The sequence below is a fragment of the Miniopterus schreibersii genome (genome assembly GCF_964146895.1).
Source record: "Miniopterus schreibersii genome assembly, chromosome: 1".
NCBI lineage: Eukaryota > Metazoa > Chordata > Mammalia > Chiroptera > Miniopteridae > Miniopterus > Miniopterus schreibersii.
In genome coordinates this window covers 197,808,871-197,949,499 of record NC_138101.1, presented here as the reverse complement: position 1 = coordinate 197,949,499, position 140,629 = coordinate 197,808,871, and the positions used below count along the sequence as shown (strand labels likewise).

At 54.2% G+C, this 140,629-nt stretch overlaps 1 protein-coding gene across 3 annotated transcripts; it reads left to right on the top strand.

The window, feature by feature from the left end:
• Nucleotides 1-22,394: 22,394 nt before the first annotated feature.
• On the top strand, nt 22,395-110,983 carry BCL11B (BCL11 transcription factor B). Of its 3 annotated transcripts, none has more exons than XM_081144452.1 (4): nt 22,395-23,400; nt 36,551-36,919; nt 60,968-61,183; nt 108,887-110,983. In XM_081144452.1, exons 1-4 carry the CDS (start codon nt 23,343-23,345, stop codon nt 110,935-110,937), a joined length of 2,694 nt encoding a protein of 897 aa, XP_081000578.1. In that variant the 5' UTR covers nt 22,395-23,342; the 3' UTR covers nt 110,938-110,983. The 3 variants fall into 3 exon arrangements, with proteins under 3 accessions (XP_081000578.1, XP_081000580.1, XP_081000579.1); XM_081144453.1 differs by lacking the exon at nt 22,395-23,400 and adding an exon at nt 24,948-24,991; XM_081144454.1 differs by lacking the exon at nt 60,968-61,183.
• Nucleotides 110,984-140,629: the final 29,646 nt, after the last annotated feature.

Sequence of the window (140,629 nt, the reverse complement as noted above, 5' to 3'; positions counted from 1 at the left end):
CTCCCTCTGTCCCCTCTCTCTGCCATTGTCTGTGTCCCGTCACCTCCCCAGAGAGGCCGGGCTGGGGCGGGTCAACCAACCCGCCACCCAGAACCACCGGGACCGGGAGGCTCCGGCAGGCAGGTGGGAGAGGAAAGAGGTCACCTCCTGCCGTCACCTGGGTGATGGTCGAGGTAACTGGGCTGCCACCAGCCCCTCAGCTTCCCCAGGGTGGGCTTCGGTCCTCCAGCTGGGGTCCTGCAGGAAGTGGAATCCCACGCAGGGAGGGAACATGATGCAGGGACAGTTTACAGACGCATGCGCTGGGTTAAAGGAGCCGACAGGGACACTGCCCCCCAGGGCCAGCAACAGCGAGGAGTTGGGAGCCTCGGCTTTTGTGGGGGGGGGGTGCACCTGACAAAAGCTGCCAGCATGTGAGGCTGAATCTAAGAAAGCCAAGAAACACCCCAACCTGTCCGTCCACCTGCGCACCCGCCCGGGGTCAGGGCTTCCCGTTGGCCACACCCGACAGGAAGGCCCAGGGAGAAGCTGCCCACGAAGCGTCGCCCGGGCCACAGAGCCGGGCAGGTGCTGGCACGTGGAGGATGGTGACTCTGGGCTCCCCACGTCTATGACATTGCTGTGTGTCTCAGGATGACCCTAGACAGAGCGCCCCGAGGCAGCCGTGCCCCGGCCTCTGAGGCTCTGTGAGGCCCCCGCCGCTGTGCTCAGCCCTGGCTGGAGCAGCCGGTGGGAAGCCAGGCCTTGGACTTGTTGCAAATGCAGCGGTAATGGGTCCAGGGCACTCGGGGTCGGGTGGGCAGGTCAGCGGAGTCCCCTGAGATCAGAGGCCTGCGTGGCGCATCCTCACGGGCCCCGGACAGTCAGCCGCATCTCACAGGCCTGCCGCGAGGGTTACCATGAGTAACAACACCCACCATTTACTGCGCGCCTACCGTGTGCCACGGGCTGTTTTGGAGGCTGCTTGGTCATTCACAAAAATGCACAAAGCACTCACGTGCGGTCGGCGTCCACTGTTCTTTCCAGCGTCATCCTTACCGTCCAGTGACATTTATGCTGCAAAGGGTGACCCCTGACAGGCTGTTCCTTCCCAAGGGAGTGAGCTCCTCACTGCACCTGGACCCTCACCTGTGCAGAGGCTGCTGGGGCCTCAAAGAGACCATGTGTCACTGGAAACATTGGGTGCTGAGGCCCAGGGAGGGAGGGGACCTGCCCAGAGCCTTCCATCCCAGGCTGCCTTTGCCAGATGGCTCGGCTCCCACTGTGACCAGCACAGCTGTCACCTCTGAGGCCAGTGGTGGACTCTGGAAGATCATTTACAGCCCCCGGTGGGGGAGGGGGAGATAAGGCTGCCGTCCATGCCTGTTTATGGGTCATAAAGAGATGGCACCGCTGGGGCCACGCTCCCCTGCCAACCTCCCCCTCAGTGTCCTTTTCGGCCTATCTTTTATTGTCCACTCTTATCTCCCCCTCCTGCCCCACCCTGCTGCAGATCCCAAGACCAGAACCTTCTCCAAACTGTTGCTGGCTTTTCCTGACCTTCTGCCCCAGGCGGGCACGGAAGGTAACTTTATTAGCTGGGTTGGGGAGGGCTTGGCTGGGGCCCCAGCCCGGGGCGGCCAGAGGGGAAAACTGCCAGCAAATGGAGCCCCGGAGCTGCCCGGCTTTGTGGGGACGAGGGGGGGACGAGGGATTCAGGAACCCGACAGGGAATAGTAACATCCTGGCTACCTCCAGGGCATTGCCCTGTCCACGGCCCCTGCGCCTTGGGGGCGGGATGGAGCTGCATTTGCTGCGTGCCTCCTTGCACACACAGCGACAACTTCTCTGATCAGATGGCGAGGGGACAGGGGCCCCTGCATCACCAGGGACCATCAGGGATCCTAGGTCTCTGTCTTTGCACCTTAGAATGGGTTCAGGGCCTGGCTCTGTCTACACTTTCTCCCAATGGTGACAAGAATAGTTGCGCACAGATGTGGGCGGCCTCCTCATTTTGAGAGGAAATAAGAGGCTGTGGAATCAAGCGACTCAACCGGCAACCGCCCCTCGCTTGCTTGGGGACTGAGCCTCGGTGTCCTCGCCGCCGAATGGAGCCAGATCTCCACCCCACAGACACCACGGGCGGGACGGCGCGTTTGCGGAGAGGGCTGTCCACGTGCGGCCGAGGGGGAAGCGGACAGCGTGGGGATCGTGGAGACTTGGGTTCAGATCTGTGTCACTTGGGCAAGTCCACCTCTGTGCACGCCAGCTCCCTGTTTGTACAGTGGGGACAGTGAGGCCCATTTTTTGGGTGTTGGGAGAAGCCCAGTGTGCCCTTGGTGGTGGCAAAGACTCAGCAAATGACGGCAGCCAGGATGAGGGCTGAGAGGAGCCGTCGGTGTCCCCATTTCACAGGTGAGACACCAGGACTCTGGGAGGATGGTCAGATAGATGGTGGAAGTGGGCCAGGCCCGACCTGCTCAGTGCCCAGGAACCCGCTGCCCACTCAGCCCCTTCCCCACCTTGGCTCAGAGGGAGCCGCTCCTGGAGCCAACCCCCCGCCCGGCCCCGCACCGCCCTCCACGGGCCTGTCTCAGCCGCAGGTGAGCATGGCTGGTGCGGTGTCTGCCCTCCTTCCCTGGACCTGCAGTGACAAGCTAACAGGTGTGCTACCCAAGGGCTGTGTGTCCCACCACCAGCAAGGGTGGGATGTTGATGGGTCCCGGAGGGATCTCGGGCATTTGTCCCTAGCATTCGGACCAGCTGTGTGGGTCATGGGTGTCGAGAGGGCATGGTGGGGCTTGGGGTGAACTGGCTCCCTCCAGTCCTGGCTCACCCGAGTCACTCCACTCCCGTGCCCAACCTATGTTTGTTTTGTCTTTCTGGGTTTCAGCCCTTTGGCCAGAGGGAGGTTAAAGATTACTGTGGCGACAATAAAAGTGCCCGCGTGCTGGCCTTTGACCACCCCTGAGAAGGCAGCGGGATCACATTCTGAATAACCGTCCCAACGGCGAAAGTGGCGAGGGCGTGGACGAGGGGCACACCCTCCTTGTATTAATATTGAGGGACAGTAGCTCTTGCCTGGCACTCGGGCCAAGTTTCTCTTTTATCTGAAGCCAGGGCCACAATGGGGCATTGTTCTTCGTCTCAAAGGCCACTGTGCGGCCTCAGAGTGGACCCAGACGGACTCCACCTGGCAGAGTAAACACCACCCAGAGGTGGCCAGTGACATTGGGGAGAGAAGCTTGTGTTTTCCTCCTGGGAGACAGGATTTTCCTCCAAGGGATTATGGGGATCATAGACCTCAAGGTGTTGTTAACCCCCCTTCTGGGCCTCAGTTTCCTCATCTAGACCATGGCGCTCAACTTACACTTCACACCCCAGAAAAAGTCCTTTGTCTTTTCAGTGCTGCAGTGCTGGCAAGTGGAAAACCCCCTTCTCAGAAGCATGATATACAGTCATCAAAATAGTCAAAAAGCAATTTGAGACCTAGAAGTCCATGTGCTTCCTTATGAGTGCACCGATTGGATGGTGAGACCCATCTCAAGTCCATGTGCTTGCTTAGGAGTGCGCTGATTGGATGGTGAGACCCATCTCAAGTCCATGTGCTTGCTTAGGAGAGCACTGATTGGATGGTGAGACCCATCTCAAGTCCATGTGCTTCCTTGGGAGTGCGCTGATTGGATGGTGAGACCCAGCTGAGCAAGAGATCTATCAACTACATTCGTTTCAGAGTAGTGATGAGTGGAAATTATATTGCAAGGCGTCTGCAACAGTCAAGTCACAGGTCCTGCCTATTCCTCTGAAGTTTGTTTTTTGGCCTATACATCTCTTTTTAAAATTAGTATTTTGAAATAATTATAGACTGACCAGAAATTGCAAAAGAATAGAGAGGTCCCATTGACCCATTCCCCCAGCTTCCTCCATTCGCAAGTCTGACATGATCAAAACCAGGAAATTGATTGGCACAATATGATGAGTTACATGAAACCTTAACTTGGGTTTCACTAGGTTTTGCATGCACAGGTCTTTGAGTGACGTTTTTGTGTCTAGTCCTGTGACATTTTATCACACATGTAGATTCATGTCACCACCATCACAGTCAAGATGAACTCTTCCTTCATGACAAAGGAGCCCCTCATGCTGCCCCTTTATAGTCCTACCCCCCTCCCCTTTCCTCAAAGTCTTCCGAGCCCACTAACCTGGTCTCCATCGTGTACAAACAGTGATAGTGAACAGGCATTGGGCACTGACCAGGCACTTTTCCATGCTCAGAGAGGTTAGGTAGTTACCTGTGGTTGCACAGCAATAAATAGCAGAATGGGTGTCACCTCCCTTCAGCCTCACCAAAGGACCTCACAGTCTCCAGAGAAAATACCTTAGATGCAAATTGAGAAACCTGGGTTCAATTTTCAGTTCCACCTCCTGATACCTGGGTGATTTGGGGCACATTCTGAACCTCTCTGAGCTTGGGTGTTTTCACCTGGAAGACAAGGGTGTCAGTGCCTGGGCAACTGGAGGGGAAGGGGTGACAAGCTCACTGAGGTGAGGATGCTGCTGGGTAGATGTGGAGGGGAAGGCCTCACACTTTGGTGAAGTGTTAGGCATCTTTTCAGGGTGAGTTGCTGCGGCTGGGTGAAGTGTGTGCATGTGCATGTGTGTGTGTGTGTGTGTGTGTTTGTGGTGAGGATTCGGAGCTAGAGCGGCCTGGAGAAGTTAGGTGGACACACACACACACACACACACACACACACACACACACACACGCAGAGGTGATGCTTGGTGGCCAGGTTGTCCTTACATTTCCATCATCTTGCATATCCCAGAGCACTTGGCCTGAGGTCCAGACAGTTACAGGTGTCTGGAAGAAGGGCAGGTGGAGGTGATCTCTGGCAAAATTCTGAGCTACAAGTTGCCTGAAGAAATTGGTGGAAAAGTGTCTGCATTTAGTCTACAATTGATTGAATAACTAAAAAAACGAGTGAATAAATATCCCCAAAGTCACACACCAGGAAGTTTCTGAATTAGGTGAAATCCTTTTGATTGCCATTGACAAAATTCCCACTCAAACTAGTTTTAGGGGGAAAAGAATTCATGTGATAAAATGTCCTCCTAGAAATAAAAAAAAAAGTAATAATTGGAGTTAAAAACTCAATGGACAGATTTAATAGTAGTTTAGAAAAAGCTACAGAGAGAATTAGTGAATTTGTAGATAGAAATGAGGAAGTTAATAATCAGACCAAAGAAGCAGAGATATGGAAAATATGGACAAAAAGTTAAGAGACCTAAAAAATACAGTGAGAAGTTCAAGTGTAGCCTAATTGTAGCTGCAAAAGGAGGGGAGAGGAGAAGGAAGAGAGAAAGGGAGAGATGAAGGGGCAGAGGAAGGGGAGGGATGGAGCAAAGCCAATAATGTGAAAAAATAATGGCTGAGAACTTTGCAGAACTGAAGAAAAAACAAACCTCAGAAGCCTCCCAAATTCCAAGCAAGTTAAGTTAAAAGAAAATCATAGCACAATGAAACTGTGGGTCACCAAAAACAAAGAACATATTTTATAAGCAGGAGAGAAAAAATAGATTATACATAAAGGAGGGACAGGCTTGCAGTTGACTTCTCAACAGAAACAATAGGATCCAGAAGACAGTGGAAAGATATCTTCAATGTGCTGAGAAAAAATAATTGCCAACCTGGAATTCTGTACCCAGTGAAAATGTCTTTTAACAATGGGGAATGAATACAATTTTGTTGTTGTTTTTTTTAAATGAACAAAACCAGAAAATTTGCCACCCATAGACCCTCACTAAAAAAATTCCAAAGGAAAACAATTCCAGGTTGCAGGTGTGAAGCACAGAAAGGAATAAAGAACTAAGAAAGTGTTAAAATATGGGCAAAAATTGTTTATGGAGAATATTAAAGTATGTACACCTGACATGTGCTCGTCAATGGTAGTGATGTTGCTGCTGCTGCTGCTGATGACACCAATGGCGACTTCAGCTTGCAGAACAGTTATATAGAAAGAGTGCAGAATTTATAACAGAAAAACTTAGGTTTGATCATAAAACTTCCATGTATTAGCTGAACGAGTTTGAGAAAATTACTTCAACTCTTTGTAGTTTTGTAATATATGAGACAGTTTTGTGAGAAATAAAAGTAGAAAATGTGTATAAAACATTGATTATAGGCCTTGGTACATAGCTGCAACTTCGATCTCAGTTTGAATCTTAACTTCTCAAAGTCTAAAAATAAAGGGGTAAGAGGTTGAGAAAGGTGGGGAAGGGGCCGGTTGCTTATGGGTGTTAATTACAAAAGCTAACATGCATTGAGTGTTCGCTAAGCACTGGGCACTAGGCCATGAACTTTGTATAATTTCCTTATTGAATCCTTATGAAATAGCAGCATTAACATCTGAAGCAGATGATTTTTAACATTTTCCTTCCTCAGTGTAACAGTCATACAAGAATCAGTAATATTTTCTTGATGGTTATTTAGTTCTAAAATAATACACAATTTAAAAAGAAATATCAATGCTAAATATATTTAAATTCAGCAAGTTAGTTTATGAATTAAAATTTTCACTTGTCAAACTACACCTCTCAGTTTGCAAGCTTGTACGATCCCCAGCCATTATGAACTTCCTTTCCAAGTGAACACGTGGAACTGAGTTCATGTGTATTGGGTGCAGACCACTTAACTGGAATTTCTTTGAATTAACTTCCATGTAGGATACAATATTCAATAAAGGGTAAGTAATAAAAATGTGCTAATTTGAAACTTGCCTACATGTTATTAAAACTCGAATGTAATAGCAGCAATTACTTAGAAGTCAGGCCAACAAAATATTTTTTTCAAGGAGGAGTATTTTATTACTAGCATTATTCAGAATGGCCAATGCATGGTGTTAATAAAAAGCAAATAAGCGTTTAGTTTTATTATTGCTTTAAAATTACCTAGAGACAATTGCCTGCACACAGGTGACTACTCTCGTGGGCCCGCACTTGACACACCTTCATATGCCACTGACTTAGATATTTCCTTTGAAATTTGTCATCTTAGTTGGGACTCTCACTTTTGAATTCCAAATTTATTATATCTTTGTGCTTCATTCAAAATTATCTATTTGATATCTATCTTTCTATCCATCCATCTAAAATATATATATGTATATATACACACACCTAAATGTATAGTAAACAGATTATTCTAAAATTTAATGTCATGCTCTATGATTTTTAAAAACTTCCCTTCAGGTGTCTTGGAGAGATTTCTAGGTTAGTACTATAGGGAAAATTATCTCATTAAAAATGGTTACATCATATTTCTGGTTTTTCTTGGCATGTTCTTCTGATGAATGTTTGTCTCCAAATATTAATCTTGAGGCCGTAGGAATTAGCCCTCACCTGAGAGCGGTGTCCTAGAGAGGACCTCATCTTTCAGGCCCAGGAGAACATTCATTTTATTCCACTAATTCACTCAACAAGTATATATTAAACACACCTCTTTGAAAATCATTTCTTCAACAAATATTTATTGTTCTATACTGATCGATCACTGTTTCGTTGCTGGGGACACAGCAGTGAACAAAAGAGATCTGACTCTCCACCCTCACGGAGCTTATGTTCTGGTAGGTGAGGCCAGACAACACACAAAATAAGTAAAATGTGCTGCAGGGTGGGGCAAAAGTAGATTTACAGTTATATTTGAAACACAGAATTTATTCTTGTATTATTACTTATTAATTATTGTATTGTTTTCCATATGAAGAACTGTAAACCCACTTTGCCTCCCCCCCTTGCCTTGATAGTTATTAACCGCTATAGAAGAACTAAAGCACAGGGAGGCGACAGGAAGTGCCAGGAAAGGCCCTGGGATTTACTGCGTTGGCTAATTACTTGACACAGTGTCAGACTTATAAGAAAAGTTGCAAGAACCATCCTCAGAATTCCTCAACTCTCACTGCCCACCATGGAATCGTGTCCACTCTGACCACAACGAGTCCCTGGCAGTTGGAGTGTTTCTGTTCCCGGGGTTGGCGCTGTGCCCAGCCTCACGACCCGTGCCAACACAGCAGAGCAGCTGAGAAACGCCCCTGGTTGGCCCGTGTGCCCCGAGAGGTCCCTTGGAGAATGGCCCCTCCTAGCTAGGAGCCCCGCGTGCATGCATGTGGCACAGGACAGTGCTCTTTACCTCCTGGGCGCCCACTTCCCTGAGTCAGTCCCTGGTGTCGTTAGGACCTGGTGGCCTTCCTGGTCCAAGGTGAGGCCTGGCCTCTCTAACCTGGCTCAGGGGACGCGTGGCAGTGATGCAGAGTGGAAGGGGAGAATTGCCTCTTTCTGTCCCTGATGACCAGAGTCCCATCCCACCCACCATTTGCCTGTCACCCCGTGCCATGCTGGGTGACTGGTGGCCAGGAGCCGTTGCCAAGACTTTGTCAGGCCTAATGGAGACAAAGTCCTGTGATGCCTCAACAGCTTGTGTCTCACGTGATGACTGATAGATTGGAAAGGGATTTGGGGAACATTTGGGGTGCAGCCATGGGCCTGGAAGTTGGGGCACCGAGGTCCCCCCACCCCAGCCAGGCACTCCCTTTGGTCAGGTGCCTCCTCCCCTGGCCTTAGACTCCCTCCCGAGGTAGGTGGACGGCGTCATCTCTCGGTTCCTCCCAGCTTCCAGGTTCTCTGTTCCAAATCCATCCATCAAACACTGTTCTGAGGGCGTTGGAGGGAAGCTGGGTGTTTTACATTATCCCACACACCCAGCTCTCTCCTTCCAGAGTTCGAAAGTCTCTTTTAATTGGCATGTCAAATGGACACATTTCTGGACTGGAGGGGCTCTGTCTGGGAACCCCTTCTTCCTAGGAGCCGTCACCCCCAAATCCTGCAGGTTTGTGGTCTCCTGACGGTGAGAGGCACAGCAAGGAGTAACGCCTCCTGGGGTGGGACCTGCGTGGTACCCTGAAGGCCCTGCCCCTCTTCAGTGTGACAGGGGCAAGCACGGAGAGATGGTTAAAGAGACAGTGAATATCAGAGGGCGGAAAAAAACACATTGGCTCAGAATAAGAATCTTAAGTAAGTTATGTAACAAATCAGGTGTGTTATCGCTGTCATGGAGCCATTCTCTCGCTCCCCAAGTTGACTGGTGAAGAAGTTTCTAGTTAAGGCCCATTTGCCCTTTAGTCAAGACACAGTACCCAAGGGACATACTGTCTTAGGATATGGTGGCCACCAGGCACGGGCCCGGCCCTCCAGTGTTCCAGGTGCTTGTCCACATTTCCCAGCCTCTCTTGCAGCTAGGTTGGGCCACATGACTACCTCCAGCCAACGGGCTGTGAGTAAGTGCCCTGTGTCACTTCTGGACTGCGTCAGTTAAGAGCCAGCGTGACTCTTTGGTGTCCCTCTTTCCCCGCTGTGGCCCCACAGGCCGTGAGGTGTGGCGAGAGGGGCAGGAAGGCCGCCAACAGGCGAAGCATCGGACAGCAGGGAAACTGCTTTCCTCGTGCAAACCTCTGCGGTTAGGGACTGGTTGGTGACCGCAGAGCAGCCTTGTCCTGGCTAACGTGAGGACATAGAGAGGACTGGAGCCCCCGCCACTGGGAACCTGACTTGGGGTCCTAACTGCCGGGACTGGCTGTGACGTGCTGGACGGGCTGCTTGCCTTGGTTTTCCCTCTGATAAAATGGGACAGCGCTGTCTAAGAGACAGGGCGGGGGTGGGGAAGAGTGGACGCGAGGTGTCCAGCCAGTGCCTGACTGTGTGAGTCCTCCCCTGGGAGCCCAGCCCGTGACTCCGTCCCCCTGGAGGGTCACCATCTAACAGGGAGACGGACCCCCGTTAGCTCCGTTACGTCAGCTGGCCGTACACGCCAGCGCTGGGTCAGAGTCGCAGACCTGGGCCTGGGCGTGAACGCAGCACTTCTGAGAAGTGTGAATTCCCCATTCGCCCTCCCACGCCGCACGCAGGGCCCTCGGCAGCCGAGCCCCGCAAGCCTGCCCGGCAGGGCCTGCTCACGGGTGCTGGGGAAAGGTGGGAGCAGGCCTCTCCGATCTTCTTTAGCCCGGGCAGGGCCGCCTTACTTGCCTGGAGGGTTTTACAGGTGGGTGGGGGTGGGGGTGGGGTGGGGGGTGAGGTGGGGGCCGGGGGCAGCGCTTCCACTGTGTGCACAGGGTTTTGGTACAAACCGAGAGGCCTGTCTTTCTCCCAGCTCCACTGTCTTTCAAGCCGTCATTTGCTCCCATTCCTGCAAAGTCGTCCGTTCTCTGTTGTGTCCTGTTTCTTAACTGTTTATTAAACCCCGAAGTGAAAATGAAACCCGACCACAAACCAAGCTAACACCCCAGGCGCTGAGGGGTGAGGGTGCTGGGGTTTTGGAGCCCACCTTATGTAGGCGCTGAGCGTGTGCTTCCTGCGGGGTGTGCTCTGCGGGCCCCTGGAAGGCTCTTCAGCCCCCCAGTGCTTCCGCCGCCGAGGGCGACTTTTCCCAAGTTCTGCCGTTATTGTTGGAGGTTGAAGTTTGCGCGAAGCCTGGAGCTGGGGTGAGAAGTCAGCGTGGGGTACTGGGTGGGTGTGGGGGGTCAGGATGGAAGGAAGAACCCGCCATGGCCCTGGCCTCCTGGCATTTATAGTCCAGCCATTACTGCTCTTCTTGAGGGCGACGGGAGGGCCGACAGTCCTTGTCAGCACTCTCTTTGCAGACGCTAACCGTGGGCTGTAGGAAAGGCCCTTGGCCTCTGAGACCCCTGAGGGCGCGTGTTCCTCTCTGCTGTCCGGCTCTGCTGGCCTTGCCTCGCTGTCACCCACGTGGAGCAGGAGCACAAGTGAGGTCCCCAGGGCTGCTGCGACCGGAGTGCCACAGACTGGGTGGCCTAAAACCAGACATTGACTGTCTCACACTCTGGAGGCCAGAAGCCTGAACTCAAGGTGTCGGCGGGGCCCTGCTCCCTCTGAAGGCTCAGGGGACAGGCCTTCCTGGCCTCACCCAGCTCCTGGGGGCTGCTTGGCATTCCTGGTGCCCTTGTCTCCGTGGACCTACGGCCTTTCCCCCACGTGTCTCTCTCTGTGTGTTCTCTCCTTGTCTTATAAGGACTCAAGTCGCATTGGATTAAGGGTGCAGCCAATCCAGAGTGACCTCACCTTAACTAATCACACCTGCAAAGGCCCTGCTTCCGAATAAGGTCACAGTCACAGATACAGGGATCAGGAGTCCTGATATTTGGGGGACACCGTTCAACGCACAGCAGAGCGCAAATTCGTATTCATCAGGTGTGTGAGCAGATGCTGGGGAGCAGCGGGGCCACTGGGAATGCAGGGGGATGGGCAGACATGGGGTGCTGGGTGCTGCCTGCCAAGGGCGAGCCCCCCCCACCAGCCTCTCCCCTCAGAGGCCCAGCATCTCTCTGCTGAGGGCCATTGTGTGCTTTTTCATTCATTTGGCTGCTACACTGAGGCCAGACCCCACACGGAGCTCTGATGAGATGGAGAAGTGAAGGGTACAGCCCCCAGCGCCCCGCAGGCAGGGAGCAAGGCCGCGACAAGGACGCTGATCCCGCGCTGCTAGATGTAGGGTGAGACCGCTAGGAGGGACCCGGGGAGCTGTGCCGAGCAAGAGCAAAACAAAACCAAACAACTTCCCTTTTTTCTGCGTTTTATTTTATCCAAGTTTGGGTCCCTGATTAAAGCATGCTTGACCTCACGACTGTTGGGGGGAACGTGGGCGCCTGACTCGGGTCAAGGTCTTCTCTGCAGATATCGGGGCGTGGGCGCCCCTCACAAGTGCGCTTCCCTGGGCGGCTTCGGGCTGGAGGCAAACGCAGGGACAGTGTCCTTCGCCGGAAGGATAAGAGCCATCCCTGTCGCCTCCCATGTTCCAGAAGGCTCTGTGGTGAATACATAATTAGGCCTCTGTAATTACCAGTTTGAATCTGCCTAGGACACTAGGGCTCCCACCCCCTAATTTACCTTATAAATTTATTCTGTTAAAAAAGTCGAAAATGTCAGTCTTCTGCGAAAGCTGCATAAATGAATTATCCCCCGGATGACAGAAGGTGGGAAGGAGGGGGAAGCTCCAAGGGGACATTCTTCACTGAGAGTGTCTAACAGTCCCCCACTCAGGGTGCACCCAGCACAGGGCCAGGGGCTGCTTCCCGAGGTCAGTGCCCACCAGGGTGCACCCAGCACAGGAACCAGGGAGCTGCTTCCCCAGGCCAGTCCCCACTCAGGGTGCACCCAGCACAGGAACCAGGGAGCTGCTTCCCCAGGCCAGTCCCCACTCAGGGTGCACCCAGCACAGGAACCAGGGGGCTGCCTCCCCAGGCCAGTCCCCATTCAGGGTGCACCCAGCACAGGAACCAGGGGGTTGCCTCCCCAGGCCAGTGCCCACCAGGGTGCACCCAGCACAGGAACCAGGGGGCTGCCTCCCCAGGCCAGTCCCCATTCAGGGTGCACCCAGCACAGGAACCAGGGGGCTGCCTCCCCAGGCCAGTGCCCACCAGGGTGCACCCAAGGCCAGTGCCACCAGGAGTCCCGGGCTCCACCAGGGGGGAGAGTCCCAGCTCCCTGTCCCTGGTGGGCAGGGAGAGGTGGCATTTAAAACTAGCCCCTATTGCCCTGGCCGGTGTGGCTCAGTTGGTTGGGTGTCATCCCGAGCACTGAAAGGTCACCAGCTTGATTCCTGGTCAGGGCACATACCCAGGTTTTGGGCTCCATTCCTGGTAAGTGTTACGCTCTCACGTTGATGTTTCTCTCTCTCTCTCCCTTCCTCTCTCTCTAAAGTCAATAAGCTATTCAAAAAAAAAATTTTTTTAAATAAGTAAAAATAAAACAAGCCCCTTTGGATGTTAGAGAGTCTTGCCTCTCATGAGCAGTTGAGGTGACGGAGGCCCCACGCGGAGGGAATGAGGTAGAAACAAGGCAGCTTCTGCCTCCCCCCCCCCCCCCCGATGTGAGAGAGAAACACTGATTGGTCACCTGCACACTCCCAGAATGAGGATCGAACCCGCAACCTAGGTATGTGCCCTGACTGGGCATCAAACCACGACCATCTGGCGTACGTGATGACGCTCCAACCAACTGAGTCCCCTGGCCAGGGCAACAAGGCAGCTCCTTGAAGAGGGTCCCTCCAACCTTGTCCTCCAGTCCCCTGCACCCAGGACGGTCCCATGACAGGACGGTGTCCTCCGGCGACAGCATCTCCAGGCTAGACACCTCCAGGAGCTGTTCACAGCCCAGCGATTGCTCCCTGGACTCTTTTACAAAACTTTATAAAAAATGTGTGACAAGTCTTTAAGAACATTTTAGGAGGTTTGGGAAAGAAGGTTCTTTAAAAAGCCCCGGAATCCCATAATGTTAACACACAGTGGCCACCGTTTCGGCACCTCCTTCCAGGCTTTTTTCATAGGTGGTCTGTTTATCGCCGGCCCCCCACCACCTCCCAGCTGAAGCATGATGACCCTCAGGTCCCCATCTCTGAGAGGATGCCTGTTAACATACCGAGGGGCTCCTTCCCAGCTTCTGTTCTGTGGGCTTGGCTTCAGTGCCCTGTGCCAGTTTGCAGACATGTTAAATCTTGGATGTAGGTCTAGCTGGCCCATTGCTAGCCTACTATGTGTCACCCTGGGCAGAGGAAAGGAGGTCACCTCCGCTGTCTGCCATGAAGAGCTCAGAGCCCAGGGATGGGCTGCAACCCGCTGGCAGATAAAGACCTTGCCGTCTTCCTCTGGGTATTCCCAGAGGTTAGGCTGGTCCCTGGCACATAGTAGGTGCTTCATCGATATTAGGTGAATATGCTCACAAATGAAATCTGCAGAGAGTTATTCTTTTTAGATTGAAATGAAAGTGCTGACATGGATGCCATAGATGGTTGGGTGTGAGTCTCCTCGACCCCAGCATAAGGTTTCAATCATCATAATAATATCTATAATTTATTAAATGCCTACTATGTGCCAGGCCCTGTGCCAGGGGCTTTCAGATAGACAATGTGTTGTAATCCTCACAATGTCTTGGGTATAACGTAGACACCGAGATGGGAAGCAGCTTTCATGAGACCTCCCAGCTCTCATCAGCGGTACCGGCGTGTTTGAGTGTGTGCGCGTGTGTGTGTGCGCGCGCTGTGGTCTTATGACCGTCATAGACTTCTGCTCCACCTGCACGCTCCTAGGAGCAGGGATGGGGTGGAAATTCAGGTTTGTCTGAATGAGGAGGCAGGGTACTAACCACCACACATACCACCATCTTTGGGCCCCAGCACCCCACATTGTGCTTGGCACATAGCAGGCACCCCATCGCCGTGCGGCGTTGAAAGTGAGACATGGTGATGCTTATGAAGCGACTGCTGGGTGCCAAAGAGGGAGCGGGGCGCCGAGGCCCACTTCCCACAGCTCAGATGGCCTGCAGGGGACGTAAGCCCCATGTGACAGGGAGATGGCAGACCCCGAGAAGGGAAGGCCCTCTCCCCTCGCCCCTCACCACCCGGCCTGAGGCCCTGGCCGCACAAGGTGGCCGGGTTTTGCAGGGCGGGGGGAGAACTCTCGGATGGTGGGCAGGGGGCTGACAGTCGGCCTGGCTGTCACTCCTGCAGACGGGGTTTGGGGGCTGAGCGCCTCATCCAGACCCAGGCTCCCGTTTTCATTTAGAAACGACCCTCGATGGGCGCTGTTGCCGTGGCTGAGGCTAATTGCACGGCCTGGGAGCTAATGCAGCGGCTGTCGCCCTTGTCACCTCCGACCCTTCGGTGGGAGCCGCTGCTGGATTACGCGGGGAGGTCAGGGGCTGTGTACATCAGTGGCAGGTGTCACTGTCCGAGGTCAGACAGGGCTCTGGCGCAGCTAGGGAACACGGCACCGCCTCTCTGTGTCATTAATTAAAGGAGGACCTACGCGACCACGGCCCAGCCTAATCCGTCGTGTTCAGTCGCAGTGAAAAATTGTCTTTAAAGACCTTGGTGGGAAGCAGCAGCTCGGAACAGCCCAGCTCGTCGCGGGAGGAGACCGCCCTTCCTAAGGGCTTCTGGGGAGAAACCACCACCTGGCATGAATATTCCAGCTCCGAGGGTCTCCCTGCGGCCCCGTCCTGGGAGCCTGGGGCCGGCCTGCACTCGGTCCGATGTGGGAACGGTCCCCCTTGGAGATCGGGAGGAGCACGGGGATAAGACAATTCAATAAACTACAATAAAACATCCACAGCCTTTCCTACTTTTTCACTTTCTTTAACTCAATTTATTTTTCATTTTGTGGACAGAGATTTAGTCCGGGTATTAGTTTATGATTTTTTGCTGAAGGAATTACTCAACACACACACATATAAAGAGGAAATATTATTTTTATCATTTATTTTGTGCCATGTATACCATAGGAGGAAAACACGGAGCGAAATCACTTCAGCACCGCTGTGTTTTTCATTACAAAGTTATTACATATAGAAATTACTCCAAATTATCTGAAATGAATGGAAATTATGAGGTTTAAATTCCCCAGGTTACTGCAGGCACAGCTCTGGAAATTTATTTTGTCATCTTGCTGAACATAATTGCTACAACAAAATTTCTTCCATTTTACAACTGCAGCATAACTTATTTATACCGGGATAGCTGTAATTTTACATCAATAAGTTGCATGGGAAGGGATACACAGGTGGTAATTGAAAACAATAATTTGTACCGAGGTCCAGGTGGAACGGTTGGCTGAGGAAAAGACTCCAGCGACCGTCGGCAACAGCTTTGTGTCACAGTGGCCTCTTCCCATCCGGTGAGCCAACGCCCCGCGAGCCATCCAGACGCCCTCAATCACGTCCCTGTGCCGCCAGGGCCAGAGCCAGGGTTTGCCCGACTCCCTGCCATGGCCCGGGCACCCTGGTCCGGGCACCGAGGCCACGGGCCTGGGGGCAGGGGGGAGGCCTTGCCGCTCTGCGCAGACCCTGCCCTTTCCCTCCCCTGCCTTCCAGCCTGCCTCCGGGTTGGGCACATTTAGGTGCCCGGAGCTAATTAAGGTGTTTGATAGATTTCAACTGGAGTATGAGCGCCTGCCAGCAACATCAACAATTCGATTCCCCAAACACAACGCGGAGTGTTAAATCCACTAATGCTTTATACATTACCGTGTTCCTTCCCAGCCGGAATGTGTGGTCTGGGTACAATACCGAAACGGTCCCCAAACAGGCGTCCTAGCTCTTCAGTTCTCTAATTGTTCCTGTTAAGCAGATACAAATAATGAAACTGCAGATGCCTGTGCTAAATCCCCACAGCTGATGAATCTACCCATTTGAACCCAGAGATCCAAATTCAGATGCAAAAAAAAAAAAAAAAAACGGACCGTAAATCTGCCCTGTTTAGGTTGCAGACCATCCGAGGAAGGTCAGAGATGGGTGACTTTGTTCCTGTCCGGTGTTCCACTTCAGGACACATGGGAGGGAGAGAGAGAGAGCGTGAGAGCGAGAGAGCGAGAGAGCGAGAGGCAGAGGGGCTTTGTCGCAAGTTCAAGTGGAAAGTGTTATTGCCACATCCATATTTTAGAAGCCATTGTTGTTTCCAAGATCCCAAAGGCTTAAAATCGCAGCGAAATCGTTTTTGTGAAAGGCCCAGATGAAACGAACACGCTGTACCGGAATGCACAGCAACCCGGCGCCTCGGTTTCCCTGGGCGGTGGTATCTTTCGTTGCAGCAAACTGTCTGCCTTGTAAATTAAGCCGACAGTGTGTCTTCAAGCGGATTCAGTGTTTTAATATGCACAGAATAGGACAACTTCTATAACTTCCAGGTCCTATAGATCTATTATTCCATCCCCGGCAATGCGCCCGCGGCTCGGACCGTGTGCCCTGGAGGCTTGTTTGCCGGCCTGCAACCTCAGCCCGTCTGTTAGGCGAGGGACACCACTTACCTGTTCTCTAGGATACAAGCTACCTTTGTTGCATTCACTCGAAAGCATACGTGGCTGTTTCTAGAGCTACACAACAACAGGCGAGAGCTCCCAGGCCCTTTTCTTTTCCAGCTCTGGAGGCATATCTGAAGCAAGGTGTTGGCTGGGCTTTATTTTTATTTTTTGGCCAGTGGCCCCTTGCAGCCTTCTCATTAGACGGGCCTTTCGGAGGATGCTGGCCTGACTCACGCCTCACTCCTCTGTCCTTCCCTGAGCCAGTCCTTCCCCCTCCCTCCCTCCCTCCCTCCACCACTTCCTCTGTAGTGCATCTCAGCACAGACAGGAGTTTCAGAGCCTGGGTTTGGGGAGTGGGGGGACCCAGAGCTTGCAACTGAGTCAGATTTTTCTACAACTGCAGCTCAGCATTTACTGAAACTTCCTCCTTCTCCAACTGCTTAAGGATACAAACTAATTAATCCTCACAGTCTCATAAAACCCTTGTTAGAAGGTGATCATTATTGCCGCCACCCCGGCCCCTCCCCATTTCCTATTACCAGACACCTCATTGCGCGGCAGCTCTGACAGCCAGAGTCAGAGCTGAAAATTCCCTTCTGGTTCTCAGTTGCTTCCCCGAATGAACCGTTTTAACCCTCTCTCCCCTCCTGGACTGTGCTCTCGGTAGGGGAGATGGGTGGTCACTGCACCACTGAATTCAAACTGGTGTGTGTGTGTGTGTACGCACGTGTGCTTTGCATACTCAGTCCTACAATTGGGAGACTCAGTGACAAGAGAGAATCAGCAGAAGAGAGACTCTTTCTGTACATCACCCCCCACCCCCACCCCCAGCTGCTCTGATCTCTGTGCACATGGGGGGTGGGATTTAGTGCAGTCGGATCATCTTCGTGAACAGTAGTTCTCCCAAGTCGACCAACTGGGTGATGCCAGTCCCTACCAAATTTGAATTGATGACTCAACTAAAGAATTAAAATTAGCAAGGCAAGAAAATTCCAAATGAGGTGAGAAAGCTGTAGAAATAGTTCCAGATCCCCTAGTCCTGAGCCATTCAATATCATTTCTGATGACAGGGACAGAGCTAGGAACATTCCATGTGGGCGTGAGTCTTCTTCATATACGGAGAGCTGGGTTCAGTATTTTTTTTTTTTTTTTTAGGGAAAATAATATGAATCAGGAACAGTGACTTTGGTTTAACCCCTTGCAGGCTGCAGCTGTAAAGACAGCAGGCAATGGTAGCACTTAGGGCTCCTAGGACTTGCCTGTGCTCCAAGCAGTTAAGCAATAGTCGGAAATCTACCCATCAAGCTCAAGTGCTACAGAAACAAATAAGGTACAAGGGTGTCATGTTTGAAAAGGCAATGTTGCTAAATTCAGTACATGCAGAGACCCAACCTAATAATTGTAGGAAGGCAAGTTTTGTGGTCCTGCCTCTGCCATAAGGTGACAGTGCACACCCCCCCCCCCTCCCCAGTCTAGCAAGCAAGGCCTTCATTGACTGCTTCTGGCACTTAGAAATTTGCTATAATTTTCAGAAATGACATCAAATAAATCTAGAAGATATGCCAGGAAGCCCCAAAGACGTCTTTTGTCTTTTTATGTTTCTGGATTTGATGGCTCCTGGAGATTCTAGAACTGTAAGGAAGGAGATGAGGGCCATCTTGGGAGCCTTATTAATGCGTCCATAAATACGATTTGCTTAGTATTGCCACTGCGGTTTCCTCGAAAGTTAAAACAAGTAGATCCACTGATCAGATCGATGCATTTTATTTATCTTCATCTTCTCAGTCAATAGCGTTTACAGATCCCAAGGAATAGAAATTAGCAGACAGTTCGCTTCTGAACTGGCCCTCTACCTGTGACTACGAAAAGACTCGCCTCCCCTTTGCACAGATTTTTCTGCAGAAACACTGTGAGTTCCCGTTTCTACTGACACTACTCATCTCGATTCTTTCCAAATTTTTGTAAACACATAACATAAAATATAACAGCTCAGAAGGCAAAGATAACATTGTAGAATCTCCTACAGACCCCACCTCGGCTAAGAGTTAAGGATGAGAATTCTTCAAAGAATTTGAAACAAGAGTGCCTGCTTGGGGTGTGGGCTGGTGTCACCGCGTTTCATCTGCCCCCACCGCATGGTGTGTCACAGGCAGCACACGCAGGCAATTAGAGCCCTACACAAGATTAATAAAAGTGCACCCCGATTGGATAAAATGATTTCTGATTTCTGAACAATTCCTCTATAAAGAAATTTAAAGTGACTGAGAATACGGGGGGGACTATCTGCTGGAATGCATTGTGAAGCTAGAAAAAGGAGAGCAGGGGGGATATTTGTGAGTTCAAAAAGCTTTTTGACATTTGCTGTTTTTTTGTTTTTGTTTTTGTTTCTCTCTCTCTCAAAGATGGTGCAGAAAATGTGGCATTTCTTTCCATCTCATTCTAGTCCGCACAAAGCCCCAGCTCGGGGCCCAGCACACAGTAGGCCTGCTGCAGGTAGGTGCTGGAGAAACGAGTGTGAGGTTGTGTAATGTTTGGGACCACAGAAGCGCCTGCACTTTTTCCTTTATATTTTCACTGTTAAGCACTTGCACCAGTGCCCCCCCCCACCCCCCTTGGGGATGGAGGGACTTTTATTCTAAACAAAGGCTTGGTAGATCAAGTGGTGGTGGTGGTGGGGTGTGTGTGTGTGTGTGTGTGTGTGTGTGTGTGTGCGCGCGCTTCCCACAGTGACCTTCTCAGAAGGGTCCAGGGCCCCTCCTGCCTGGGGTCCTGAGGAAGGGGTAGAGCCCGGCTGTGGCCCCAGCCCCGCCACCCCCTTCCCGCCAGCGCGCCCGTGGTCTGGGCATTCAGAGAGTGGAGAGGCATTAGCGCGGGCCAGCTGCGGAAGCGGGGCGGTCTAGGGAGAGGTCAAGGTCGGCGGAGAGGCGGCTATTGATCCGGCTTGGAACGCGAGACAGGGAGCGCAGCAAGACTAAAGGGGGAGCTGCGAGACCAGACATTAACAGCTTTCAGCGCTAATGATGCCCGTGCCAGACGGGCAGAGGGAAAAAAAGGAGACTGGAGCGGCAGCTGGGATTGCTCGCTGCCTGCGCCCGGAGAGGGGGAGGAGGGGGGCCAAGGGGCCAGCGCCTCCTCTCCCCCGGCCGCCGCCAGGTGGAGCGCGCCGGCGGGCGGCGGCGTGTCCGGCCCTGCGCGGCCCGCCCGCGCGTCCCTCTTCCCGCCGTCGGGGCAGCGCGGGGCCAATGGGGAAGCGCTGCTCCGTCAGTCGGGCCCGTGCCGCCCCCTGCCCGCTACTTCCTGCCGGGGGTGGGGCGGAGGGTGCCCCTTCCCCAGACCTCGCCGCCCCAGCGCGCCGGAGGTGGCAGCTGCAGCTGGGGGCCCCCGAGCGCCCCGCGCAGTCCCCCTAGAGGCGCCTTTCTTCAAGGGGGCTACCCCATTCCCCCAGCCCCAGCCCCCCGCCACTTTGTAACGGACCCCCGGAGGGCGAGGGTTGACGGGCGGGATTTCGGGCTCAGGCGCAGGCGGCGCGGGCAGCTGGCGCGCCGAGGCGTTTTGAGTCAGGACCTGCCCCATGCGCTGTGTGACCTTGGGCAAAACGCTAACCCTCTCTGGACTTCACCACGCCAGTTCTCAGAAAGGGAGCTAACTGCTACCCGAAATTTAAGAATCTGGGCGAGTAGGGAAGGCCGCCTTATGGTTTTCTTAAGAAGTTTATTAAAGGTGCGTGCGGGCATTTTTTTCTTACTTAGGCCACTTTTCTGGAAAGATTTCCCCGTAGGGCGGCATGCGAGGAGAGGGAGGCGCTTCTGGACTTTGGACCACGTGGAGGTGGGGTGTGGGTTTCGGGTGGTGGGCAGCTGCGTGTAGTCTCCGGGGTGGGGTTGGGGGTGGGGAATGCAGACACGCCCCAACCCCATCCCCCTCCACGCGCTTGGCCGGCGACCCTGCAGCCCATCTGAAAAACTACATGTTAGGGCACATTTTATTGTTATTATTTTTGGGGCGGGTGGTTTGGGCTGGGAGCTCTTTCTCTCCTCACTAATGGGCGCTGCGCTCTATTAAGTTGTTGGTACCGGCACCCCACCCAAGACCTTGGGGGCGAACTAAAACCCGGTGTGCCCCCGAAGGAAAGGCCCCGAGGGCGGCGGCGCGCCCGGAGGCGTCCCGGCCCGGCCCCTCGCTCCGTGGAGCTGCCCCAGCCGGCCTGGGGGCGGGGTGGGGTGGGTGCAGCTCGGCCCGCCTGCCAAGCCCAGCCCGGAGCCAGGCCCCGACCCGCCCTGGCCGCCTCCTGGCCAGAACAAGAGAAACCCTGAGAAGGGAGAGCGCTGCGGCCGCGTGGTGCGCCCAGCTCAGGTTATCCAGCAGACGAAGTTGGCCGCGCCTGGGCCCGGAAGGGGGACGTCCACGAGGACCGCGGCCTGGCCTGTCCCCGGGCCACGCGCAGACCCCCACCACTCCTCTTGTTCTCCCGGGCTGGAGATCAAACCGGCGACAAGGCAGCTGTGTCCTTCCCAGTCTGACGGGCGATTTCAAGTCCAGCTCTGGGTGGAGGAGCACTGGGGTTGGGGGGAGCTTTTTTTTCGGGTTGCAGTAATTGTCAGGGAGTGGGAGGGAATTGGGGGACCACGGTATCTTCGGAGACCCGGCCACACCTACTTCTGGGTCCGCACGTACAAGTTCCTGTCCCACGTGGAGCACCCCTGCTCCGGTACCCCCATACTTCCCACAGACCCTGACCTTAGCGGGGGAATGCACAGCTCTGGGTGAATACTGTTTCCTGAGTGGGACTCAAACAAGGTCTCACGTTCCTCCTCCCCCAAATGTGCTCTTAATTCTCTTAGTATCTTTTATTTTGTCCACTTAGCTCTCCCAGCGTTTGTAATGATCAGGATTTATATGGAGACACTTTTTTTTTTTTTTGGAAGTTTAACCCCGATCCCCCAATAAAACAAAAAGTAAAAACAACCAAGCTCTTTTCCAGGGAGATGAAGCAATTGACCATCACCCCTAGTCGTGGTGCCCACCCCAACCTCTGCCACAGCGCGCACCGCCCCCCCCCCCCCAAGTCCGAAAGAACTTTTCGCGCGGTGGGTGGGTGGGGACTGGCGTTGATTCAACTTCCACACGCACTCACTCCGCCCCCCTTCTCAGGGGGTCCTGCTCCCTGGAGGGGAGGAGGGACGAGAGGATTTTCTTTTATTTAAAAATATCCTGCCCATCGGCCCCCCTCCCCCTTTTGCGCTCCCAGCGCACGCGGAGGAGAGTCGTGCACAAAAACGTCGTTTGCACGTGTGGCCGGCTCGGGCTGCGGGCGTGCACACGGGCTGGAGTGTGTGAGTGTGTGAGCGCGCGCGCGCGGGTGTCTCTGTGTGTGTGTGTGTGCTTTCTTGTTCTCTTACAGGGTACAATGTTAAAAAGCCACCGCTAGTCGCCCCCAGTGCTCCGACTCTCTCGGTCTTTTTGTCTCTCTAGTGCCGATTAAACGTCACGTCCGCACTTGAACTTGAATTTTATCCCATTGTACAGAGGCAGCCCCAGCCATAGAGAGACCGAGAGCTCCCAGAGAACCCGGACTCCGCCATCTTCACGTTGCAATCTATAGCTCCCAGTCCGCGCCCGCACCGACCCAGGCGCACTGGGCGAGCCGCCCCTCGGCCCCGCTCCCCCCGGGCCCGCGGCGCCAGGGGAGCGCGGGGAGCGCTCGCGGGGACCCGGCCGCCGCTCCCGCCGGCGCCAGCCTGCCAGGTGAACTGGGAAGGAGCCGCTCCTGGAGTCCCCCCGAGCCTCGGAAGGGTCAGTCTCCGAGAAAAAGCAGGCAGCCCGCAGAGCGCCCGGCAGCCACCGAACCCGGGCAGTTTTGCATTGCTTTGGGTTTTTGGAGGGGGCGGGGTGAGGGGGTACGCGACAAGTCCCCAAGTTTTCTTTGCTTTCCCCCCCCGTTTCTTTTTCTTCTTTGATTTTTTTTTTATTTGTTTGCTTTTTTTATTTTTATTTTTATTTTTTTTCCTTCCCCTCTCTCCTGGTAGAAGTGCGCTTTCCACCTACCAGAGCCTGAAAGAAAGTGTCAGGAGCCGGTGCAAAATCCGGTGTAAGTCCAAGAAGACGTCTGGAAGTCCAGGAGGCCAAGCAGTTTGAAGAAGTGCACAGGATTTTTTTTTTTTTTTCCTTCTAAAGAATATATTTTTAAAGAAACCAGCCAGTCCGCGGCAAGCAACAGCATATATAAATATATATTTTTGGCCTCTTTCTCCGATTTTAGATCGAGGTTTTTCTTCTTTTTCTTTTTGCAAACAAAACAAAAAACAGCATAGAAGAAACTGCAAAATAAAGAAGAGGAGGAGGAAGAGAGGGCAAGAGAGGAAGGGGGGAAAAAAAGCAAAACACCAACCCGGGCCGAGGAGGAGGCGCGGCGGCGGCGGCGGCGGCGGCGACGGCGGCTCGGACCCCCTCCCCCGGCTCCCCCATCAGAGCCTCTCTCCGGGCAATGCCAGAATAGATGCCGGGGCAATGTCCCGCCGCAAACAGGGCAACCCGCAGCACTTGTCCCAGAGGGAGCTCATCACCCGTAAGTGTCTGCGGCGTGCGTTCGAGGGGCCGGAGGATGGGGCTCCGGGCGCCCGGGGCTGGGGACACCGAGCCGGGCGCAGCCGGGCCGGGCACCGGGGAGGCCCGCGAGCTCGCAGAGGCGGCGGCGTCGGCCCAGAGCCTGGTGGTGGTGGGGAGGTTGGGGCCATAGGAAAGTTTCTTTGCAGCCCGGGGAGTCGGGGCGCTGCGCGGTCAGCCGGGCCCCGGGCTCAGGGGCCTGCGGAGCGGGTGCCGGGCCGGGCAGGGGGCGCGCAGGCTGGAGGAGGCGCGTGTGTGCGCGCGGAGCCGGGCTGGACGCTCGCCCCTCCGAGCGGCGTGTGTGGCGGCGGCGGCGCTGGTGGCGGGGTTTGGAGAGGAGGGGGAGGGGGCTGGGGGAGAGAAGGGGGAGGGGGGAGCCGGGAAGTGGGGAAAAGTTGGCGAGCGCGTGGGTCCGCTCTGCTGGCGCGGGCGGAGGAGAGCGGGGTGCGCTCGGGACTGGGGGAGACGCTAGTCGCTGGGCGGCCGCCGGCTCCGAGTCCCCGGTCGCTGCGCTCGGCCGGGCCGGGCTCGGGCCACGCCGGGCTTGGGATTGCGCGGCCGCCTCTCTCACCCCTCCTCTCGCTATTTGCAAAAGAATCCAGCTGCGCGCCTGTGTGCCGGGCTCCTGCACCCCCCATCTCCCCACCTCCGCTGTCTCCTGGGATGATCTTCTCTTCTTCCCCCCACTCCAAAAAAAAAAAAAAAAAAAAAGGTGGGGGGTTTGGGGGTTGATGAAAAATCCCCGCCACGGGGGAGGGGGGTTGTCAGCTAGGAGTGGGGATCGAGGGATGTGCTTGTAAGATAGTAGTAAAAAAAAAAAAAAAAGGAAGAAAGGAAAAAAGAAGAAAAGGAGAGAGACCTCTCAGCCTCTTACCCATCCCTCTATCTCAGCATCTTTCATCTGCTCTGTCTAAATAAACAAGGCAGGTCGCGGTGGAGATGCCTCGGCCGAAGCCGTGCGGGTGTCGAGCCCACGGCGGGCGGGCCAGGCGGGCGGCGGGCGGAGCGGCGGCAGCTCCCCGCGCCCGAGTCGGGCGCCCGCGGCAGGTACGGGCTTGGCCGCGGAGCTGCCCCGCCGCCCGCGCGGCCGCCCGGGAAGGTCGGCTCGCGGCGCTGCCCGCCCGCCCGGCCCGCGCTGCTCGCGGCGCCAACATCTATCTCCCTGCCGTCCTTTCCGCTCGCGGTTGCCTGGGTCGCTGTTGATTTTTTTTTTTTTAATTTTCTTTATTACCATAGAAATAAAACATCCTCTGGGTGCCATCGAGAGCGCGGGCAGGTTGTGTTCCTGCAATGCTCCGGGCACCTCGCCGCGCTGGGTCCCGGCTGCCCGCGCGGCGCTGGAGAGGGCTGCGCGCCCAGCCGCCGCCGAGGACTGGCAGCGGGGCGGCCGAGAGCCGAATATTTATGTTATATTTTAAAAAATTTAAATAAATAAATAAATAAATATATAAATATATAAAGGGGTTCTCCCCTCCCCTGAATACCCAGCATAGGAGCCATCTGCTTGGAGCAGTTGCTGCTGCCATCTCTCCTTTGTTACAGCAGACACCTTAGTAAGAATTTGTGGATTTATTATTATTTGGGGGGGGGAAGGAAATAGATGTTAAAGTGGGGTTCGCCTTGGGAGAGGGATGCCTTTGGAGGGAGGGCCGAGGACTTCTCTTTTATTTTGCACCCTTCTAACGTGCAGGAGGACTCGCCGGTCACATTTATAACAAAATGTTTGGCAACCAGGTTTGAGCCTGCTTTGACCCAGGTCCTCCTTTTTGCCAGTTGACCTTTCGCCCTTTACCAATAATCAATCGCTTATCTCCCTCACCCCCCACCTTTAGATGGTGGACTGGTTGTTAGAATGTCTGTACTTGCAGCCGCCTAATTTCTCCAGGAGGCAATTTGCCCCACGTAGCTTCTGTGTAATTGCAAGAGTTGTTTTTGAGGAGGGGAAAGTTGGGGGGGGGGCGTTGAGGAAAGGGGAGTTGTGGGGGGTGCACTGCTAAGCTGGCAGCCTCAAAAAAGCAGCCAGGCGTGTTTGCAGTTGTGTGTCGGGGGGAAGAAGCAGGTAGGTTTGCTTGGCTTTGCTCTCTCCTTTTCTGGCATTCCTGGGACATCAGGAGAAAGCCCCGACCAGAAGGACTGGTGGCAGCTGGGTGTGGGGGTTGAGGGGTGCCTGGTGCGACATCCTCCCCTGTTTCATTTGTTCTGAGTCTCTCTCAGCCTCGCTCATTGCTCAGAGCGGTGTTGGGGAAAGCCAGCTCTGGAGCAGAGGCAGGGAGGGAAAGGAGAGCCAGAGGAGAAGGGAGGTGGGGGCAAGGAGACACAGGGCAAAGGGTATCCAGCCTGTCTCTCAGGGCACGGGGAGTCCAAAGCATGTGCAGGGCTTTAAGCGGGGAGAGTGGTCCAACCAGTTTCCAGACAAGGCTATTTATTATCAAAAAGCAGCTGGCTCTTCTGTCTGTCCTGTGTCACCCGGGAGGTGGGAGTGCAGGCAGGGGAAGGGCGAGATCTGGGTGCAGTGTAGGCTGCATGGCCTGTGGATGTGTCCCTCCAGGATGATGAGGGAGGTGTGGGTTGAAGGTGCTGTGGAGCCCTGGCCAGCAAAATGGGTGCTGTCACAGCCCCCACCTGGAGTTCGCATTTTAGATTTTAAATGTGAAAGGAACCACCTACAACGTGGTACAGCTTCAGTTGGGTGGCAGCCCGCCGGCTGGGGAGCAGCAGCCTCGGGTTCTTTAGGGCTGATGCAACCTAGGATAACTGATGGTCTGGGAAACACCAAGAGCACAGAAATAGCCTGGACCATCTTGGGGCGAGGGGGGGGGAGTCGAAGGGCTCCATAATGAGCTAGTTAAATTTACAGACGGGGCCAGTGAGAAGAAGAGGCAAGTATGAGAGTGTGGGAGACAGCTGGGGATGAAAACCTGGGCTTCTGGTTTGTTTCAAAATGTTTGACCCAGATGGATATGGCTTTTCAAACCGGAGGACAGACATAGCTATTAATAAAAACAAACACAAAACAACACGGTGACAGTAGCGAAGAGGGGAGGAAGAGGGGCAGTGATGACCAGGCAGAGGGAAGGGCCTTGAGCCCGCTGTGCCACATGGGGATGAGTGGAGAGGGGCAAGACACCAGTCGGCGAAGGAGTTGAGGCTTTCCGAAGAAAATGAGAGGTCCGTGGTAAATTACACCACCCAATAAAGGTGATCTTTCAACAACCCACCAACAATTTTCTTTGGAAGATGAACAGTTTCCCGGATGAATTCACGATTTTGCAAAACAACCAGAGACCCAAGGTTTGACTCCGGAGTTAGGCTGTGTTAATTCCACGGTTGCCTTTAAATTAGGTTTTGCTGTAGCTGTATGTTTTGAAGGTGGCTGTGCTCACAATTATCTTAACTCCCCAGGGTCTAGTAGTGTATCTCTAGTTGTCTACAGATCTTCCAAAATTGGGCCTCCGATAAATTTCATAAGATACAGGCCCCTCTTTTTTTTGGTAGTTGGTGGGGGGAGTGAAGCTTGTCTCCCTTCTGCACAGAAGGAAACCCCATATCATTAGAAGTGTGATATAAGTCAGCTGCTCTGATTCCACGGGAGAATAGAATGTGTTCACCAAAGGTGTTATGCCAGGCTGATTTTATTCATCTGTAATTCACACCTGAGAGAAAACAGCCGTGAGCATATTTTAACAACCCCTAATATTTTTAAAGGGTATTTTTTCCTCCCTGACTATTATGTACAGATGCATATTTCTTTTTTTCTTTTTCGAGGGGGACAGGTTGCTATCTGACCTTGGTCATTTTTGTCTGGTCTTCAAAATATTTCATAGCAGAAAACAAGTCATTTCTCAAGTGTGGGGGTGAATGCAGTTGCTTTGGTGAAACAGGCCTCGGGAACAGAGAGGGAGGCTGAGGCCAGGGCTGGATGTGCTGCTTTGCTGACCACTGTGCGGGACCCAATGGGCCCTCCTGACCGAGGCGACGGCCAGCTTTGAGTGCATTTGACACTGGTTAGCGTTGTGTCTTGGTGAGATGGGGCGAGCAACAGAACGGTCCCTTCACAGATGTCAGTCTCCGACCGCGGGGAGCGCGGGTTTCCAGCGTCTTATCAGAACCGAGCTCTTGGCGCTGTCTTTTCGCTTAGAACATGGCTCGCGCTGGCCGTCCCTCTTTCCTTTTCATCTCCCTTCTCCATCGCTTTGCAATCGCTGTTGCTTGTTGTGATAAAAGACTTTCCAAAATAAACTTTCAGTTGCATTGGCTTCTGGTGGATGGCGAGCCCGAAGCGCGGCGCCTGGCCCGCTTGGCAGCTAGGGGGCGCTCGGCGCCCGTGTCATGGCTCGGCGCCTTGGCCACAGTGGGCTAGGAGGGGGCTTCCTGGGCAGCTCAGGCCCTTTAAGGTGCTGCAAAATGTCTTAAGTGTGAAGTTGTAATATTGATTTTCCTGCAGAGATTCGAGCAGGACAGAATGAGAATATAAGTTTGAGAAATCTATTTTCAAGCTATCAGCATTGATTTACAAAGCCCTCCCTTGGCAGATGGGGGGCATTTTTCTTTTCTTTCTCTTAAAAAACACACACAAACAATTAAAATGGTTAGTTGTGAATGGTGTGTTTCTCCCCCGATTAGTCTGTGGCCTTGACTTTCTGAAGATTCCTTTAGGCTGCTGAGGCACTCCTGACCCCGCCGGCCAGGGGGTCTGGGAAGAGCGTGCGTCGTTTTTTCGCTTTCTGGGCTGCGTGTCACAGAGGCAGGGAACAGCCGAGGACCACTGCTTTGGGGAGTCGCGCACCTAAAACGGCTTCATGAATGGAAATCCTTTTAGCTCAGGTTTTATAACACTTGGATTCTCAAACTCCATTTATTAGGTAATGTTCCCACTGTCCTAAGGGAAATAGCATCATTCCCCAAAGATATAAAGTGCCAACTCAAATAACGTGTGAAACTTTGTTTGGAAGGAGGGTAGCCTTGCCAGACCCAGTGCTGCGAATACGGTTCACCCCAAAGAGGCTCGCGATGGATGGCTTTTAACGAGACGATTTCTCCCTCAAACGTGCAGCCAAGTACTGGGGAATGCATGTGCTTTTGATCACAGCGTTTCTGGATCTACAACGTCTTCTTCAAGTTCGAGAAATCTGGAGACAGCGCAGTTAGCCCTGAGTCTTGTGCTTGAGTTCAATGTATGGGCAGAAGAGGCTGCCCTGCGACAGGAAAGTGTGCTTTTTTCTAACCTGAAAGAGAAATAAATTAGGTCAGACAAAAGCCGAGCACTGCCATCAGCTGGAGGAGCCTTCCCTCTTCAGTGCAGAGGGCCGGCGATTTATCTGATGATTTCTCTACTTCATTTAATGTTTGAATTGAGCCAGTTGTAAGCATAGCTCTGCAGCTGGCTCATTTGACAACTCAGAGATGAAGTGACACTGTCACCTGGCCACCCTGAGCTGGGCAGTGGCCTCTGGCCTACAGAAAACCGTTAAAAACATTCACTTTAGAAATCCCCAATCCTCTGCTTTGGAACTTGGGGGAGTTTCACAAGCTGTAACTAAACACAGACCACAGATATGACAAAGCTTGAAAAAAAATGTATATGTATGGGGGAGGGTAAATAGGAGGTTCTTGACCTTTGGGGACTGTCTCCTGCATCTCCTGTGGCTCAAGGAAGGAGCCTCTGGCTGTCCGGTTAGGTCCTGCCTTTAGCTGAAACTCTCCAAGGACTTTTTGGCTCCTAGGTTTAATGCTGTGTCACATTTGGGAGAACAAGGGAAAATAAATGCTCTGTGGGGACTGTGCCCTGCTCCGCATGGTCAAGTTGTTGACGCCGGCTGAGCATCTTTCTCTGAAGGTGGTGTTAGCTGTAGGGACAGTGACATGTTTTTTAATGGGGAGAGGGCACAGAAGAATACAGGGAATGACTGTTTGTGTCATCCAGCTGCCCTGGGGATGGCTTTGTCACTTCGAAGCATTTTTTATTTCCTGACGATTGGGCCTGGAGTCCTGTGTGTTCTGTGCACCCCCCCCTCGCCCCCCCTGCCCCCCTGCCCCTATGCCCCCTGCTCCCACAAATCTCTCTTTCCCAGCGAGCCAAACGTCATTGAGATCGGCTCCCGGTCTTCCCCTCCCCAAGAAGAGCCGTGTGTTGACTGCCTCCCCTGAGCAAGAGTTTTCCCAAGGCGTGTATAAAAAGTGCCGAGGCCGGGCTATTTGGAGACACATGAAAGCCGAGGGACACACTTCTTGCACGAGCCAGTGAGGGGGGCGAGGGGAACAGCATCGTTTTTACTGGCAAAAGTGACACCAGATCGGAGGTTTGATTAATGGTGCTACCTTCTCGGGGACTTTTCGTCCAGCATTTTGACATATGCAAGTCTTTTGTGTCGTTGGTGAAATTCAAGAAATTCATTTTTTTTTTTTCTCTTTTTCTGAGGCAGCCGATAATCTGCTTGGGTGTTGAATTAGGGAGGCCGAGCTATTTTACTACAATGAAAGCCCAGACCACACAAAATTAGGTAACTTCAAAGTTAAAAAAAAAAAATCTTGTTTTATATAACTTTTTTATGACCCCCTTCCACTGAACTGAAATACAGATACAGTTGTTCTAATGAGTTCTCTGCTAAAACGACACAGAAAAAACGGCGGCAGAAAGTCGAATGCTGGTGTTATTGCGATTCACGTGGGCTTCAGAAATGGAGGTGCTGCTAAGGAAAAAGGTGGGGTGGCCTGTAAGTGGACCTTGGACATGAGCTTTGGAAAGCAGCCCTGCCCCTGCGATTTCGGCGTCACCCTCAGAAGGTCCTCCAGCTGTGGGCTTGCGGTCCCTGTCCTGGATGGAGGGCCCTTCTTTCCCCCTGCCTAGTGCCTTTGAGAGAGCACAGCATCCAATAAAACAAACCTCTTCATTTGGCCGCAAACGATGCTTTTATATCGCATCCTTGTGAGCCCCGTTGTCACTCTGAAGGTTTCAGGCATGTGCAGTTTTATAGGGTCTTCTGAATGTGTTTAGAGGGATTCCTACACATGGTGGTAAATCTTTTTTTTCTTTTTCTTAATAAATTAAATTGACTTTTATTTATTTATGAAAACGTAGGTCACTCCATTCTTTGGTATCGTGGATTTGGCTTTTTTTTTTAGTAACCTTTTAGTGATGAACAGGGCCTGTGAAGAACCCTGGGTGCTGTTTTCCTTACTCATTTGGTCCTTTTGAATGTGTGGGACCTGGCCTCCTGGGCCCCGTTTTGGGGGTTCTGGAGAGGCATATGTGCGGGGGGAGGGGAAAGGTTGGACTGAGTCTGTAGAGCAGGTGAGGGGACTTCCCAGGGAGCTGCTTTGGACCCGCGGAAGTGTCCTGGTACCAGGCGGGGGTATGTGGGGCCATGTGTGTATCCGGGGCTCCTCCCCATATCCTCGCGCTAGCCCATCTGGACCTGCCCTCGGGCTGCCAGGCTGAGGTTCTTCCTGCACCCCAAACCTCTTCTTGGATGGGGAATCCTGACTTCTGGAATGCAAGCCAGGCCCAGGCCCCCCCCCCCCCCCGGGCCAGTCAGCCAGACCCCGGGTCTTCTTCCTGGGAAGGGAAACCCACATGGCAGATGAGGCTGTCTGTGGACTCGGTCTTCCGCCCAGATGTCAGAATTTTGAAAATTCCAGTTGGAGATTTGGTCGACATGGAGCAGATAGGGCCTCGTGGGGGGTAGTGGTCCAGTGTGTGCTGGTCTGGTCCCTCCAGTAATTTGAGGGTGGGAGGGAGGTGGCCTTTGGTGGGTCTCAGAGAGGCAAAGGGCCTGGACCACTAGTCCTGTGACACCTGGAACAGGTGGACACCGCAGAGCTTTTTGCAACAGGTCAGGTGGTCAGGGGACAGAGTCCATCGGTATGACATGTCCTGCTTCTGACCTGGCAAGCTGTGCTCTCCCAGGGTCCAGCAACAGCCCCAAGCCTTGCTGGCTGCAGGAGTTTGGTGGGCAAATGGGCTGGGTCCCGGGTTCCGGCCCCCACCCTCGGATGTCTCCTAACCTTCCGTGGCCGGCCCTGTGAGGACAGGCCTCCTAACGGGGTCCTGGCTGCGCCCACGGTCCCCTCTGATGCCCTTTCGCTCTGCCGGGCACTTTATCAAGCCTCTTGTTGTGCCTTAAAGCGTCATCTAGTCATAGATTATTTTCTTTACCCAGAATTGATTCCTCCTCTCTCCCCTCCCCCTCCCCACGGTTGTTATTTTCTCTTGGATCCAATAAATTAAAAATTGATGGCAGCTCAGAAAGTGTCGTGCTCTGTCGCGTGCGCCTGTTGGTTGCGTCTGGCATCGCCTGGAGCCCCGGCCCCTCCCCGAGTGTCCCCGGGAGGGAACGAAGGGGTCCCCGTGCAGATCCCGGGAGGCACAGCGGGCCAGGGGCGTCTTCGCAGGAAGCAGGTGTAACGTCTCCGGTAGGATGCGGGGCTCGCTGCACGGATGCCGCCGGCCCTCGTAAACACGCATCCACATCATGGTGGCGTCTGTGACGTTGGTGCCGCAGGATTTTAAGATCCCGGCACCGCTCCCCCTACATTCTTCCCTACTCCTCCCCCCCGTCACTGAAACAATAATTTGTGTATGCGTCTCCCGGACTGTGGCTTTGCCGTGGAAGATAGAGATTTGGGTTTGAATCACTGCAGGGGACGCAGAGACTGTGTACCATGTGTGCGGCCATGCTCCGGGGACAGCAGGCGCCCGCTTCGGGGCTGGCATTCCCCGGAGGGCAGGTGCAGGGGCAGTTGTTAGCGATGGACCCCGCGGGCAGGGGGTGCGCGTGTGGGCGCACGCAGGGTGGCGGGGGGGCACTGGCCAGGTAAGGCCCTGCTAAGCCCGTGCAGCTGCTGGGGGCCTGTAGGCTGCCTGGCTGGGCCCGTGTTAACCATGTCTTTTCATTTCTGTCTTCTGCCCAAATTCCTTGGCAGCGGAGCTGAGGCATGGGAGAGTTTGTCTAGGGATCAAGTGTTTCTCCCCGCACTTAGCAACAATGTCCATTATTATTTGAGAATCCTGATTTCATTGCTTCTAAATGCATTCACCAGCTGGGAGGAGGCCCAGCCTTGTAAATAAAATGTGGTTTTGTTGTAAAAGAAAATGAACGCGTGCGTGTGTGTAAATATATATTTGTCCGAGCAGTTGAGGATTTAGCATTTCAGGACCCACCCCCGTCTGATGTGCGACTTTGGGACAAGCGGCCTGTACATTCATTCTGCTTCCTCCTAATGAATCAGACGTCGTAGCAATCTCGCCCCCTTATTGGGCCCATAATAGTTACAGCAGCAGTATTTTCTAGGGCCCCCAGACATGGGGCGCTTTCCACTAGAGCACACAGCACCTCAGAGGGAGAACCTCCTCTCTGCCTTCTTGTCGCGAGGCCCGAGTTTGCCGGACAGGGCAGGGGGCTGGTGTGTAGGGCCTGGGAATTGGAAAGGCCGATGCTTTCTCGTCTCTGGGTGGCAGTTGGGACCGCTCTGCCTGCCACGCACAGGCTGCTTCTCTGCGGCTGTGCCGAGCTGCGCCGCACGGTGCCCGCAGGACAGAGGACGGGAAGCAGGGTTCTCGGGGGGCCAGACACGGCCTCGCCTCGCCCTCCCCTGAGCGTGGCCAAGTGGCTCGCTCTCCTTTGATTTCTTCCATCAGTGATACAGTTCTAAGAAGGGACACACACATGCACTCCACACACCCAGCTTGGTATCCGCCTGCCAGCGGAAATGAAACCACAGCCTGACTTTGGGGGTGTCTCCCAAGGCCTTGGGTGTGAGCTTTTTAAGGCTCAGTAAACTGTCTTGGTCCACCGGCCCTGACCCGGACGTTTGACGGTTTGGGGATTGGGGGTGCCGCCTCCGCTGCCTGAAGGTTGGGGGGTACCGTTGCCAGCGTCCTGGGAAGCCTCTCCTGCAGCAGGCCCCACACCCCAGGACGGGGGGGGGGAGAGGAAACCCCATTCTTGGGGATGAGCGAATGCCCTCTTCATCTGGAGTTTTACTTTCAGCACAACGTGGGGGGAGGGAGATTTCCTGGTGGATGTTTCCTTGCCTCCTGGCCTCCCTTGGAGGTAGTGAGCTGGGTCCTGAGTCAGGAGGCGGAGAGCCCAGTGGGGGGCCGGCTGTGGCAAGGCGGCGGGCCCGGCTGCCCAGGTGGGTTGGCTGGGGGAGCACTGGGGGCGGAACCCCGAACTGCAGCTCCGCGAGCGGCGTGGGATACTTTCAGACCCGGTTACTGGGGCTCTCGGGGCTGGCGGCAGGGAGCCTGTTCGATCAGGGACAGCTTACCAGATGTTACCAAAAAGAAAAAGATAAAAAGAGAGGGGCAGGGAAGACAGAGCTGGTGCGGAGTCCTCAGCCAGAGACGGGAGGGCAAGGGAGGCAGGCGAGCAGGGCGTGTGTGTGTGACCCTCGCTGAAGTTTAACTCTAGCTGGCGTTCCTTTTGAATCACAAGATGCATTTGAAATTGTGTAGCTGCAGACACCCCAGCAGGGAGGAGCCGCTCAGGCTTCCTAGAATCCGGCTCAGGAGAGCCAGCGACCGGGCTGCAAAAGTTCGTGGAAAGCAAAGCAACGCCGGACAAGCAAAGGGAAAGCAGAGGGGACACTGAACAGCAGGAGACGTCGCCTCGCGCTCGGAAACGATAACCGGGTCTGGAATGTGGACCGTCAGCCGTTGTCGCTGTTTATTTTTATCAAACGGCCTTACTGACCCGGCGGCGTGCCCGGCCCGCTGGGGGCGTGGGGGGGGGGGGCTGTTAGCGCGGTCCCGGGACCGCCCGCCCCTCCCGCCACGGGACTCACCCGTTTCATTTGAATTCTCAATTTCGTTCTGTCCTTTGTATGTTTTTTAAGCTCATTTCCTTTGTGCCTCCCTCTCTTTCTCTCTTTTTTAACAAAACAATATTTTGACACCCTCCCCCCATGTATGAGGTTCCTTCTCTGGAAAAGGCGCACAATACGTCCTTACATTTCTAAAGAGCTGTTTTCACAGCCCTCTCCTTTGGCTCTGAAATTATGTATATGTAATTGGTAATTAAAGGTGTGAGCTTTTCAATATAAACAGTATTGCTCAATGTTAGATCATTAAAGGGAAAAGAGGCTCCGAATAATTACCTTTTCCATCCCGACGAACGGTTCGCGGGAATCCGGTCCCCCCTAGAACCGCTGTTCCGCGCTGGCGGGAGGGCGGTGATTACGTTTTAACCATAGCAGAGCATCTTTTCATAAAATAAATTGGTAAATTAATTACGTAGCATTGTCTCCCAACTCCTTTTTAAGTAAACTCCGGTTTCTTCTTCAAGTATAATAAATGGTTTCTGGGGGCGGCGTTGTGAAAACCGTTTCCAGTACCTTCCAGGTTCTTTTTGTTGGAGGGAAGCAGGCCGCGGGGTTAGGATTTCCTCACCTGCGGGCTGTCTTTGTATGACCACGTTTCAAATGCATGTAACCCATCGAAGGCTCTGTCTGCTTTTCTGGAACCCCAGGCAGGATCTGAAACGCTCATCTCCCTTCTCACCTACACGTGGCCCCACACACTCATGTTCATACGTGTTCTCACGTGTTCTGTGTTGTGTACCGACGACCGTAGATTCAGCCCCGCTCTGGGACTGCGGACTCGCGCAGGCCCTGAAGAAGCCCGTGTTCAGAAAAGACAGAGCCGTGATTTATGTTCAGGATGAAAGATGCCACAGAATTTTTTCCCTAAATTATCTGTTCTTTGGCTCTGGCCCGCCAATAACTTCACTGCCACGGAATGTGTTTTTCCCTTGCCTTCCTTCGCTCTCTTCTGTGGTTCTCACCATCCTTTCCTAAACATCACACCACTCACCATTTACCTGCCGCCTCGGGTTCCCGACTCCTGACCCCGATGCCCCCGCCGTCTACCCGACCGCCGACATTTGCTCTCAAGAAATTCCCCCCGAATTCGCTCAGACCCCGAGGGAAGACGCGGACTCCTTGTCCACCTCCCTGATTTATGACACTTTCTGCTGCCGAGTCTAACAGTCTCCCCCGAGGGGTTGGTGCTTTTTGAGGTATTTATTGGTGTCAAAATATTTGGGTCCCCTGCCCCTTACAAAAAAAAAAAAAGGAAGTGTGTGTATCGCTGCTAAAGAAATATGAAAACGTACAGCCCATTGAAAGTGTGGTTTGTCATCTGCCAAGAAATGCTTCTGGAGTCTGAAGGGCTTTTTCCCTTTTATTTTTCTGGGAGTGAGAGCAAAACCAACAAGCCCGAACGGACGGGACGGGTTGTGGCCGAGGGCTGGGAAGCCTGCGAGGCAGCGGGGCCTGCCAGGTGCGCCTTTCCGCCCGCAGACCTGCGGGCCCCTTCCCGCGCTTTCTTCCTCTCGCTGTTTCTCTTGGAACCAGCGCTCACTTGTCGCTTTCTGAGCACGTGGGCTTCTTCCTCTCGGAAGGCCTGGCCCTCTGACGGCCGCCCGGGTTTCTGTTTTAGTGTCTGGTGTCCGGCCAGGTCTCAGGTGGAGGAGCGCATGTCGGACTCGCATGAGTGGGGGAGCCATGAGTGAGAGGTGGAGGCGAGGGGGACGGCGGAGAGAGCCCCAGCGGGGCCAGCCGGCTCCGGCTCCTGGCTCTCAGCCGTGGCTGCCCATTGGCATCACCTGGGAGGCTAACAACAGCCACCTGCTGTTTGGATCCCAGAGTCACTGGCCTGGGCGTGGGAGGTTTTCCAAACTCCCCAGGTGATCCTCGGATGTTGCGGAGTTTGAGCGATGGGTCTCTAGCAGATACTGCCGTGTCCCGGATGGCTGAGTCGCCTGTGAAACCAGGACGTGTGATGTACATGTGGACACGTGTGTGTTCGTATGCTACGGGTGGTGGGGGGATTGGCAGAGAATAAACCCAGAAAGCAGTGAGGTCAGCCCAGCGTAAGCCACAACCTCAGGGAGCTGTGACGTTGCTCCTGGAGTCTCAGTTTGCCCATCTGTTGCCCACTCGGGGCGTGGGGGGTGCAGCCCCTGCCTCCAGGAGTCCTGGGGAGGACTCGGTGACCAGCGCCTGGCCGTGGAGGGGCCTGCCTCTAGGTGGGGGAGGGTGGAGTGCTCGCTGGGTGCTCGAGACTGCCTAAGCCCATCTCTGTCTTCTCTGCCCCCCTTCTCTCTCTGCAGCGGAGGCTGACCATGTGGAGGCTGCCATCCTTGAAGAAGACGAGGGTCTGGAGATAGAGGAGCCCAGCGGCCTGGGGCTGTTGGTGGGTGGCCCCGACCCTGACCTGCTCACCTGTGGACAGTGTCAGATGAACTTCCCCCTGGGGGACATCCTGGTTTTTATAGAGCACAAGAAGAAGCAGTGTGGTGGCAGCCTGGGTGCCTGCTATGACAAAGGCCTGGACAAGGGCAGCCCCCCGCCCTCCTCACGCTCCGAGCTCAGGAAAGTGTCCGAGCCGGTGGAGATCGGGATCCAAGTCACCCCCGACGAAGATGACCACCTGCTCTCACCCACGAAAGGCATTTGCCCCAAGCAGGAGAACATTGCAGGTATGGAACGTGTCACTCGCCTGGCCCTGCAGAAGCCACCTCCTGCGCTTCACCCCTCGCTGTGTTGGGTGTTGGTGCTGGGATGGCCCGGGAGCTACCCGCTGGGCTCGTCCTTTCCGAGGGCCCACTGTCCAGGTGACCCGCAGGAGGAGACAGGCTGGGGTTCGGGGCGGCTGGACTGGCTGATGATGGTTGCTTTGCTTTTGTCAATGGGATACCGCACAGATGTGGCCTAATGCACAAGGGCCGGAGCACAGAATGGGAATTTGGAGGTCTGGTTGGCCCTCACTCTGCTGGGGTTCATGGCTTAGTCTCTGGTTTTGGAGCCTGATAGTCTTGGGTTAGAATCTCTTCTTCACAGCTTGGCCTAGTCAGTTTCCCCACCTGCGAAATGGAGCCGTGACGCCTCTTTCGTTAGGGTTGTTGTGAGCTTGTGGGACTGCGTGTGGGTGGTCCTGGAAGGCACTTATGAATGGGGTCACTCATTTTCTCCCCCTACTCTCTCTGGCCTCAGTTTCCCACCTGTGCAAAGAGGCCCCTTCTGACACTGCCTTGTCCCTGTGAGTAGGCCTGGGGGAGGGCTTGTGGGCACTTGCTGGAGCACTGTGCCCCTTGGGGAGGTTGGATATGCCCTTTGACATGCCCACTCGGCTGGCCACCTGGATCACAGGTTCTTGCCACCTGGATAATAGGTGTGGGCTTGCGGCCTGCAGCCAGTCTGCTCACCACAGTGGGTTTGCACGGAGTCCCTCTCGCCATGGCCATGGCCAGTTCCTCTTCCACGGAGCCCAGGCTCCGTGCGAGCCAGAGTGCTTGCTTCGGTTTCATCCTTCTGAGCCCAGGAGGCCTTGGGGACAAAGGAGGGCTCTGGCCAGCCTGTGTCCCCTAGAGCGGCAGCCTGTCCTACAGCAGGACAGCATCAGTGTGCGTGCAGATGACGGTTTGAATCCTAATGGTTGACTTTGGACAAGTCGCTCGCTCCTGGGCCCTGCCTCAGTTCCCCCACCTGTCAGCAGGGAGTGATGACACCGGCAAGCCTGAGTGCTTTGCCAGAGGAAATTTTCTCTCTTGGGAGGTCCCCTCTGTGCCGCGGCATGCACGGAGGTGTAGGTGGCCGGCTGGGAAAATGTGCGGAGACATCTCCACCGTGTTTTGGTCATGGAAGCTAGCGGGGATGTTGGAGGGACTGAGGCTTTGGTGCCCTTTGGAGGGTGAGCCTGGTGAACCAGGGTCCCCCACTCCCACAGGTGAGATGATGGGCGTATGCAGAGACCCCCCACCCCACCAGGGGGCAGTGGGTAGGGTAATACAGCAGCCAGGCTTCTCTGTGGCAGCCACGTGGCAGCTCTGTGATTGCGGGCCTCAGTTTGCCCATCTGTAAAATGGGATCAATGAATGAGATGTCTTCTGTGGAGAGGCTGTGGTGGTTTGCACTGGGGACGCTGGCCTGTGGCCTTGAACTTCTGGTGTGTGTCCCCAGCATGAGAGCTCTCAGGCTCCTAAGGTACCAAGGGCATTGAGAAAAATGTCTCACGCAAACCCTGGTTTCTGAGTTTCTCGCAGATCTGAGTGACACTTCCTTCGTTGAGGCTAAAGCCTTCAGGCGAGAAAGGTGCTGGGTCCCTTTTGTCTGTATTGCTGGGGTCCCCACCCTTTCTTTCCTTCATCAGACTCACCGCACGAAGATTGTTTTCCTGGCAGTGTCAGCACCTGGCACCGGTGCACACAGACCCTTAGGGCAGCTCTGCAGTGGAGGGGCTTTCTGCTTTCCCAGAAACCCATCTGAGCCCTCATTTCCCGTGGAAGGTATTTCCCAGTGAGAGGCCGCAGATCACAGAGGGTAGGTTTGTTTAAGAAAGCGACTAAATATGATTTCATAAAAGGCAAAGTTAAGCTCCAAGGCGCTTTGTCTCCCTCCCCCGCCCCCCTTTTGGTTGTAAGACTGCAAGAGCCTCCAGTATTTTTATTTTATGTGTGACGAAAGATATTCTTGGCCTTTTCTGTTCAGCCACAGGACGAATGGATTTCTTCATTCTTGAAGAAATATGTAAAATAATCCCTTAGAAGTCGAAAGAGATATGTTTGTTCAAAGCATTTAAAATGTTATTTTAATCAAAGGCACAGAGCAGTCTCCGCGCCATGTCAGCTGAAGACAGTGTCCCGTTCGACAGCCCATCACGCTCTCCTCTCTCTCCTCCCCCCTTTTTCCCTTTTCCCTCCCTACTTTGGCACCAACTTTTTTTTTTTTTTTTATTTAATAAAAAGGAAAGATTAGAGAATAAAACTTCAGGGGCTCACATGTATAAAGTAATTTAATATGGTGGGAGCATTAATTATTTTAGCTTAATTGAATTCTGAGGACTGCAGCGGTTGCATTTTTGTAGACAAGCCCTGTTTATTATTTCTCTGTGTAGATTAACAGTAAAGGAAACACAGATAACTTTCAGTTATTTATTGTAAAATAAATGTGTCAATTCATGTGTAAAGCAAGCTGCTCAAAGATAATTGAGTCTTTATATTTTAAGAGGGGACTAGGAATCACAGGCGATGTTCCGCCCGGGCTTCCGGAACCCGCACAGCTGCTGCCCACGCCGCTGGCACCACTGGCACCGCTGGCCGCGCCCAGGCCTCTCCCGTCCTGCTTCCCAGCCACGGCTGGGAGGGGATGCTCCAGCCCTTCTATGTCCTGCTGTCCCCAAGGCCGGTGGCTGTTAATTCTTGGGACGCTGCCTCTGGCCCAGCTGTCCGAGGTGAGGTGCCTGTGGTGGCCAGAGGGTCATGCCTTACCTGGGGGGGCAGTCTGTGTGTCGTCCCCCTCACTGCCAGGTGCTCCAGAAATGCATGGGCAGGGCTGGCCTGTAAATATTTGAGGTCACTCTACCCTGTGAGCATCCCCAGCGAGAACTGAGTTGGGATTCTGTCAGTCATCACACCACACAGGGCGGGACCCCCGATCGACCGTTTCCTTGGGACAGTAATTCTGGAGATGGGTGTGGAAGGAGTAGTTACTATTCCTTTTTTTTTTTTTTTTTAATCGTAGAGGAATAGGAGAATGGAAGGAGGAAATTTCTGAAGCTTTGTCTCCTGAAGGGCATTCATTCATTCATTCATTCAGCACCTGAGCAGCACTGCCCTTCCCGCGCCCCAGGCGTCCCCACCTGGCCCTCCCGGGTGATGGAGTCCTAGGGGCTGGGAGCGTGTGGCAGGATGGCCATCAGGGATGCTGTTCTGTCCCCCCTGGGGAACGTCGCCAGAGTGTGGGTGGGTAGTGTCCCTGCCCTTGATGTGTGTAGCTATAGGCCCAGGCTCTGCTCCCGGAGCATCCACTGTGGGCGAGGAGGTCCGTGGAGCCTGTGTCCCATCTGGGGACAGAGAGGTGGAGTTGGTCACAGGTAAGGGCCTTGGCTTAGAGGTTTGAGTCAGAAGCAGGCATCTGATTTGTTACATGTCCACCTATGTAGGAGTTCTTTACATCCCTTCCTACGGCCTCTCCCTGCTTCTGTGAGGTTTCTAATGGGGCTCAGAGCCCAACCATTGAGGGGAGAGGGGAGACCCCGGGAGAGGCCGCCAGGGGGTCCCAGGGTTTGCACAGAGCAGCAGTCTCCGCCGTTGTCTGGGGCAGGTGTTTGGAGGAAGGGCGAGGAGACCGAGGCTTCAGGGGGGTGTGGGGTTTGTGGCCTGCTGCCTCGAAAGGACCCAGCCCAGAATGTGCCACCCTGCTGCCCGCCAGCCTCGGACGGCGAGACTGGACCTGCTAAGCCGCAGTCACCCTGTCTGGGGACATACTTAACAGTAATCGTGACGTCGTATGAGGTGTGCTGCGAATGTGAGCGCCCTCCCCATTCCCTAGCTCCGTCATTTCCTGGTGTCACAGCGGGTCGCCCTGGAGTATCCCACCATGAGAAACAACTTCAGAACCACCTTGGTGCTGTCCTGTGTGTCCCCACCCTGCCAGCCCCCCTCTCGGTCGCATTACTGTCCTGTGGTGAAGCTCCCATGGCAGGTTGCCCTGGGGAGGGTCTTGGGGGAGGGGGCTGTCGAAGGAGACAGGGCTTGGGCGTTGGCTGGTCCCAGGCAGGTAGAGTCACTTTTCTGGGCCTCAGTTTCCGTGTCTGCACCTACTTCCCAGCATTAACGCCAAGTTCAGGCACAGGGTCCGGCGGGAAGTAGAGGACAGAGAAGTGGCAGCTTCGAAAAAGCCGAGCTTGGGCGGGCGTGGGCCCGCTCCGTACCATGAGGTGCATGCTCTCCTCGGCGAACATCCTGAAGGCGTGCCTTGGGTCTCCCAGCCATTTCCCCGAGATCCCTCCTTAGAATTCCCATTTTATAGCCACGGGAGGGGCGGCTCTGGATCACAGGTAGCTCGTTCTCCTGTGTTATCGCCTCTTCCATAACCAAACGGAGCTATAACGGGAGGAATGAGCCATCAGCTGTCACTCAGAGGTTTGCCTTTTGCCTTTCCTCCCTCCTTCCCCCAAACCCCAAATGTCAGATTTCTGGAGAAATGTAGGAGACAGGCAGCGGGTGACAGGAGGTGGCAGATCCCTCCGGGCTGGAGGTGGCAGGCAGTTCCTGGCTGCGATGGCTCCACCCGCCTAAAGTCTTCATCTGGAACCCCGAAGGGCCAGGGGTGCGCCTGGGGTGGAGGGTGGCTCATGTGGCAGGTGGGGCGCAGACAGGGCGGGGGGCGGTTTGGTTTAGGGTCCCGGTGACCCATGGCTGGACAAAATGCGTTGGAGAAAAAAGCACTCATCAGCTGAAGGATTTACACACTGCTCTGAGGCTGTTCGTTTCAGTCTTTAAAAAATAAACAAAGTAAATGGGAGAAAAAGAATATTAGCTTGGCCAGTGGCAGAAACGAAATAACTTGCTTGTGCTGGAGACTCGAGATAAACTCACTTGCAGGTCGTCTCGAGAAACTTGTATTTGATATATTTAGAGTTGCTATTTTCCCTCCAAATGAAGATTGGTTAAATCCATGTGTGCTGTGGCATGGATTATCTTTTTCTATTATTAAATCGTGACAGCTAATTATTAGCTCTGTCTACACCAAGGAAGAGTGGAGTGTTCCGTCTGAAGGATGTGGCCCTGGGCTCAGGCTGGGGTGCTGCTGGGTGTTGCAGGGCTGACCCCAGAGCTTGGGCAGGGCTGATGGGTGGTGGGGAAAAGGGGGGGCCTGCCTGGTCACCCACTTTTCTTGGGTCGTCTCACCTTGAAATAGATAGCAACATTGAAATGACACCTCTAACCCTCCTTTGAAATAGACATTTTTAACCCTACTTTAAACTGAGGTTCAGAGAGGTTAAGGGACTTGCCCAAGGTCACATGGCAAAGTGGAGTTAGACCGGGTCTGCTTGGCTTCCTGGGCTCACACAAGCCCAGGCTCTTTCAATGGCTCTTAGGGAGAGGCCGCAGAGCCATTGGAAGCAGGCACTATCTCTAGGCTCCATCCAAGGTAGTCCTGGAGGCTGGTCCCAGCGGTGACCCTTGCCACTATGGCCAGGAGCCTGCTGGCTCCCAGAGACCTCCGCCCACACACAGTCTGCGTATTTCTGGTGAAAGTTTTGGAGAGACGGGGGCAGGAAGGAGAGCGATAGAATGTGAATTCAGACGGACCTGCGCTGGGGTTTTGGTTTTGCCAGTAACTTGTCTGCCCTTCAGCTCTCCCAGTCTCGGTTTCCTGTAAAATGGAGAGAATCTCTCTCATCTCTCAGGCCTGTCACAAGGTTTGATTTAGACAGCGTGTTCGTATACTAGGTCCCTGCGGATCGCCGGTGGTGAATAACACAGTCACCGTGGGTTGCAGTGTGGGGTCCGGGCCTCCTGACCGGGGCTGGGAGGATCTCATCGCCACCCCTCCCATTCTTCCCTGTGAAAGGACTTGTCTGAGCTTGTGTCACTGTCATGAGCAGGGCCGAGCCCAGACCCCAGTGATGTTGAGTCAGGACAGGCGACATTTTGCCACACGAGGCTGCCCACCCCTGTGGCTTGAGACAGGGCATTTCCCTTGGCAGGGTTCCTGGTTTCCTCACCTGTAACCGGGAGAGAAATGGATGTGCTGCCGGCCTCCCAGGGAGGCAGGAGACTGTTGCTGAGTGGCCTGTGCAAACAGTGTCAGCAGCCACCGAAGGCGACTGTCACACCCAGTTGCATGAAAACAAAGACAAAGGTGTTGGTCAGCTAAAGGGTACTTTTTTACTTTTTAGGTTTGGGGCCTTAGGACCTGTGATGTAGGCAGGTGGCTGCAGTTCCAGCTCAGGAAAGAGGAAGGGGAGAAGGGAGGAGAGAGAAAGGCACCTGGGCCCCCGTGCCCGGAACCTAACTGACAGTCAGCCTAGTTACTATTATTATTATTAGGGATTTTATTTGACAGTAAATAGTTAGCAGTTGACTTAGGTTTTTTATTAGGCATTGACAGCTGTTTTTTTCTTTGCTAATTTTCATGCCTGACTAATGCATACCCGCCAGCTCTAGACTCCGTTAGGAGTGGGCTCCGTGTCAGTAAGCCCGGCTGTCACCCCTGCACCCTTGGGCTCATCTTTTCACTGAGGAAACAGAAAGATTTTTTCATGTTAGGATTTTTCATTTTAACACATGCTTTTAGGGCCAGTCACTGTTTGAAGGGCTTCGCGAATCTTAACGAATTGAATCCTCCTAAGAGCCCATGAGGTGGGTACTGGTATCAACCCCACTTCGCAGAATTGGAAACTGAAGCACAGAGATGTTAAGTCACTCGCCCAAGGTCACACTGGTGAGTAGGGGCCCAGGGTGTCAACTCTGTAGTCACGCTCTTCTCTGCGGTGAGGCGGTGCTGCCCCGGTCCTGGTTCATCCTCTGTTCCCATCCTCTGTCTCCGCCCCACAAAGGCGGTAAATCAGATATGACTTTCATTTCACAGACGAGGAAACCGAGTCACAGAGAGCTTGAACACCTGTACCATCACGCTGTGACGGGCTCCTTCTGCTCCCAGCCAGGCAATGAGTGGTTTCAAGCTCCGTGATGGGACTTGGGGACTAGTGTGGGGTGAAAGAATCAGGACAGTGGCCTCCATCTGTCCTCCAGGCATCTGTGGATTGGCGTCCACGGCCGGTGCCAAGCCCATCTCGGTAGGAGCTGACTCCCGCTCAGCCCAGTCCGCAGTAACAGGCGGGCGGGCACATTGGGTGCCCAGTGGTGGTGGGGAGGGGCAGGCAATGTGGACTCGTGGACTCGTGCTCAAGACTTGGGCAGGGGTCCTTGCTCTTTGGCTGACATGCTGTGACCTTGAGCGGAACCTCCCCCTCTCTGAGCCCCAGCCTGCTGAGCGGAAGTGTGAGAAGGTGCTACCAGTGGTTTCCAATAGCTGGGAGAGCCTGGCAGGGCGTGGGGCCTCGGATTCCAGCTTCCCACCTAAATCCCCTTCCCACCCCGCAGCCCTGGCGACTCCTCATTTGTGACACATCGGGCCTAGGAAGTAAGTTTTCTTTGAAGGAACCTGGCTAGAAATGAAAGCTACTGTGCTAGAGGATACACAGCATCTCTTCCTGCTCCAGGCTGTGGAGATTCTTCTGGGAGGATTTGGTACACGGACCATGAGGTTGAGAGTTCAGGATCGGGGCCCCTCCTGTGCCCGGGCCCTTCCCACGCATCCCCCTAATATTGTAGGTGTGGTTCAGTATTTCATTTTTTTTGTTAAGAGGGCCCTCAAGTTCTGTAAACCTCAGCTCCCACGAAATCTACACCCACCCTGGTGCTAGGTGGCAGCCAGTGACCTAAGGGGGCAGGGGTGTCAGCCTTCCCTAATTGAACCCAGGAAGGAGCCCCAGATGGCAGGTGTGGTCAGGGCATAGAGGCCCCAGCTGGACCCAGGGCAACGGGAAAGGCCTTTAGGCCTCGTTTTGTTTTTTTCAGTGGGTTTCCTTAGGGCCCTCTGGCTGGTCTGCTGGTTTTGATGCGGAAGCCTTACCGGCTCAGGAAGGAGGAGTCTGTGCCAGGCAGGGAGTGGGGGTGGGTGGGTGGGTAGTGGGGCTAGGGGAGGGGTGTGAGAGGGGGAGGCCTGGGAAGAAGAGCTGAGACCCTTTGATGAGAGATGGGTCTGGGAAAGCAGCTGCCTACTGCTGCTCAGATAGCATGGAAACTGGGACTCTGGGCTCCTTTGGGTGGAAAATTGCAGCAAAATGGCCTTTCCTTGGAGGTGAGAAGTCAGAGTCCCCCCTCCTGGTGCAGAAACAGGGCAGCTATTCAGACGGACCACAAAGGCAGGTGAACTAACTGGCCAGCCCAGGACAGCAGTGTTCCAGTGGGGCTGTTGAGCCCCTGGGGCTGAGTCCTGGACAGCTTCCAGAGCCTTCAGGTTGCAGGTGTGGACATAGCCTTAGGCAGATGAACCGAGACTCAAAGATGCAAACCCACCATGCAGAGTCCTTGGCCTGGCATCCCTAGTGCCCAGACTGCCGTGGGGCTCGAGTGAGGTTAGCTGTCCAACCCCTCAGTGTCCAGAACACGCAATACCACTTTTCTGACTTCAAAGAACCAAAAGGTCCTTGAAGGCAGTGGAGAAAGCACTTGCTTTGTTTCAAAGGCTTTTGGGGGCAGATTATGGCATCTGGAGAGTATAGCCCCCACTCCAGGGATTCTAGGGGCCCTCCGTCCCTTGGAACTGGGGGCCAGGGACTGCCTGTCCGGGGCTCGGTGTGCTGTCTGGGTCTTCCTCTCCTTTAGGGAGAAACAGGACAGACCTATGATGACCCCTTTCTACCCCAGTGGCTGGCTAAATCGGCTGAGGTTGGTAGACCCCACAAAACTAAGTTCTCCAAGGAAGCTGGAGCCGATCCCTTCCCTCTCCCACTGCGAGTTCAAAGCCAGCCAATTAAGTAACCTAAACAGTGTGGTCTTCTCCCTGCATCATTGACATCACTGGCTTGTAAAACTTTCCCTGCGAAGCAGGCCACTTGATGCTCTGGGAAAAAGAAGCCTGTAATTTTCCTGACCTGGCCTTTGCTTTGGAGGGAAGAGGAAGGAGAGAGAGAACTCATTTCCAGAAACAAAAGGGCCCAAGAGAGCAAACAAGGTCCATCCAGTGTGGGGCCCTGCGGTCTGGAGTGCCGAGGTCTGGTCCAGGGCACCGAAACCACGTGCTGTGCAGACGGAGGCTTGGAGGCTGCGGAGGGCTGGGGCCTGGGTCGGCTCCTTCTAAGACCCGGAGGGCGGGGTGGGGGTGGGGAGATGGACATCAAAATCCTCCCGACGCTGAGACTGAACCTCTCCTCCCGCTCCCATGAAACCACCTGCCTCACCACTAACGCGGTTTCCCCAGCGCTCCGACGGTTGCAACTTGCAAGACTCGTTTTGCCCCTGTCTGGTCTGGATCTCTAGCGACCCCTCCCCCCTGCCGCCCGGCCCCCTCTTTTCCCCCCGACCTGGCCCACGTCCTGCAAATCATCCCCCCCCCCTCCGCGGGAGGGGGCCGGGACTGAGCCCCTCCTTCATCTCTCGCTGGGGACTGAAGGCCCCGCCCTCTGGGGGCTCCAAGCTTGGGGTCCATTAGTCTCTCTCCGCTGCCAAGTCCAGGCACACAATGGCCTTTTCTGAGGCGGGTGGAGCAGAGCTCGGGCAGGGGCGCGGGGGCGGCCCGCGCCTCTCGGACCCCACGCGGGAAACGGGCAGACACCCTGGAAAACTTCGTGATTGCGCCGGGGCCTCCCCTGCGGTCCCTGCCCCTCCCCTGCCCGCCGGGTACCGCCGGGGCCTTTGGGCGCGCCCCGCACTCTGCGGGCTGCCGGCCTCGCCAGCCTGCGCCCAGGGCGCGCGGCTCTGCGGCCATCAGCCAGCTCCTTCCTGCCCTCCCGGCCCGACCCGTGCGCTGGATGATTGTGTCTCCCCGGGGCGGGAGGGCCGAGGGGGCCCCAGGCCCATGCATAATTCGGGGGCTTAATGGGCCAGCTGCCGGAGCGGGGCGGCGAGGGCGGGCGGAGGCGCAGCTGACCCTGCCGGCGTCTGGCCTCGCCGGGGAGGCGCGCTCCTTTCTTCCTCCCTGACAGCTCCCCTCCCCCTCGGCCCGGTCTGAGGACGGCTAAGGGGAGGGGGCCTCCTTCGTGCATCCGTGCAACTTTGGCTTCGGGGGGTCGGAGGCGTGCAGTGAGTCGGGCCCGCCCCCGGAATGCAGGTTTCCTGGGAGCACTCCGCTGCCCCTGAGTTTTTAACCCCCGAGTCCCTTCCCCCCGGCGGCCCCCTGTCGGCCCCCAGCCCGGCTGCGGCCCCCCGAGCTCGCCCCTGGCCCCGGGCCAGCCCCCTTCCTCTGCCGCGGCGGAGATGGATGGAGGCGGAGACCCAAGGTCAAGGGCGGGGAGCCCGCCGTCCTGGGGCCCCTTTGTGCGCCCGAGGCCGCCCCTCCTCCCCCCGCCGCCCCCTCCCGGGCTCCTGGGCGAGCGCCCGGGCTGAGTGACCGTCGCAGGCCTGGGGAATTGCATTTCAGGACCCTGCAGACTGCTGCCAGTGGCCCCCTCCCCGACCGCGCCGCCACGAGGGGCGGGGCTCCTCCTCGCTGGAGTGGCGTTCCCGGGTCCTGGGGCCGCGGGGGACCCCCTCTGCTCCCGCACTGCAAGGTCGTGCCTGTGCCCCCCCTCTCCCCCAGCTCCCTTTGGCCCAGCAGAGCCCCGCAGGTCCCTGGATCCAGGTGAGGCCCGGTTGGAAGAAGCCTGAGAGTTAGTCCCCTTGAACATTGTGTCCATTCAGGGCAACAGTCAGCCCTGTCCAGAAGCAGTTTTCTTTGGAGTTGTCCCCCCCTCCCTCCTGCAGGAGAGGGAGGCTGCTTTTCTAGAGGGAATTCCTGGGGCTGGGATTTTAAAATACTCAGGAATGTAAGTGTTTTCCCAATTGTGTGGGAATGGAACCCTCCACTAGAGTGCGACCCAAAACCTCTTGGGATTACAGGACATTAAAGTCAGTCCTTCCTCCAGCGATTTCTTTTACAGTGCCCTCCCTCCAAGAGAATTTGTATGCAAATGACCAAGTCTTTAAGAGTCTCTATTTTTGCTTCTTAAAAATTGGCCTCCAATTGTTTAAAGCACTCCAGCCAGCCCTTAAAGACCCAGAAAAGCAGGGGTTGGACGCCCGATGTATTTACTACAAAGCTCTGAAGGAAATGTTCAAACATTTTCCCAAAGCTGTTACTCTGGAAATAAAAATGTATGCTATTTGGCTATAGAAGATTAAAAGTTTACCTTCACTGTGACAGCTTTTCTAGGCTAGAATTGGAACCACGTCTCTATTTTTTCATTTTTCAGAAATTTGCTGTAACAAGAGTCAAGGTAATTTTAAAAAATATGCATGTACATATCTATTTATGATTTGGACTGACCCAAATCATAACAGGATCCTGCACTTTATGTGCTCTCAAAGGTATAGTGTTTTGTAACCAATGCCTTCGTGGCATTTTGAGTAAGAGTTGACCTTAAAAAAAAAATCTCCGATTTAGTTAACCCGAACTTTGAGCAGCTGGCTTTTCTGCTGGAGGACTGAAGGTATTTGTCAATTTACTTTTTTGAAAGGCCTGTGGAAAAGGTAACAGATTCAACACTTGGGAACTCAAAGCTGCTGGCAGCCCTGGACAGGAAGGTTTTCCTATCTGCCTGGACTTGCTGGTTGGTTTCTCAGACGTCCATTTATAACAGTTCTAACAAGATAGAATCTGCCTCTGAATATCTGTAAATATGGGTAAAGATCACAATCCAGCTCTCATAATGGTCCAAGACTGAAAAGGCAGATCCCCGTGTTTGATTAATATTTATGTTACCGGATTCCTGTAGAGAAAGGAAGATAAAACACTGGTCACGTGTGCGTTCCAGGGGCCCCATCTTAGGTCCCTGCGGTTCCTTTAGAAGGATGTACGTTTTAGGATTTGGGGAGACAAGGTGTGTGTGGGGGGGTAATTGTGCAGGTTTTGCCTGGAAGTAGGTAACGTGTGGTTAGCTGACTTAATGGCTGTTACACGGCGGAGGAGGCCAACTTATCTCTGTTTTCTTTATTTTGATGATTCAACGGTGATAAAAATTACTGGTGATTTCTCCCTCTAGTTTTAGGTTAAGGCTGGGAGCAGAGTGGGGGAAGCCCCCCTCCCCCTTCTCTTGTTTCTTGGGCGGCACACACCTGGGTGTCCACGTGGCCGGGTGGGCTGCCTTGCGTGTGTTGTTCTGAGCCGTGACGAATCTGCAGGGCACAGGTGACTTGCTTTGTTCAGAAGCCACGTGTGGGAGATATCCTTGGGAATGGGGGATTTTGTCAGCTGCATCATGTTGAAATGAATACCAGTGGACTTGGTAGTCAGAGGGATCTCAGGGAGGCCTCCTTTGGAGGTGTGCGTAAGCATCTTCAGTTTTATTACTTTGAGAAATCTAGATGTTCTTATAGGGTTTTCTAGAAGCCTGGCCCCTCGGAGCAGCACCTGAGCCCTGGTGACGCCTTCTATCAGTACTTGTCGCTGGAGCAGGAGGGGCCCTCGGTGTTGAAGCACCCATGCGAGATGTGGCCGTGCGCTGCCAGTCTCCAATGTGTTTGTTCCTAAACTGCCCAGGGCGGACCAGCTCATCTCTTAGCTTCTTCATCTGTCGCACGGGGATAGCCAGTTGTGTACGCTCCTGCCAGCGTCCAGGTGCCAGAACAAACCCTTCCCTAGGAGTCGGGTAATTGCTGATTTCAAAGACATAAAAGAGTAGACTGTCATTGTTCAGTCCCCGGGGGCAGGGTGACTGGTTTGCAAAAGGGCATGGAGTCACGTAGCTACTTGTGTAGCAGTCATGTTCAGGGTAAGGGGTAAAAATAGGGGATTTAGGGGGGTGTATAAGGGGGAGGACTTGGAATTTCGTTTTAGTGACCTAGTACCAATAGGAAACGCTTCTCCCCCATGCCCATTCATTTTAGGGGACTGCCTGCCCCCCAGCTTCTTGATTGGGGACTGTCATGTGACTCAGAACCCTAACACAGGCTGGGGTTGCTGTTGCCCTTGACCCGAATAGCCCATGAAAGTTATCTTTCCTGACATTTGGTGTCTGGCTCCAGAAAGAGAGGACATGGGCAGAGGGAGTGCAGGCTTGGGCTCGAGAGGAATGCATACAGCAGGCAGCCTTTAAGTGCACAGTCTTGCTCTCATTGCAGGCGAGGAAGCAACTCGGTACAGACGGGTAGGAAATTCTTGTTTCGCTTTGCCGCCGCCTGTCGAAGCTAACAGAATTGGCATTTGTGCCCACAGAGCACACAGCTGGCTGCTCTGAAATGGTCCCTTCACTGGGGAAATGAGAGGCCCCCAGTGTCCTGCTGGGGCTCCGTCTTACTGTTTTGTTGTGTTTTTTTTTTCTTTCGAAGAGGCTTGGAGTCTTTTTTCCAGCGAATGCTGAGTGACCTGAATTGGAGTTTTAATAGGAGTCACCTGTGGCGGGGCCCAGACCCTGTGGTTTAGACTTGCTACTTAGAAAATACAGATGCTTGCTTTATGTGTTGCGTTGGTTTCCCCTGGCAGGGCCAAGACCTCAGGCTTGAGTTTGGGGGTGGGGGTGGGGAAGCGTGGCCCTCCGCCTTCTCCGCGGGGGACTTGAGGGAGCCCTCGTTCCCTGGCATGGAGCTGGAGTGGGGTGGGGGGCACGGCAGATCCCCGTAGCCTGCATGGGTGCAGGCACGGAGCCAGAGGCTGTCTGGTGTTCCTTAATTGAATACAGATCTCCGCCAGTTCCATGTGGGCATGCCAGGATGGGCAGGGAAGGCAGGGGTAGTCCTCCCTCTCCCTCAGGTCCCGACTTAGAAGCTCAGACCCCCCACCTGAGAGGCCTCCATGCCTGTCCCCACACCCAGCCAACGTGGTTTGCAAAAAAAAAAAAAAGGAAGGGAGGTGGTGGGTGCCACGGTCGTGCAACGCCCATGTAAACACTGTTTGTATGAACTGGGTCTTCTCTCTTTTGTTAGTGGCAGCTCGTTAATTAACCAGCAGATTAGTGCAGCCTTCTTGGACACATGCTTGTATTTGGGGGCAGAAGATTGTCGTGCTCCCAAAACTCTGAGCAGAGCCGTTGAGAAAGCCCTCGGAGCGGCTGGGGTCCTCCCTGCTGCCCTTCCCGCCCCCTCCTCCCAGCCTTCCCCTACCCCGAGTGGGCTCCTACTTGGGTGGAGTTCAGGCTGCTAAATAAATCATGTTTACGCTTGGCGTTCTTGGTACTGAGGAATCTGTTGGCTGTTTTTACTTCCTTATTTCTCGGCATTTGCTTCCTACCTGTTTTTGAGCTCATGCCCAGAAATAGTAGTTTTGTCAAATGAGGGTATAATGCCAGCCAGCCTCTCTTGCTGCCAAGGAAGCTGCTGGATTTTGCAAAACAGAGTGACGTTTTTTTAGTGACACTGATGTTTTCTTCCCCCGAAAGAAATTAGGATGTACAATAAGGGTATGAAAATGCACGTAGGGAAGAAAAAAAAACCCCCCCACCCGTTTGCCCCGAGGCCCAGGGACGCGCAGGGAGCAGGTCTGGAGACGGGTCTCACTTCTGTCTGCACTTGGCAGCTCCGAGGGCAGGAGGCAGCCGCAGACCAGGAGACGCTGCTTCTGCCTCGGCCGAGAGCTGAGTCAGGTTCCTTCCTCTCGGCCCCGACACTTAAAATCCTCTGCCATCTTGGATGATTTTTTTTCTTCTTGCTGGTTGGTTTTGCGTCTGTTTAGTTTCTGAGGCCTCCGGAACAGTGCTCGCTGGATTCTTTCTCTGAGGATACAGATTCTGGTCCCAGCCGGGGCTTGGAGCACGTGGGGATCCAGCTACACGATCGTTGTTTATACGCAGAGCAGCCGGGGAGGTGTCGTTTTCCCTGCCTTTTTTATCCGTCACATTGTTTTGGGGTGTCTGAAAAGTCATTGTCATGATGGGGTGCTGGGCAGAGAATTACAGCCCAGTAGGGCCTGCAGGTTTAAACATTTTTTTTTTTAATGGTTTCAAAAACAAATAAGCGGCCCATGAAGGCGGGGCGGGTGCTCCTGCCAGGAGGCGAGGCCTGACTTCTCTGGAGCGTTTGCAGGGAGCAGCCGGCTTCCCGAGCGAATTCAGCCTGAGGTCCGGCGAGCACATCAGCTCCGTCTCGAAGGCAGCCGAGGTGAAAACTGACGGCGGGGCCCACGTCGGCGTGCTGTGACTCCCCCCGGTTTCTAAGGGGAACACTCTGCAGTGACACGTTTCCACGAGGACCCTGCTCCCGGTTTCTTTAATTACCCTAAACAGCGGTGTAAAAAGCTCAGCTGAATGCAACCTCTGTGCAGCGGCCGGGAGCTGGGCTAGACGGAATCGAAGAGCAGTGTTACTGGTGTTAATGTGCCGGCAATCTTTATTGAATTAATCCCGCGAAGTGTTAATTTTTACAAATTTTGTTGTGCACACACCGTGCGTCACCGTGGGTGCGTTAGGAGACGGAAATGGATTTCACGTCAGAAAATAAGCCAGGAGGTGCCCATCAGACTGCAGCTCCCTTGGAAGAAAATTTGTGATTTTCGTCGTCAAGTGCTACCTGTGCTGAAAGGAAGGCTCACAATATGTGTATTAAATGCCATCTATGTGCAGAAAACTCAGATAGAGTAGCTACTTAGCTGGGGGTGATTACAGGCCTGCTCAGTGCGTCAGTCAGTGACATTTCAGACCTGGCTTGGGAACAGAGAGACCACAGAAAGATTTTGTTCTTACGTGATGTAGAGCGTTGAGCCTCAATATCCTATATGTCTATTATAAAAGGTAAAAAGAAATGAAAAGGGGAAAAAAAATCAACAAAATCCAGGGGAGAGTTGGATTTTTTTTTATTATAGTAGGAGACCAACTGCATATAACTCTACTAAATGTAACTAAAAACAAATAAGTGCATTTAAATTATAGCAGGGTCCCCTTTTCTGCAATTTGATTTCTTTTTCTTTCTTTTTTTTCCACCTTCTACTGACCAAGTTAGAATTTTTTTCCATCTACAACAAGGAGCCCTGCTGGCCCTGGGGTTGCGTGTTCCCCGACTGCCCAGGTACAGCTTTATCGTCTGATCTCCGCAGAAGGGGGTGATGCTGGCGCTCCTCACATCCCTCCCTCCACCCGCACCTGGAATTGTAGTCGCTTTTCCTGGCTGCTCCCGGCTTGAGTCACGGCAGTAACCTCCTTGCAGGGCACTGTTTCTTGGAGTTCTTTTTATTGGCCGGGCTGCATTGTTTTCACTGAATTCTCCGAGGTTCTCCGAGTTCAGACTTCCTCCCTCTGTGTATGTGCTCCCTGCGTGCAGGGCGGCTGAGCCAAAGCCCTGTTGGGGTCTGTGGGACCTGAGGGCCACAGCTTCCTGAACTCACCCGATTTGAAACATGTTCTATAGAGAACCCGATTTTTAACAAGTGCCAGGACTCAGCATCTCCAGGTCCCCCATTCCTCAGACGTCAGGCACTGTGGATGCTCGTGGGAAAGAAAAACGTGTCGTTAGTTGGAGTCATCTCCTGGTTTATTTCCCTCATGTGACATGTGACTTCAGCCTTGACTGTGGTCCCTCCCCAGTCCCCACCCCCCACCCCCAACAACTATGGGGAAATGGGAACGTGTCTAAGGGATGCCCGGCCAAGCTGGTCATTGGAGTCTGGCCACTAAGTTCCATCTAGAAAGGGGCCCTAGGTTCCTGACCCCAAGTCCCAAATTCTTCACGCCTGGAACCCAAATGACTTATCCAGCTTTTTACTTCAGTTTCTAGGCTGCGCTTTTCGTGTAGGGGTGGGCCATGAAGACGCTTGTAGCCTAGTGATTGTGGGTCTTGATGCAGCCTAAGAAAAAATGATAGGAGGAGCTTGGATAAGTTGTCTTAGGGCAGAAACTCTGAAGGTCGAAGCAGATAAGAAGGCCTGAGTTGGAAAAGGGGCAATTTCTCTGCTAGGTTTTTGCTGGTGACATTCAGAGACTCTGTCACCTCCAGTTTGTCCTTGGCCTCTGGAGCTTTCTGGGGATGCAAGCAGACACTGACATGTCCACGTTGCTGATACATGTGTATGGGTTTCACCTTTGGCTTTCCCCAGCCTGCCCGTCCCAGGATCGGGGGCCCCAGAGGACTCATGTGTTTCCTGTGTGTGTCTGTCCCGAAGCCAGGGTGCAGAGGCCTCCGCAAGTATGGGGGGTTCTGTTTATTTGCATACAGTAGTTCAGAGACCTCCAGGGATTTCCCTGAGAGCCCAGCACAAGAAGAGAGTGGAAGCTTCATGTTTTCCCTGTAGGTGTCGGCTTGGAATGGTCAGCTTCCTCCACCCTCCCCTGGGTGGTTCACAGAGGAGGGTCCAGACACACCCTTCCTCCCAGCATTGCCTGAAAAGCTCTCTGCCACCTCCCTGGGACTGGCCTCAGGGGGTTGGGGATTTGGGATATAACCTCACTGGTTCTAGGCTCAGGGTGCAGAAAGGGCACCTGCTGCCCCAGAGTAGCTCAGAGACTTGCATCTTGAGGAAATTAGGGTTGGCAGCCACCGACCCAGGTGCTTTTGGACCTCATGGAGGGGTGACCTGCGCTCCTGCTTCTAGTTGCAAGACGGAGCTGCTGGGGGGACATTCCCTTTTCAGCCCTGGTGAAGGGAAGAAGGCAGGTTTGGTGGTGCTGTTGGGGGGGCATGGTTGTTCTTAGGCCTCGCCTCTCCCTTTTCTGGGATGCAGTAAATGACAGCATGCTGGGGAGCAAAAATAGTGGAGATGGTGATTCACCCCTGACAGATCTCAGAGCGTGGGAGGGGAGGTGCCCAGAGGAGGGGGCCTGGCACAGGGTGCCTGGAGGGATGAGCTTCATGCCTCCTCTCGGTGGCCAAGGCTTCTCAAGAAGATGAGCTGTGCGTATCACATGGGCTCTCTGGGTGGTCATGGTGGAAGCCCACCTATCCCCTGCCCCTCCCTCTGTGCCCTCACCCCGAGTGGGCCTCTCTAAGCCCAGCCAGGCCAGGTGGTGAGGGCAGCCCAGCAGCTCCTTCGCCTGCATCGGAATCCCCATTCCCGGTCACCCGAACAGCTGTTTTCAGCAGGCAGTCCCAGCAAAGGCTCAGTGTGGATCTGAACTTTGTTTCCACATCTCCCCTGTAATGACCCTGAAGGAGATCTTTAAACATAGTCGTGCAAACCCCGTGAGACCCCACTTCCCCTTCCCATTGCTCCTCTGTTAAAGGACCCTTACACATGCACCCCCAAACTCGAACCCTTGGCAGCCAGGGCCCTGGAGACCGGTGATGGCGCCTGACTTGGAATGAGAATTGCGAAGTGAAAAGTAGACTTGGGGAGCCGCTCCCCTCAGAGGGCTTCTTGGTCCCCCAAATGCTCTACTGCCAGGAGCTGAGCCATACGGCATCCACGTGCCCTCTGGGCCTGCCCTGGGCCCTGTCCTGGGTCCTGGGCTTGCAGGTTTCCACGGTGACTTCAGGTGTTCACTCAAATGCTTGCATTCCTTGTCTGCTTTGTTTTATTATACATATTTTTATAATAGAATGAAAAACAAGTTCTAGTCTTTGCTGGTTCCCAGACCTTGGCAATTAAAAACGAAGGAAAAGACATGAAATAAGACCTGGGTAGTGAAGGAATTTATTATTTGAGTACCGCCTCCCCCTCCCCCCAAGACCTGTGTGGCTCTGAAATTGAGTAACAAAGAAGGTGCTTTAGACTCCTCCTCTGTTCCTGCTGCCTCGGCCACACCCCTGCCCCTGTCCCCGCCCTCCCCCCACAAAAAATTAAAAAGGGCAAGAGACAGATGATGGGTTAGGGCAGGACCTGTCTGGTGAGTACCTGTGCTGGCTCATTTAAGGTGGCACTCCACTTCTTTCAAATAGGAAATTGCCAAAATGGATGTCATCGGCTGCTAATTAGATGTATTTTAACTGTGGGATCGTTTTACCAGCTAATACTATTATTATGTGCTTCCATGTGAGCCATGCTGGAGCTGCTAAAATAGGAGCCTGCAGCCCTAGCAGACAGCTCATGGAGCTGGAAGCCGGCGGAGGCTCCTTTCCTTGGTGGCAGCTGGTCCCCGTGTGTGGTTGGCCCTGAGATGGTCAGGCCAAGGTCCTCTCAGCTTCTTGACACACACCTTTTCCCATTCGACCGTCTTCTTTATGTGTCTCCACCAGGGCCTGAGTCCAGAGGGGGTGCTGAGCTCTCCAGATTGGGGACCCCCCAAATCACACCCCTCTCCAACAGTCACCATCCCCCCTAGAAGCAACACATGCCCACGGGCTGTGCATGTGCCCACCTCAGACACGCCGGCCCTGGGTTTCCAAACCTGAGCTGGCTTTCCTCCCTCCTCTCTCTCTAGCAAACCGGAAAAGAGTCCCGATTTCCCGTCAGGTGCGGGGTGTGGGCTGGAAGGAGGGTAATGATCCTTAAATGTGAGCAGAGCCTGTGACTTCCTGTGATCTCTCTCTCCCCCCTCTACTGCCCCACCCCCTTAATACATAGCATTTTTATCACCCTTAAGACAAAGTAGCTGGCAAAATATTGAAGCCATCCGAAAGAAATGTTTTTATTTGCCCGCGTGCGAATTGGGTTATCTGCCTATCTTGTTTATAAATTTGAGGCTGCCTTTCCTGCGGTCTGCTCGACTCTCAAATCTTTCCCGGCTCCTATTTCCATATTTCTGCGTGCATGTTCTTTGTTAATCACTTGGCAAGCGCTTATTTGAATATTAAAAATTTCTTTAATCATCAAAGGCAGGAGCACAGCCTCATGAATATTCATATTTTTCCCCCTCCTCATTACCCTGCAGTAAAAGCCAAACAGCCATCAATCGCCCTCATTACGGGCTCTGGCGTTTTGATTGGCTGCCGGCTGCCCAGAGCTTTTTATTTTTTTATTTTTTCTCTTCTATGAGCTGTCTTGTACCTGCCAACAACCAAAAAAAAAAAAAAAAAAAATCAACAATGCAAGAATAAATTTCTCTGGTTGAAAAACAACTTTGCAAACTTGTCAAACAGTCCTGCCGCCAGAGTGGCCACCAGCACTACCTGTGCCCCTAAAAAAAAAAAAAGACCCAGGGAAAAAAAGGGGGGCAGGGAGAGGAAAAATTAAATAAATAAATAAAGAGGGAGAAACTTGAGCCTCGGCGATGAATATTTGTCAAGAGAGTTGACGTAAGTTTCATTTGCATAATGACTTTGTACTTCTGCATTAATAAAATTTGCATATGAAGCCATGTTAATTACTCCTGATCATGCTTTTTGCATTCATGCATAGTAATTTTCTCCGACTTGTGAGAATTAATGTCTTGGCATGGGGGGAGGGGGCGCGGGATTGTCAGGTTTCCTTGCCAGTGGCCCTCACTCCCGGGCGCTGGCTCCCTGTCTGTCTGTCGCCCTCCAGGATCTATGACTCATTTTTGCACTATCAGTAGGAGTTCTTGGCTTTAAAAAATGTATCAATTGAAAGGCACCGGTAGGGAGAAAAAAAAATATACATCTGCACAGTGTATTCCAGAGTCTGCAGCCCTCCCACGTGGGAGGGGACACCCGAGAATTCAGCCTTGGAGAGGCTCGCGATCCCCTCCGAACCAGGCCGGGCTCTTCCAGCGGGTTTTTGTGTCTACACGCCGGTGGGTGCGCGCGTTTGCCGGGGAAGTGCGCATGTGCCGGGAAGGAAGCGGCCCATCTGCGGGCCCCTCCCGCCGGGAGGCAGGTTAGAGACCCCCTCGGAGTGGATGCGCTGAAAATGACCTTACACCCTGATTGGAGCTCAAGAAACGTTTTGGGGGTCTTCTGCTTGTGCTTTTTTGTGCCTCTTTGTACGGATGCACACAGCGAGGTTCTGGCCCCCGTGAGCCGTGAGGTCCTGGGCACCCGGCCTCAGTTTCCTCATCTGGGAGAGACTGTCTGTTACCTCCTAAGAAGGCTGCTGGGCTTAAATGAGATGGTATATGTATCCATTGTTTATTTCTTTCCCTAATGAAAGTGAGTTTCCACCATAAGCAATCCCGCCAGCCAGGGGTTTATTTTTAAGCCACCTGGATCCCGGTAAAGCTGGAATGGCGTCTCGGCGTCCCTCTGCCACATACCGCGGCACACGTGCGTCTGTCTGTTCCCGAGGGGACCCCCCTGAGACCGCCAGAGAAAGTGGTTTTTGCAGGAGTGCACTGCAGGGCTTCTGAGGGTGCCTTTCTGTGTGTGTGTGTGGGGGGGGGAGGAACAATTCCAGAATGGAAAATAAATGAGTGATGGTGACCAGTTATTGAGTGTTTACTAGAAGCTCGGCTCTGGCCAGGCGTGTCCTGACTGTCCTTTAAAGGTGGGGCTCTGAGAAAGTGACTCACCCTGGGTCACGGCCAGGAAATGGCAGAAGAGAAATTGGAACCCGGGCTGCGGGCTCCGAGGCCTCGCTGTCTGAGCTCCCAGCTTCCCGTGCATGTGTCAGTCTCTTGTCACAGTGTCTCAGGCGTTCTGTCAGGTGTCCTGGGTTCCTTGGCTGTACTTTTGAAGGCAGACACCCCTTCCTTGAGAAGGAGGGAGAGCTGGGAGGTGGCCTGGGACAGGCACTAAGGCCAGAGACAGTCCTCACCGTGGCTTTAAAAAAAAAAAAAAAAAATTGAGATAAGATTCATATAACATAAAATTCACCATTTTAACCATTTCAACGTATACGAGCAATGGTTTTGAGTATATTCACAAGGCAGCCATCATCACTATCTAACGCCAGACCTTTTCATCACCCTGAAAGAAACCCCTCCCGCCCATGAGCCCTCTCACTCCCCTCACCCAGCCCCTCAGTTACTCTGTCTCTTCGGGACTTGCCTGTTCTGGACTCTTCCTACATATGCATCATACGATAGGTGGCTTCTCTCAGCCCCTTGGGCTCTGGCACTAGCTTCAGATGAGGGTTTCTGGAGTTCCACCCTTGGGCAGGCTTAAGCTGCTCCAGCATGAATCCCCCGCCCCCCAGGATCCTTTGCAGATGGCCCCTCACCCTTGCTGGCCCCTCCCCTGCCTCCATTGAGCCCCCCTCTGGAGTAGGTGGACTTCAGCAAGGTGAGAATTCTTAATGAGGTGTGGAAGCCCCTACCCCTCCCTGTCCTAAGCCCCACTTTCCAGAAGGAGAGAGTGGCTGGACCTAATCTGTGGTTCTTCCTTCCAACCATGGAGATACAGGTTCTGCTCGCTTCCGGCTTGGACTGTCACCAGGCCCAGGGGCTCTGTTGGTTTTCTCAGCCCTGGTCAATGCTGGTGGCTGTGTTGTGGCCTCACCCAGGACCTGGGGACCCACTCGAATTTGCTCTTTTGCTACCTCTGATGGCCTGACTGAGCCCACAGACCCGCAGGCCCCCTGCCCCACGGCCCTCCTCCTCAGGATCCTGGGGTGTCCTGGTCACTCCACCCCAGCTGCAGCCTGAGGGGGAAGCAGGGCACATCTAGGCTTTGGAGACACAACTGAGTTCAGGTTCCACACCTCCCTGAGCCTCAGTATCTCCGCTGTGGAGTGGGGATGATCTTCCCTGCTGAGTGGGGTGGTTGTGCTAGGTGTTCACACAAAGCCACTGTCACAGTAACGGCTGATCCCGAGCCTCCCAGGGTCTGTAGGCAAGGCCCCTGTAGTGGACAGGGTCACACGTGCAGTGCCCAGGGGTTTTCAGGCAAGGACTGGCCAGGGCAGGCTTCCAGGAGGAGGCAGGTGGCACTGGCCTCAAATGCTGACCTTCCTTGGGGCCTGCCTTATATCTGGGGCATGGCCTGCTTGGCATCTGTGGCTGGAACTGCTTATGGGGTCCTTGGCCGTGCCATTCCTGGGCCTTGGGCTTAGAAACATCTCAGGCCCTGGGCCTAGCCTAATAAGAGGTCTTCCTTGGCCCAGAGGGGCCCAAGTGGTTGGTGTTAGCTCTGGCATCCTGGCAGGACATTTGTAGGTCTTCTCAAATGCCCTGATGCCCTCAACCCTGGGTAACAGACAAAGAACCTCGGTTCTGGAGCCAGGCAGCCAGGGGTTTGGTGCGGCTGGCTCCTGGTGTGTGCAGCTTTCTGTGGCCACATCATCAGTTTCCTGGTCTGTGCAATGGGCATTGTTAGCCCCACCCCATGGCATGTTGGGAAACTCACTGGAGGTGAACACTGTGGCTCCTGGCTCTCAGTGGGTTTGCATGGCCCTGTGGCTCTTCTGGATGGAGGATCCCGAGTGGGGCCGTGGAGTGGGCAGACCCCCCCCCCCCAGACCTGTGTGGGGCGGTGAGCAGTGTCGGGTGGCCTCCCTGGCAGAGCCGGCCCAGGGCCCAGCTGCCTGTCGTCTTGTTGATGTTTTCTTTTTGTCTCTCTGATGCTTCCCTGCTCAATTATTTACCCAGGGAATTTGGGCTTCTTCACTTGTGGTTTTGGCAAGGGCTTCACACAAATGTTTTGCCCTGGTGGTCTCTTAGCCATTTAAGATAAACGGCCAAATCAAATGCAGGCTGTGCTGGGGAGCTGAGGCGAGGCAGGCCCCTGGCCCTGTGTCGTGGCCACCAGACCGGGAGGCGTTAGGAGTGGTGCTGGGCAGTGCCAGGGTTCTCTTGGGGAGTGTCCAAAGCCTTCTGAAAGGCCTGGGGGCTTGGGTTGCTGAGGAGGACCGTGGGCTGGAGAGAGGCACCGGCTGGCTGTTCGCCAGGCTGGAGGTTACCCAGTGCCCTGTGCCCCGAGGTGGACTGGAGGTGTCCCAGGCCTGTACAGACAGGTCGTCCCAATAGAGCAAGTGGTGGTGGCCTGGAGTTTCCTAGGGTGGGTGGCCCAGATTTTTGGGAAAGATGCCCAAATGGAGCCTGTTCCACAACACTTCAGAAGCCCCCGCGTGGGGGGACCTACCTGGGAGTGGGCACCCTGAGAGCTCCCTGCATTAGGCCCCCAGGGATGGGAGTCTGGCCCCAGGACAGCCCAACCTGGCAGCTGTGGAAGTGGCACCCCTCCGGCCTCTGCCTGTGCCCCAGTGGTCTTCCCTGCAGCGCCTGGCACCCTGGAAGGGTGGCCCGCAGCCCTCCGCCCCGGGCCCCTGCTCCGCGCCCCGAGCCCCGAGCCCCGTGTCCGGTCCAGGGCCCGACTGACCAGTCTTTTCTATTGTTTTTTCTCCAGGGCCGTGCAGGCCTGCCCAGCTGCCCGCGATGGCCCCCATAGCTGCCTCCTCCTCCCACCCTCACACATCCGTCATCACCTCACCTCTGCGCGCCCTGGGCACCCTGCCGCCCTGCTTCCCCCTGCCGTGCTGCAGCGCGCGCCCGGGCTCGGGTGACGGCGCTCAGGGTGAGGGGCACACGGAGGCTCCCTTTGGATGTCAGTGTCAGTTGTCAGGTAACAGACGCCGCGGTGGGGGGGCGGGCTCCCGGGGGTGGCGGGGTGTGCCCCGGCAGAGCCAGCAGCTGCCTCTCACAGGTGGGCTGGGGCAAGGTGGGGACCCAGGGAGGCCAGGCAGCCCCTGCCCCAACAGGCGTTTTTGGGGGGGTCCCAGGGGAAGCGGTGAAGGATGCCCTCAGAATTGAGCACCAGTGTCAGGAGGTCCCTCACGCCTCCGCCCGTTCTGAGGGTCCCCCAGAATGCACCCCAGCCTTCAAATTCCATCTCTTTGGGCTGTTTAGCTAAAGCTTAATTGGATAACGCTTAACATCTGAGGTTTTCTTGTGCCCTCTCCCCTGCCACCCCCTCCTCCGCTCCTGCCCCAGCCACTGCCCCTTCCTCCCCTAAGTCGTAGCCAGGAGAAGATTCTGTGGTTGCCATCTGTGTACATTGCCAAGCCATCCCAAATGCGTTTCTCTTTGTGAGAATGTGTTGCCCATTAAGTTGGAGCGGGGAAAAAACACTCTAAAGGAGACTTTCAGGGGTGTGTGAAACCTTGGGAGGTGTTGGGGGGCTGGGGCGGGGCCATACATTTACCTGAGGGGCTGAGCACCTACTGTGCGGCTGGCTTTCGGTTGGTGTGGCTTCCCATTTTACAGATGTGCACACATGGGCAGTGAGGTCGTTCAACCTGGCTACCATTACATCCCCTCCACCCCCAGGTCCCCAAACAGAACCCTAACTCCTGCTCTGGCCTGGGGCCCCTGGAATTTGCTGGCAGGGTCCTCTCATCCCGGCCTCTCCTGTCTGTGTTCTTGGCCAGGCCTGCCTGGTGTGAAGCACAGTGAGGCCACAGGAGCCAGGATGCCGACGCGCCAGGTGGTGGGAGCACCTGTCGTCTGGTTTCCAGGCAGGAGAGGAGAGGGTGGGTGCAGTGAGGACACATGGATTTTTCTTGACTTGGGTGGTGAAGGGAAAATGACTTTTATTGGGCGGAGTTTGCGTTTAGTTGTAGCTGTCCCTAGGGAGGGTCCCTGCTGGAGCCACAGCTCGGAAGAGGGCCACAGGCAGCCCCAGCTCCAGGGTCAGGAGCCCCCTGGGCCTTGCTGCCGGTGGCGTAGCCTGCAGCCTTCAGCATCTCTCTGTGACAGATGGCGTCATAGGTCCTGGGCTTATGCCTTGAATGCACAAAGCATAGATGGAATCGCCTGGGAGGGGGTCGCAAAGAAGCTCGGTGGCCTGGTGTCCAGGGTGACTGGGGCTCTTGTCCAGGCTCTGTAGGTCTGTGCTGTGGTCCCTGCTGGCTGCGTGGCGGGTGCCTGCTTCTCTGGGTGGCTGCCCCGTTCTCAAGGCTTCCTGCAATTAGTGCTGCAGCTCCGGCAGGCCCTGGGCAGGGGGCTCAAGCTATCAAAGATCAGCTTGAGGGTTTATGACTCAAATCGGACAATTTATGTGGAGCAGAAACTTGATCTCCCTGGTGCTCCGGGCTTTGCTTAACCTTCGGCTGGCTCTGGCTCTGCCTAGAAGCCACTGTGCCATGTGGGAGCTGTTCCATCCCCATTTGGCAGATGGGGAAGTAAAGGCTCCAGCAGGGTGAGTGCCTGGGCCAAGGTTGGGGACCTGGAATTTGTTGTCAGGGTGCCTCCTGACAAGGCCACCCTCTTCCCACCGAGCCAAATGCCGCTACCTACATCCAGGGGCGTTCTTCACAAGCCTGCTCTCAGCCACAGTGCCACCTGCTTCCTTCTAGGGGCTGTGTTGAGGACCTACTGTGTGCTGCCTTGTGCTAGGCATTCTGTGTGCATGCGTGAATTTAATCCTCACAGCAACCTTAGGAGGTAGGTTCACTCCCCACTTTACAGAGGAGAGGATGAGGCTCAGAGACGTTGAGGCCTCTCAGTTCTCATTCATTCATTCATTCATTCATTCACTCACTCATTCATTCACTTGTCCATCTGTCCACGAAAAGCCATTTCTTGGGCACCTAGTTTGTAGACACTGTGCAAACAAGGCAGAGTCAGGCACGCGGGTCCCTCCCTGCCTTCCTGCAGCTTGCAGTCTGGTGGTAGGGTGGAGGGGAGGGAAGGGGGACCTGTACACCTATAAGGAAGGCCCTTCAAAAGGGGTGGGGGGAGCAGAGGTGGGATTTGTTCCTGGGCTGCTCTTCCAGCACCTCTTTCATCTGTGGCGTTGGCTCCTCTGTTTGGAGGCCTTCTTGGGTTTTATAACTTGATGCTATCAGAGCCTAGGAACAGTCCCCACCTTTGATGTCAGTGAAGTGTCTGTGCCTGGGGTTCCTGGGACTTCTCCTCCTGACCGTCCAGGGGCCTGCTTTCAGCCTCCAGCGCTCCACCCCGATTCTCAGCACTGTCCCCTTTCATCGCTGGGTCCCCATTAATCAGCCTGTGCTGGGTAGAACCACCATATTTTCCGATCAGTTTCAACCTGGAAATATCCTATTCCAGTGGTGTTTGTCCCTTGTAGCTGCTGTCCCTGGCACCGGGCTGTTTGCATAAGTGTGTTAGTGCCTGTTTAATTAGTAGTTGGAATGGAGTCATTACATTCCCCGTTACCCATTAGGAGGAAGCAGGCTCTGTGCAGGTGGGAAGGGGCTGCCGTCCTTGCTTTGTCTTGTCCCTTTTTGGATCAGGATGCACTGACCCTATCTCTTCAAATTAATATGGAAAACCCTGGTGTAACCGCATTTTGCACAGGTTAATTGCATGCCCGGGACGCACTCGCAGTTATTTATAGAAGGGTGTGATTTCTTGGGGGAGAAAACACACAGGTACAAGTGCTGTGTGCCTCTCGGGCTGGCAGCACTCCAAACAGCCCCGCCTCCCGAGACCCCAACCCAGGCCTCCTGATGGTCATGGTGGGAGAAGGGACTTCTTTGACCCCTGCTCATCAGCGCTTTTTGACTTGGCTGAAATAATGGGCAGCTGAGTCCAGGTGTTCCTAGGAAATGAAGTTTTATCCTGAGAAATTCCATGTAGGGACTTCTCCAGGCTGCCCATGGAGTTAAGAGGTTTGGGCTGTGGTCCTGGCCCTTACTGTACCTGGCTGGTGACCTTGAACAAGTCATTTCCCCCCCTCTCTGGGCCTCAATTTTCTCTTCTATAAAAGTACACACATATACATACACATATATCTGTGATATATACATAACACTTAAAAACGGAGCTCCTTGCATTGATCTCTGAAATAGATTGTATTGGTCTGTTTCAGTTATGGAGTTACTGGATGACTGGGTATGAGGCTTGGTGAGGGTCCCCATGGCAGGGCTGGGCTGTTCAGAGAAGAGTTTGAAAACTATTGGGCTTTGGCCTGAACCCTTCCCTGTTCTGAGGCTTCTGTGATTCAGAGGCAGACACCAGAGTGTAAGAGTCTGGGGTGAAGGCTGCTTTGTCCTGTATGACCTTGGAGGAGTCATTTTCCTCCCTCTTCCTCAGTTTCCCCACCTGTAACATGGAGTAATGCTAGTGCATGCTTTGAAGAGTTGTTTTGAGGATCAAATGATGTCATAGGTCAGGGGTGAGAACCATGCCAGGGGCCGAGCCCTGCAGACACCATGAGTGGGTGGATGGGTTTCTGAACATCACATCCTCCGTGTCCAGCACCGTGTGGACTTGGATTTCAGGCTGGATCCTGAGTTTCTGACCTGAAAGCCATTTAACCTCTCGGCCGGCTCAGATCCTGTACCAGCATCAGGAGGTCCAAAAGGAAGCAGGAGACTTCGCCGCATATCTAAAAACCGCAAATGGTCACCCGCCGCGTTGATTAATACACGAACTCGGTGAAGCTCAAGGTCTCGCGTAAGATTGCGCAGGACCCCAGCTCGGGGAAGTGGAAGTGTTTGGGTTTAATAGGAGGAGTCAGCTGCTGCCATTAGTATCTGCTGAAATCACAGGTCAATCCTGCGAAGTTAAAGCCCGTTGACTTTCCTCCTGAGATTGTGCTTGCTGTGTTACTTAACCTGTCTGGGGCTTCTCGGCCTGGCTTAGAGGGAAAGTAATGATAAAAGAATACCTGTAAGTAAATAGCAGGGTTTAACGGTAGGATCTGTCGTCTTCTCCGTCAGTTATATCCCAGTGTTCATTGTGTGTTGGTTTTTATAACCGGAGCCGTCCAATGGGACGCCGTGGATTAGACCACCCGAGCTGTGGAAGCTTGGTGCAATTAATACAGTCTGTCTGGAAAGTGGCCTTATTTCTGGAAGTTTTATGTTAATGATATGGTCTGTGCTTTGCACATTTCATACCAGAACAAGAAGCAGGCTGCAGTTTCACTCCAGACTGGGTTTGATTAACACCGGAGGATCAGTGGGAAGCCGAGGGGTGCTGCAGGCCGAGATGGCAGTGCCCGCCCAGCCCCCGCTGCGCGCCGCCTGGATTCTGGTGCAGGGGCGCAGAGGCGCCCTGGTGGGGTGTGAGAGCCTCCATGGAGACTCTGGAGGGAGGGGTGAGTCCAGGGTGAAGGGGACGAGAGGTGAGTGGGTGAGCGTGTGTGGACAGAAGCGCTCCGGCGGGGGCAGGCTTGAGACATGCTCTCGTGCCTCCCTTTGCAAAGTCGTTTGTAGTTGGGTCTTCCTGGGCCAGCCAGGTCCCAGGGTCAATGGGGGTTGGCTCAGTGTAGAAAAAGGGCTCTCGGGGGAGTTATTAAAAATTTAGTCATCTGTATGCCTTGTGATTTCTGCATCGCCCAAAGGGCCGGAGGCCCAGCACATACCACCCAGCGGGGACTTCTGCACCCCAGTCCCTGGATTCTGCTCCGGTGTCCGTCTGCTTCTGGGATCACACCGCCCTGGACCACCTGCCTTTAGAGCCCATAATTGGAGAAGGTGCTGGGAGAAGCCATGGAGAGCCGCAAGGCCCCCAGGGTGGAGGGAGCCATCTCTCCAGGCTGGTGGAAGTGGCTGAGGGCTTCAGGGCGTGGGTGAGCTCCAGAGAAGTCCCCTGTCTGATGACAGAGCCTGGGAGTCCCATCTCCAGCACCAGTGGGGGCTGACATTGCTGGGGAGTGGGGGAGGGGCGCTAGGAGAAGGGTTGACGCTGCCCAGTGGGGGGCAGGGGCACCTACCAGTGTGACTGTCCTTAGATAAAAGGGTTCCCGGCGACGTCCAGACAGAGACCTGCAGCCGGGCCGGATTCCATCCCGCTCGCAAGCCGGCCCTTCAGACGTTCTGAAAGCACAGCTAAATCAAAGAATTCTGTTCAAATCCGTACAAGATGTTGCTGTTTTTCCTGCTCTGACAGGAGAGGCATTTGGAAGTGCAGTTTCTTTCTTTTTTTCTTCTGTTTTTTTATAGCTGTCTTAAAAAGGAGTTTGGCTGTTTAGCACAGCTGGTGCTCATTACATTATGCACCGGCAGTAAAATAGCATGTGTAATTAATTTTTAATGCAGCCTGCATGCCGCACTTTAAAGCAGTTAGTGGATGTGAGTAACCGGCACTGGCCACCGACACCAGGATCTCCGAGCACGGCCGCCATGCTCTGCGGCTTGAAGGGGGATCCGAAAGCAGCTCCACGCGGAGCCCGGTGGCCCGGGACCGCTTCACCTTGATGGCCTGAGGCTTGAATTAATAAGCTTTAATGATCTAGGATCGGGGTCCCCAAGGGATCATCTCATCCAGCCCCTTCATTATGTAGACGGGGAGACTGAGGCAGAGAGTGGGGAAGAGGCTGCAGGACATTTGTGGCCGAGCTGACCACACCCCTCAGGCCCTGCCCACTAGACAGCACTGCCCCACTGAGTTCATATGGAAAACGGGAGGAGGAGACTCGTTGTCCCCCTGGGGCTGCGTGACGTGCAGTTGGATTGGGCAGCAGATAGTATTTGGATTGAGGAGCCTCCCACGTTCACCTTGGACACTGCTGACACATAGTAGGCCCTCAGTTTTACCGCTGCCGTTGGGACATGCTTTGATGTGGCCTCGACACGAGACGTTCTGTGGCCGCCCCGTCTCCTCTCCAGGCTCCGTGGCATGGATTCCTGTTGGGCGTGGAATGTCGTGCACACACGTTGGCGGAGGAGCTGCAGGCATCACGGGAGGCTGCAGAGACGGGACCGCGCGTGGTTCCCCTTCTCAGGGGGCATGGGCATGGGCATGGGCATGGGCATGACTCTGTGGCCCTGGCTGGCCACTTCCTTTCTTCGGCCTCAGTTCCTCACCTGTGAAACCAGGACGCTGGAACTCCCTGTCATTATCCCAGCGTTGGGGGGCCCACTCATCACCTGCCAGCTTGGGGTGGCCACAGCCTGTCACCAGCACGTGGGGCAGCAAAGGTGAAGGGAGGTGTGAGGGGCAGAAAGGAGGAAGCTGGTGTTGGAAAGCCTTGAGTGCCGCGTGCTCCGACGGTGACTTGGCATGCTGCCCCTCGTGAATGAAGGGGGAGGAAGGCCCAGGGCCATCACGGCTCCTGTGGTTTGCTGCTGTCTTCTACAGGGCCTACTATGTGCCCGCAGTGGCCGGGGCACCCTTCACACTTTGCTCAGGCACCTCATTCTCATGACACCCCTAAGAAGATGTAGCCCCCCACCTTTTGCTCATGAGGATTCTAGGGCTCAGAGAGGCCAACAACATGCCTGGTGTCACACAGCACACAAGTAGCAGAACTGAGGCTGGGACTCGGGTCTGGCTGGGCCTAGGGTCACACCCACAAGCTCTCCCCTTCCCCTTCCCGTTGGCCTGCAGGCGGCTCAGAGGCGGGCAACAGAAATGCAGCTTGTGCTGGGAAACCAGGCCACGTTCCGACATGGGCCTGGGCGGGTCCCCAGGTCTTCCTTCATTCGCCTGGTGCCTGATCCTGGGCTAGACGCAGGGGCCCAGAAATGAGCTCAGGGGGTCCTTGCCCTAGAGGAGCTCACGGTGGTGGGGGCTGCACATCCACGTGAGTTACACATCCCATGATGCTGTCCTTGACTACGACAAATGGAAGGACTGGGCTTATGGGTCTGGGGGGACCCGGGACATATGGGGATTTTCCTGCTGGGGAAGGAGAGGCTGGAGGGGGGGACAGTCTTCTTCCAGTGACAGATACGGATGTGGTGCCTTCTAGGAGGCGTCCCGCTGACCCACCCAGCTTCCACCAGCCCTGGCTGGCCCCTGAAGGGTCCGAGGAGTTAGAGACTTAAGGAGACACAGAGTAAATGACCCTCAGACCACGAGAGGGAAGTTGTGACAATGAAGAAGAGGCTGGGGTGTGGGAAAATATTTTCTCATATTGCCCTAAAATTGGATTTTGGGGGTCTGGCCGGGAGGCAGGGACTCGGCAGCTGGCCCCACTCCAGCCTTCACCAGGTCCAGCTGTGTCCCTGTCTCGGGCTTCCCGGCGCCCAGGCAGCCCGTCCCTGCAGGTGCCCAGGAGACGCGGGTGGACAGTGAGGACCCGGAAAGGTTGTGTTCACGTCTGCGAGGGAAAGCAGGACAGGCACACAGAATGCACTCGCGCCGCCTCATTTTTGTGCCCCGTCCCCCAGAAACAATTTCTTTTCTCTTGAAAGAAACCAGCTGTCATTGTCCCTAAAGCTTGAGGTGTCCTCTGACTTATTTTGGTGGGGGAACAAAATGTACTTGTCTTTTCCACCCCGAGGGCCGGGCAGGGCGGAGGGGCTGTGGACGGTGCATATTTCACAATCAAGCCCAAATAGTCTAAACCATGAAATATCGTTTATCCAAACATAATCAAGGCTGGCCAATTTAATCCAAAAAGCAGAGGAGAAACCTCTGGTGGGCAGGGGTCCCGCTCTGTGGGTTCCAGGTGCAGCCCGCCCTGACACCTGAGGGGAACACAGCCTGCCTGTCATTTCAGTCCCCTCCCTGGGGGTTATTTAATGATAACCAAGAGCTGGGGAGCGACGTGTGACCACGGTGTGTGGTCAGTGGGGGCGGAAGCATCAACCATGGTTTCCTCTCCTGTCAGGGTCCTCCTTCTACATGGCAATGAAGCCACCCAGGCCACGGTCAGGTGACTATTTCTGTGCCCCCGCTGTGCGTCAGGCCTTCTGCAGGGGCCTTTTCAGACATTTAAGCTTCCCAGCAGCTTCTCTCTCAGGAAGGTAACCTTCTGTAGTTCACAGGTGAGCAGACTGAGACCAGAGAGGTGATGTGACTTCCCTGAAATTGCACAGCACGTAGATGGCAGAGGTGGGATTCGAACTCAGGTCTCTTTGGGTCGGGGCGGGGGCACAGTCTGCTCCTTCTTGCTTTCTGGCTCCCAGCTGCCCTCCCGCTGACCTCCCTGGCAGGTGTGAGTGGGAGCAGCTGAGATAGAGGAGTGAGCTAATAGATCACAGAGCTGCAGTGTGCTGGCCAAGCCAGGATAGTAAGAAGGCCTGTGTTTTATGATTTCAGTGAAAGGGATTAGAGGGCTGCACTTCTCTAAGGAGGTTAATGCAAAAATGGAGCGACTACCTGCAGAGATAGGGGCAATTAGAATCTTTTCATAAATCTGGACATTTTAAATTATTGCCTTTGTTAATAAAAGGTGAGGACTGGGTGGTGGGAGGAAGCCCCCTGGGCCACGAGCCGGGCCTGGGAGCCACGTTTAGCCAGTTCTTTCTGATGTGGGCTCCCTTCCTCATAATTCCTTGCATTTTATTAACAAGCACCTCACTTTATTCTTGATTTCATAGCAAAAGGAGCCATTGCTTGAGGGCCCACTGAGTGCCACGGCCTCTGTACGTGCCATCTCCACTGAATCTCACAGTGGCACGAGGAAATGCCGCTGGAATTGTTTTCTTATTGTGGCCAACTACACAAAACATAAACTGACCATTTTAACAATTCTTCAGCGTACAGTTCAGTGGCATTGTGTACATTCACACTGTTCTGGTCCCATCACCTCCATCCATCTTCAGAACCAACTCTCTCCCCTTTAAGCACGAACTTCCCCTCTCCCTCCCCGCCAGCCCACAACCACCATCTACTTTCCATCTCTGTGAGTTTGACCCCTCTGGGCACCTCGTAGAAGTGGAATTATACAGTATTTGTCCTTTTGAGTCTGGCTTATCTCACCCAGCAGGTCCTCAAAGTCCATGCCTATTGTAGCGTGTGACAGAATCTCCTTCCTTTTCGGGGCTGAGTAATATTCCGCCACGTGAATGGACCGCATCCTGTTTGCCTGTTCACCCCGTGATGGACACTTGGCTGCGTCCAGCTTTTGGTGGTTCTGCATCATGTGCTGTGAGCATGTGTGCTCAGTGGTTTGTGATCCTGCTCTCAGCCCTCTGGGGTTTATACCCAGAGGAGAAATTGCCGGATCGTATCGCCGTTCTGTGTGTAACTAACTGAGGAACTGCGCCGTCTCCCGCAGTGGCTGTGCCGTGTTCCATTCCCACCAGCAGTGCCCGAGGGTCCCAGTTTGTCCACAGCCTCACCTGACCGTGGAGTTCGTTCTTAAGGACCTGAGTCTTAGGAATGTGGACAACAATTGGCCCAAGTTAAGCGGTGATACTCCTGAGGGTCTGGATTCGAGGCGTTTGGTTATGGACATTTCATTTTGGGGCTACCCTTCAGCTCATGACATCCCTCTTGCTGGATTGTAGGCCCCTGCAGGGCAGGAACCCCAGTTTGGTGTTCTGTGTGAACTCCAGAGGTCTGGGGCAGGTTCAGGCACATGCGGGGCTCACCCGAATGGGAACTGGGTTGAACCTGGAGATGGTGGCCGCGGGTTCCCTCCCCCAGGAACCCTGTGAGCCTCAGATGCTGCCTCCTCGGGGGAGCGCCCGGACCACCATGGCTCATGGAAGGTTGTGTGGCCCCCGGTCCTGCCCTGTGCCAAGTCAGAACACAATTTATTCACAGAGTGGGGTGGCTTTAAAAAAGCCTGTGATGATTATTATGAGAAAAAATTAGCAGAGTTGAGTAGGAGCTAAATATAGCTGGACACATACTTGCCTATAATTTTTTTTTTTTTTTTAAGAAAATGTAATTATTTTTGTAAACCGGCTCTGAGAAGCAGGAGTATTTTTAGTCTGCATCTTCCAAGATGTGCATCTTTTCAGGAAGCAGCGTGGGGCCCACTGGAGTGATGCTCCCAAGTCAGGCTGCACAGGCCTGCGAGTGGGGTTGGGGTCAGGAGCCCAGCCCTGCACCCATCTCGCTGAGCGTGGATTCGATGGGAGGATAGTCCATGAACAGCCTGACCGTGGCCTCTGTGGGTGCTGGTGGCCTGGGATGTCCTGGCCACGCCTGGTCAGGTGGCTGGTAGCATTGGGAGGCTGCAGCTGCTTCAAGAGCTAGGAAGGCTGGGCCTCCCCCCCCGCCCCGGTGAACCTGGCCAGACCCCATCCCCACAATGAGCCGGGTCTGAGTGGACCTGTACGAAACAACCAGGATTTGAGGGAAAGCATTCCATGGCTTTTTCACTGGGAGCCAAACATTGCCTCATGTAATTTTCTCCTTGGTTTTTCCCATTGCCTCTGCCAGGGGCCTGGGGTCTGGCACAGACCCCATAATGAAAGGCCCCGTGGTTTGTGTGTTTATATGTGAGTGAGTGTATTTGTGTGTTTGTGCATATATGTGTACGTATGTGTGTGCATATGTATGTGTATTTGCATGTGTTTGTAGGTGATGTTTGTGTTTATACATGAGTGTATATATTTGCGTGCATATGTGTGTATGTGAGTGTGTATACGTATATATGTGTGCATGTGTGCATATGTGTGTGTGTACGTGCATGTGTGTGTATGAGTGTGTATATGTGTACTTATGCCTGTGTGTGCATGCACAGGCATGTGCGTGGTGACATGGGGGAACATTAGCACAGAACGCCCCCACGCCCATGCCCACGGCCACACCGACCATTGGGCGTTTAAGGCAGAGGCACTTTTGGTGATTTTTCTCTGGGAACTTTGCTATTCTTCCTGCATTTCAGTGCGCGCCATCCTGTTTCCATGCCCAGGCCCCGGAGGCCCTTGGGGGCGCTTCTCTGGAGGTGAATTTACCTTCTCATTTTCTGGGGGAGACTTTGTCCCCCACCTTGCCACTGTCTCATAGGCCAGTCCTGTGTGTCATCCCCCCTCCACCCCCCAGGAATGTGTGCTGGGGAAACTCCAGCTTTGGAGATCGACGACTGTGTTCAAATCCCGGCTCTGACATCTGTGAGCTCTTTGACCTTGGCGAGTGACCTCGTCTTTAGGAGCCTCAGTTTCCTCATCTGTCAATGAGGATGGCAGCAGCTAAGTGGGATGGGTAGCAATGAGGACAGGGAGCTTTATCAAACGTGGGCTTCAGTCTCAAAATCCCTCACCCTGAGTCTGTGAGGAAGGCACTGTTATCTGCATTGTACAGGTGTGGAAACTGAGGCAGTCTGAGTTCGGAGCCCTAAGCTGCTTTACTGTGCCACCTTCAGCAGCAGCTGGCATGAGGCAGGCGGTGAAGAGTAGCCAGGTATTACTGTAATATTTTCATTGTTGGTGTAATGATAATTATTATCATCACGATCATCGTCATTGCTGTTTCCCTGGGCGGAGGTGTCTGAGCGTCCACGTGGCTTTCCCCGCTGCAGCCGAGGCCTGCCCCGTGACCTCTCTGGTTTCCGGGCCCTTCATCCTTGTGATGGGACAGGCATTCTCACCTGCATCCTTGCCCCCTCTGCCTCGCCTTCCCTCCTCCCTTTGGGTTGTGTATGTTTGAGGCCTCACATGGTCTTTCTGTCCTAATTGAGATAATGAACACAGTATTTCCAGAACCGCTGCACTAAAAGTCAAGTGCAAAGTGATGGTTTTCATTTGTTGTCCCCCCCCCCCTTAATATGCACCTCTTTACGGAGGGATTGGCTGAAAGCAAACAGCTAATAACCTATGGATTTATGGAGCCAGCGCGAGCAGGCTTAATAAGCTTTTGTACCTGGAACCAGCATTCTGTGCCTTTAAGTTGAAATTGCAACTCGCTCGGCATTTTACAGTGCCTGGTTTCATTTACGCTGGAGCCAGACTTACTATGTGAGAGCCGTCCGCATGCTGGAATTAGTCTTAAGCTTGCTTCTGTGGCGTTGCCAAATTCCATGTTTGTGTTTTATTTAGAATTCTTTTCACGGCCAGCCGATTCTGTTCCGGCGCACACAGGCGCTGCTGCGCCCCACGGAGAAAATAGGCAAGCTTGCGTTTTCTTTGGCAGGGGCCGCGGCCACAATAGACTGCGGTCTCCGAAACATTTTTTAAAAGCTATTTTAACCCATAACAGATGCATAAAGTCGGCACAGGCATGCCAGTTTTCTTAGTTTTAATTAAAAAATAATTACAGTCTAATGGGATGTTAGTGACACATTTGGATGAATGGTGGGTGACATTATCTGCAACTTATAAATGAGAGCCTCTCCCTTGGCCGGAGCAGGGGGGGGGGCAGAGCCTGGATGCCTGTTCTTCCCTGCAGGGTGGGGGCGGGGTGGCGGGCGCCGGCCTGGGCACGGTGGGGTCCTGTGGAGGCCTTGGCGAATGGCCTGCAGCACTCAGAAGGGACATCCCACTGTGGCCAGCCAGGTGTCATAGCTGCCGGGATGCAGCCGTGGTGTCCTAGAGCATCCCCCGCCCCGCGTGCTCATGGGAAATTCTCACCTGCGGGGGCGCGTCAGTGGCAGGATGGCGGGATGGCGGGATGGCGGTACCCAGATGCCATGGCCTCAAGCCAGCACCTGCTTCGTGGCCCCATGGCTCCTCCGCCCCTTCAGGAGCCACCCATTGGCTGGACGCCCAGGGGACCTGCCGGGGCTGTGTTAACACCTTGCTGACCGGCTCTTTCGAGCCAGAACTTGTCCGTGCTGCCGGCTCCTTTCAGTCACGTCTGGTCAGCAAGGTGTTTAAAATGACTTCAATTAATGTAAGTGCAGAGACGAGTTATCTTGTGGCCGGTCAGCAGCGTTTGGACACAGAAACACATGTATGCTCGTGAGCAGTCAGCAGGACGTTTAATAAGAGGGTGCCGCGGCCACGGTGAGGAGGCGGGGAACGCGCTGGCCAGCTGCTGCTGCTTGCGGGAAGCCTGCACCCCAGATGCGCCCCCTGGGATCAGTTTTTATGTAAAACTTGACACTCCTTGGGATTCAAGGTGGGCTGGGCTGGAGAGGGGACATGGACATGGGCATGGCGCCCTGCCTGTGCCAGGAGGGAGGGGTCCGGTTAGGGTCAGGCATTCCTGGAGCTTCTGTGATGTCTCCTCATGGAGGTAGGAATGGTGCCTCCACTAATTAGGCCGTTGGGAGTCGTGACAGCTTGTTGTGACCTTTGAACCCTGGTTCTGTCGGCCCTTCCTGGGGTGAGGACTGGACCTGGGCACAGGGAGGACTCAGTGTCTGGGGCTCAGTCTCCCAGGGGCCAGTCCTGCTAGGAGGCAGATGCCATAGGGTAGGGAAGCTGAGGTCGTCCCTGTGTAAGAGGTGCTGGGAGCTACGTCATCCAGAGCCTTCGGGGATCAGGAGGAAGGTGCCCAGTCCAGCCTCATGTCCTGCCCGCACAGCATCCCCCGCCCAGGTCCCCATGCAGTGGTGCCCATGTGCTTCTAGGTGGGCACGGCCCCCCAGCAGGGCCCCAGAGACCAGAGAGACTGGCCCCAGGCCACTGGCTGAGTTAGGACCTGCCTGGTTGGCCTCAGACCCCGCGCTTTCTGCTGAGGCCTCGTGCTGAGGCCTGTGGAGGACCCATCCTGTGGACAAGGGGCAGGCCGGGGGGCCTTTATTTTCCCTTTGGGGGGGTGGTCCTCATTGTCGGCAGAGTGAAATGAGTGTTTCTCAGACAATGTTTCCCTGAGCCCCAATTCCTCAGAAGTGAAAATTAAGTTCCTCCATTAAGAACATGAGTCATACCAGCCCAGAGGAGAGTCGTTTTGGCGTTCCTCGAATTTTTGGAAGGGAAACATGGCATTCATGCTAATCCTTTCAATTATACCTTATTGCTGAATAATCCACTGGGCGCTTTGCGTGGCAACCCTCTGCAGTTGGATTCCAGGGCGGGCTCTGCGCTCGGCACCGAGGGGCGAACTCGGGCCCGAGCTTGTCTCCCTGGGCTCACCTGGGTCGGCAGAGCCTCGCTGTTGAGCGCCTCGGGGCTCCCGTCCTTCCCGGGGCTAATCGGATTCCCTCCGCGAGGTCTCGGATATCTAATTGCTGCAAATGATTAATGTCCAGTTGAAAAGGTTCCATGTCTGTCTTCTCATGTGAATTGGAAGCAGATGGGAGTGGGGTGGGGTGGGTTCTCCACGGTGAGCTTCTCGCTTAGGTGAGGGTGCAGACAGCGAGGTGCCACTCCCTCAAAGAAACTGCTCTGTAGATTTGCTGTTACTATATCCCTCCCAGAAGCCTCCCATGACGAGGATGGGGGCCGTGCAGGGAGGCGTCCCTGGGGGAGGGGCAGACCCAGAGACTGCTGTCTGCAGGCCATGCGTCCTGCTTTGGGGGACAGCACCCGGGCAGGAGGGGGAGGCCGGAGAGCACAGTGAGGCAGGGCCAGCCCCTTGGCTGTGGTGTCCATACCTCACACTGTGGGCCCCACAGGGCCTGGGCCACCCATAAGCTGACCTTTGGCCCCAGATGCAGCTTGCAGGGCAGAGGGCAGCGAGGGAGGGATGTCCCCTGGGAAGTTTCTGCTGGGACCAGGGGGAGCTGCAGGTCTGCATGTTTAAGAAATGTGAGACTTGAGGCTCTGCAGGACGCAGCTGTCTGACCAACCTGGAATCTGGCACTCTGGCCTTGGGCATGCCACTGGATTGTTTGAAGTTTAGTCTTTTGGGGGTCGGGGGGGGGTCCCATTTTTCTTTCACTTCTCTGATTCGGCGGATGCTCCAGCCCGCCTGCCGCATCCAGAGGGTGAACCTTCTGGTGGGAGGAGCAGTGCCTTGGGATTAGGTCTGAGAGGGCAGAGGTGGGGGGCCCCTCTCGGGTGGAGGCCGGGAGAATGGAGAAGGCTCTCCTCTTTGGAATCGGACACTGAGAGTGGTTTCTGAGTTTGGAACTCTCAGGTGGTTTTGGGGAGGTGTTTGGGGGAGTGGGGTGAGCAGGGGTTCAGGTCACTTACTTTGGTTAAGCTGAAGTTTCCCCTTTTTACGAGGAAGAAAAGCCCATGCGGATGAGGAGGAGCCCAGGCTCGACAAGCTGGGTTTTTCTCCTCAGTAAACTTCCAGAAAACAAACAAGGGTTTAGAATGGAAGGACCGGCAGGGGGCCTCTGCAGGGTGGGGAGAACCTCTGGGTGGGAGATGCGGGAGTCAGAGCCATTGGACCCCTGCATCTGCAGGTGCATTTGTGTTAAGGAGGTCAGATGTCGCCCTGGGGAGTAAGGGTGACAGACTCGACTGTGTGGAAGGAGGGGTATGTGTATGTGCATGTGTGCACATGCATTATGTGTATGCGTGTATCCCACGTGTGCATGCATCTATGGACACATGCATGTGTACGCATGTACCCCATGTGTGTATCTGTGTGAATATGTTTGCAAGCATGTGCATATGTTTGCAAGCATGTGCATGTCCCCATGTGTGCATGTACCTGTGTGCATATGTTTGCATGCATGTGTATGTGCATACATGTGCATGAGAGTGCTCCCACTGTCCGTTCAGAGGACCAGGCTCCATGGCCAGCTGCTCGGTGATGCTTTGTGAAGGGCCAGGAAGCAGGTGCACAGGACAGGGAGGGAGTGAGGGACCAAAACGACACCGAGTGCATGACTGCAGGCTCTCCTGAGGATCCGGTCCTTACTCTCCTGGGCGCACCATGGCCGCCTGATGCTACTTTCAGAGGCAGAGCTGGGTGGGCAGGGAATTGTCCTGGGAGCCGGTGCCCTGGCTCTGTCCCATCCTAACTGGGTGACCGTGGCCCTTCACCTCCATCTCCGGGCCCGGGCTGCTCACTCACTGGAAGGAGGTGATGGTGTTACATAGGTTCCGGGGTGTGCCCGGTAGTTAGTCCAGGGCCTGACACATGGAGGCCCCAGCAAACACAGCTCTTACTGTTTGTAAGCAGAAGGGAAGGAGTCTTCTCCACCGTGCCCCAGGGGTCTGCAGCACCATGTGAGCTGAGGGGGTGGTGATGAGGGCTGTGTTCCCCAGTCAGGATCCTCCTGAGTCCTAAGTGTGAGTCCTCGGGCTGGGAGTGTCTCAGTCACCCTGTTACATAGTGCGAGCTGCTCTGTGGGGCTGCGCCCCTGGATCCAGCTTCTAGAGACCCCCTTGTCCCCAGTGGGACGTTCTGCCCTCAATCCCTCTCCTAGAGGGAGCCCCTGCCCTGTGCCTGCTCCCTGATTTTGCTGGACTGCCTCTCTCTCTCTGAGTGGCCCTCTGTACCTCGCCAGGGATCCAAACCTCAGGATGTTGGTTTCTTGGTCCTTGGGTGTGAGCTGCTTGGGTTCCTTTGGGAGCCTGTTTCAGACTCAGAACAAAGAGGCTAGAGGTGGCTAGCTGAGTAGAGATCTCTTCTTAGTTATTTCTCCCTGGAGAAAACCTTCTCGGTAAACACCTCTGTAGTCAGGATGGACTGGAAACTCGTGGCTAATAAGGCCCAGAGATTTATGAAATTCTGGGCAACTCTTCTTCCTTTCTGCCCTGGTTTTGACCATTCTGAGGACCAGCTGTCCGAGCTTTCTTATTTTCTACAATTCGGGTTCCATCTTTTTGTTTCTCCCAGAAGGAATGGGATGCTGTCGTCCAGAGGTGGGTTAGGGTCTGACGCATGTGTAGCGCAGGTGGGCAGCCCCATCGCTCCTCCCTGTGCCTGTGGCACACATCACCAGTCGATCACAGCACCTGTCCTCTGGGCCCAGGCCTGGACACCTCAAGCTGAGGCAGCCACTAGGAATCAGCCACGCAGGCCCAGAAGTTGGAATTTCATTTCCATCCTGGCATTGCTTTCCTCTGGGGAAATGGTAGGAGAGGAGGCACCACATTGCACCATTTCCCTGCCACTAGGGAGGGCGCCTGGGGGCTTGTGGGTCTTTCTAGGTCACTGGACCACTGGGGGGAGTTAGTTGAGAGGCCTCGACTTTACTCCTTTGGTGTTGAGTTGTAAAGGTGATGGTTGTCCCGTGAGGGCCTGCGTATGCCAGAACCAGCCCGACCCTCTGGGGTCACTGGCATGTGTGTAGTTTTGAGGTTGAAGTGCAGAGAAAGTGAGGCCCCAGCCTGAGGTCACAGACTTGGAAAGAGGCAGACAGGATGGCTGGCCTGGTCCTTCCGCCCCAGGGGTCTCACCTCCGCTGAGCATCGCTCTTTGGGGCCTGCCCCAGCCTCATGGCAGTCTTACTCTGGCTTGGCTACCTGGAGTGTGGGCCTGGCCCAGCCCAAGGCTGAGGCTCTCCTGGCGCCTGGTGATCTCTGTGGGTCGTGAAGGGCGGTATGGGGTTGTGGCCGCCCGCTTCTCCCCTCTGCTGTCCCAGGTGCCACGGGCAGCTGTGGGCTGGGAGCCCTCGCACCGCCCCAGTCCTGGCCCTGACCTGGCCTGAGCCCAGCTCGTTCCATCACGTGGCCCATGTGGCCTCCGTGGTTTCCACCCCGGGGCCGCGGCTGCTCTCCGGCTGCCTGAGAATTCCCGCTGATGTCAGTGGAGCCTGTGTTTTGATCAACAAGCGCCGGAGTTTCGGGTCCAGTAGGACTGAGCTCTCCCGGAGAGAGACGGGCGGGAGCTCGCCCCCTCCCCCCATGGGCCCCGTCTTTACCGCCTCATCACACTCCCTGAGGTGGGATGGCCCCTCCCACCACGCCGATGAGGAAACTGAGGCTCAGAAGGGTCCAGGTTCTCCCACAGAACCTCACGGCTACGAAGGGGCAGAGGGAGGACTGTGCTGCGTCTCCGAGGCCCTGGCCCTGCTTTTCTCTCTGGACATGGTTTGAAGAGCAGTGCCTCCATCCCGTGCAGGGCCCTGTCCGCTGTCACCCTCCGCTGTCACAGTGCCCTGCCCCCTTCCCTGCAGCCACTCCCTCCCTGCTTTCCGGTGCTTGCTGTCCCCATGTTCCTGTGGGCTGCAGTGTATGTGCCTGTCTCTGTGTCCCCTGACGAGCCTGGACCTTCGCCGAGGTGGGGACTGTGTCTTGTGACCTGTTTCCCTAATGTGAGCTTCTGCCCTGCCCACCAAAGGGGCTGGTGTCTGGGGGATGGATGGGTGGGCACTAAAGTGATTCTTGCATCGAATATATCTTCATGCCGACCCTCTTGTGCCCTGGGGGACATTAAAGCCTCACAGGGGTGCCTGGCCGACTTCTGGGAAGGGGCTCTGCTCCTGCCTCCCTGGACCCGACGGAGGCAGCCAGCACCATGAAGTCGTGAGCCAAAGGCCACCTGGACCCCCTTTTCTCTTGTTACGGGCAAGCCCACGCTTGGTTCTGCGTCATTGAGTTTCCTGTCTGCAGTGGGTGGAAAGGTGTTCGGGAGTCTTCGGGAGAGCGAGGTGTAGGTGGTAGAGCCCACCAGGGGCCTGTGGGGGCAACTGCCTGATACACTTCAGGCAAATCATGCAGTGACTCGGGGTGGCAGCCTCTGTGGGGGCCGGGCCTTGTGCACACCTGGAATGAGGGCTCAGTGAAGTCCCAGGGCCTGTGGCTGTGGCCTGGCTGACATCCGGGTTTTTCCGAAGAGGGAGCAGATGGCAGGTCTAAGTGAGCTCTCGGTCAGACTGCAAGACAGAGTGGCAGGGGCTGGATGTCCAGCCTCCAGGTACCCTTTGGAAAGTAGCTCCTCGCTGCCGCATGCACGGCCTTGGGGCCTCTGGGCATCTCCCAGAGCTGCCCAGTGCTCCCACTGCCAACCAGGCTGCCTGTCTTAGCTTCCACTGAGAAAATACCGCTTTGAGCCGGGCCTGTTATCACGTCCCCTTAAAGACAGCTGCTGCAATGTGGATGTGAGGAGACGGAGACTCAGGGAGCCTCCGTAACTCACTCCGGGTCACCCAGCCAGGACGCGCCTCATTTCCAGGTGCAGCTGTGGGACACGGCTGGGCCAGAGCCCCTGTAGCTCGGTCATCTCATGGGCTCCTTCCCGGGGCCCTGGGTACCTCTGCTCTTCGGAGCCCGGCTGGCTCTGACCAGCAAGTCCCTCAGTCTCTCCGGGCAGCAGGGGTCCTATTTGCTCCCAAAGACCCAGCCCTCTGCAACATCTTCAGGAAACTCCCTCAGGCAGCGCTCATGCACACCCTGGGCAGAGCTGATCCTGGGGTAGCCTTCCCTTGTGCGGTGGGAGGGCCCCTGGGCTTAGATCATGTTTTGCGTGGGTCTCTGGGTCTCAATATCCAGTGTAGGACTCGGTGCCTGGGAGGGTCTGGGTGAATGAGGGGTGTCTTTCTTGCCCACCAGAAGCAGGTGGGGCACTGGAAGTGACCAGAGCGAGTGCCTGAAGCTCGCCCAGCTTCATGTCGGAATTCCTAGTCTAGAGGACTCAGCTGGAGGGAGTTTCAATTGGGCAGGAAGGAATGGAGAGGTCTGTGCCCCGAGGAAATTCTGAGAGTGCGGTCTGCAAAGGCTTACCAGATGCAGAGGGACCCCTGGGCTGGAGTGTTGTCCTGTCCTGATGCTCTTTTTAAAAATTATTTAGGCCATAACTGCTTCCATAATAAAGGAGTCTGAAGTCTCTTACTTTAAGTAAATCGGTAACAGAAGCATTAAAACAATGGCGAAAGAATGGGAGTCATACAGTTAAGGGATGGGAAAGGTCGTTCCAGTTACCTACACTGCAGTGGAGTACAGAAGTTAGCTCTGAGCTTCCTGGTAGCCTTGGCAAAAAGGGAAATATGGTGGATTCTGATTTGCTTATAAAAGAAAGAGTAGTGGGTTCAGGATAGAGATTTTTGCATCAACCTCAAGTCTGAGAGACTTCATGATTTTTCAGATAAGATAAGGCCTTTACCTAAGACGATGGTCCAGACAGTAAATATTTTAGGCTCTGTGGGACAAATGAGTTCCGTGGCAACTACTCAACTCTGCCATTGCCAGGCAAGGAGCATGCATGGACAATATATACCAAATGGGTGTGGCTGGTGTTTCACGAAAACTATTTACAGAAACAGGCAGCCATGGCTGACGGATCATTACAACATTGCTTCACAAAAATGCAGTCTTACATTGACCCTGGTAGAAGCTGAAGGTGGAGGGTCTGGTCCTCTTATTCTGCACCCCAGACCTCATTCTGCCCATTTGTCTCTGGAGAAAGACAGAGAGTCTGGTCAAGGGGGCCATTAGGTCCAGGTGTTCCCGTCCCCAAACCTCAGCCTTTGGGGGGAGAGACAGCGCTGGCCCTGTGGGCTCCCTTCCCGCGAGACCTCCCGATACAGGGCTGTCCCTTTGGGTTGACCTTCCCTCAACAACTTGTTTCTGCAAAGGAAAGGTATTTGAAGCAAGGCCTGGGCTGGTTTTATGGCCCCACAATGGTTAAGAACTGAACTGTTCTTGGGAAGAGATATGTGTGCTGGTATTTCCTTTTAATTTTTGGAGGCAAAATATGGGAATAAGGAATTTTGTGAATTTTGCTCATTACCTTATTTTTAATATTTTTCTGTACTTACTCCCGACCTCATTCCACAAAGACTGGGGGAGGGAGAGAGCACAAAGATATGTGTGTGAGCTTCCTTCTAGTCCTCGCGGTGTGTGCGAGGCGGGCCCAGCACCCAGGAGCCGCAGGGGATCCGCCTTCTTCCCTCAGCCGCCAGTGTAGCCAACGCCTTGCAGTGTGGCCACTTTGAACTAGCTGTCGGCAGAAGTGGGGTGCACAGCCTCTGGGAGAGTTCCCGGCTGTATAAAATGTAGGCGAGGGCTGCAAAGTGGGTGGGTTCTCCGCAGGCCCAGCTGGCCCTGGCATCTCAGTTCGAGGTGTCCCTGGATGCTTATTTTCAGGGTCTGGGGAACCTCTGGCCATGCCACCGTGAAGAAATGGCCAAGCACAAAAGCACCATCTCCACCAACCCCTGAATTTCCTCGGCTGCCCTGGGTGGTCCTCTTGTTCCTTCAAGGACCTGTTTCACTTTACTCCCCCACCCACTGCTGTGAAAGGGCATGTTCCCGTTAGGTAGTGGTCCCTCTGTCCTTCCTTTAAAAGTCATTTCACTGGAGGCTCATGCTCTCAACACCTGCTCACAGGTGATCTGGAACCTGGCTACCTGTCCTATCTCAGATACCCCTTGAAAAGGGAGTGGCAGGTACGGGGTTGTCACACCAAGTGGGCTTAAATTAAGGTCCAAGCCAAGCAACTGTGTGTTCCTTCACCCATGTGGCCTCACCGAGGACAAGCTCATGAATTTCTTTAGGTTTTTAACATTTTTAACATTTTTGAACAAGGAATGCCCTTTGTGGTGACCTTCAGAGACCCAAGGATGGGACTAAGATGCTGGTGCTCGGTTTTGTCTGACATTCCTTCCACCCCTCGGGCTCAAGCTCCACCTGCCTGCGCACAGGGAAGGAGGGCAGTTACTGGTAAAGGAGAGGGTTCTAGACCCCTGTCAGGCACATCTTGGTGCCCGGCTCCCAGCTGCTCAGCACTGGCCCGGCACTAAGCACACATTCAGTGACTGTGGGGTCGCTGTTGGGCATTGGCAGGAAGCCTGTGGAGCGGGGAGGGGCTGCTGAGCCCCCCACCCACCTACCTGTGCACTGACTGCTGGGGTGAAAGGCCAGGGCCGGGCAACAATCGTTCTGAGTCCAGCATCTGCCTCCCTGCCCCGGGCCCACCCGCCTCCTCGCTGCGCTGTCAGGTGAAGTGCCCCTGGTCAGTGCAGACAGGAGGAGCTCAGGGCTCAGGTACAGGCCGGGGGTGCCTCAGCCTCTGTGCCCACGCCAGGGACAGAGACACCTTCATCCCAGACTCCTGGGAAAGGACCAGTCCCCAAGTTCACCAGGGGCCCACCATGTGCACTGTCTGCAGCAGCCACCCGGACAGTCACTGTCCGCCTTCAGCTGCTGGGCAGAGCCCGGGAGCCCGGGGCAGGGCAGTGGCTGCGAGACCACAGGGAGGAAGCCTTTACAAGGCGCCCGGGACTCTCTGCGGTGCCCGTTGACTGGAGGGGGCGGTGAGAGGGGCTGGGGTGGGCATGCTGCACAGGGACTTGTTGGGCCCCGAAAGGCAGAGGTGGCTGCCTCCTGCTGTGCAGGTCCGATGATGCCTCCAGGTGTGTGTGTGTGTGTGTGTGTCGGGGGGTCCCCTTCATAACTGCACCCTCCCCTGGCACAGAGCCTGGCACGGGAGACCCGTGCAGTAGACCCATTCATGAGATCAAAGAGCAAAGAATAAGTGAGTGAGTGAGTGAATGAATGAATGAATGAATGGGCGAATGAATTAGCTCCTCGAAGGCAGGGGACCTTGCCAGGATCCACATGGCACCTGGCACATAGTAGGTGCTTAGGAAATGCTGTTGAACAAATGAATACACAGAACCCATTTTGAACCCACCTTTAAGAAATTAAAGCCGCAGGCCAGCGTCCCTGCTGCTTGAAAGGTGTCTGCGGGCAAGTGAAATCTTCTTATCACAGGAGTGTCTCTTGTCCTGAGGATGTGCCTGCAAAGGCGGAATTTACAGTCAGGGACCTGAGCCGGGTGGGGACCCTTGGGCTGGTGCCACTCTCGTAGCTGGCGAGGCCTGTTCTGCCCTCCAAGGCTGCAGGGAGGAGAAGGGGCCTGGTGGGCTGTGCAGTGGCCGCTGCCTCCTGCTCTGTGGCTGGGGAAGTTTTGACTCCCAGCCTCAGTTTCATTCTCCGGAAAGTGGGAGCTCATTGAGATAACATGTAGAAGGGCCCAGCCGGGAGCCCCGACATGCTGGGGGCTCGGAGGAGCCCTTGCCATGTGTCTGTCCAAGTCGGCTGTGGGTATTGAGCAGCTGAGGACAAGGACCCGGGGGCCTCTCCCAGGTCTCCGTGGGCTTGGCTTTTCAGTGGTCGCCCCTGCCCCAGAGCACCTGGCTGTGAGGCCCCGGATTCCCGGGGGAGGGCAGGAAGCTCTCTGGCCTGACTCCCTCCCCACCCAGAGACCCAGGCCCAGTGCGGGGAAGGCTCTTACTCAGGTCACTCAGCAGGGGTGGAGCTGAGTTAGACCCCAGGCTTGTTCGGTCCAGCTGCCTCACCGTCCCCATTGTGTCCTGGCCTGACTGATGCTGGGGCCAAGTTAGATTGCCCTGCAACCATGAGGGCCGTCGGACATGGGTTCCAGTGGCGAAGAGGCGGCCTTTCCTGTGTCCCCAGGGCTGTAGAGGGATGTAGACCCTGCGTTGGCTGGGGGCAGCCTGCCGTGGGGCTCTTGCTTCTCCTAGGCCCTTGAGCTGTCGCAGGGTGCTGTGGTTTGAATGTTTGTGTTCTCCCCCCCCCAAGTTTATGTGTTCAATCCTAACCCCCAAGGTGATGGTGTTAGGAGGTGGGCCTTTGGGAAGTGGGTAGGTCATGAGGGTTAGGGCTTCCTGTCCCAAGTCAGCATCCATGAACTAGGTAGGGAATCCTCACCTGAATCTGCAGGCACCTTGACCGTGGCCTCCCAGCCTCTGGAATGGTGAACGTGTCTGTGGTCTATAGGTACCCAGCCTATTATTCTGTTACAGTAGCCTGAACAGATTGACACATGGCTTCAGGAGGGAGCTGCCTGGCCTTTCTCTGTTACTCCAAAGCACATTTTCAGCAAATTACTGCGTGGCCACTCCTCTGATCAGCACACAGCTGACTGGTGAGCTGAGAAGGGGAGTGTCCGATCCTTCTCCTGGAATGGATCAGAGAAGAACTCCCAGGCTCCCACCAAATGTAAAGCTCTCACAAGAAAAAACAAGCGACTGTGGGTGTCCTGTCAAAGGGTAGTGTGTCTGACTGATGCTGTGGATCCAGTCCTGCTGGTGCTTGAGAACCCCCTTGGCGCCCAGCCCTGTTCTAGGCACCAGGTTATAGAGACACAGGTCAGTCCCTAGAGGTCACCAGGTAACAGACGCATCCAGGGACAGTCAGGGGAGGCCAGGAGCTCTGGAAGGGGTTCTGAGCCTGGGTGTGAAGGAGGCAAAGACATTCCCTGGGGTACAGAGGTTGGAGGGTCAGTAATGTTGGCGCACCTAGGAGAGGGTGGAGCAGGCCACTGGCAACAGAGCAAGGTGAGCACAGGTGCCAGGCTGGAGCAGGGGGGAGGTCTGCTGTTTCCCCAGGGGCAGCCCTGTAACGGGAGACTGAGGGCTCCGAGCTGTGTGACCTTGGGTAAATCACTTCACCTCTCTGAACCTTAGTCATCTGTAAACTGGAGGCAGCACCCAGTGGGATGCTGCTGATGGTGATGTCTCCTCAGGTTGTTGCAAGGCTTAACTCAGGGTCTGGATTTGAACGTGCCCAATACAGGGGAGGGTAGCTGTCACCATTTGCATGCCCCCACCCCCTTTCCACAAAACCCCTCTAGTGTTTGATGTGTTAATTGTATGTGACAGCTTTTCAACTACCGATCAGTTTTAGGCAGTTGCTGGTCAGCTGGTTTTCCAGGCATTCTTTGCACTGTCTCGGTTTGGCTTCCAGGGAGAGGAATCCCTGGCTAGAGCTGCTTTTTCCTCGGTGGAAATATTTACACAGGCCAATGGCCACTTCTCCTGGGGAACTGGATGCTCTGTGGTGTAGATCCTGCCTTTAGGAAGAGGCTGGGGGCCTGGAAGTTTGGGGTACAGAGGGTGGAGGGCCATTAATGTCGATGAGTGTCCACTCTCCAACCTGCTACAATGTCCCCACCACACTGGGCCTGGCTGTGCCCACTTCCCCATGACAGCTAAGGCTGGTCCTGGAGAAAAAAGGTCCGAGGGCTGTCCAGGCCTCTGGCTCTGGCTGGCAGACTCTGGGAGGCCTCTTCATATTCACTTTGGGTCAGCAAATATTGACTGAGGGCTGCACTGTGCCAGGCCTGGGGGGAGGGCCCGGGGCCCTAGTGTGAACTGCGCGCAGGCCCAGCCCTGGAGGAGTTCCCAGCCCAGAACACCCTGCTCTGATTCCATTCTGGGTTTGCCCAGAAGCGGCTGTGCCAGCCTCCTGCCCCATGCCAAGGGCATATAACCCGGGCGAGTGTGGCCTAGGCCCTGGGGCTGGCATTTACTGGAGAGTCCAGAGCCCTGGCTGGAGGGGTGACTATAGATGCCCCCCACCCCAGTGTCACGGGCAAGGTGGCTTCCCTGGGCCCAGGTAGGGAATCCTCCATCTCTTGGGGGAGCAGACAAAAGCACCAAGGCCTCCAGAGAATGTCATGGTTGGGGGCTTCCAGAGGTGGGGGCCCCAGCAGAGTGCTTTGAGTAGCCCTCTTGCCCCGATGGCTGATGTGCCCAGATCAGTCACCACCTGCATTTCCCTCTCTGACCGTGGCACTGGCCTTTCAGTGCTGGTCCCTTTCTCAGCTGCGGACTCTCTGAGCAGGGATGACAAAGGTCCACATGGGATTTCAGCCAGGCCGCCTCCCCTGCCCACCGGGCCTGGGCTTGGGGCCAGGGAGGAGGGTGGGCTCTGTTCTCTGTGGCGTGGACCCCTTGGCACCCCGCGTTGCTAAACACTCGAGGGCGGGCCTAACGGGGTCTGGCCGCTGCCCCGCGCTGCGTGTTAGTGCGTTAGAGAGGCAGCCGAGCATCCGCACCGTGGAATCTGGCGCCTTCGGAAGCTGAGGATGGGGAAGTCAGGGGGAGCTCTTTCCCAAGAAATAGGCTCATGTCTTGGGATTTGGGAAAAGAACAGGCGAGGGTTTTTTTTCCTTCCCAGGCTCTCCGTATTATTAAGACACTCTGTCTTATAAGGGGTGTTGGATAATTAATCCTGTGCGAGGCAATAGCAACACGCCTCTGAATATATTTAAATAATGAGGAGGCGCTGCGACGTGGACCCGGGAAATCATCGCGGGCTGGTGGCGTGACGGAGAGAGGACCTGCATTATTGAAATGCACGTTTCCCCCCCAGAGGATGGGGCTTTTACACACGCACAGGCACGCACACACGCACGCACACACGCACACATGCACACACACACACACGGAGCATTTAGCCAGGACCCTGCCATGTCCCTTCCCTTTTCAGTCGAAAATAATTATGCTGTGTGGTCGCTTTCCAAAAACCACTTTTGATGGTGTGATTTTGTTTCCGTCGAGGGTGCTCCAATCAGCCCCTCGGAAGCAAGCGGGGGGCAGGGGCGCCCCTCGCCAGCTCTCTGGGCGCCGCGCAGGCCCTCGGCAATTGAGAACATCGACAGCAATCAGGATCCCGCCGCTGTTGAAACTTCGCCTCTAATTGAACTGGGAAAGGTAAACCCAGATTCAGGGCTCTGCACGCCGTAATTGCAATAATTTAATTTAGCTATTTAACCTGTAATTCAGTGGTATTTATTAAGAAGCATGGGAGAAAATGAGGCCATTAGGAGCCAGAGATGAATACATTGAAATGAAAATGAACACTTCTAACTGCCAGTTGACCTCCAGTTTGTAGCAGTTTTTATTAGGCTGGTCACGGTAATTACCAGGACGTGAATCAGGGGGGAAAGTGAATAATTCCGTAATGAACATTTTTATTCATTATCTCGCATTTTCAGGAAGCGGACAAGTATCTCGAGAAAGTATTGGCGGCATGCTCTTTCTGTTTGTTTTTTAAAAAAATGATTGTTTGTGGACAGTGGCCCCATGCAGCGCATCGTCTCACGGGAGGGACTTGGCATCCAGGGAGCGGGAGAGAGGAGAGCGGGTGTGTCATCGGCACCGGGCGCGCTCCTGGGTGCACTGGGGAGACACCTGTCCAGACTCGGTAGGCGTCATCAGGTGGCCAGCCCAGCTGGGGAGGTTCTCCCCAAATCACCCATTAGATGGAAAGCTTGCTTGCTGTGCGCTGACCAAGGGTGGGGTCAGCCGGGTGCTCAGCCCGTTAGGTGAGCTGTGTATGGTACAGTGTTTGGAGGGTGGGGACACAGCAGGGAACATGTAGCCGGGTCCTTCCCACCCTCAGGCCTAGGGGCTCCACTGCCCCGGCTCCACCCTGCAGACTAACCAGGACACGCAGAAACACATGCACCCTGGCGGCATGGCTCAGTGGGTAGAGCGTCGGCCTGTGCACTGAAGGGTCGCAGATTCAATCCCTAGTCAAGGGCACGTACCTGGGTTGCAGGTTCAGTCCCCATCCTGGGTGGGCTGCGTGTGGGAGGTAACCAGTCGATGTGTCTTTCACATTGCTATTTCTCTCCCTCTTCCCCTACCCTTTCCACTCTAAAAATCAATGGGAAAAATATGCTTAGGTATGCTGAGGATTCACAAAACAAACAAAAGCACGTGCACACGTGTACAGTGTCCTTGCACCAGTGGAAAGTTTGGGAGGCAAGCAGATTCCAACAGGAGAATGGTCCTGCCGTACGATGGAATTAAAATAAAGATCTCGTGGCGTGAAAGGACGTGGGGAAATGCTCCCAGTTCATATCAAGAGAGAAAAGCCCGAACCAAAGCTAGACAGTCCGAGCTCAGTCAGCAGATGCCTGTGCGTGTGCGTGGAAGTCCACAGCAGGGGGACCGGGCACAAACACCGAAATTGTAATGCAGGTGACTTGGCTGGTTTCTAGTTCCTTCGTATCCTGGTCTGTTATCTGTAAAGTTTTCTACAAGAAGAAAGTGTTCCTTTAAAAAAATCAGAAGACGCAGCAATATTGATTTCAAAAGTTGTGACTTTTGCTGATTGGAGAGAGAAGTTTCTGGCCGGCCACCCTCCGGCGGGCTCTGCCAAGCTTGTGGTTTCATTAGCTCCTCCTTACGTTTCCCAGAAAACCATTCAGACCTGAGATGCAGCAGGGGATACGAGCTGAAAACACTGCCGTCAGCCCGGCCGTGATGGATGGCTTCCCAACACGGGGAGCCGGCACCCTGTGCCTCTCAGAGGCATCTTTTCATTGGCTTTATTTCCATTCCCTGCCTGTTGGTGCACATGAGGAGTCAGGGCTCGGATGGGGCCCAGACCTTCCTCCTCTGGGGCTGGGGGACGCATGGTCCAGAAGTGGGGACATCTGTTGAGTTGATGGCTCCAGTTTCTGCGTCTCCTCCATGCCAGCAGTCCACCCCGTCTCTAGTTGCCATCTTTCCATTCAGATAGAGACATAGAAAGAATTTTCTATTCATGCCGCTGGAAAGAGCGAGTGGGGTGTGTGTGTGTGTGTGTGTGTGTGTGTGCGCGCGCGCGTGTGTGTCAGAAGAACCTTATTAGATACTCAGATGCTATCCCCCCGCCCCAACAGGGTCTTCATTTCCTCCCTGGCGTGCCCCTCCCTCGCCCTCTGACACCCACAGGGGCGGCCTAGAGGCCTGCCTCCTGGAAAAAAGATTACTCTCGTTCCAGTTTTTAATTTTCCAACCCCCCCCTTTCTCTTTATTAAGTGCACTATGGTTATTGGGGAGAGAGGAATAAAATGACAGCTCTGCCCTGAAGATAGAGTCTGCGCCTGCTTTGCATGCCGACCTCGGCTGGCGGGCACGAAGGGGCAGGGGGTTCTTTAGGCCCCGGGGTGGAGCCTGGCACACGCGCCGGGCCCTCTGCAGATGTGCCCGTCTGCCAGGGCCCTCTTTTCACTTGTCTGCTCTCGTCTCTGACCTGCTGCCACCAACTGTAATCCTATCCAGTGCCTTAAAATGAGAGAACAGCTAGCAAAAGGCTGTTATTTAGCCTAAGAAGGGCCAGACCAGGGGGTCAGAGAGGCACTCATTTGACCTCTGGTTCAGAACCCAGGGCCTAGGTGTGCATCCAGATGTGAGAATCAAGTTCATGAGGTCATGTAGGCGAAACCTTTGGCCAAGTTCCTCGCACATAGTGGGCTCTTGGTAAATGGTCCTTCTGCCGCCTCCAGCCCCCAGAGCCAGCATCGATCTTAAACGATCAGCGTGAAAATCACAACACCCTCCTAACCACGAGGACTCGGTGTCACCTTGGGTATGGAGACACCTGGCTTATACCCAGTGCCCAGTGCAAGAGCTCAGCTCTTGGGGTGGCTGATGTGGCCTCAAAAGTGCTTTGATTTTTTTTTAGAGCGAATGCGTGCACGTGCTCACGGCACACAGAGCTCCTGTTTCCTCGGCAAGAACCCCAAGAGCCTTTTTCTGTGTCCCCCCCCCCCCCACAGATCCAAGGCATTCTCTTTGCTTAGACACAGTTCCCCAACATGCAGCTGACCCCACAGAAGCTCTGAGGCTTTAGTTCCCTGGTGTTTTGGGAGCATTTGTCAAAACAGCTGCAGGTGGCGACTGCTCAAGGGGGATGGATGGGCTTCTGCACAGAGAGGGCCTTTCTAGAAAGGCTGTGGTCTGGGACCTTTTGCTGCGGGCCTGCGGGTGGCCAGGGTTGTTGGAGACGACAGGGAGCTGTGTCCCTGTGTCCCTGCCAAGCTGGCTGGCCAGTGTGGCTGGGGCAGGGAAGGCAGGTGCCAGGGCACTTAGGTCTTCATGTTGGGTGAGCATCTAGGGTACCCCACCCCGTTTTTTGAGGCCTAGAAGAGGGTGTCGCATCGCCGTGACCCAGTAGCTACCGGGAGCAGGATGCAGCGCCTGCGCTCCTGTGGAGGAACTCGGGAACCTTTCCTCTGCCTGGTTGCCTGGTTACAAGATCTTCTGTCAACAGCTCAAGAGCGGGGGGCTTGGCTGGGAGGCATGGGCGGGGGTGGGGGGAGTTGGGGATAGTGTCTGCTGTTGGGAACGCAGTGAGTACATTTGATCATATCTAATTCCCATTTATATTAAGCCGGACAGCCCCACTGCCCAGCTGCCCTCTCGAAGACTCGGACCGCTGGGGTTTTTTTGATGCATGAATGAAGACTGGGAAGTGGGCCAGGTCTTGGCTCATGGGCTTCTTCATCATTTATTAGCTTCTAGTTTTAATTGTTTCCCGACTTCTTTCCAGATATTTATCTAGGAAGAATTGTCAGTTCTCGCTGCGCCGAGCAGACGCGCGGGGCAGGCGCCGACTGCAGATTTTCAACGGCTCTTCTGGGTGGCAGGCGGGGGGTGTATTTCAGTTCAGTACAGCAGGTGCTGGTAGAGGACCTACTATGTGTTGGATGGTAGTGCATGGGGAAGGGCTATGGGGATGGATGGAGCAAGGCTCCTGCTCTGGAGAGGCCTGTCATCCCTGGGGGTTGGGGCATGCTATCACATGGAAACTTATTTACATTCATTTTGACCACCATCTGGGCTGCAGGCCCTGGATGGGTCTGAGCTGTGTGGCCTTAGGCAGGTTGCTTTACCTCTCTGAGCCATGGATTCTCCCTTTGGAATCAAGGGTTAGTGAAGACAAGGTTAGACCCTCAGCAAGTGCTTGATGAGGGCAGGCCATTGTTTTTTGGGTTCCGTATCCCACGGAAGTGTTCTGGGTCTTGAGGTGAGGGGAATTGGGGGGTGGGGGAAATGAGGACAAGACACTGGGCTGGAAACTGTAGGCTATGGGTGTGTCATTTGCCTTCTGTTTTCCGGTCTCATCTATAAAATGGGCGTCCTACGAGGACCCCCATGGAGGACACATGGGCACTGTCAGGGGAGCCACTGGTGGGTTCTCTTCCTTTCCTTCGGGAACTATCCCGGGTCCCAGTGGACCAGCTGGGTTGGTGCCTGTGGTGTGTTTGGCAAGAGGGGCTTGGAAGGCTGGGTCAGGAACCAGGGCTTGGCTCACTCAACATGTGTGTGCCTTGGGAAGTCTTTCTTTGTGCTGGGTAGCCTCAGTTTCCCCATCTGGCTCTGTGGGAGGGCTGTATGACCTTGCTTGTTGCCGGCCCTTTGCTTCACCATTTGGGTGGCATCCTCAGCTGCAGGTTCATGCAGCTGTGGGATCGCCATAGGATGAGATGTAGCCCTGCTGACCGGTGCCATGGGGCGGGTCTGGTGGCTTCCCAGGGTTTGCTGACATTGAGGGCAGTCCCCTTGTGGTTAAGACAATGGGCTCTTGAGCCAAATCATCCAGGCCTGGGTCTCAGCTCCCTCACCTCACAGGCCCTCGGGCCAGCCACACAAACCCTCTGAATCTCACTTTTCTCACTGAAAGACACACAGTAATTAGCTTCCTCTTGGCATCACTGTGCAGAGGAGGAATGTCACACTGAAGGACAGATGCAGAGAAGTTGAGCGTCCTGCCCTGATCACCCAGCTGAGAACTGGCAAGTCGGTGCTATTTCGGAGTAGAAACCCAAAGTGTCTCGACCGTTTCTCAGGTGCATGGGGCCGGCTGGGCAGTGTCCTGAGTGGCCCAGAGGACAGAAGGTTGGAGCATGACCCTGCTCGCTGGCCTCTGGGCTGGAGCAATTGTCCAGAAGGCCCTGTTCCCTGGCAGGCGCTGCCAGCCCACCAGACCTGGGCGAATTTTCAGAGCCCGTGCAGCCTGGTGGGGTTTCGGCCATTCACTGTCACTTCTGCTGCTGGGGACAGTCTGGGGCCTGGAGCATTTGTATTGCTTTCATGTTTGAAGGTTGGAGAACAGGTGACCGGTGCAGCAGCCCTGCCACTGGCCCTGAGCTTTCCTGATTTTGCTTCTCCATCGTGTTTGGGAGAATTATGATGAAGACCCGATGCTTTGTGTCCGGGGACATACACATGTCTTGTAGACTTCCCATTTTCTTGGGAACTCGTATTTATAGTTGGTGGGGCCACAGTGATTGGTGAAACCATCAAGGACCGTAGCACCCTCATTCTCATTGACAAGCATAGTGGCCAATGAAATGGCCGGATCTCATTGGCATAAAGAATGGATTTGGGTGCCCTAGCTTGTTTGGCTCAGTGGTTAGAGCGTTGGCCTGCAGCCTGAAGGGTCCAGGGTTCGATTCCATCCAAGGGCACATACGTCGGTTGCAGGCTTGGCCCCAAGCGGGCACAAGCAGGAGGCAACCACTCGAAGTGTCTCTCTCACATCGATGTTTCTCTCTCTCTCCCTTCCACTCTCTGAAAAAGCAATGTGAAAAATATCCTCAGGTGAGGATTTTAAAAAAGAATGGATTTGGGGTGGCTGCCGGGAAGGCGGAAGTAACAAAATGCTCTGATTTGTCAGCGAGTGTCTTGAGTGTGAGGTTAAAAACCCGTTTCAGATCCCTTCTGAAATTTGGCCAAAATGATTGGAAACAAAATAATGCCAGGCTTAATTAGAAAGTGGTGATACCTAACTCTCTTCCCTGTCTGGACTGGATCTTCGGTGAACAGTGGGGTTTGTAAATGCGCATGTTTGACTATTGTTTCTTCCCTCAGTTACGCTCATTATGTTAGATTTGGGCTTAATCATTTATTTTATTTTATTTTTTAAAGGGAAATGTTTTTACAGAAGAGAGTGGGGACAGGGTTGCGGGGAGGCCACCCCTCCGCAGCCGGAATCTGCCTGCTCCAGCACGTGCGCCAAGTCCGTGGTTGTTATTCCCCAGAAAATAATGTTCTGTGTTTTTTTTTGTTTTTTTTTTTTACTTGCTTTTAACATTCTGCCCTTGGCATCTGCTCAGGCATTGTGGACGAGCGGAGCCTGTGTTCTGACAATGGGTTAAAGCAAGCACTCATTGAAAAGCATTCTCTACTTAATTACATTTCCTTCTTCTGGAAGCTATTTTAATTTTTTTTTTATAATCACATGTTAATTGTGTATTAGCGGGGCCTTTCTGATTAGTTGAAAACATAATGAAACCTTTGTAAACAACACAGAGAGAAAGAAAGGAGAGCGTGTGAAGCAGAGACAGTGGGGATGAGCCAGTTCTCCAAGAGGCCGAAAAAACTACATTTCTCTTCACCGAGAAGGGGCGGAAATTGTACCTGGAAGTCCTTTTTTTTTTTTGAGTGACAACTCCTCTAATGGGGAGGGCTGGACGACAGCTACAAATCAGTGAAGGAGAGGGGTGGGCTGTGAGTGGTCCCTCTCCTCCTTCCTAGCCCCACCCTGCTGTCATTCATTCACTCACCCACCCACCTACCCACCCACCCACTCACTCACCCACTCACTCACCCATTCACTCACTCACCCACCCACCCACCCACTCATTCATTCATTCACTCACCCACTCACTCACCCATTCATTCATTCATTCATTCACTCACCCACCCACCCACTCATTCATTCACTCACCCACCCACCCACCCACTCATTCATTCATTCACTCACTCACCCACTCACCCATTCATTCATTCATTCACTCACCCACCCACTCATTCATTCACTCACTCACTCTTTCACATTCTCAACAATAAATAGCTTCCTCTGTTGAATAAATAGCTTGTTTGGATGCAAGTCTCTTTACATGCTTGCTATAGACCCTCTGTATAGGTGTTAAGCCCATTTGCTCAGAGTTGAGCGCACCCGTTCCTACTCAGCCAAGGCTAGGAGCAGGAGAATCAGCTGTCAGGCCCTGGGACTCAGCCGCACTGTGGTTCTGCAGCCCCCTTGTCCCTTCCCCTCCAAACTTCAGCGGGTTCTGGCAGAAGGAAGGTAGGCGGGGCCGCGGGGCTGGGCCTGTGAGTGTGCTGCGGGTCGGCAGGCGAGCCCGCTGCTGTCCCCAGAACGTGCCGGCATTGTTTTATTTTCCGCCTTTTAACAGCTTTACTGAAAGCAGCAGCCCCGGTTTACAATCCCTATTGTGGGGAGAAGGCCCCCGAAAGCCCCGCTCTGTTCCCCATTCACAGGGCTGGCCTGACAGGAGCTCGCAGCTTCCAGGCGGTTATTAGGGAAGCGTGGCCGGGGCGCTCAGAATGAAAGTGCTACTGTGTGCAGAGCGCCAGGCTCACCGCGCGCTCCAAGGCAACGCCGCCAAGCAGCGCTGTGAACGGCCGCCAAGCCAAACACACGCACCCGGCCAGTGGAGCCAGCTCACTTCTGCAAATAGGGGAAAAATTGACTTTCTGATTTGGAGTGTTTCTACAACTAAGAAGAATCGCTCCAGTGATTGTTCTAAAAATATTCTGGAGGAGGCACGTTCTCGAAGGCCTCGGGATGCTGAGCGGTCCTTAAGTGTACTTTTTATGTAATCTCTCCGGATCGTGTTCAAAAAAGAATTTACTAAGGCTTGCGTGGTCACTCCCCCCCCCATGAGTGTCGCTGCCGCAGAAGAGTGGCGTACGCAGCAGAATTCGTGTTTTTATCTTTCTGACTTCAGGAAGTACATTTGGGTTTTCGTCTCCTGCAGCCGCTGTTGCGAGGCTCACAGCTGAGCAGCCGAATCTAGGGCAGCCCCTACCCTCCCTGCATTGGCGGCTGAGCCCACTTCTGGAGGGAGGTGTCCTTCGCGGGTGTTTGGTGGTGGGCCCGAGAGGGGGCGTGGCCACAGCTCCTGCTCTCAGTGCCTGCTCAGGCTGGCATCATCCCCTGCTCAGGCTGGCATCCCCTGCAGAAGGCTCAGCTCCCTCGGAGCCCCAGTTCCACAGCTCCAGGCAACTCTGGAATTCACATGATTTCTATAATGATGAAATTGACGGGGATTCCACAATTCGTTCATTGCCAAAAGTAAATGATGTCAGCCCCTCCTCCCCTGTCTCTCAGTTTCTCTCCACCCTCCGTCTCCACTCTGGCTCCTCCCCTTCTTGCTCTCTGCTTTACCCCAGATTCCGAACTTTTCTCTCGCAGTCTGTTCTGCAGGTTCAAGCTGAAGCGCCCACAGGAGAGCCCAGCATTGGGCAACCCCAGCACTCGACACTGGGGCTGGATAGTTCTTTGTGGTAGGATATCTAACAGCGTCCCTGACGCTACCCAGTAGATGCCAGTAGCACCCCGTCCCAGGCATGGCAATCAAAAATGTCTTCAGACAGGGCCAGGAGTCCCCAGGAGGGGCAAAACAGTCCTCAGTTGAGAACTACTGGTCTAGCCTTTCCCTTCTCCCAACTTAAAACCAGAAAAAGGCCCAGAGAATATTAATATTAGCCTCTGTTTTTCGGCTGATGAATAACCAATAATATAGGGCGGAATCAAAGGACTTGGAAATTGAGAATGAATCCTCAGTGTTGAATTTTGCCCCCAAAATGTATTTTAATAATTTAAAAAAAATTTAAAATTGATTTTAGAGAGAGAAAGAAGGGAGAGGGAGAGAGAAACATCAATGAGAGAGAAACATCAATTGGCTGCCTCCTGCATGGCCCCCCATTGGGGATCGAGCCACAAACACTGGCATGTGCTCCAGCCGGTGTGTTTTAAAAAGCAGTCGCAGGACCATCCTGGTTGGAGAGTTGACCAGGTGTGGCCAGTGGGGGGTGGTGACCTGTCTGTCACAGTCGTACCTTTAGGAGTTGGAATGGCCAGGCAGGGCTGTGGCCAGAGCCTGCACCTTCCAATGATCAAGCAGTTTTCCTCGAAAACATTTCCTATGCTGAGCTTACGAGACAAATCTGCTAGAATTAGGCAAGTGATCTTATGGGTGAAGGGACAATTTTGAGGGATTTGCCAGTGTTTTTGGCCACGTATTTTTATCAGTTTTATTGCCATTCCTCCCTCCCTTCCCTTCCTCCCCCCCCCCTCCTTCCCTCCCTCCCTTTCGCTTCTTGTCCCTTAGAGACTTTTTACCCCGTGTTAGGAACTGGACCTAGCCCGCTCACAGGCAGGCACCCTGTTTTGATGACATACGCTGTCCCCATTTACTAGAACCATGTTCTGTGGCTTTAAATGTTAACTCATCACTGGGGCACCCAACAGGGTCAGGTGCCAGGTGTCATTTCACCCATCAGCAGACCCATCTTCGAGAAATCTAGAACAGGGTAGTCAGCGGGTTCTGTGCTGGGCTTTCTTGGAACGCCGTGTGGCCAAGTGTGTGCGTGACGGCGTGAGCGTGATTTCCTGGGCTCGGCCCAAACCCCTGCTTCCGCTGGCTCCTCTCCGCCAGCTGGCCGGCTGCGCCAGCCTTGAGGTGCTGCAGCCGTTTGGAGCCCGCAGGACGCCGCCTCCCCTGGGGCCTGCCTGCGCCTCTGGGTGTCAGGTTCTCCAACTCAAACCGGGCAGCATGGTCCTGGGAGCCTCCCTGGTCCGGATCCTACAGCCAGTTTGGGCTGTGGCTCCCCATCTTTCATCCCCCACCCCCCTCTCCTCCTTGAGCTGTGCCCTCCTCTTTTGTTACCAGCTCAGCCTCCTGCCCTTTGGGGTCGCTGCTGCTTTCCTCTGCCCTCTGGGGTGGGTGGGCAGTGCCATGAGAACCAGCTGGCGCAGTCTCTGTGGGCCGTGCGCAGGAGCCCTTGGGCTAACCCGGACACCATGCTGAGCCCACTGGTGTTTGGAGGGGGGACCATGTTGTGAGCATAGGTGTGATTCTCTCCCCATCATCTGGTGTGTGTGTGTGCATGCGTGCATTAGCACACCCATGCACACACGCACCCCCCCCCCCGCCTTTTTGTGTGAACCAGGGCGGGGGTGGGGGGGTGCTAGGTTTCTGTTTCCTGTAACCTCCCATGGCTGCTGGTACATCTCCAAACGCTCCGATTTTCTAATCGCTGGGCCGCTTGGCCACGCGTCGGGCCCCGGAAGCCCAGGCGCTGTAACCGAGCCTGGCGAGGGTGACCATCTCCGGGCCGCCGGCGGCTGGAGGAAGCTGGCACCGCGGCAGAGGCGCAGCGCGGCGAGTGCCGCAGGTTTTTCATATGGAAATGTGAAATAATGGGGTGATTAAATAGAGCTGTATATTAAAGTACATCTGACATTAGAATTACCATAATGTGCTGTAGCCTTAGGCTGAGTACTTTATTTGCCATCTGCGTAGGCCCAAAATCCCCTGGGGAAGCGCTAAAATATTCTGAATAAACTCAGCTCGAGTTCTTATTGAGAGTAAAATACCATTTGTGGCACGTCGTATTGATTCGTCTTAATTGTGGTGCAGAAAAGAACATTCACTCGCTGATGACTTTTGTGCTTGGTGACAAGCTGGCTGGAGTTACTCTAGTGCTGCAGTTGGTTAACCTGGGCGTGCAGGCGGGCACCTCGGCTCTGATCGGGAGACGTGCCACTGTGGGCACAGCTGGGGCTCAGTGCCAGCCCCCTGCTCTCCTCCGGGGGGTTGCCCATTGGGGGCATAGGAGGGACATGCTGTGCCTGCAGGCCCCTCCCTGCCTGGTCTCATCTCCCCACCACTGACCAGCTGGGGATGTCGAGGGGCCACGGCCTCTGTCTCAGCACTTGCAATTTTAAGAAAACCACACTAAAAAATGAAAAGGTAAACGGAAAAAATCCCACCCAGCCCAGCAAACCTAGGCTCAGTTGATTTCTGGTTAGTGGCAGTGGGACCTAGGAATGGTCCCTGCAGCCCTTTGGGGGGGATAGTGCTCGTGCAGTGCGTTAAAGATAAATGAGTCATCGGTGGGAAAACACTTGGCGATCCAGACCGCGTTCCCCCATTCACCAGGTCCAGTTTTCACCCTGTAATTGCCTATCATTATCCACAATTTAAATATTCAAACATTCTCCACAAAGCTTGGGCTAGCATGTTTTTATTACAAATTCAGAACAAGGGAATAACCTTTAACTTCAGAGACAAATGAGACAAATTTACAAGTGCATGTCTGCTGTTTTCTTGTGTTTTATCAATCCCCGCGGACCGGAACACTTTGGCTGTAATGCCACTCAGAACAATATACATATATTACTACTTGTTTGTGGTGCGTCAGTAACGAGTCCCCTTTGCATTAGCAAACCTATGGCGCTCGGGCGGAGCTCTCCATAACGTCAATTATCTCCTCCCAGCTAAACGTGCACTCCATTAATGCGAGATTTACTGCCCCTGCAGTACTTCTTGGGGTGGAATGGGGAGATTTGTGTGGATTTAAGAAAGGGAAGGGCGGAGGCCTGCCCGGGAAGGGAGTTGTGAGTGATGGGGGAGGCAGACTTCCTGTGTCAGCTGACAGGCATGCATGAGACCCACGGGAGGCGAGCACACGCATGCACATGCATGCACATGCAGGTGCTTGCATGCACTGCAGCGCAGCCCTCTCCTAGCTTCTTTTCCCTGTTTATTTCTTATTTTACTCTGTTTTCCACTAAATGATAAGGGTGCGTGTCTCTGTGCTTCCTTTCATGTTCTCTGCTAAATTCCAGTCCCCAGAGTCCTAGAATCTGCCTTTCAGAAAACCCCATATTTGGGGGGGTGTTGGGGTGAGGGGGACAGAACCTCTAAAACCCACTGGAAAAGGTAGGCCCTTTATAGGGATGTCAGCAGATAGCAGGTTCAGGGGACCCTGAGGACACATTCCTCTATTTCCAGCAGCTCTGTGTGTCTTATGCAGAGTGGGAGATTCTATGAAGATGATCTGGAGAAATGGGCCTAGTTTTCCGAGAATGTCTCGAGTTACCACATTTAAAGCTACTCCTTGCGTCCTGCCCCCGGCTCCCCCATCTCAGTGGCAAACACGGCTGTTCTCACCCCACCCCCTGAAGTGAGCCCGCGGTCAGCGATATTGCTTCTTTTCAGCCTGAGCTGCACACCTGGTCTGACCACAGAACCGAGCAGTTGACATCGAGACTGGGGAGACCTCGGGTGAATGCCGCCTGCAGCTGTAGTTCGGTTTTAACACTTATCTGTTTCACTAAGAAGCTGGACCGCCCTGCTCCTGAAGGTGGCTTCCTCGGTGATAGGACGAGAGGCTGGGTGGAATAGCTGAACTGACAAAGGGTAACTTAGAAGCCACCCTGGAGGGCAGGGATCCCTATGGACTGGATTTTAAGGTCCCTCTGTGTGCTTTCCGCCCCCCGGTTTCATTTCTTCAGACGTTATGGTTTTGCAGTCTGGGAAGAGTGGATCTGGTCTGAAACAAAGCTCTCCATGGGGCTCACCTACCTCCTTCTGTTGGACTGAGATTTTGTTATACTGAATAGTGGATGACTCAAGTAGTCTTGAGTGTGGGCTTGAGAACCTTCATTTTTTTCCCCCCACTGTGCTACAATTGACAGCATTGGAATTTGATCTGTTTCCAGCCGAGTCTCTTCGCATGATTCCAGAGCCTCCGCAGACTAATCCCAACCCCCTTTTCAATCCCTCCTCTAGTTCCTGCCCCCTGTGACTCTGGGACCCCACCTCTATGCCTCTGTTCATGCGGGTTCCCCTGCCAGGCTTCTTTCTGAACTCCGTCGCAGGGTCTCCTCCTGGTCCTCCCAGGCTGTTGGTCTCTCCTTCCTCTGGGTCCTAGGCCATGTGGCACACCCCGTACTAGTGACTGGTGGCCTGAGCTCTCACTGGATGTTTGTGGACTCACTAGGCTCTTGCCCTAGACCGCAGGCTCCATGAGGGCAGGTGCTCCCTCTGTGTCCCTGCGCTCAGCACAGGGCCTGGCCCAGAGCAGACGCTTCGTGGGTTTGTGGAGTCAAGGACAGAAAGGAGGAAGGAGCAGATTTGTGACTGCGGTTGAGAAGGTCCTTCCACCTTTTGCTACAATGTTGCAATGGTTTCTGGGCGCCAGGATAGTGTGACCTCGGCTGTTGTCCTGGTTCGCTTCCTGGAATTTCTAGAAGTGTAAGGGCCCAGAGAGCCCGGCAGGTTCTTCACATGGATGGTTAGCCCTGGGTTCAGGGATGTGCGTGTGGGTGAGAGGACAGCCCTGTGCTGGGAACCCGGGGAGTGAGCAGAGGCTGCATCGGGTGGAAACACCCCTCGTGAGTTGTTCCAGATGCCTCTGCTCGCACCTCCTATTCCCCTCACCGGCCTCTTCCTGCCGCAAACAGAACTTGCTCTTCTGTGCAGCCCAGGTGTGCCGGCACCTTAAGTGTGCTTAGCCGGTCCCTCCACCCCGCCTTTCCTCCCTGATCGGGGCAGGTGCCATTGTTCTGTGTCTGTGTCCGGCTTGACCTCACTCCACCCTGCCTGCCTCCTGCCGGGTGCTCTGAAGTCACTCAGCAGGTTCTGCTCTGCCTTAGAATCCTCTGTATCCACAGCTTAACCCGCCCCCACTCCCAACCCCACCTGTGGCCTCCTGGAGGGGGCAGGGTCACGGCCCGCCCCTCTGCTGCAGCTAGTCCCCAGTACACGGTGACTGCATGGGTGAGTGAGTGAGTGAATGAATGAATGAGGAAGGCATGTCCCTGGAGCATGTGGGACAAGATTAGCTCTCCTTGGGTCCACTCACTTCCAGGAATGTGTTTTTGGCTGGAAGCAGAATTCACGGTTGATTTTGCGCACAGCTGGCGGTCTGGGGGGTGACAGGGCTTTCGGGTGAGGCTTCAATCAGGGCTCCCGCCCGAGTGGACTCCAGACACCTGAAGCATAAAGCTCACCTCTGCACACAGACACTGTTGGGTAAATGGACTGTCCACAAACACTGCGGCTAAGCGAGATTTCTTCACTCTAAGGCCCCTTTATTCTCAGCTGAGGGACACATGGCATTTCCTGCAAAGCCTGCAGCTGCCAGCACTGGCTCGCTGGCTCGCTGGTGTTCACGGTGCACCTGGAACGATTTGCCGAGACTGGTTCAGGTCCTCCTTGGTGCCCGCTGTGGCAGTTTGCTGTCCCAGTGGAAGGTACCGCCAGGTGTGTGTCTGGACTCAGACCTGGCCTTGGGCTCAGGCTGGGTTGCGTGACCTTGGGCCCCTCACTTAACTGTGATGAGCCTTCGTTTCCTTTTTCCACAAAATTTGGATTCAAACCTGTTTCCCAAAGTCACTGTGAGTGTCCAGCTGACGTGCCAACACTGGCACGTGCAGGTTGGATGCGAGTTGAACACACCAAAGTCCAGGGCAGAGTTGACGGTGCGTGTGGTGATCAGTACCCGGCTGCATTCCCAGAGTGCTGTGGGAGGAGAGGGGCTGTACCCGGTCTGGGTCTAAGGAGATGTTTCGCAGGGAGGGAGGAAAGGCAGGTTTCTAGGTGTTAGAGTGGCAGGTGCACGGAAGTGTGAAAGTGTGCAGCCCTGAGGAGAGGACCAGGAGGGGGTGGCTGGGGCAGGGCAGGGCCGCGAGTCCGGCCGGATCCTGAAGGCCGAGTGAGTGCCCGGGCTTCCTCCAGGGAGCAGGTGCCATCAGCTCTGTGGTTTGGGAAGATCGCTGGCCTGCTTGCCCACTCTGCTGAGGGCAGCTAAATGTGGGCAGTGGTGGTGGCATTGTGTGTCTGTCTGCCTGTGGTCACCTGGGATCTTGGCATGCTCAAGCGGTCACACAGCTGGTTGAGAGACTGGACGTGCCGGATGGGGGTGGGGCCTGTGCCAGGGAAGTGGGGCCACTGGTTGAGAGTGCTGAGCTGGAGCTGCCTTGCCTGGAAGGCAGACTGTGGAGCTGGGCGGGTTCATCCAGACCTGGGCAGAAGTCATTGTCCCAATGGTGATGACGTCAGTGTCGCAGACCGAGGGGAAGCAGACAGAACACGCCATTCACACAGGCCCCTGACAGTTCTGAAGGATATGTGCTGGTGGCCCGAGTCATAGCCGTGGACAACACCAGACCAATCCCCATCCTCAGGGAGCTTGGAATCCAACTCAGACAATACATTTTAAATAAATAATCCAAGGTCAATAATGTGGCCTTGAGCAACTTACTTACGGTCTCTGAGTGTCCTTTATTGCTCCTGTAAGTGGTCACAGTGTACAGGGTTATCCCGAGGACTAAGTGGAGAGATGCAAGTGAGAGGCCGGCCCAGGGCAAGTCAAGACCCCTGAATCCTGCCAAGCCCTGCATTCCTCTGCCTGGTGCCCTGAACTGTTCCCTGGCAGCACTCCTCCCTTCCAGTAAACAGCTGAGGGGGGTATTGTGGCCTGTGCATTTGGACTGTGAGCTGCATCCCTGGCTACCAGCAGAACCCCTGTTTGTTCAATGAATGAATGAGCGGCAGGTGTGGTCATGGCTCTCAGCAGGAAACATGCTGCTATCTGGTTTATTCAGCACCGTCTGCCCTGGTCCCCCATGTGCTCTGGGATCCATGGCCAGCAGAGACAGGAGGCACACCCCACATGGCAGTGACTGTCTGGAGTGCAGGGCTCAAGAGGATTCTGGGCCTGGAGGAAGTGTGCGGGGATGGATTGGTCATGTCTGCCACAGGCACGGTTGGAGAGGTGAGGGCTGTGCCAGGTGAGGCCGGCTCAGCACTTTGTCACCAGGGAGAGTGTTTATTAGTTGTGATAGTGCTGCCCCCAGCACTCCAAAACCAGCACCCAGCAAAGCGCATCTCTTACTTGTCCAGGAGATAATCAGCACGATTTCAGCGAGTTATTGCAATTCTGGCCAAAAGCTACGCATCGCCACATTTTAGTTAGCACGTGGGTCGGAAGCAAAGGTTACATATTGAGGCGCACACAACTACCCCGTACCCACCCAGGTCCCTGGGCTTGGGGGACCCCAGGTCTGCACACTTTTTCCTCTTGCCCAGGCTTTTACGGGGACAGCATAACACCCACAGCAGCTGTGTAGCCTCCGGCAAATCGTTCTCTCCTCCAATCCTCATTTTGCTCACCTGTGGAATGGTGCTGATGAGAGTTCTGACCTCGGGGTTGTCAGGAGCCTCTTGTGGGGTCAGTGGCACTTAGCCACGGGCCGGCTTGTGGTAAGGATGTAGTAATGGTTTACTGTTCCTGCTGACTAGGAGTCCCCAGTGCCACCTCTCTCTGTGAGGCTGAGCTTTGATGGAACGCATTCAGGGCAAGCAGTGATGGTCAGACGCCTCCTAGATGTCTGTGTTCAGAAAAAACACAAATACAAAACTTACAAAGACTCCCAAGGTGGCCCCTTTACATTTCCTTTCTGGGGTCCTGAAACGGGAGACCATTTCTAAACTTTCTAGGAAGGGTTCTACACATCTAAGGGAGAAGTGTGATGACAATTCTTGTCCTTTTGGGACTGTGGAGACGATCAGTGTTAGCTGTCATAGGTTCCCAGGAGGACTGGGTGGTGGTTCAGAGAGCCCAGCCCTTTCCTTGGCTGCCGGACACCCTGAAGTCCAGCAAGTGGAAGGGGTCGCCATAGGCCTGAATCCAGCTTCCTGCTCCTGACCTGGCTGCCTGGCATCTCGTGGCTCCTCCGGCAGGTGCTAAGGGGCGTGCTGTCCCCTGTGGGCTCACTGGCTCTGGGAAAGGTCTCCTCTCCAGGCGCCAGGCCTGTGTGGGACCGGATTGGGTCTCATAGGAGGACAGCCGATGGCCCCTCACTGGTAGGACACACACAGTGTGGCAGAACATCTCTGGGCTGTTTTCACTGTGAAACAGGCCTGGACAAGTGTAGAGGGAGTGATCCGTCCCTGGGTGGGGCTGTGCGCCGTGAGGCAGATGGAGCCAGGGGTCGGGAAGCCTGACGGGGAGAGACCCTCCCCCTGCTGGCTGTGGGCCTCTGCTGCTCTGAGCTCTGTCACATGCCAGCAGGAATGCAGCCCTTGCCTGGCCTCCCTGGAGACCGTGCGAGCAGCAGGAAATGGCCTGTGCGAGAGCCAAGCCAACTATAAAGCGCCGTGCATGCTGCAGAGGCCCAAACCCGTTGTGAACGTCCCAGTGGCAGGACTCTCATCTTTGCCTCCAGCTTTTGGAGGACAGCGGCAGCATGTGACCCCGGCCCTGCTTGAACCGGGAGGTGGCGTCTCCTTGCTTCCTGTGAGCAGCAGGGAGCCACCGTGTGCTGCAGGCAGGATGGGCTTCCACTGGGAACGCTCGGCCTTCGGGGGAGACGGTGAAACTCGTGCTCCCAGCGATGGCCTCTTCACTGAATAATAACTCCACTAAAGGTGTGGTTTTAATCGAACATCCCTGGTACCTTTATTGGTATTATTAGTCACCGGCATAATGAGGAAGTTATTTAAATGCTCATTTAAAAAACACCTTAATAGCAGAGGGAGAGTAGCGTTTCATTGCAGGAGTACAGTCGCGTATCTGCTCCCAAGCGTCACAATAAAAAATGATGTTTCCTCAACATTTGCACGTTTCTGCTTCCCTGGGACCTCTCGTGCATTCGGTGGGCTGCATCAGAATTCCTCCAGGGTTCTGTTACTGCCAGAACTCCACGGAGAGGCACCCCCAAAACACCCAGGGCTGGGTCCCAGATGGACATTAAAAAAATGAATCCTGCAAAGCCTGAACCAGAGCGTCTGCAGGGCGCCTGCACTTTTACAGGGTGTGTCCACGTACAGGGTTGCCCTGGGTGCCTGGTTGTGGACACTCTACTGATGAGGAAATCAAGGCTCCGAGAGCTTAAGGACTTGGTTGACTGCACTGTACTGGGAAGGTCGAGGCAGGGGTTTGAACCCATGCTGCCATCTCATCACTGAGGTCACAGGGAGGGTTTTGAACTTGAGAAAAAAACAGGGAGCTCCCTTTAGAGCTGGTAGAGCACAGAATATCCACTGTGGATCTTAAAAATGCCTGAGGAAGGTGGAAGGAAGGAAGCGAGCAAGGAAAGCCACAGGCCCTGGGCTCCGAGGTGCCAAGCCTGATTCCACCGACCCAGCAGTTTGGAACCTTAGCAGCCCAGTGGGAAGTGGATCCTGTCTGGGCCACGGGTGGAGTCCTCACCCCGTGGAGCCTCCAGTTCACCTCTGGGCAGGTGGCCCTGAGCTCCAGGACCGGGTGATAGCAAAGAAACCTCTGGTCCCAGGAAGAGGAGGGGGGAAGACCCTCTCACCAAGGGTCTTTCGCTGCAGTTGCAAATGAGCCGTCCATGACTGAGCGTGCCCCAAGTTTAAAATATTCAGCGAGTTTTCAAATAGAAAGATGTTCCAAGTGGCTCTCAAAGACTTTCTGACATTGTTTAGTTCTTAAAAGTGAGCAGCCCCAGTGCTCACGGCGATTCTAGGCAGAGATCACCATGAAGTGGTGAGATGGAAATGAACATTTTATTAAAAAAGGGAGGGGGGATAGTGGAAAGAGAGTTGTCTAGGGAGGGCCTTTGAGGGCTTGAGAGTTTTAAAAATCGGACACTGTCAGATCCCAGGAAGGCTGGCGGGCGCCTGCAGTGAATTTGCCATCACTAGGGGAAGTCCAGGAACCAGAGGGGCCTGGGGGTTTTGGGGCGCAGGGGAAGAAAGAGTTCATCCCAGCATGACAAGTGGCCCAGAGATCCGACCTGAGGGATACACCTGATGGTGAATTCTGGGCAGGTAACTTCCTCTCCCGGCTCCTCTTGGTTAGAGATTTACAAGTGTCTTCCCCTCTTTTTTTTAAATGAGAAGTGGAAACATCTGAGCCGTTTGGAACGTGTAGCTACACGTTTCCCAGTAGCTGCCGTTTTGAGTTTATTTTTAAAAAATGTTTTAACCAGCCATTCTGGCTATAGGGCCGTCTTCAATCCTGGCCTGCCTGGGAGTTCTGAATTTTCTTTTGCCGGCCACAATCCCCACCGGCAATAGAACTTTCTAGAAAATGCATGGCCACCAGAACAAGAAACAGGAAGTGCTCTGGAGATACCCAAGGGAACGAAGATGATAGAAGAGGGTGCTGGGGAAATGGAGGGGGTCCGGCTGAAGGACACGCGGCCCTGGAGCACCCTTTAATTTGAAGGTCTGCGACCTTGTGGGGTGCGGCACTTCATTTGTGTGATTAGCTCCCATGTCAGGAAGGGACTTTTATTTATCTGCTTTATTTATCACTTATTTATGCTCCTTGCCCCAGAAAAGGGGTTGAGGACCGTATACATCTGGCTCCGCGAGACCGTCAGAGGTAAAGGGTTCTGTTCCCCATGCACATTAACTAATAAGCTGGGGACAGGAGATCTGCCTCCGAGCAAGCGGCACTTTCTGTGCCAGCTGAGGGGCACGCAGAAAGGGATGGCTGGGTGCGGGTGAGGACTTACAGCCCCCACAGTGAAACTCGTGCTGCCCGGGGCCTTGGGAAGGCCCCCCTGCCACTTTCCAGGTGGGGACAAATCTCCTTGGGCCCCAGCATGAGGAGCTGAATTGCCCAGACATCCCGAGAGAGGGAAGTTACCCAGACACCCGGAGAAAGAATACCATCCCGCTCAGAAGTTCTCCTTGAGCTGTTTTTAAAATAGAGGTGAAGCCGAGCTTCAGGGCTCTTTTTTCTTTCTGTCCCCCCTCCCCGGCGCTCTCTCACCACCACGCACGCAGACACACAGAGACAGAGGGAAACGACCCCTGTAGGACGCCAAGCCGTAAGCATGCCTTAGTTTCTGAGGTGGGTGTTTTGGCCCCGTTGGCTCTGGGGTCTGGCGGAATCCACACCCTGCCTCCTGGATGGCATCCTGCCCCCTGGATGGCATGCTTTTCTGTGACATCGCCCACCCTGCGTGGGTTGGGAGGCCCTGGCCCCTCGGGTGTCTTCAAGCCTAACCTAGCTGTGTGGGATTCATAGCATTTGGTCATCAGGTTTTTATTTGGTCACCCGAGTCACTTGGTTTTTATTGCTAAGGGTGCAGCCCCCCAGAAATAGAATTCATAGGTGGAAAACAAGAAATAAATCTCTGTCCAGGATTTCAGGAGCCCTTAAGTGGACCGGGGAAAGGCCTAGATGGGGGACTGGCTTCTTTACTCTGCAACCTCCCCCAACCCTTGAATCCACTTACTACTGTGGGTTACGGTCACCAGGGAGTTTGTGGCTCCTGGGCTTTATCAGTGTTAAGATCTCCCAGGTACAGGGGAGTTTGGAAAAACAGAAGGGCTTCTTCCAGATTGGGGCTGTGATGTGTTCCCTTCTCCTTCCTGGCCAGCAAGCAGATCTGATGGTGGAAGGCAGGGCCTGCCCGCACCCGTCCGGCTGACGTGAAGCAATAGGGAAAGCAGCCAGCTTCCCCCTCGGGGTTGAGGGGGGCAGCCACAGGCAGGCTCTGGACGAAACACCCAGTTCCATTTTGTGACTGCCCCAATGACGGACAAGACCTCAATATTTGGCTCAGTGCCATCAGTGTCCTTGACAGTTCGCACCACCCCATGTCACCAGAGCCAGTGTGTAACAAATCCACGCTTGCCGCCCTTGATCCTGAATGGCTCTGGCAGACTCAACAGGCTTCCGTTCAGTTAACATTCTGGCAAGGGTCTTCACGTAGGCCAGGGGCCCCCACCTCTCCCACCCCCTCCTGGGGGGGTATCCGTGGAGGCCAGATCCCACACCTTGGCTAGGCTGTGTGTGGGAGGCCACGATGGGGCAGCTGTCACACAGCAGTGATCGTCATAACATGCTAAATTCCTTCTGTCCCTACGTATCCATGTTTAAGTTTGACAGTACTTTCTGCACGGATGTTGAGACATGAAACCCTAGAATTTCCTGTAGCTGAAATCCCAAACGACGCAGCCATTTCTCTTAAAAAAGTGTTTGCAAGGTGATTCAGTTTGACTTGCTTTCTTAGAACCTGGAGCAAATATTGCCTAATCAGTAGGTGGTTCTCAAAAGGGGGGGGCGAGGGGTAGGATTCGGTTTTGCCTCCCAGGGGATGTTTGGTAATGTCTGGAGAGGTTTTTGATAGGAGTGACGGGTGGGGTGGGGGTGGGCGTGGGCATGCAGAGTCCAGGAATGCTGCACAGGACAGCCCTATGACAGAGTTACCTGCCAGGTCTGAATGTCAGTCATGCCTTGGTTGATCGATAACCTTGTGGCCCTGGCTCTCCCTCACGCAGTGCGGCCGTGACACCATTTTCCTGCTACTGGAATCAGGCTTCCTCCCAAACACGTGTCACCTGGCTTCCGAGAGAGGACGGGTCGAGGATGCCTTTTCATTAGGGGCGAAAACCGAGGCCTGTGGAATTGGCTTAGCCGAGGTCCTGCGGCGGGTCTGGGCTTTGCCAGGGCCCCCCGCCCGCCCGCGCACCCAACCACCCAACCAGACGGCTTCCTCCGCCCCCAGCCCGCTGAAGACGCACAGGGCCGGGCGCGAGGGCCCCGCGCGCTGCGGGCGCGGGCCTCTGCGGAGACGCGCGCCCAGGCCGGTGGCCCCGCGGGGGGCCCGCCCCGCGCCGCTTCTCACGCTCTCTTCTCTGCCTTTCTGTCCGTCTGTCTCCCCAGGTAAAGATGAGCCTTCCAGCTACATTTGCACAACATGCAAGCAGCCCTTCAACAGCGCGTGGTTCCTGCTGCAGCACGCGCAGAACACGCACGGCTTCCGCATCTACCTGGAGCCCGGGCCGGCCAGCAGCTCGCTCACGCCGCGGCTCACCATCCCGCCGCCGCTGGGGCCCGAGGCCGTGGCCCAGTCCCCGCTCATGAATTTCCTGGGCGACAGCAACCCCTTCAACCTGCTGCGCATGACGGGCCCCATCCTGCGCGACCACCCGGGCTTCGGCGAGGGCCGCCTGCCCGGCACGCCCCCGCTCTTCAGCCCGCCGCCGCGCCACCACCTGGACCCGCACCGCCTCAGCGCCGAGGAGATGGGGCTCGTCGCCCAGCACCCCAGTGCCTTTGACCGAGTCATGCGCCTGAACCCCATGGCCATCGACTCGCCCGCCATGGACTTCTCGCGGCGGCTCCGCGAGCTGGCGGGCAACAGCTCCACGCCGCCGCCCGTGTCGCCGGGCCGCGGCAACCCTATGCACCGGCTCCTGAACCCCTTCCAGCCCAGCCCCAAGTCCCCGTTCCTGAGCACCCCGCCGCTGCCGCCCATGCCCCCCGGCGGCACGCCGCCCCCGCAGCCGCCCGCCAAGAGCAAGTCGTGCGAGTTCTGCGGCAAGACCTTCAAGTTCCAGAGCAATCTCATCGTGCACCGGCGCAGCCACACGGGCGAGAAGCCCTACAAGTGCCAGCTGTGCGACCACGCGTGCTCGCAGGCGAGCAAGCTCAAGCGCCACATGAAGACGCACATGCACAAGGCCGGCTCGCTGGCCGGCCGCTCGGACGACGGCCTCTCGGCCGCCAGCTCCCCGGAGCCCGGCACCAGCGACCTGGCCGGCGAGGGCCTCAAGGCGGGCGGCGACTTCCGCCACCACGAGAGCGACCCGTCGCTGGGCCCCGAGCCCGAGGAGGACGACGAGGAGGAGGAGGAGGAGGAGGAGGAGCTGCTGCTGGAGAACGAGAGCCGGCCCGAGTCGAGCTTCAGCATGGACTCGGAGCTGAGCCGCAACCGCGAGAACGGCGGCGGCGGCGCCGGGGGGCCGGGCGCGGGCGGCGCGGGCGGCGCGGCCAAGGCGCTGGCCGACGAGAAGGCGCTGGTGCTGGGCAAGGTCATGGAGAACGTGGGCCTGGGCGCGCTGCCGCCCTACGGCGACCTGCTGGCCGACAAGCAGAAGCGCGGCGCCTTCCTGAAGCGCGCGGCGGGCGGCGCGGACGCGGGCGACGACGACGACGCGGGCGGCTGCGGGGACGCGGGCCCGGGGGGCGCCATCAACGGGCGCGGCGGCGGCGGCGGCTTCGTGCCGGGCGCCGAGCCCTTCCCGGGGCTCTTCCCGCGCAAGCCGGCGCCGCTGCCCAGCCCCGGGCTCAACAGCGCGGCCAAGCGCATCAAGGTGGAGAAGGACCTGGAGCTGCCGCCCGCCGCGCTCATCCCGTCGGAGAACGTCTACTCGCAGTGGCTCGTGGGCTACGCGGCCTCGCGGCACTTCATGAAGGACCCCTTCCTGGGCTTCACGGACGCGCGCCAGTCGCCCTTCGCCACGTCGTCCGAGCACTCGTCCGAGAACGGCAGCCTGCGCTTCTCCACGCCGCCGGGCGACTTGCTGGACGGCGGCCTGTCGGGGCGCAGCGGCACGGCCAGCGGGGGCAGCACGCCGCACCTGGGCGGCCCCGGGCCGGGCCGGCCGAGCTCCAAGGAGGGCCGGCGCAGCGACACGTGCGAGTACTGCGGCAAGGTGTTCAAGAACTGCAGCAACCTGACGGTGCACCGGCGGAGCCACACCGGCGAGCGGCCTTACAAGTGCGAGCTGTGCAACTACGCGTGCGCGCAGAGCAGCAAGCTCACGCGCCACATGAAGACGCACGGGCAGATCGGCAAGGAGGTGTACCGCTGCGACATCTGCCAGATGCCCTTCAGCGTCTACAGCACCCTGGAGAAACACATGAAAAAGTGGCACGGCGAGCACTTGCTGACTAACGACGTCAAAATCGAGCAGGCCGAGAGGAGCTAAGCGCACGTGCGTGCGCGCGCGCGCGCGCGCTGGCCAGGGGGGGCCCCCTCCCCTGCACCTGGACAGTGGAACCGTTGCCAAGCGACAGAATGCTGACCTGACACTTGCCTCCGTGTCACCGCCGCTGAGCGCCCCGCGCGCCCCCCGGGGGCCCAGGGGAGGCGGCCCTCCAACCTAACCTGTGTCTGCGAAGTCCTATGGAAACCCGAGGGTTGTTAAGGCAGTCAAAATTGTGGAGCCTTTTAACTGTGCAATAATTTCTGTATTTATTGGGTTTTGTAATTTTTTTTTTTTTTGGCATGTGCAGGTACTTTTTATTATGATTCTTTCTGTTTAAGTTCCTTGAAAAGATTTTGTTGGGTATCCATCCCTTCTTCATATATATATATATATTTTTTTCTTCCTAAAACCCAGTAGTAGCCTGAGCAAATGACTCGCAAGCAATGTAGGGGAAGCATATCTTTTAAATTATAATTTGGGAGGGAGGGCGCTGCTTTTTTGAAATTTAAGCTAAGCATGTGTAATTTCTTGTGAAGAAGCCAACACTTAAAAGACTTTTAAAGTTGTTTACTTTTTTATTTTTTATTTTTTGGTCCTGAAATAAAAAGTGGCATGCGTTTTTTTTTTTTGTTTGTTTTTTTTTTGTTTTTGTTTTTTCTTTTTGGGGGGGGGTGTACAGCGGATAACAATCTTAAAGTTGTAGCACTTTGTTTCAGAGTTGGAGTGGAGATGTAGCACTGATGATGTCCTGAGTAACAGAGGCCTTTTCTGTGTTGATTTCAACCTTCCCATTAATTACAGGAGGCGAACTTGGAGGGAGGGGGAAAGGCCCCGAAAACTCAGCACTGCCAGAGAAATAGGAGTTTTTGTGGGCTGCTGGCGAAATGGTCCCAGAGGATTCTAAAATTGTGAATTACCAGCAGATCCTGCCCCCTCCTTGAAACACAGGTGTGCCCTGGGATGCCGTCTTGGCTGTTGGCCGTAGAAGGGCTAATATGGGTTGAGAATACTTTTTTGGGTAGATGGTGGTGGCCTGCAGTGACACAGAAAGGAAGACACCAGCCGTGTTCTTCCAGGCTTCTTCTGGCTCAACAGCTCTCCTCTCTCCCTCCCTCCCTCCCTCCCTCCCTCCCTCCCTCCCTCCCTCCCTCCCTCCCTCCCTCCCTCCCTCCCTCCCTCTCTCTCTCTCCCTCCCTCCCTCTCTCTCTCTCTCTCCCTCTCACCCTCACCCCCACCATGGAAATCCCAAGTCCTACGTTGCTACACGGGATCATTGATCATTGATCATTTCTCAAGCAGACAAGTGCCCTGATGGTGAATAGAGGGAAGTTAGTGTCTCGCTTCACGCACGCCGATGACATTGTATGGATGGGGGGGAAATCTTGGGAATTTCTGTTCCCTTTTACCCGAAAAGCAGGGGAAGGGTCCCGCCCGAAGGTGCCCAGCGCTGCTTCCCATTTCTTCTTTTTTTTCACTCCCATTAGGTTGGAAGGTACTAAAGGTTGGGCTGTTGAGATTAGACGTTTGAATTCTGTTGACCCGCACTTTAAAGCTTTTGTTTGCGTTTAAATTAAATGGCTTCTAAACAAGAAATTGCAGCATATTTTTTATCTTTGGCCCAGAGGTGGGTTAACCTGTAAGGGACGGCTGAGACCGAGTGTCGGTGTTGCTAAGCGTGGCATTCACAATACTGGCACTATAAAGAACGAAATAAAATAGTAATTTATTGGACAGTTTTTCTACTGCCATTCGATTTGATGTGAGTGCCTTGAAAACTGATCTTCCTATTTCAGTCTCTTGAGACAAATGCAAAACTTTTTTTTTTTTTTTTGGAAATGAAAAGACTTTTTAAAAAAGTAAAACAAGAAAAGTACATTCTTTAGACACAAACAAAGCCACATTGACTTTAAATAAATTTTTTAAAATCCTGGTTGGAGATAGAGGACATGAAAATGCCATAAGACCCAATCAAATGAAGAAATAAACCCAGCACAACCTTGGACATCCCTTGTTAGCTGAACAGTCCTCAGCCCCTTTTTTGTTTGTGGGACAGCGCTGCTTAGATGTGGAGTGGAGGTGATTTACTGCTGAATTAAAACTCAAGTGACACAAGTGACAAGTTGATATCGTTGAATGAAAAAAAAAAACCACAATTCAGGAACAACGGCTATTTTTTTTTCTTCCTAAAGTTAAATTTAGTGCACTCTGTCTTAAAAATACGTTTACAGCATTGGATACATACAAGGGTAAAATAAATTGTGTGTATGTGTGTTGGAGAGATTTTTTTTTTTTCAAAGTTTGCTTAATAGGTTATAAAAAGATGCCACAGTGGCTGCGTGTATATTGTTTTCTTTTGGTGACGGGGTTTTAGTATATATTATATATATTAAAATTTCTTGATTACTGTAAAAGTGGACCAGTATTTGTAATAATTGAGAATGCCTGGGCATTTTACAAAACAAGAAAAAAAAAACACCTTTTTTCTTTTTCTTGAAAATGTTGCAGTACAATTTAAATGGTGGGTCTATAAATTTGTTCTTGTCACAGTAACTGTAAAGTCGGAGTTTTAGTAAATTTTTTTCTGCCTTGGGTGTTGAATTTTTATTTCAAAAAAAAAATGTATAGAAACTTGTATTTGGGGATTCAAAGGGGATTGCTACACCATGTAGAAAAAGTATGTAGAAAAAAAGTGCTTAATATTGTTATTGCTTTGCAGAAAAAAAAACATCAGTTCTGACCTGTACCTACTTTCCTCTCCCCGCCCCCTCTGGAATGGATATATCGGTTGGTTCATATGATGTAGGCACTTGCTGTATTTTTACTGGAGCTTGTAATTTTTTAACTGTAAGCTTGTCCTTTTAAAGGGATTTAATGTACCTTTTTGTTAGTGAATTTGGAAATAAAAAGAAAAAAAAAACAAAAACAAACAGGCTGCCATAATATATTTTTTTAATTTGGCAGGATAAAAATATTGCAAAAAAAAAATAATTTGTATGTTAAGTCCTATTGTACAGGAGAAAAGGGTTGTTTGACAACCTTTGAGGGAAAGAAACAAAAGGGAGTCGTGAAATGCTTTGGTTCACAATCATTTGAGTCGTGTGCGTTTTTGACGGAATTGGCCCGTACAAAGGAGCCTCGGAGCGGAGCCTCCCTCTGGACGCCCGGACCCCGCGCCCAGGCTCCCGGGGCGGCCGCGGCGGTCCGGAGGGGAAGCCCTTTATTCGCGTTGAGTGGAAAAATCAGTTTTTGTAAAGATGTCGGGAACATTTCACAGCGTCCCCCCTTTCTCTAAGAGGCCATCTGTAGGACGGCAGCTGTAGAGAGAGAGCATCTTCTCCGCTGTCCCCACCCTGGCGGCCACCACCGCCACCTCTCCCGCCTTCAGAGCAGAAAGGAATGCAAGCTGAGCTTTAGTCCTCGACAAAACATCAGACAGACAAAAATCGTAAGAAAAGGAACCGGCCTGCCAGCTGGGCACAGGCCACGCGGGTGAGGAGGGAGCCCCTGGCAGCCAGGGCCCCGCTGCTCCCCTCCCGGGGCTGCGTTCCCCGCGCTCCCCAAGCCGGGCCTGGGGCGAATTCCGTGCCTTCCCGCGCCTCTCCGCGCCTCTCCCCTCTCCCCTCGTGTTTCCGCTTCATCCCCAGCCTCTGTCGGTCCTTTATTTGGTGTTTTCATTTCCATTTAATTTATTTTCTTTCTCCCTCTCTGTCCCTTCCCTCCTATTTTTTTTTTTTTTGTAAAGCCAAGTAGCTTTAAGATGATAAAGTGGTAGTTTTTTGGATGAGGGAATAATACATTTTAAAAAAAAAAAAAAACCTATATCAGGAAGCCATTTTTGATTTCAGGAACTGTAAGAAACCATTCTTTCAGGTTATGGAAGTATAACCAAGCATCCTTCTGGGCGACTCTTTACCAAACGCAGAGACCTTCCTTCCGGGAGCTTCTCTGTTTAACGTGCTCTGCCCTCCTAGCTACTTACCTTTGCAAAGTGAGAGGAAGGGGGAGGGAGTGGGAGAGAAAGCTGAGAGGTCAGTTCCCGCCTGCTTGACCCCGAGACCCGTGGGCTGTCCCCTGGGCTGTCCCGGGCAGGTGCAGCTGCAGGGCCTCCAAGGGGCTCCTCCCACAGCTAACACGTAGCCAGCTCTCACCAGCTCACACCCAGCCACCACAATGCCAGGACTAAGCCATCCTAAAGCACAAGATTGTGTCTCCGTCCACCGACGGCAGAGAAAAGAGCATTTTGCTTCTCTCTCCCTTTTCAAAAGCCAGCCCTGCAGCAGGTGACCTGGTGGGAGACGCCCCAGGCCGGGCGAGCCAGCGACCTCAGGCCGGTGTCCACACTGCCACAACTTTGTTCCAAGTTGCCCCCAATCCGAACCTGCCACTTGCCATTAGAGGGCCTTTGGTGGGGAGAGGAGGAGACTGACCTGTAAGGAAGGCGTGGGAGGTAAAGGAAGTCAGCCCCCCATCCTGGGCTCAGAGCCGGCCGGGCCCCGAGCCGGCCAGGCCCCGGCGCGCGGACAGGCCGGCCTGGGGATTTTGGTGCTTTCTACCCCAGCCCTGCACAGCCAAGTGACGTTGATTCCAGTTGTTTGCATTTGTATTGGCAAGGCGAACTATTTTTATTACCTTTTCTATTACTTATTGTATGCGCTTTTGTTGTTTACTTGGAGGTTCTGTCTTTTACTACAAGTTGAACTATTTATTGCTTGGTATCTGTGCTCCGTTTGAGAAACGGGCACTTTTTTTTAATTATGGAGAAAATGTTGAGATGACGGGAGGTCATTTCGATGTGGCTCAGTAAACTATTTATTGTTCCATTTATTCTCTGTACCCGATTTTGGGCCTCTTTTCCCCCCCGATGTCACGATGTTGAGTTCAGCATGTGTCTGCCATTTCATTTGTACGCTTGTTCAAAACCAAGTTTATTCTGGTTTCGAGTTATAAAAATAAATTGGACATTTAACTTGATCTCCGAACCTTGTTCTTTTCTGTGTCTTTTCAGGGCGAGGGATGGGCAGCTTATCTCCAAGGGTGAGTCGAAGGTCTTTCTCCATTTTCCTCCTGGCCCGAGGCCTGGTGCCGTATCTGGGGAGACAGGAGCTAATGGCACGAGAGACCGACAGTCCTCTTCACTTACCCCTGTGAGCGGCTGTGCTGAGGACAGTGGTCCTCGCCCTGGCTGCACGTGGGGACTCCCTGGAGCTTTTCAACATCTCAGCGCCCGGCCTCACCCCAGCCCGGTTTCTCTCAGAACCTCTGGAGGTGGGACCCAGGCATCGGTAGTTTGGAAAGTGGTGCAGGTGATTCTCATACACGGCCAAGTGTGCAAACAGATGGTTTAGAAAAAAACCACTGAGAAGGACAAGTCTCAGGTCCAGTTTAATTCATCTAACATTACTGGAATCCCCTCTGAGAGCCATTGGGGCGGTATTGAGGGGTCAGGAATGAAGGAGACAGAGGCCCTACATGGCCCTGTGCCCTTACTCAGGTCCCCTGGGGTTTCCCGTCGGTGAAGAAAGGACGTTGGGCTAGACGGCATCCCTGACCCTGGTGAGTTTTAACAAACCCCGTAGGAGGACTGCCTTCCCTTCCCATGTTCTACATCAGGGGTGGGGAGCGTCTGGCCCTCTGGCCCTATACGGCCCTAGAAGTCATTTGGTCTGGCCCTGCCAAGGCAACCACAGGCAGGACTCGAAATTCAATAAACCTAGGAGCTTTTTTTCATAGCTAATTTTTAAGTTGATAATTTTTATGGCCCGTGAATGATGTTATAAATATTCAAATGACCCTTGGCAGAAAAAAGGTTCCCCACCCCTGTTCTAGATGATAACAGATGAGAACACTTTCTTTAGGAATAAAGCCACCGATCCAGAAGCAGCAGCAATGTCTTTCAGAAGGAAATAGCCTTTAGCTTGGTATTTCCCGGTTCTGGACCCAGAGCCGCTCGCTGGATGGAGATGGGAGGAGGTAGACGGTGTTCCAATGGGTTTTGGCCACTTGGGCACAAAGTTTCCTTTGGTTTCCTCCTTGTACGTGACAGAGCCCACCCTTGAGTGCAAAGGGACCAAAGACCCACTGGGTTCTTGACCCCTCTTCTCACGTTTCCTGCTCTTAAAGGCACAAAGAACATTCCCCTCAAGTCACTTTCTGCAAATTCACGGGGCACCAACCACGAACCAGGTACCAAACTAGGCAGCCCAAGAATCTTGGCAAGGAGACTTCGCCAAAAATGAAACCACCAAGCCATGCTTGCTAAGATGCTTCGTCGGTTCTGCCCACAGAGATGGTAGGAGAAACCAGGGCAGTGTGTCCCTCCGTATCCTGTCTTCACCCCAAACAAGCCCCCCTTCTCCCAAGGCCATGTCTGACCACTGGAAGGAAAGAAGTGGGTTTGTATCCCGGCGCCAAAAATGGGGTTGGTGCCGCTCAGGGGAAGACCTGCCCTGCTTCCTAGGGGCATAGGGAATGACTTCCCGGAGAGGAATTCTGTCCTTTCCACAGGGCCTGGGCCCCAAGTCTTCCCCTAGCTGGCTTTGAAATGCAGGTGTCTGAGCATTTGGGGTTTTTCCCCGCCCAGAAAACTGCAAATGGAAGAACTGAAATGCCCCGTTGCTTCCTGTTTGGAATATACAGGGATGTGCTCATTTTGGGAAGACTCCCTATCTTTGGGTTGGGGAACAAACATCTAGGTGGAGTATCCAAAATTGCTTGGGATGAGTGTGTTGACACCAGTGAACGCCGGTCGTTCACACTCACAGCCTCTCCCTTCCCGCCATCCTTCTAAGAAGGCCAAATTCAGAGGTACCAGTGGGGCAAAGGAGAGGCTCCATTCAGTTCTCACCACAGTCCCGTCAGTGACTCTGTGACTTCAAGTCAGTCCTTTCCCTGGTCGGGGCCTCAGTTTCCCCATCTGTACAACGGAGAGTGAAGGTGATCGTAAAGGACTTGATCTGCCTTCAAATAGTCAAAACCTGGTGAGAGTGTCGCATGGGAACAAAGGAGCAAAATTTGATGGGAATGTTAATGTCAGAAACTTCCCCATTTGGATTACAAAAGTCGGGGTGAGCCTGGGTTCTCGAACAGAAAACCCCATGATCTTGCTGGTTGTCACTTGGAAGTCTTCCACCACCTTGCAAGCGACAGGGTGCCCACCTTGCCCAGACAGTCCCCGTCGTGGTTGGGGCACCACAGCAGGCTGCTGAGCCCCTCACTCCTGAGCTGTAAGCTCAGCAATTAAAGCTAGAAAACATCCCCTTCTGCTTTGGAGATAAAACGAGATGACTGGAACTTTTAAAATGTTAATGTGATGAGCTGTATAATGAAGCTCACGTAAGTTTCAAACCCGGGAGGGTGAAAACGCTGCCTGCCTGTGTGCAGGTAAAGTCTCCGTCGCTAATTGCCTGCTCTGTATAACCTACACGACATTTCATAGGATCCGAGCTACAGACCATTTAGGGGGCTCTAAAGATGTCAAAACAGGCCATGCTCAGGAGCCTGTTTAATTCCCAGATTCAAGGCTGAGTTGGATGTCAGGGCCGGGCAACCAGGGAAGTCTCGGGCCTGGTCTTTGCTCTTAAGAGGCTCCTTGTTCAATCAGAGAAGTGCACCGTGAGAAAAAGCCTGCAGGACGGGGCCATGCGGGCAGGGAGAGGATCCTGGAAGATGGAGCAGCTAGTCAGGGGGAGAGGGTCGAATAGGGAAATTTTGCTGCTTCTTGAAAGGTGAGTAAAGGTTCACTCGGAAGGGGAGGGCAGGTGAGGAAGAGATGGCACGTCTTGCGGAGGGTCTGACATGGGAAAATGCATGGGTGCTGGAAAAGCACAGTGAAGCCCGTGGAGAAGCAGGGTCCTAGAGTTGGCTGGGACTCTTAAAAATCATCTAGTACAACCCCACCTAATATAAGACCCTCTCCCAAACCCTAATGTATAGCATATCCATCCATCCATCCATCCATCCATCCTTCCATCCTTCCATCCTTCCATCCTTCCATCCTTCCATCTATCCATTCATTCATGTATCCATCCATCCATCCATCCGTCCGTCCTTCCATCCTTCCATCCATCCATCCATCCATCCATCCATCCATCCATCCGTCCATCCGTCCATCCGTCCATCTGTCCATCCGTCCATCCTTCATCCGTCCATCCGTCCATCTGTCCATCCGTCCATCCTTCCATCCTTCCATCCTTCCATCTATCCATTCATTCATGTATCCATCCATCCATCCATCCATCCATCCATCCATCCATCCACCCACCCTTCCATCCTTCCATCTATCCATTCATTCATGTATCTTCCTAGGGGAAGACTGGAGGTGAATGAGAGTTTTGGGGTAAGTGGGAAGGGGATTGGGTTCTCTCTGGTATGGGAAGCTAGAGATGCCTACTAGTTAAATGCTGATAATACCTATATCACCAGGTTGTCAGGAGGATTCAGGGATAAATATCTGCCACACCACAGCACAGTGTAGTCATTAACAGCCCACACTGAGGATGCTGTCTGCCTGAGTTTACAGCTAAGCTCTGCCGCTTATGAGCTGTGGGATCTCAGTCCAATCACTTAACCTGGTTGTGCCTCAGTTTCCTCATCTGTAAAAATGGGGGTAATAACAGTGCCTACCAGCTGTGGACTGAATGTTTGTGTCCTTCTGAATTTATATGTTGAAGTCCCTCCCCACCCCCAGTGTGATGGTACTTGGAGTTGAGGCCTTCAGTAGTAATTAGGGTTACATGAGGTCATGAGGGTGGGGCCTTCATGATGGGATTAGTGTCTTTGTAAGAAGAGGCACCAGAGAGCTTGCTCCCCTGTTCTCCCTGCCCCCCCCCCCGCCCTTGAGTGCACAAAGACAAGGTCATGTGAGCACATAGTGAGACGGTGGCTGCCTGCAGCCAAGTGAACAGAACTCAGAAGATTAAAACCTACCTTGACCTTGGATTTCAGCCTCTAGAACAGTGAGGAGATAAATGTCTGTCGGTCAAGCCCCCCAGTCTATAGTGTTCTGTTATGGTAGCCGAGCTAAGACACACCTCATGGAGCTGTGACCAGGAGTCACTTCATTACTACTTGGGAACGTGCCTCTGTGTCCAGTGAACCAACCCCTCAGGGGACTCTGAGCAACAATAATGGGGCTTAAAGTGTGTTGTCTTTCTCAGAGAGGACCAGCACTCAGGCTCCCGCTGGACGTGGACCACGCTTCTCAGTAGGGAGAGCCCGCGGGACCATCCAGCGGTCTCACCGCATTTCCAGGCAGAGCGTCACAAGGCTGCACCGGAGAGGAGCACCAGCCCTGCTCCGCCCAGGTCAACACTTAGAGGGAGGTTCACTGTAATATCATCTGCCACCTGTGGCCATTTCTAGGGCTGGCCACAAAAAGAATCATTGTCACCTAGCCATTCTCTCGACCATGGCCAATGAAAACAGAAAAGTTGTTAAAGATGTTTTCCGCTGTGTTGTCCGACACACATTGTGTTGTTTGTGTCCTTGGAGCCCAGCAGCTCTACAGTCTCGCTCAGCTCATTCCATTTGTCCAAGTTCTCTCCTATGTCAAGGACTCTCCTGGATCTGACTCCTCGGTGGTTTGTGTTCAGATTGCAAGCTCCTCCTTGTGGGTTTTCCCTTTGGGTGAAGTCTGATGCGTTTTGGTGATAAAAATGTCTTCAGTCGTTCAAGAAAGGAGAGTAGACCTGGATCCCGCACAAGCTTGGCCCCAGGCAGGCCCCGCTCCTTCATTGCTGCCCCGTGGGTGCAGCATTCCTCGTCCTGTTTTTGCTGATGGTTGCAGCTCTTCAGAATCCAGGTTCTATGTAAGAGGGTCCATTCCAGGTGCCCAGCCTTGCATGGACCGATGCCAGAACTCTGGTTGCTAGTTTCATGTCTCATTTGTGGGTCTGCGACCCATGAGCTATGGAGTCAGCTCTCACCAGTCTGGCTGCCATTTCTCTTGCTTCCAGGGATTCCCTTTCTTTAGACACACACACACACACACACACACACACACACACACACACAGTATATATAACTACATGCCATATAACTATATACTATAAATACTATATAAATATATAACTATATATAACATAAATATATACTATATAAATATATGCAACTAATATGCAACTAGTTACATATATAACTATAGTGTAGTTATACAGGTCTATATAGATACACAACTAAACTATTGCTGTACACACATATGTTTTACATATATAGTTATGTGTGTGTGTGGGTGTGTGCAGCAATATAACATAACAAGCATTCATCTGGAAGCCTCACCCATGATTTCTAGAGCTTAGCATTGGGACATAACTGTCTCTCTTGATAAATTTTTTATTTCATCTTGTATTTGAACCATGTAATCATATAACTTATTAAATTTCCCTTTTTGCCACAACTGCCAGGAAGCTCAGCGATCAATTTCATGTTCAATCGCAGCATCCCTATTAGTCTGAGATTTTTAAAAGGCATTTCTCCTTCTATACTATTTTTGATTTTCTGTTTTGACAGCCTAATTGTATATCTGATCTTACTGTAAGCTCCCCAATACTTTTTGGAAGATGGTAGAGTAGAGGGTAAGTAAAGCCATCCCTCCCTCCACCCCATGATGCCATCCCAGGGCCCTCTGCCCACGCTGCTCTGCTCCCCTCCAGACCCCCGCGGCGCCCGCACCCCCTGCCTGTGATCAGTCATGGTTACCTGGTAATGGCTCCGGCGTTGCCACATTGCACTGCTTAAAAAGGCTGCGTATTCTCTGTCCTTATGGACTTGGAAATTTTAGTGCAGTGGAAAGAATGTGGCATTTAAAACTGGCCGCCCTTGAGGCTGAGCAGGAATCTCCGCTCTGCCTCCTGCCAGCTAAATGTCTGACCTCTGTAATTTCTCAGCCTCGGTTTCCTCATCTGTAATTCAGGACACACCTGTACATTGAAGAGCTGTTTCCAGGATCAGACAGGAAGATGTACCCCAGGCACCTGGGACACGGAGGGGCCCAATCCTTTCCTTTTCATTTGCTCCCAAGTTCCTAGCTATTCCCTCCCCACCAGCCGCTTGCTCCCTGCCTCCCACCCCACCCGCCCCACACTATGCAGAGGGCCCGGCAGCCTGTCACTCGCCTTGCCACGTTGGGTTGGACTCTGCGAAGGCTCACTCCATCCCGCCTCCCCACCATGTGTGCATTCTGGGGGCGTCTGGCCTGGCACAGTCACAGTGACACCCACTTGGCACAGCCCTGAGCGCCTGGCAGCTGGGCAGGGGGTGGCTGGCATGTGGGGAGGGGGCCAGCTATGGAGGTGGGGTGCTGATCTGGCCTGGTCTGCCCGTCGCTTGAGGGAGGGGCTGGGAGGCTTGGCAGACAGGAGCTACTCATGTCCCATGGTCTCCCTCTGTTTTCCAGTCTCTCCTCTCTCTCCCTTCACTTTCGCTGTCTGTCTGTCTCTGAGTCTCCCTGCTCCCCACCCTGCACTGCACACCCCTCGCCCCTGTGAGCACCTCTCTGAGCAAAGCCCCTGCTCCTCCCTGCCAGCACCCACCCCCGTCGTTTTGAGGGCTCCGGGGACTGGTGACACCGTCCAGACGCCTGCTGCCTCCAGAGAAAGCCCCACAGCGCCCTGAAGATGTGGCGCGAGACCCGCTGGTCTGGGGGCTCCCACACTCTCACTAGGAGACTCATCACCAGCCTCTTAAACAGACTCCGGGTCACAGGCCGAGGCTCCGAGTCAGCAGCCTGGGGTGGGGCCTGGATTGTGCTTCTTAAATACAAATTCTGAGAAAGCCCGATGCAGGGGTTTCCTGGCCACATGCACGATGCCTCCCGAGGGTCAATGATGCTGGTGCCCGAGCCCGCCTGTCCCCTGTGAGCCCACCTGTCCCTGGCGTGTCCAGGTCGGCTCCAGCCTCGGGCTCTGTCTCTTCCTGGACAGTCCCGTCGTTTCTCAGTCTGTTCCCTTCTCTGCAAGCTGGGGTGGACAGGGAACCCCACAGTGTGATTGGGGGGGAATTAATGAGGCGACCCTGGGGGGAAGACTCCTGAGAGCTTACAGTCTGGGACGTGTGTCCAAAAGGGATGGATGTGTGACACAAAGGACCGAGTGAACGCTGGCCAACCCCAGAGCGCCCTTCAGAGAGCCCCCCCACTGCAAGCCCTTCCCCAGACATCTTGCCTTTCCCCATGCTGTGCCCTCCTTCAGGAATACCTGTCCGCTCCCATCCATACCCTGGGGACCTCTTGTTCAAGGTCCCTTCCTGCCCCATCTCCTGGACTTCCCGCACCCAGACTGGGTGGGGCTGTCTCAGCCATGGGCATGGTTGTCCCGGCACAGTTTCTGTGGCTTTCGGCGGGATGGTGGGTACAGGAGGGCTTAGGGGTGGGAGAGGGAAAAGTGTCCCTCTGTGCTCCGTTGGGCACAGAACTCTGGAACCAACTGCTCCACCCTCATAGGCACCCATCCAAGCAGCTTGGCAGGAAGGAGCTTCATGCCAGGAACAAGAGCACCCGGTGCCTGGCACCTCTTTGCCATGAGCCTTCCTTCTCTGAGCGCCCTTAGATGGTAGGACTCTTTGGGGTTCATCTCCTATCCAGCCACCCCTTCATTCTGGGTTCCTGCCAGAACAGCCCTTAACTGTAGATTCTAAACCAACCAGGGTGGCAAGGGGTCCCAGAGTGGAATGGGGGCAGGGCCACTGCCCCCAGACCCATGGCTGCGGGGGAAGGGTGGAAGGAAGGTTGAGGAGACACCACAGAGCTCCCCAGGATGTCCCCCCGGTGCTGGGCACTCCGCCTGGCACGGAGGAGCAGATCCGACCTGGGCGTGGCTCTGAGTGGGAATCATGCCTGTGAGGGAGCAGGTCCCAGAGCCGGGCACACAGAGGGTCAGAGGCGGGGCCCCTGGGTGGGCAGCCGAATGGCACCGGCTCTCGGAGCACATCGCCGGGTCCTCTGGAACCTTGCTGGCCGATGCTGTGACCTTTCAGGTGACTGGTAATCTCAGATTTTCCGGCGGGGCAGTGATGAGCCTGCTGGCTAGTGCTCCCTCCTCTCCCCCTTTGATTCCGAGCCGCCCGGGCCTTCCCCCTCGGCCGCGCCCGCCCGGCAGCCCTCGCCTTCCCTGGTCCCCTCAGCGAGGTTCTAGCTTTCCAGGCACTTTTTCATTTCTCTCCCGACATGAATGTGGAGTGCTTTACTTATTTATTTGTTTAGGCAAAGGCGCCCGAGCATTTAGCAGTTACCAATGATCAACAGGACGTTTTGCAAACAAGTAATAAATTTCAACAGCAATTTGTCTCTGAATTGTGACCTTTCGGTGATGTATTTGATTTTCCCCCAGAAGTTGAACTTCTTTGTCATCCAAGTTTGATTCATATTTTAATTTTTTTAAAAGCAAATGGTCTGTATAACACGTTGCAACGTGGAGCTGATTGTAAATGCTATTTGGGTAGCAGTCAATATGTTTAATTTATGCCGCTGGAGATACGCAGGGAGCCCCCCGCCCACTTTGCGAACGGCTGCAAATCCACACATCTCTGCCCCTGACATTTTAATACTCTGTCGTTTTCTTAATGTTGGATGGATTTTTTTTTTTTTAAAGTTAGAATAACTTAGGCAGGTATCTTTTAATGATGCACATTTAACCAAAGATAAAGCAGGTGGGTGTGGTGCAGATCCCACCCTTTAGGCCTGGGGTTGCAGCTCATGTTCCTGTGGAAAAGGTTCTGGGCTCAGAGCCCCCCCCCCCCCCCCCAGCCGGTGCATTACTTGCGTTAATTACCTGGGGAAGGGAGAGTGGCTCAGAAGCAATCATCTTTGTTAACACACCCTGGCTGTGCCTCCACTCCCCATAAATAAAACATCACTGAGATTACAATGTCATGTTCGCGGGGCCTGCAGCCCCTCCAAGGCTCTAGGACATGCACCAGGCTCCCCCCCCAGCGGTCTCCCCTGCCACGGGGGTCGCCCGGCAGGGCCGCTCCTCATCCGCAGTCACCTCGCGCCCTCAGGCCTCACTGCTCTGCGGTCCCCGGTGTTCTCAGGCTGGGAGGCGGCGGGAAGCTGCTGCTCTTCCGAGTTAAAGGAGTTTAGCTTGTAGGTGCTCGGGAGGGGCCCGCGTGGACTAACAAGGTGCAGAGCGCGCTCCAGGGTTTAGCAGGCACGGCTGTGGGAGTATCGGAAGCGACCCTCAGACAGTCTGCATTTATTTATTCGTGCCAGTGCTTGATTGCACACATACACAAATTAGGAAAAAAAAGGGATGGCTGATAAGAAATGCATTTAATAAGTTAGAGCAGTATAAATAATAAGATCAGAACAAAAGTCGATTTGAATGGGAGAATGAAAACATTCAAGGCAGAAGGTCCTAATGTTTGATTTGTGAGTTTGGCCCTGAGCTTCCTGGCAGTCAAAGAGAAAAGGGGTACAACGAGTGTCATCCTCAGGGTGGAAAGAACCGTAGCACTGAGGGAGCAGTGTGTTTCCTCCATTGATCTGGAAGCCGTTTCTGCAATGGATCCTTCCATGGAATTCTCTTTCTCAATGTGTGCCCCACCGGGGGGAGGCAAGGGACTCCTGGAAAGCCACAAACTGATTAAAAACGCACATTCTGAGTCCAGTTCTTAGTAGTGAGTGAGGCACAGTCTTACTTATTTGTTGTTTTGGATGACTGATGTCTACTTAATACTTAACACTCATGGAGTTATTCCAAGTTACCAAACATACTCCTCATAAGTTACATTTAGTGCATTACTGGAGTTTATTAAGGGCTTCATTTTATCATTCCAGCATGAAGTCTGTCTTCCTGACAATATTGCAACATCCCTGCAGATCCAAAGAGTTGAGATCTCCTTACTATCGGGCAAGGACACTTTGTTGTTAGTGAATTATGAAGGTGGTCTCGAATTTAGGTGGTTTTCAATGGTTTCTAGTCTCCTATTGACAAATGTATTGGTAGAATAGCTTTGAGGTTTTAATTTTGCTAATCTTTTTTTCCCCTGGTAATTGCTTTGGAAAATGGAATGAGTAAGGTAATGAACTGCAAGAGCATTTGCTCCCCCTAAGTGGGCTGCAGACAGGAGTTGAGGATCACTTATCAGAGGGGCCGAGATAAGCCTCAGCAGCAGGCCCCCAGCAAGGTAGTTCACGAAGTCACGTCAGACCCCTGCCTGCCTGTGGACCTAATAACAGAGCTTTCAACCACATGTGGCAAAACCGATAAAACCGAAACGAGAAATAGACGAATCCATAGTTACAGTTGGAAATTACAGCGGCCCTTTCTTGATACTTGGCAAAAGAAATAGGAAATGAAAAAAAATGAAATGAAAAGACACCTCCACCCACCACCACTCAACTCGCATGACCCAGCTGGTGTCTAGAGGACACTCCAACGGCAAAAGCAAAGTGCACACTGTCTTCAAGAGCAGAGGGACAGTCACCAAGTCAGGCCATATTCTGGGCTATGAAAACAAGTCTTAATAAGTTTCAGTGGTTAGAAATTATAAAAATATGTTCCCTGACCACAGCAGAATTAAGCTAGAAGTCAACAACAAAAAGACCTGGGAACGTCCCAAAGTATTCCGAAAGTAAACATCACACTTTTTAATGATTCATGCATCAAAGATGAAATCACAAGGAAAACTTAAAACTATTTTGAAGTGAATGAAAATGTTAACAAAATATAAAAAATTTGTGGGATATAACTAAACAGTGGTTAAAGGGAAATCCACAGCCCTAAATTCTTACATAGAAAAGGCCTCAATTCAGTGATATATAATCTTCTATTTTATTTTATTTTATTTTATTTATTTATTTTTTAAATTCTCACCTGAGGATATTTTTTCCATTGCTTTTCAGAGGGAGTGGGGGGGGGGGAAGAAGGGGGGAGAGGGAGAGAGAGAGAGAAACATCGATGTGAAAGAGACACATTGATTGGTTGCCTCCCGCACGAGCCCTGCCCTGGGCCGGGAATCGAGCCTGCAACCGAGGTACGTGCCCTTGGCTGGAATCGAACCTGGGACCCTTCAGTCGGCAGGCCGACACTCTAACCACTGAGCAAACTGGCCAGGGCTATAATCTTCTATTTTAAAAAATTAGAAAAAATAGAGCAAAGTAAACCCAAAATAATAATAAAAGGAATAAGAAAGACAGAGCAGGAAGCATTAAAATAGAAGCAAGAAAAACAATAGAGAAAATTAATAAAATCAAAATCCAGTGTTTTGAAAGATTAATAAAATTGGTAAGTCTCTGACTGGACTGATTACAAAAAACAGAAAAAGCTCCAATTACTGGTATCAAGAATGAAAGAGAGGACATCACTATGTGCCTGACCAATAACAATAAGACAATACTGTTAATACCTTTATGCCAATAAATCCTGCAGCTTACATAAAATGCACATGTTCCTTAAACTAAACAACCAAAGCTCACTCAAGAAAAAACAGGCAGCCCAATTAGCTCTATATCTATTAAAGAAATTAAATTTTGTAGTTAGAAACTCTCCCACAAAAATCAAACAAAAGAAAACATGGCTTCACTGGTGAATTCTATCAACTTAAGAAAGAAATATACTATTTGTACACCAACTCTTTCTGCAAATAGGAGGAAGGGATAATCTAACTTATTTTATGAGGCTAGTATGACCCTGATACCTGAACCATACAAAATATAGTCTCTTATTTGTGGTAGGAGGTAAGGGTTGAGGTTCATTTTCTTTGCATTTGGATATCCAACTGTTATTACAAGAAAAGAGGACTATAGATATATATTCTTCTTGGACATCTTGGACATAAATCCATTACACAATTTTAGCCAATTAATTCAGTAATATATAAAATGATAATACATCATGACCAAGTGAGTTTTATTCCAGAAATTAAAAAAATCAATTAATGTAATTTATCATGTTAGCAGACTAAAAAGAAAAATCATAGGATCATCTCGATAGACGCAGAAAATGTATTTGACAAAATTCAATACCTAGTAATGATTAAAACTCTCAGCCAACTATTTATAGAAAGGAACTTCCTAAGTTCACAAAAGCTTACAGCTAACGTCAGACTTGATGGTGAAAAGCTGAAAGCTTTCCCCTTAGATCAGCAATGAGGCAGTGACATCGGCAGTTACCACGCCTACTCATAATTATACGTGAGGTCCTAGACAATGCCATAAGGTAGGAGAAAGAAATAAAAGGGATACGAACGGGAAAGGAAGAGGTAAAACTCTCTTTTCAGAGGATGTTATCTTCTACACAGAAAACTAAAAAAATTGACAAAAAAAGTTGGTAGAACTGACACTTAGTTTAGTAAGGTTGCAGGATACAAGGTCAATAGACAACAGTCAACTATATTTCTATAGAATATCAATGAAGAACATTTAAATTTAAAAAGCACCATCATTTACAATTACCAAAAGAAGAAATTTTAAGGGGTAAATTGAACGAAATATGTGTGCATGTATACTCAATGCTACAAAACATTGCTGAGAGAAAGAAAAGAAATTTTGAAAAAATGAAGAGGTACAGGTCATTCTGTTTTTTAGATCGCCAGACTCACTCAATGTTATGTCTCCCTACATTAATCTATATATTCAAAGAATCTTAATCAAAATTCCAGGAGGGTTTCTAAAAATAGAAATTGATAAGCTGATTCTAAGACTTATTTAGAAATACTAAGGACCTAGAATAGCCTGTATAATTTTTTAAATTTGGGAGTATTTACATGACATGATTTCAAGACTTACTGTAAAATTAGTGATCAAGACTGTTGGTATGGGACATAAAGGTAGATTTATAGATCAATGGTAGAGAATTAGCCAGAAACATCAGCATACACACATTTTCACTTAATTTTAGACTATGGTCCCAGGGCAATTCCATGAACAATTGTCTATCCAAATGCAAAAAAAGGGAACTTCGACCCTTCCCTCCTGCTACAAAAAAATTAACCCAAAATGGATCACAGGCTTAAATGTCAGAGCTGAAATGATAAAACTTCTAAAGAAAACATAGGAGAAAATATTCATTACCCTGTTTTGATTAGGCAAAGGTTTTTTAAAAAACCCCAACATCTATGAACTAAAAAACAAAAACAAACAATCAGACGAGAAACAGTCAGTGAACTTCATATGTAAAACATTTTCTCTTCAAAAGGTCCCATGAAGGAAATGAAAAGGTAAGCCACAGACTGGGAGGCGATGTTTGCAAAATGCACACCTAAGAAAGAACTGATATCCAGAATATAAAAAAAGAACTTACAACTCAATAATAAAAAGGCAAATAACACAATAAAAACAACAGGCAAAAGATATGAACGTTCACACTGTGCCAGGGAAGGTAAGAGAAGATCCACGAATGTCAGACACACACATGAAAAGATGCTCAGTGTCGTCCACTATTTGGGGAAGCGAAATGAAAAGCAGGGCGAGCCACCGCTGCGGCTACCCGAAACCGTTAAATTAAAAAAGAGACAGTAACAAGTGCCGGCAAGAATGGGGAGCCCCCGGAACACTCACACATCGCAGGTGGGGGTGCAAAGTAATACCTGGCTTCGAAAAGAGCTCCGCAGCTTCTCATAAACTTAAGCACACCCTTCTCATATGCCCCCCAAATTGTGTCCCTCGCTGTTTACCTAACAGCAGTACAACCTACGTTCACACGAAGGTTTTCCCCGACGTCATTTGGGCTCACTAGGAAACACAGATTCTCTTAATTTCTGAAATAGGGACCAGAACCACCTCCACGAACAGGACGTACGGCTCTAGCCTGGGATACAAGAAAACGCCTGGGTCGCAAAACTGTCAATTCACAAATATTTCTATGAAGTCGCACTTGAGTAGGATAAAAATAAACGCTTGGGGCGGGCTGGGCGGGCTGAGCCAGTGTCTGGGGTCGAGGTGATGACGGACCCTGAACCCTCCTCCCCCTCCCTGCAGTGGTGACCGAGAAACACAGAATTTCCTACTCACTGGAAAAAGCCTGTCGTTTAAAACTTTTTAGGAAAATTACTGTTTTTATAAAGGATGGATGGTCATTATTGAAAAATTTTAAACAATATATAAAAGCACAAAAAGAAAAAGTCTCAAACACCACAAACTCTCCCTCCCCCCACCCCAATAAACATCACCGACGCTAAATGACGTTACCCGGGAATCGCCTTGTACGTGAGTCAGATGGAAGGACAGCGGGCCTTAGGCATGTGGCTTCGCGCCCAGAGGTGGGCAGTTAGGAGAGATGCTTCTGAGAGTCAAAGGAAAGAGAGGCATCGTTTCAGCCCAGTCGCTTCTTCTGCCTGTGGCTTGGTCTTCTTTGCTCTAAAGGGACCCGCGACCCTTGTCTGTAGGGCTGTCATGAGGATGGAATGAGAGACAGGCAGAGCGCCTGGCCGGGTGTGGGCGCTCGCAGACTGGCATCCTTCTCTGTCAGGGTGGCGATGAATCTAGGTGGTAAGCGACGCAGGTCAGGGTCCCGCTCAGAAGGGGTGGCTGGAGAGACTTAAATAAAAGCTGCTTACAGAGCCGTGGGCAGAGCTAACTGAAGCCAACACCAGGGTTAATGAGTGCCCCACGGTAACACCAATGGTTAGCTCTCCCCCATGGGCAAGGGGTGGTGGTTACTGGGACCTGGGGGCGGGTAGACAGGAGCCGTGGCCTTGGACATGAAACTCCTGTGCCAAAGTGAGGCCTTTGCACATGCTGTTCCCCCTGCTCCAATGCTCTTCCCTTCGCCCCCCATGCTAGCCTCACCCAATGCCCTCCCTTTTCTGGACGCCCCAGCTCCCAGCCCAGTCTGGCAGGGGCCCTCCCCTCCCCTCGGCCTGCTCACCGAAGCCAGTGTCAAATCCACAGCATAATATTTTAAAGCACAAAACAAGTTTATTATCATCTTTAAATAAAAGCATGACACGGCACCCAAGCGGAGAGTGGTTATTGGTGGACACTCACCGTATACGCCTGGAGTCCCGGTGCTCACCAGCCCCTCGCTGTGACCTGAGGGGATGAGGGGCGCCGCCCTGCCAAGGTCCTGAGGCTGGGCCTGGCCTCTCCCCCTCGGCTGGGCCTTGCTGCCGGGGCTGCTCCCCTGGCGGCGGGAGGCCGCGGGACCTGGCTCACGGTTGCTGCCAGGTTGGAGTGAGGCTGCTGGAGGAGGTGATGACGGAGCGGGTTTGTGAAGGATGAGTGGCGTTTGTCAAGAGAAGGTGGGGGGGCAGACTGGGTAATGCCAGAGACACCTCAAGGACATGGCACCGTCAGAGAACGGCGGGCGCTTGTGTGAGGCTGGAACGCAGGGCGCATGTGGAAGGTGGAAGGTGGAAGCAGGGCGCCTGGGGCCATGGAGGACCCTGAGCGCGTCTCCTAGGAGACAGGGTTCAGGCCGAGGACTGGAGCTCAGGGACAGACGGGCCAGGGTCAGGTGTCCCACTGCCCCGAGAACAGGATTTCCTCAGGAATCCCAGTGTGTGTCCTTCGATGGCACTTTCCAGAACATTTTTGCCACATGGGTGACCCAGCGGGTGGAGGCTGATTGAGGCCGTCAGCCTGCCCGGTGGTGTGACGTCAGCGTTTCCTAGGTAAGGCCCTGGGGCTCCGAGTGGTCACCTGCTCTCCAAGGAGCCAGGGAGAGGCCGAGGTTCCCGGGAAGCAACGAGCTCAAGCTGTGAACTGCGGCCCTGTAATGAGGCAGGAATCGGGGCCCGAGGCCCGCTTCCACCCTCCGTGACGCCTGCACAGTTTACGGGAGAGGCCGTGGCTTATGACAGTGCACAAACCAGGTGATTGTTGAGCAGAATGCGCCTGTCGGACCCCAGCGACCCCTGGGAGTCAGGTCCGGGCCTGGTGTCTGCCCCGTGAGGAAGCCCACGCCTCTCCCGTTCCCCCAGAGCAGCCGGCTGGGGGTGCTGCTGGTAGGCTGCGGGCCGGGGGAGGCTTGCTCGGGCTTCCGAGGAATTCCAGAGTTAGGGGAAGATAAAAGGAGGCTGGTGAGACAGCCTTTGAAAGACCTTCAGGGTTTGGTCCGGAAGACCCCTATGACTGTAAGCTCCTTGAGGGCAAGGAATGTTCTCGATGCTGAGGAGCTGGAGTGGGGGTCGGGGGGGTGGCTCTGATCCTGGTCCCGCCGTATTTCCTGCATCGCTGTTCAGTTGTTCGTAGCGTGTCTCACACCCGCGAGAAGACTTAGTGAGGGAGGACCCGGGGGTAGAAAGGCCAGGAAACAGAGAAAGAAAAGCAGAGCGGGCCGAGCTTGTTCCGCGAGACGCTGCCGTGTGTCTTTTATACTCGCTAGAAATTTCCTCTGAGCTTCCCAGCTGCCAAGGCACAGAGGAGACAGTCATCCCCAGCGCAGAGGGTCCTTAAGCTTAACATCGAAAGTAAGAAAAGTGGCTCAGAGCCCCACGTTAAAATGCCATTTCAGTCCATAAATGCCATTGCACGAGGACAGCCTGGGGTGACGGGAAAAGCCCAAGTTCTCCGGCCTCACCCCTGAGTTTGAATGGCTGCCGGACACTCCCCAGCTGGGCGGCCTGAGGCAAGTCGCCTCACTTCTCTGAGCCGCAGGCCCTCATCTCCATGATGAAGGCACCGCATTTTGCTTTCCTTGCTGTAAAAGCTGCGACCCCTGTCTCACAACTCTGTCCACTCCTTTCTCTCCGAAGGAACGAGCAGAGTCCCCGCCACAGGTCGGGCGCTGTTCTCTAGGTGCCTGAATATGTCCCTCCTCGCGCAGCAGGCAGAGCACCAGGGGCACGGGGAAGCCGGGCCGGGGGACTCTAGGAACATTCGAGTGAGCCGGGCGAACCGTGAGATCACATGGCCGAGGCCACAGCCAGAAGCCCGTTAGAAACGCAAACTCTGGGGCTCAAGGTGGAGCCTGGGAACCTGCATTCAGCGCCCCCCCCCCCCAGGTGATCTGACGCAGGCTAAATTGAGAAGCACTGGTGTGGACCATTTGGGGGGAAATGAAGATACCCCTGAATCAGCTGCAGGCAGGATCCTGAAGACATGCCCTGAACAAATGTGGGTGCTAGGGCCTGAGTCAGACCTAAGGTCCCCGAGGCTGGTGGTGGCCGGGACAGCAGACAAACCCAACTCAAATGGGTTTGAACGAAAGGGGATTTCCTGTCCCATGTAACTGAGATGTTCACTTGAACCTTCAGGTGCAGCTGGATCCAGGGCCACAAGCAACGCCGTCCAGCTTCCTCACCTCCCACGCACCTCGTGGTCTGCTGGCCACTTCTTGGCTTCACCCGGCAGGTAAGGGGGTGCTGGCACCCCTCAGCGACGCCCTCCAATTTAGCAGTCCTGGCAGAAGCCTGCGATTAGCCTCCCCGGCTCATCTGTCCATCCCCGCACAAACCGCTCTGGCCAGGGGTGGGACACTGGCAGCCTGGCCCCTGCGATGGAGGTGAGGACAGGACCCATCCTCAGCTGCCCCGCCGGTACCCATGGAGTTGGGGGTCCTCCCAAGGAACACCCAGGAGGGGTGGGGAAGGCGCCCTGTGGACCTGGCGAGAGCTAACACTGTTCACAGCACGGGCCCAGGCAGGCCCCTGGCTGCCAGAGGCAAGGTTTGGAGGTCCTGAGGGGGCCCGAGGTGAGGACACCCAGCGGAGTCCTGGCCCGTTGAGACCTGTATCCACGATGTGGCACAATGTGGTCACACACATGACCTGCCCCAGGAGGCTGTTGTGGCGGTTGAGACAGTGAGGGCCCAGGAGTGAGGCCGGGCAGGGCAGGGGCTCAGGTCTCCAGGGTCCGCGTCCCTTCACCAGAGCCAGGGACAAAGGCCTGTTTGGTCACAAAGGTCTCTGGTAAAAGAGTAGATGCCTGAGGTCTAACCTACTCGTATCTTGCGGAAAGATGTCTGCAGAGCGTGCCCAGGGCGTGTGGGATGTCAGGCCGGGGCAGGAAGAGACAACAGGGCCACAATGGGGTCCGGACCCTGGGCCCAGCTGCTGGCACTCGGCCAGGGTCCCCAGCTCCCCACCTCCCTCCTGGTGGCCCCCCTGGCACCTCCAGGCTCCGAGATAGTCATTCATCCCTCCTTCCACCCTGGGCCACAGAGGCAGTAACACCCAGCCCGGCCTTTATGGAGCCGGGGTGGGGACACGTCCTGCTGGCCATCCAGCCAGGCCTCACCAGGGAGCCTCTCCCCAGCTCAGGAACATCCCGCCCTCTGGGGACCACACAGGGAGCCCCCGCCCCCACAGGCAGCCCCGGACAGTGGGCCCTCCCCACTGGGCTCACCTTCCGCAGCTTGGAGCAGAGGAGGGGCCTGGGCGGCCCCCGAGTCCCTGGGCGGGAAGCGATGCCGCCTTCTGTCTGCCTAACCAACAGCACAGCTCTGCAGTTCCGAGATTGGTTTCAATTAAAGATTTGCTACTATTTGATTAAGATTTATTATTGATTTGGGATTCTTCCAGGCCGGCCCAGGCCGGCTTCCTGAGGGGAAGGGTCTGGGATTAATGGGCTCCAGGTGGACTGGGCGCTCGCGGGCGGCTGCACCAGGCTTGCTCTCTCCCACGAGCTCGGGTGCGACCACATTGCTGCTCTGGCCAGCTTCACGGGGGCCCTTCCCGGTCCTGGGCTGCGGCCACCTGCACTGTCCCCAGGCCCGGCTCCCGCCCGGCCCAGGCTCCTGGGGCCCCGGCTCTCCGCGTTCCCTCATTCTGATCCTTCCGCCTAGAGCACCTTCCTGCTATCTCTCCTGAGGTCATTCCTAGTCGTCCTTCAGGCTTTTAGGTAAAGTTCGACCCGCCCTCCGAGAGACCCCTGTCCTCCCAGGCCTCCTGTGAGTGCCCTGTCTTTCCAGCCCCCGGATGCAGCCCAGTGTGTGAATTTTGGGGGGCAGGAGGGACAGCGCCAGCACACTCTTAGGGAACCAGTGGCAGTTGTCGAGGACGATGGACCGTCCCCAGCCCGGAGGCCCTGTGGCACAGGCCAGCAGGGCTGCTGAGAGACTCAGAGGGCCTGCAGTCAGGCTCTGTGCTGAGCCTGAGGGGGTGGCACAGGCTGAGGGTGCCCTGCCCCATTAGGCCCTGGGTCCTCATTGCCTCACACATCAGAGCCACCCAGACAGTGTTTGCGGCATCGGGAGGAGCCCTCCTTCTCTTGGTGCTGGGGAGGCAGTGACTGTCCCCTCCTCGGTGACTGTGCCCTCCTTGGTGACTGTCCCCTCCTCGCAGGGAGGCTCCCTGAAGCCGCTGGTGAAAACGTCTAGCCCGCAGCCTGCCCATGCCAGGGGCAGGACAGAGCATGGAGGGCTGTGCTCGAACCCAGCTCCCTCAGGTCTGAGATCTGCTTGGAGGGGCCGCGGGTCCTCCTCGCGCTCCCCACTGTCAATATGCTTGTCACGGCGCCTGCGGAGGAAATGCAGGTGCCAAGGCGTGGAGAGAAGGCCCCGTGCCGTCAGAGACCTTCAAGGCTTCCCGCCTGCTGGGAGCACAGGGCAAACGTGTGCGTGGGGCCGGGCTGGGAGGTGAGCCGCACCTGCTCAGAGGACACGGAGTCCATCTCCAAGGACACTGGGCTGTCCTCTGCAGGGGAGGGGAGAACGTGGCGAGGTGGCTGAGGTCCATAAGAAACTCATGCTCCTGCCCTGGCCGGTTTGCTCAGTGGTTAGAGCGAAAGCCCGCGGACTGAAGGATCCTGGGTTTGGTTCTGTACCTCGGTTGCAGGCTTGATCCCTGGCCCTGGTCGGGGCTCCTGCGGAAGGCAACCAATAGATGTGACTCAGGTGAGGTGGCTCTTAGAAGAACTACATTTCCCAGAACGCCCTGCATGCAGGTATAGCCAGGCGACTAGCTCTCAATCAATCAGTGGGATGCTGGAGACAAAGCTGGGCCTCCAAAGAAGAGAAGCTTCATTACTTTTCCACAGGGAGCTCTCCCACTGCCCGCAGAGAGGCAGTCTGCGGCCTCAGGGGCTGCTGAGACACAGAAAGGAAGGAACGTGGGAAGGAGCGTGGGTTTCCAAACCCCACCTGCAGGAAAATCCCCCCTGCAACCAGGCACGCTTGCATCGGACGCTCACATAGTGAGAAATAAAGTAGAAATGAAGTTCTTACATAATAAAGTTCTGTTATGTGAAATACAATTGTGGCCTGTATTTCTACCAGCAGTTGGCCTTGCCCTGGGGGAGACATGGGTCAGTAAGAGCAGGAAGGTCATTGGAGAGGTTGGGGGTGAGAGCCGGGCTGTGGGCTGATTGAGAGGAGTGTGGTGCAGGAGAAGTTCAGGGCGTGAAGCCAGCAGGTGCCTGGCGGGCCCCCCTGGCTGTGGACCTGGCTGGCTGGAAGGTGGGACCGGTTATTGAACCAGGAGAAGGGGGCAGTTTGGGGCAGTTTGGGGTGGGTGGGACCACGGTGACAAGTGTGATCCCGGTCACACAGAGTTTGAGGCACCTGGGGACCATCCAATGGAGATACCTCAGAGGCAGGAAACAATCTGAAGCTCAGAGGAGAGGCCAGAGGAGCTGGGGCTGGAGCCAAATATTGAGAGCAGGTGGGAAGCTGCTGAAACAACGGTTCTCGGGTGAAGGGCCGTGGACTTGGTCCCGACTCCCGACGGCTTTAAGGAGGCAGTGGCGGGCTTTGGGTGGGGAGTGCTGAGGCTGGAGTTTTATGTTGCAGAGTTCATTGCGGTAGCCAGGAGGGGGCTGGAGCGGGGGGGGGGCGGGGAGCCTAGAGGCGGGGAGCCTTCCTCCCCCTCGAGGACCCCACTGCAACAGGCGAGGAGATGGAGGTGGTGGGATGAAGGAGGGAAGTCCACTCTGAAGACCTGGCTTTGCTGTCAGGGCGAGGAAGGGTTGGGATGGGGCGGAAGCTTCCCAGGGCACAGACTGCTGGGTTTTCAACCCTCCAGGGGGCCTTGCCTCGGAGCCCGTTCCTGTGCCCTATGGGTGTTTATTGAAGATGGGTGCTCCCGGGCCTCCGGCGGCTCTTTGTAAACGTCACACTTAGCGCGTTTTGCTCCTCCCTCCGAATCATAAAGGCTGCTCGTCTCACGTGGGCAGAGCCGTGCCCTGGCACTGGCACTGGCACCAGCACTGTGTGGCTCTAATGGCCATTACACCCCAGCAGCTGGTGGGGCCATGTTCTCTGAACGGCAAAAATAGCACACCCAGGCTCTGTCCATCGGAAGCAGCTGCGCGGCTCAGCTTCGGGTTTTAACTCTCCACCCCAGGTTATCAATTTGTCGGGCTCCATAGTGATTTTCCGCCCAGGGCTTTGGGGGCCGGGCTTGGTTTGAGATACAGAGCCTGCTGCCTTGGCTCCTCTGTCGCCCGCCGGACCTCAGGTAAGAAGATGCCACGGCCACCTTCCTGCCCCCACGACGAATCTCTTCATCCAGGTAACTCCACTGTCGTCTGTTATGTGCCTGGCACTGTCCACCTCCAAGAGCTCGGGGACCCAACCTTCACGGGAGGAGCAGGTTCTGGGGGTGGTCCAGCTGCATGTGGACAATAATACTGGGTGGCCTCTCAACCTGGGCTTCAGCAAGGATGGCCCAAGGGTGGGTGGACCATGGCTAAACCCACACTCCGGGAGGAGAACTCCCCTCGGTTACGATGGCTCTAAAGGGGGTGGAGGGACTCGGGCAGGGGGTCCTTTCTGCCTTCATTGGGGAGCCGGCCGGGCCTGCTACTGCAGGGGCTGAGGACCCTGCTCTGGGCCCATCCGGAGGAGCTCGGCCGCTTTGGCTGTGAGCTGATGGCCAGGGTCTGCCCTCAAGCCTTGGCTCCCCCGGCCCCCAGCAGCAGGCCCGCCTGTTGGACCCCAGGGTGCTGACCCCCAGGAAGCTTTCTCCCAATCTCCCTGGTGGCAGCAGGGAGAAGAGGCGTTTATCTCCCTTCCTGCTGGGAGTCCCTTCTGGAAACAGCCGCAGCTGAGCATAAACGGGGCCCCGTGCCTCTTCTGTGTGGCACTGCGACTGTCCCCCCAGGGGCCTCGTGCCCCTTCATGTGTAGCACGGTGAGCAGTGCCCCCCCAGGAGCAGCGCCCGGGAGCAGCTCAGGGCCTGGCCGGTTCGGGGTTCGCGTCCAGGGCTGTGGAGCCGTGACTGCCCCGTAAGCTACACGCGTGCGTGCGGGTGCGGGCGCGGGCGCGGGCGCGCGGCTATGACTGGCCTTGCGGAGCAGGGGCTGGGGCGCATCTCAGGTGCGCCCCGCGGGGGCAGGGGCAGGCCAGGCACCTGGGGAGACAGGATGTTGTGCAGACATCTGGACGCGTCTGGCCCGGGCTGGGCGGCGCAGTGGCTAACAGCGGTGTCCTTCCCTGATTGAAATCATGTGGAGTCTTGCTTGGCGCCTCTTGGGAAACGCTGTCCTAGTTTGACTGTGGGTCCCCTCCCCTCCCCCGCCGGCCTCCTTCCAGAGCCTGTTTTGTAACAGTTGGCCCTGGCTCTCCTGTTCGCGCCCAGAGCGCAGCGGAGACTGTCATCCGGGAAACGGGGCCTCGGAAACCTGCGGCGGTGACAGGGCGGGCGGGCAGGGGGGCTGCGCCGCGGTGACAGCGAGGTCCCCCTCCCCTCTCCGCGCCCCCCCAGAAGCCGTTCAGAGGGAGCCGGGAGAATGCGCCTGGAGGAAGGAGTTCTTCAGTGCAGCTGCCACTCTGGTGACGGCAAAGGCCACTGTTGGCGTCTCCCCTGTTCGTGGTGTGAACACACTCTCGTGGGAGAAACGTGACAGGTTCTTTTTCAGTCCCAAGAGCTCCTCATGCAAACGGAGCCGCGATCATAGGCGCGTTTTCCCCAAATAAGGAGCCGCTTTGGGAGGAGACGGAGGGAGCGGGCGAAGTGCGGAGGGGGGCTCACCTCTCCCGGCTCCCGGTCCCCACCCCTGCGACTCCCCACCTGGGCTCCGTCTCACAGAAATGAGTAAGGACTTTTATTTCTGACTGTGGGCAAGGGAGGGAGGACTCCGAGGCCAGGCCGCAGCAGCTCTGCCTTCCTCTGTCACTCTCCGAAGCACCGAGTGGAGGGAGGGCTGGGACAGGACTTCGGGGATGGACTTATGGATCTGAGACCTGCCAGGACCCTGCCCTGCGGCTGGGGACAAGAGAGGGGTCTGAGTCATGGACCTATTACTGTGGTTTTATTTTATCTTTCCGGGGAGAAGTAGAGGGGGGTGGGGAACGGCCTGAACTGGGAGCTGAGAGAACGCGCTTCCCTGCTTCCCGGTGTGATCCTCCCTCCCCGCTTCCCTGTCTCTAGTGGGGATGCGCCCAGAGCCCGCCTGCCTCTCAGCAGGCTGTTGGGATAAAAGAGAAAGATCATTACATGAGGCATCACCTGTGTAGGATGTGAGACGTTGCTGTGAGTCAGATCCCGAAGCCCAGAGACTCTGCTGTCACCATAGACTCATCCTGATGGGTGGTCGCGGGAAGCTCCGAGGTCTAAGCCCTTCTTTTCTGGGGGGACACCCTAGAGGGGTGAAGGGACCCCATGGAAGAGACTCTGTGGAGCAGACAGAGGCGGGCCTAGGATCAGAGGCACATTTCCTGATTCTAGTTTGCTTTTAGGCCACCAGACTCACATCTCACACACCTTCAGGAGAAGGGAGAGGAACCTTACACCGCTGGGCACCGCAATGTATGGGCTCTGAGCTGGCCATTTGATAAGCAGCATTTCCCTGAACATTCGCAACAGTCCTAGGAGATCGGTCCTAGTTTCACCCCATTTTACAGCAGAGAAAAGTAAGGCTCAGACAGAGCAAGTGACCTGTTCAGGACAGTGCGGGCAGGGCTGGGATTCAGGAGCAGGTGTTTCTGACTGACAGGGGTCGTTGACACACAGTTCTCACTCCTCCCTCTCCCACAAGGTCCGCTTTCAAGCAGCTCCGTCCAAGGGGCGCCCGTTAGCCTCTCCCCGCTCGTTTCCCGACCGCCAGCTCTGTTTATATTGTAGTGTTCTTGTTTACAAACCTTTATATACTTCGATTATGTTATACATAAATCTTTATAAATTATGTATATATAATTTCATATGCTCACAAATATATATGTTATATATAAATTACATGCAAGTCATATATCATATAAAATATGGATTAGATATTACATCACACATGTGCTACATATGTTCTTATATATGTTCTATAACATACATGTTAATATTATATATACTGAGATATATATTTTATATATTTTATATATTTTATATGCTTTTACAGTTTTAAGTGCTTGAATTCCAACTCTGCTTCTCACTAGCTGTGTGTCTCTGGGAAAATTACTTAACCTTTCTGTGCTCAGGGCACAGAAGGTATAACAAGCTTTTTCTTAAAGTAACAATTGAAAAAAATTCATGATATTCATTTTAAAGACCACTGAAAAATCTCATTGTGATACTCACTGAAATATTCGTATACTACCCATTTGTTGTTATTACCCATTCACTTATTACTATGTCCCAGCGCCAGGCACAGGCGGGATCTGCTTTTCTGTCCCATCAGACACACGGGAGCCTGCACTCCCCATGCTCCCCTTCCCAGGCTGCGTGTTAACAATATCTTTAATTTTGCCAACTCTTGAGGCAAAAAGAAGCATCTCCGCCCATGTGGCAGAGGAGCTTTTCTAGAACTCTCTATTGGCTTAGCTCCTGACGTTGCTCTGTTTGGGGGTGAGGGATAAGCGAAGGGAAGACAGCGGCGTTTACTGAGCCCCTGCTGTAACCCAGGGGACAGGCAGGGAGAGGAAGGGAGAGACCAGCGGCAGAGCCAGAG

What these genes read in the sequence shown, in the direction of transcription:
- BCL11B (XM_081144452.1), top strand. Translation starts at nt 23,343, where the DNA reads ATGTCCCGCCGCAAACAGGGCAACCCGCAGCACTTGTCCCAGAGGGAG. An exon ending in CCAGAGGGAGCTCATCACCC is followed by an intron (nt 23,401 to 36,550) that starts GTAAGTGTCTGC and finishes CTCTCTCTGCAG; the next exon opens with CGGAGGCTGACCATGTGGAG. An exon ending in CAAGCAGGAGAACATTGCAG is followed by an intron (nt 36,920 to 60,967) that starts GTATGGAACGTG and finishes TTTTTTCTCCAG; the next exon opens with GGCCGTGCAGGCCTGCCCAG.